Below are 144179 nucleotides of genomic sequence, written 5' to 3' on the forward strand. Positions count from 1 at the left end.
CGACACCTAGAGGCAGAGCGCCTCATCTTCCGCCTAGGAACCCTACAACCACACGGGATGAATGTAGATTTCTCCAGCTTCCTCATTTCCCCTCCCCCCACCTTATCTCAGTCCCAACCCTCGGATTCAGAAACCCCCTCTTGACCTGCAATCTTCTTCCTGAACTCTCTGCCCCCACCCCCTCTCTGGCCTATCACCCTCACCTCCTTCCACCTATCATATTCCCAGCACCCCTCCCCCAAATTCCCTCTCCCCTAACTTTTATCTCAGCCTGCTTGGCACACCAGCCTCATTCCTGAAGAAGGGCTTATGCCCGAAACTTCGATTCTCCTGCTCATCGGATGCTGCCTGGCCTGCTGTGTTTTTCCAGCACCACATTTTTCAACACAGAATGGTGAGGACTGTATACAAGCTCTAAGTACAGTTTGTTGAAAGTGAGGCATGTCAAATTGGATATATGTGGCTAAGTGAAACAACTACCACTTAAAACATTGCTTTTCTTTGAAATGTTGTTAACATACTTAACTATATCCCATTATTCTGGCAAACGACAGAAGCATTCTAGGAATAAATTATTGTCCTTTTGCCTGAAGTTAAAGCTACAAGTTAAGTTCATTTTTCTTTTGAGTTCATCTGTGTGTGTAGATTCTCTCTTTTCTCAATCAGAATGGCTGGTGGTTAATGATTCATTTGTGAGGGGCAATTGTGGAATGAGTTGTATAGTTACAGTCTGTTACTTACACCAAACTTGTTCACATCATAATGGAGAAATATATACCTTCTGGAGAAATAATTCCCCCAAGGTCTTATTTTTATGACAAATGAATGTCAAACATATTATTAGAATGATACAACAAATTTTAATATAACTTATCCATTATTTGCTATGAGCCACTGCATGCATGTAAACCATTCCTTGCATATTATTATAGTCATAGAAGTTTATCGTACAAGAGGAGGCCATTGCTAAAAAAAATGCTATTGAACCTCATCCCACTTTCCAGCTTGCGGTCCACACTCGGCAGCCATGAGCTTACAGCACTTCAATGCATATCTAAATTCTTTTTAATGTAATGAGGATTTCTGCCTCATTACATGAGATACAGATCTTCACTACTCTCTGGATGAAATAATTTCTTCTCCTCAACTCCCCTCTAGTTCTACCAACTATTATAAATTTTTGCCCCTGCATGGAGCTCATTGCTAAGGGAAATAAAGATCCATCCTGACTCCATATATGCTCCTCAGTTTTACAATACCTCAATTAAATCTTCCCTCAGCTTTTGTTCCAAGGAAACCAGCACAGCCTATGCAATTTTTCCTCATTGCTAATATTCTCTACTCCTAACACCATTTTTATAATGTTCTCTGTGTACACTCTACAGTGGTTACATTCTTCATGTAATGGGTTCATTAAAACTTTAATCATTATGCTCGTTCTGGCCTAACTGAAATCATACTAGAATCTTATACAATTCTAGCCTAGTATCCCTGTTCTTGTAATCAATACTTTGACTAATAAAAGTGTCCTGTAAACCTTCTTAATAATCTATTTATCCAACCTGCTATCTTATGGGATCTGGAGACATATACTTCAATATTCCTCTGCTCTTCTCAATATTTTACCACTTATAGTGGATTTCTTGCCCTGCTTGTCTTCCTGAAATGCATTACCTCACGTTTCTCTGAGCTGAACTACATTTGCCACTTTATTGCCCACTTGATCAGTCCAACGATCTACAGCCTACAACTTTTTAAACATTACACACTGAACAGCAAGATATACTTTATTCTGCTTTATTCTGGAGACAGGCTGAAATTTGGGATCCCTGAAATCTGCAATGGAAGTGGGAAGCCACAAAAATACCAGCACCAAGCAGTTTCAAGATGCTTAACCCTCTGCGGGCAATAATTGTAATCTCATGTCCCTCTCAATTGAGGCCAATTAAAAATGTTTCAAAGTTTATAAAGAGCTTGGTAGGATTTGAGGTTCCTTTTAAAAGGAAAGTTTCTCATGGATTCCAGAATTCAATCTTAATTGTTAATGAAGAAGTGAGGGACATGTTGTCCAAAATGCCAGGCTTCCAGTTCCCCTGTGACAAAAAACCTTCTCCTTAGTACAGTGGAACACTTTGGCACTATGAGCAGATTTCTCGCTCAGGACAACTAATGGCCTCAGTGATGGCTGTCATGGGGCATTTAAATAATCGCACCTTCACAGACTCTAAGTGGGATCATTTCAATATCAGTTAAGGGCTTCCTTAAGTAATTTACTGATGGAGGCTAGTTTCTAACCCAAGAACAGACCTATAGGTTAGATCATATGGAATACAGGGAGAGCTAGCCATTTAGATACAAAATTGGCTTGAAAAGTGTGAGTCAGAGGGTGGTGATGGAGGGTTGCTGTTTGGACCGGAGGCCTGTGACCAGCAGTGTGTCGCAAGGATTGGTGCTGGGTACACTGCATTTTGTCATTTACATAAAAGATTTAGATGTGAATGTAGGATGTCTGGTTAGTAAGTTTGCAGATGATACCAAAAGTGGTGGTGTAGGCGATGCTAAAGAAGGTTGTATCAGAATACAACTGGATCTTGATCAGATGGGCCATTTGGCCAAGGAGTGGCAGATGGAGTTTAATTTAGATAAATAGGTGGTGCTGTATTTTGGTAGGGCAAATCAGGGCAGGATTTGTACACTTATTGATAAAGGTCCTAGGGAGCATTTACAGACATAGACATCTTCGGTTGCAAGTTCATAATTCGTTGAAAGTGGAGTCACAGGTAGACAGGGTAGTGAAGAATGCATTTCGCTAAGTTTACCTTTATTGGTCAGTGTATTGAGTTGGGAGGTTATCTTGCGGCTGTACAGGATATTAGTTAAGCCAGTTTTGGTCCGTTTTCAATTCCTTGCTATTGGAAAGATGTTGTGAAACTTGAAAGGATTCAGAAAAGATTGACAAGGATGTTGCCAGAGTTGGAGTGTTTGAGCTATAGACAGAGGCTGGAAATATTTTCCCTGGAGCGTCAGAAGATGAGGGTTGACCTTATAGAAGTTTATAAAATCATGAGGGACAAGGATATGGTAAATAGCCAAAGCCATTTCCCCAGAGTAGAGGGAGTCCAAATCTAAAGTGAGAGGAGTAAGATTAGAAGGGACCTAAGGGGCAACATTTTCACACAGCAGCTGGTGGGTGTATGGAACCAGCTGCCAGAGGTGGTGGTGGAAGCTGGTACAATAACATTTAAAAGGCATTTGGATGGGTATATGAATAGCAAGGGTTTAGAAGGATGTGGGCCAAATGCTGGCAAATCAGACTATATTAATTTATTCTGGTTGACATGGCAAGTTGGACCGAAGTGTCTGTTTCCGTGTTGTACATCTCTATGACTTTATATCTTGTTTCTCATCTCGGGGGTGAAAATTAAGTTCAAAGAATGGATTCAGAACAATCTCCATAATCTTCTAGCTGCATACACATTATTTTTTCATTTGTGTTAGATCTAATTCTTTTCAAAATTACTCTCTTGCTTTTAATTTGTTTATAACTAAATTCTTTGGCTTTCCTAATCATTTTTTAAAAATATGCTCCCATTTTAATTTTATTTTTGCATTTTCTATGTTCCTCTAGGCTTCCTGTGGCACTGAGGTTTTCATTTCTTGCATAGCCATTTCCTTCTGTCATATTCTACTCTGTGTGCTGTTTAACATTTTTGGGAAGGTTCTAAATGTGTGTATTACCTTTTTAATTTGTAGGAGTGTATTTGTTCTGAATGTGCACTAATCTTCTCGAATGCCCTCATTTCTGACAATGGTTTCCCTTCAAGTAATTGCAAAATAATGGGTACTGGAAATCTGAAACAAAAACAAGGTGGAGGAGAAACACAGCAGGTCAGACACATCTGTGGAGAGAGAAACAGAGTTAACGTTTCAAGTTCATAATCACATCTTTAGAACGAAGAAGAGTCATACCAGACTAAAAATGTTAACTGTTTCTCTCTCCAGAGATGCTGCCAGACCTACTGAGTTTCTCCAGCATCTTCGGTTCTTGTAACGAATGAATTACTTTTGGGAGCTGTTTCTAACTATTTTGATAAATCACATCTCAAATTGGAAAACTTAATCATTACCCAATTGAAAACATTTTTCTTCTAGTCTAGCTTTGCTTTTTTTTTTCCTTTTCAACATTAAATCTAAGTGAATTATCATTTCCAATAAATTCTGTCCCACTTGCCCATATCACATCCTTAAGCTAAATCTACAATTACTGGATTTTTTATAAACTGGCTAGAGGTTCTCCTGAATGCATTTTAAAATTATTTGACATGAATTTATCCCACTTAATATTACAGCAGGATGTTATATCCTACTGTTTTGTACTTTTCAGGAATCTATTTATGCATTTATTCTTCTTTCTCTCTTGCTATTTGGAAAAATAACCAAAAAAAACCACAGATGATGGAAATCAGGAACAAATTTAGAAATTGCCAGCAAAACTCAGCAGATCTGGCAGCATCTGTGGAGAGAAAGCAGAGTTAATGTTTCAGGTCCAGTGACCCTACTCCAGCATTTCCTGATTTTCTCTCGACTTGGAGATTATTATTACACAAAACAGTAAAATTTTTTTTTGCTCTTCAGTTCAGCCTGGATAGCCTCTTTTGATGATGTTGAGTCTGTCATTCTTCTTCAGAGCTGTAAATGTTTAAATAATATTCTGATCTCCTTTCTTAACTCTCTCACTTTGTTGATTGAAAACCTTTTAACCAGAACATTCAATTGCCTCTGGATTCCATGCATTGAAATATATACCAGTAAGCATTGCTAAACTAATTTATTGTCTACTTTCCAAATTTTATTGCCTCTCTTCTGCACTAACTTACAATTTTGTTTGTTTGTTTCAGTTTTGCTTCTCTCTTCTGAATTTGTGCTAATGTTCCTATATCCCTTTGATTTTAAGTCCTCCCTAATCTCTGCGGTGTGTCCCTCAATAAGATCTGTTCTGGTGCAACCCACTGGCTTGTACAGATCCCACCACACTGAGAATCAAACTTAAAGCACAGGAATCTAAAGTTTACACTCCTGACCTATATCCCTGGCCACAGATCCATCTGCTCTATTGCCTTACTTATCGACTCATCAGCACATGGTACAGTCAGTTCTTCTATAATGCAATGGTTGCATTCTTGTGCAAGCTCACGTTATTGAAATATTGTACTTTAGAAACAGTGCTTAAAGTGTTGGCACTGTAATCACACTACAGCTAACACACATTTTAAACGTTCGCACTGCAGAAACTACACCCCCAATTTATCCTTCGTGTTATAACGAATTCGCGTTGATGAAACGTGCATAATAACAGAATGATCTGTACAAAGGTAATGTAAAGCTTACTACCTTTGAAATACTAGGAGAAAGTGAGGACTGCAGATGCTGGAGATCAGAGCTTAAAAATGTATTGCTTAAAAAGCGCAGCAGGTCAGGCAGCAAATGAGCAGGAGAATAAGCCCTTCTTCAGCCCTGAAGAAGGGCTTATGTCCGAAATGTCAATTCTCCTGCTCCTTTGATGCTGCCTGACCTGCTGCGCTTTTCCAGCAACACATTTTAACCTTTGAAATACTGGTTATTAACTTAATTCCTTGCTTTCCAACATCTGTCTGGAGGACTGTACCTGCTCTTCTACCTGTGTTTTTGATATCAAAATGGGCTATTATCATTGACAGTTCACCAGCACCCTTAGTATGTTCTGCAGCTGCTCAGTCACATCTTTGACTCTGGCATCATGAAAGCAACATTATTATTCTGGAAACACATCTCAGGTTGTACTCCACAGAATAACCATTTCCTGACCTGTATTTGGAATTTAAAAAAAAATAGAATTAGATTTATTGTCACATGTACTCAAAGGATACTGTGAAAAATTACAACTTTGCCTTTTATGGCACCATCTTAGGTACAAAGGCATCTACGTACAGATTCTTAAGAATAATTTTAATAATAAAAACATAAAAGCCCAGCATTTTAGACTTTCGCACCATCTTGGGTATCTAGGTACAAAACTTTAGAAATTAATTGAAGAATAAAAAAATTAAAAGTTCAGATTACAGTCCTTCCAAGCAGAGAAGACTGAGCAGAGGAGTCAGCACTCCAGATGACAGCAGGACCTTGCCTCCAGATAACATTGAGGCTTCACCTTGGGGATGGCAGTCCAGTCTGGATTCACCTCAAGGACAAGAGTCTGCTCTGGATTCACATCAAGAACAGGGGTCTGTGCTGGCTTCACTTCAAAGATGAGGGTCTGCTTTGAATTCACCAGAGACTGAAGTCCACAGTGAGGATGGAAGTCTGCACTGGCTTCACTTGAGGTTCTCAAGACCGAGGGTCTGTGCTGGCTTCACCCTGGACATTGCCGCCAAAACAGGGAGGTAAGAAGGAAGAAGCAAAAAAACACAAAAAGAGAAAACAAAAAGGACAGAACAGACAAGCTCTGGTTCAGGAGACCTATTCAGCTGCCATCTTTTAAAGTATTTAATAACAGTTAGAGAGCATGATGTACTCAGGAGAGTCCTGCACTACCGACCCAGTTGTTCTTACCTGCGAGTTGTTGCCTATTCCGTGTGCAGACCATAAGCTGAGGAGTCACCACCTCCTTAAATGATATTCATATAGCTCTCACACTCACAAATACAATGTAGTGTTTGCAGCCTTTGCTGAAGCTCCAAAAACAGAGCTGAAGTTTCTCCATGACAATACTTCACATAAACACAATTATCTAGGATATAAGAAGTGCCTTAGAGTTCCTGCTTGGAAATAAACTGGAATTCTGTCATGCCTCTATTAGACTATTATCTAAACTTATAAAAATAAGATTTGTCACCAATTCTGGACAAAAATAACTCATCTGCTACTCTCCAATCAATTCGAACTCTGTTGATGTCATTTTTAGGCATTGTTATTCTCTCCCTGATGTTCACACTTCCTTTCCTTTGAGACCGTTCTCATCTTTCTACTTATAACTCTCTGCCCATTGCCGTTTAACCCTTGAACTATCTCATCTCTGTGCTATCATGCATCCAATGCTCTCAAATTCTGCAAATGCTACTCTGTTAAAATCAGAGGTCTCTCTTTTTGTGTGTATTTTGTGTAACAAAAACTGCTGTGAAAAATCTTGCACAATTTACAACTCCAACTGATTGCTAGTTTATGGTTTATAATTAAGTCATAGTGATTCTTGTTTATATCAAACATTTATTGATTTTAGCACTTAAAGTTAATTTTGAAAATAGAGAATACAGTTTTATTTTTTGGTAGGCATATGATTGTTGTATTTCTTTTCAAAACCAGATGTATCATGACATTGTAATTTTGTAGTTAAATGACTTTCTTTTCAGCTTAACCTATTTACAGCAAAATATTTCATTCATACCTTTCAACAATTCTAATATGCATATTTAAAAGCCACAAAACAACATCATAGTACATCAGTCTCTTCATAGCACTTCTGCAATGATATACTTTTCCATAATGAAATAACATTCCTTGTTTACAAAATTAAGTTAGAGTGCTAAAATCAATATATGTTTGGTGCAAACAAGATATATGATGACTCGGTTATTTAAGGAAAAATAAACCAACAGTCAATTGCAACAGTAAAATTGCACATATTTTCATTGAGTAATTGTTTATTTTGACTTTCATGCTATGTTTAGGATGATTTATTCAAAATTATTCAGAGAAACAAAGTGTATTAAAGTGGACAGCATGTACAGCAGCTGCACTACAAAGGATTGATAAAGTAAATTAAACAGAAGAACCCATACAGAATGGGAGTTCAATGTTGCAGACTCTCGTTTATATTTCTGTTTCCAAGAGTTACATGGGCTATTGGTTGATGAATGTCATGGTTACTGCTGTCTTCTGGAACTTCTTTTTGGTTGTCTTTGTGAGTCAGGTTATTTTCCATCTAAAATAACTTTAAGATTTTTTAAAAATCTTGTTTGTCTCTAAGTAAAGAATATTCAGAACTGTTAATAAACTCATTTTTAAAATTTTTCTGCCTATATATTTCTACATTTTGGTTTATGTTTGCGTTTTAAGATGGCACCGGAGAATGGCAACACTTTTCACTGCCAAATGTAACAAAATAAAAGACACAATAAAATCAAATAAATCTATTAAAATGGTTAAATGGGAGAAAAATTCAAAAGGACTATCTGGTCATTTTCATATGTTTGCGATTTGGTACACATGAAGATTGTTTGAAAATGTAATTTCTTCTGCATACTTTGACAAGTACAATATCAGGAACAATCCAGAAAGTATTAATATTAAAAAAAATCTACCAACATAAAATTGAAAATACTTTAAATTAGGGCTGCCAATGCCCATTTTTAAAAAAGTTGTCAGCTTTAATTTAATTGCATCATCAGTTATAATAGTGGCTTTGTTTAATCGTCACTAGAAAAAACAACCTTTAGAATGTAAACATAACTTAATTAGATAAGTCATATGACTTCTTGTTGAGGACAATGGCAGCTAAGCCCTGGGATATAGACGGCGAAATCAAGATAGAAAAACTGAATTGAGAGTGCCGAGTTAGATATAACTGCCCTATGCTTTGTTGTATTAAAAACTGCCTTTATAATAAACACTCAACCTGCTTAGTCATTTACGACGTATACCTCTGAACAGATGGGACTTCATGTAGGGAAGCTATCACTGATCATAAAAGTCCCTAAAAAGTACATTCAGCAAAACTCAAATATGTGGGGAAGTCCATTGGATTTTTTTCATCCATCACTTTAACCACTTGATCAGGACTCTTTGCCCTGACTGCCTTATTACGTTAACACTCTCAGGCAAAGGAGTTGGAGGGCAGACGAAAAAAAAGTCCAAAGAAGGCCGAGTTGAGAGCACCCCAATGTGCCCCTCTAATTCAGACCTTCTTGACCATCCTGAAATTTAATCGCTCCACCACTGTCTTCGGGTGCTAAGGTCCTCAATTCTATAATTCACTCTTTAGGAAATACATTCCTGAGCCTACCTGCTCGACAAAGACTCTGGTAAATCCGTCTTTATACAGCTCATGGTCAAAGTTTGCTTCGTGGCATTTCATTCGATAGACGGCGCTATGTGCATACAAGCTGTTGTTGTTGTTGTTGTTGAACGGCACGGGTCTGCAACGTTCGATTCCGTTATGACGCCGGGAGCGAGCGGGTGGGGGCGCGCAGGCGCGGGGTTGGGGGTGTGTCCTAACGGTCTGGGGCTCGGCGGCGGGAGGGTGATGTGAGCGAGGACGAGGAGTGGCACAGGTGCTGTGCCCAGCCGCGGGGTAAGTGAAGGCACCGACTGCGGGGTCGTGTTTGCTCTGGTGTTGATGGTGGGCTGTTGAAACCGAGGAGCAATCGGCGGGAGGCTTTTGCTTCCCGACTGATGAGCCAACACCTCGAGTCCGTCCTCGGGAAAGGCCTGCTCTTGTAGCCCAGCCGCTCTGACATGGGGGGGGGGGTTCACACCAGACTCTGACCCCTCCGGAGTGTGTTGTCACCCTGCCTGAACTGGCCGTCTTGGAAACGTCCCCGGCCTCAGCTGCAACATGTAAACCTCCCGGTGTATTTTTGCGTGAAAAAAAGAAAACCGGTTGTGTCACTTCCTGAAAGTTTGATCAGCTTCTGTCAATTCCAGTGAAGCTCAACAGTTTTTGATGGTATTCTTTAAGATGAATGGATTTAATGAAATTGAAGGGATGTGCATTTCTGATTTTATAACCATCATTGTAAGGGGATCTGGCATACGAGTTCAGAAGCGAATTAATGTTATTATTTAGGATTGGCTTTGGAAGCGTTTTTATTTCTAGAATTTGATTTTTTTCCCTGTATTGGACAGTAGTTTGCGTGATTTTACTAACCGCGTCAATTTGCAACTAGCCCACAAATGATAGCATTTTGCCATGTTATAGTGACATGTTGGCACCTTGCAAAGATAACAAACCATGAGTTTAAAGCAAATGCAGCGAAACAGATCCTGTTTATTTGTCTGTGAAATATTGTCCATGTCCATGTCCGTATTCCACATTATACAAGGTGATGCAAAACCTGTATAAATTTTGTTTTGAAAATTGCAACGTGTGCAAAGTAGGGATGATCAAAATTTCAAGTTGAACTAAAATGTAGAATGGAAGGATAAGTTTATTTGCTAAAATTCGCCCTTTTTAAAAAAGATCTGTCTTATTCAGCTCTTTTAATTATCCTGATTAATTTCCATATATACAATGGGGATGCGGCAAGAAAATCCAGAAGAATGATGACATTTGGCAAAATTCTGAAACTTATTCTGCTTTTGATGGCTAGCTAAATTACAGGCATTCATTCAACTGAATTTTGTTTGCTCCTAGTTACATCACTAATGACTTTTCTTCAAAATTTATTTGATTAAAAATGCTGAGATCTTATGGTAGTGCAGTGTTCTCCTTGACTGGTTAAGGCAATTATTCAGCTGTTTTTGTATTGAACTCAAGGTGATGCTTACTGTTGATCAATTCCCACATGATCTGAAACCACTCTGTTCCATTTTGCCTGGCAATACAATCCATGGTCTCCACCTGTGCAGCATTTTATTTAAAAGTGAAAGGATTTTTAAGTTTCAGATCATGACTGAATGATCTCTCCCAATGAGTAACCTTTTTTATTGGTATTGATCTGTTAAAAGTCAAAAGTTCAGATAGGCGTAGATCAAATTATTGCTGTAGATTGTGAGAAACTTCCATTCAGACAGATAAACACTGCTTTTTGGCTCACTATTGTGATTTATTGAAACATAGTCTGAAAGTTCAGCTCAAAAGTTTAATAAAATGCAGAACCACAAAGGTAGTCATCTCTGGATTGTTGCTGGTGCCAAATGCTAATGAGTTTAGGAATATGCACAGAGAACAGACGTGTGTGGCTGAAGAGTTGGAGCAGAAGAGAATGCTTTAGATTCCTGGATCACGTTATTCATTTCTGGGGAAGGTGGACCTGTACAAATCTGATGATTTGCACCTGAACCAGAATGAGACCTACATCCTTGCAGAGAGGTTTGCTAATGTGATTCGAACTGGGACAATGCATTCATCCTGGAACAGGTCAAACAAATACACGTGCTGGAATTCCTAGAGGCCTGACAATCTAACCGGAACTCCATTAACAAACATATAGATTTGGACCCCATTTACCAACTTCTCAGAAACAGAACTGGAAATTATATCACCCACCACAACAAATGAAGACACATGGTGGGACAGAACACTAATGCTTCACTGGAGGCTTACTGATGATGTTACCGAGCATGGTGACGAAATATCTGAAAACAAATCCACCAGCTCAGTGAGCAAACTGACAACCCGAGCTACAAATCTTCTCCAAGATCTCAAGTGTGATTGAAGTTTTAACACCAACTTGGAAATAAAGGTACATTGGGGGATGATCCTCAGCTAAGGGTGGCATGGTGGCTCAGTGGTTAGCAATGCTGCCTCACAGCACCAAAGACCCAGATTCGATTCCAGCCTTGGGCGACTATCTGTGTGGAGTTTGCACATTCTCCCCGTGTCTGCATGGGTTTCCTCCGGGTGCTCCGGTTTCCTCCCACAGTCCAAAGATGTGCAGGTCAGGTGAATTGGCCATTCGAAATTGTCCATTGTGTTCTGTGCATTAGCCAGAGGGAAATGGGTCTGGGTGGGTTACTGTTCGGAGGGTTGGTGTGGACTTGTTGGGCTGAAGGACCTGTTTCCACACTGCAGGGAATCTAATCTTGGAATGTAGTAAAGGAGAAGAACTAAGTCAGTCTAGAAGGCAGTGTGAATATAGTGTAATTCAAATACAAGGGAGTATGGGTAGGCTGAATGGCATTTATTTTAATGCAATGGGTTTTGCAATGAGTTGAGGAATTCAATTAAAGTTTGAGGATATTGTCTTGTTGTCATCATGAAGACAGTTGAAGGAGGAATAGGATTGACAGCTTAATATATAGTATCCCTGGGCAAGATGGGTAGGATATAAAAGAGGACATGGTGTGAAAGTATTAACGAAGGAGTCTAATGACTGCAGTAAGGAGGGATGATATCATAGGTTCCTCAAATGAGACCATGTAGGTAGAATCTAAAAACTAAAAGGGGGCAGTTACTTTACTGGGAGCATACTAGAGACTCCCACGGTTAGGGAGGGAGATTTACTTACCCAAACTGTTTTCTTGAGATGTAAATACAACAGGGTAATAATAGGGGATATCAACTTCCTATATTAACTGGAATAAACCAATGTGAAAGGCTTGGAGGGGTCCAGGCGAACTTTTTAAGTCAGCACATAGAAAGACCTATAAGAAAAGGAGTGGTGCTAGACCTAATTTTAGGCAACACACCCAGGTAGTGGAAGATATGACAGTGGGGAAGCATTTCGATGATAGTAACCATTAATTCAGTAAGATTTAAGGTACTCATGGATGAGTTCAAAGGTGGACAGAAAATAAAGGTTCTGAGTTGGAGGAAAGACAGTTTTAATGAAATAAGACAGGATCTAGCCAAAGTAGGCTGGGTGCAACAACTTGCAGGAAAATTCACATCAGAGCAGTGGGAATCTTTCAAAAGGATAATAATTAGTGAATGTGTAGGGCCAACATGTTCCTGTAAAGGTGAAGGTGAGGCCAGCATATCCAGAGAATAGTGGATATTAAGGGATTAACAGTATTCAATAAGGAAAAAGAAAGGAAACTTATGGTAGATACCAAAGGCTCAAAACAGGATGCCCCCGAGGACTGTAGAAAGTGCAGGGATTCCTTAAAAAATACCTTAGGAATGTGAAGAGGGATCGTGAAAAACTACTAGCTAGGAACACTAAGAAAAATCCCAATTTTTAAAAAAAATATATCAGAGGCAAGAGAATAACTATGGAAGGAGTAGGGCCCATTGGGGACCAAAATGGAGGACTGCACGGTGGCTCAGTGGTTAGCATGGCTGCCTCACAGTGCCAGGGATCTGGGTTCGATTCCACTCTCGGGCAACTGTCTGTGTGGAGTTTGCACATTCTCCCCGGGGATTTCCTCCGGATGGTCCAGTTGGGCGGCACGGTGACACAGTGGTTAGCACTGCTGTCTCACAGCGCCTGAGACCCGGGTTCAATTCCCGACTCAGGCGACTGACTGTGTGGAGTTTGCACGTTCTCCCTGTGTCTGCGTGGGTTTCCTCCGGGTGCTCCGGTTTCCTCCCACAGTCACAAAGATGTGCGGGTCAGGTGAATTGGCCATGCTAAATTGCCCGTAGTGTTAGGTAAGGGGTAAATGTAGGGGTATGGGTGGGTTGCGCTTCGGCGGGTCGGTGTGGACTTGTTGGGCCGAAGGGCCTGTTTCCACACTGTAAGTAATCTAATCTAATCTAAAAATGCCAATCTCTGTGTGGAGTTGGAGGTCATAGCTAAAATTTTAAATGACTTTACATGTGTGTTCACAGCAGAGGATGATGTAGGTATAGAAGTCAGGGAGAGGAACTAATATATTTGAACAAATCAACATTGAGAGGGGGAGGCATTCGTAGTTTTAGCAGGCTTGAAATTGGATAAATTGCAAGGCTCTGATGAGATGAATTCCAGGCTGCTAAGAGGCAGGGGAGGAGAATGCAGGGACTCTGATATTAATTTTCAAATCCTGTCTGGCCATAGAAGTTATGCCAGAGAACTGGAGGACTGATAATGTAATACCTTTATTCAGGGAAGGATGATGGAGCTAAATCATGAACTTACCAGCCAATGAGTCTAACAACTGTGGTAGGAAAACTGTTGGAAAAAGTGCTGCAGGCAAAATTAATCTCCACTTGGAGAGACAAGGATTATTCAAGGATAGCTAGCATGACTTTGTAAGGGAAAGCTCATATCTAAGAAATTTAATTAATTTTTCAAGGTATATGAATAGGAAGGGTTTAGAGGGATATGAGTTAAATGGGATTAGATTGATTTGGGATATTTGGTTGACATGGATGAGTTAGACTGAAAGGTCTATTTACATGGTGTACATCTTTGTGATTCTAAGTATAATCCTTCCTTAGGAAGGAGACCAAAACCCTACACACTATATCAGATATACTGTCACCAAGGCTCTGTCCTGTTGGGGCAAGACTTCTTTACTCCTGTACTCAAATTCTGTAGCAATAATGAACAGCATATTATTTGCCTTCTTAATTGCTTGTTACACTTGTGTATTGGTTTTTAGTGATTTATGAACAAGGACCCCCAGATTCCCTTGAGTATCGCCACTTCCTGTAATGAGGATCTGTTTTAAATTCCCATCAATTTGGATTATGTAAGATTACATGCATAAGATCTACAGCACAAAAGTAGGCTATTTCAACATGCCAGTCCAGCCTGGTTTTTATGCTGCACATAAACCATCTTAAATCTGCCATAGCAACTATGTGTTCTTTTCTCCTGCATAGCTTCTTAAGCTTCTTCATCATCACCTCCCTGTTTCTTCTGAATTCCTTCTTGGATTTCTCAATAAATATCTTGCATTGATGGCCTCCAGCTATATTTTTTTCTACAAATGGAAACATTGAAATTATGGAAGGTTTTGATAAAGGCAGAGACCCCTATTTCAGAGAACATCCATCAACTCTTCTCAAGAGAAATGAGACCCAGCTTATTCATCTTTTCCTAATTTTAATACCCAAATATACTTGATATCGAACTTGTCAGTCTCTGCACTTTCCTCAATGTTTCTGTATATTTTTATAACGTAGTGGCCAGAGCTGTACACATGCTTCAATTCAGTGTAGCCAGTATTTATTATAGGTCAGGTGCAAGTTTTCTGCTTTACAATTTTAATGTGTCTAGAAATAATCCCAGGTGCTGATTTGCTTGATTCATGGCTGTATTTCAAACCTCCCTTTGGTTTTCTATCTGCATCTATCCTGTCACCAAGTCAGCCATCCTAATTTTTCCCATCAAGTGCACAAGCTGAACAAGGAACAAGGATAGGCCACTTGGCCCTTCGACCTTGCTCTCCTATTAAACAGGATCATGACTGATCCAATTTTAACCTCAACTCTACATTCCTGCATATCCCTGATAATTGTTTCTCCCCTTGGTAATCAAGAGTTTATCTACCACTGCCTTAAAAATATTTAAAGGTTCTGCATTCACTGTCTGTTGAAAAAGGGACTTCAAAAGACTCTTAATCCTCTGCAGAAAAATTTATTTCCTCTGATCTGTCTTCAATGGGCAACCCCCTCATTTTTAAACATTTATCCCTAGTTTTAGATTCTCCCACAAAAAGAAATATCCTTTTGATATTAATTTGATTAAGTCCCCTCAGAATTTTGTATGTTTCAATAAAGTTACCTCTAACTCTTCTAAACTCTAAAAGATACATGCCCAGCCTGTCCTGTCTTGGTACAGTATTGAGTTCGTTCATGTTAATAAGCTCACCATAGAGTGAAATAAACCATGTTAGTGAAATAAACCACCTCTGAATTGGTCCCAATGCATTAACATCCTTCTGGAAGTATAGTGACTTGTACTGTATACAGTACCCTAGATTCAGTCTCACCAATTAGAGATGAATAACGTGAAAATAGACCCTTCCGTCCAACTCGTCCATGCCGACCAGATATCTCAATCCAATCTAGTCCCACCTGGCAGCACCTGGCCCATATCCCTCCAAACCCTTCCTATTTATATATCCATGCAGATGCCTTTTTAAATGTTGCCTTTGTACTACCCTCCACAATTTCCTCTGGCAGCTCATTCCATACATGTACTGCCCTCTGCATGAAAACGTTGCCCATTAGGTCTCTTTTATATTTTTCCCCTCTAACCCTAAACCTATTACCCTAAACTTTGTCTATTTATCCTATCCATGCCCCTCATGATTTTATAAACTTCGATAAGGTAACCACTCAGCCTCCAACGTTCCAGGGAATACAGCCCTAGCCTATTCAACCTCTTTCCTATAGCTCAAATCCTCCAACCTTGGCAACATCCTTGTAAATCTTTTCTGAACCCTATCTAGTTTCATAACATCTTTCTGATAGAATTGCACGTAATATTTCATCAGTGGCCTAACCAATGTCCTGTACAGCCGCAACATGACCTCCCAACCCCTGGACTCCAAACTCTGACCAATAAAGGAAAGCATACCAAATGCCACTTTCACTATCCTATCTACCTGTGACTCCCCTTTCAAGGAGCTATGAACGTGCACTCCAAGGTCTCTGTTCAGCAACACTCCCTGGGACCTACCATTAAGTGTATAAATCCTGCTAAGATTTGCTTTCCCAAAATGCAGCACCATGCATTTATCTAAGTTGAACTCCAACTGCAACTTCTCAGCCCATTGGCCCATGTGATCAAGATCCTGTTGCAATCTGAGGTAACTTTCTTTGCTGTCACTACACCTCCAATTTTGGCGTCATCTGCAAACTTACTAACTGTACCTCTTAAGCTCACATCTAAATCATTTATATAAATGACGAAAAGTAGTGGACCCAGCACCGACCCTTGTGGCACTCCACTGGTCACAGGCCTCCAGTCTGAAAAACAACCCTCCACGACCACCCTCTGTCTTCTACTTTGGAGCCAGTTCTGTATCCAAATGGCTAGTTCTTCCAAATGGCTCTCGCTGTCCACCCTATCTAAACCTCTGATTATTTTATATGTCTCAATTAAGTCACCTCTCAACCACATTCTCTCTAACGAAAACAGCTTCTGGTCCCTCAGCCTTTCCTAAACGACCTTCTCTCCATACCAGGCAATATCCTAGTAAATCTCCTGCGAACCCGTTCCAAAGCTTCCATAACCTTCCTATAATGCGGTGACCAGAACTGTACGCAATACATCCGCAGCAGAATTTTGTACAGCTGCAACATGACTTCATGGCTCCAAAAGAAGGGCTTATGCCCGAAATGTCGACTCTCCTGTTCCTTGGATGCTGCCTGACCTGCTGTGCTTTTCCAGCAACACAATTTCAGCATCATGGCTCCAAAACTCAATCCCTCTACCAATTAAAGCCAACCCTATCAACATGGGTGGTGACTTTCAGGAATCTATGTACATGGACACCAAAATCTCTCTGCTTAGAGAGAATCTTACCATTAGCCCAGTGATCTTTATTCCTGTTGCTCCTTCCAAAGTGAATCACCTCCCACTTTTCCACATTAAACTCCATTTGCCACCTCTCAGCCAATCTCTGCAGCTTATCTATGTCTCTCTATAACCTACAACATCCACAACTCTATTGACCTTAGTGTCATCCGCAAACTTAGTAATTGTTCCTTCTATGCCTTCATCCAGGTCATTTATATAAATGACAAACAACAGTGTACCCAAAAAGATCCTTGCAGCACTCCACTAGTAACTAAACTTCAGGATGAACATTTCCCATCAACCACCACCACCACTGTCTTCTTTCAGCTTGCCAATTTCTGATCCAAACCGCTAAATCACCCTCAATCCCAGGTCTATGTATTTTGTGCAATAGCCTACCGTGGGGAGCCTTATTAAATGCCTTACTGAAATCCATATACACCACATCAACCGCTTTACCCTCATCCACCTGTTTGGTCAACTTATCAAAGAACTCAATAAGATTGTGAGGCACGAGCGATCATCCCTAATCAACTTATTCTTTTCTATATGCTTATAAATTCTTTCTCTTATCACCTTATCCAACACTTTCCCCACAACTGAAGTAAGGTTTATTGGTGTATAGTTACCAGGGTTGTCTCTACTCCCCTTCTTGAACAAGGGACAACATTTGCTAGCCTCCAGTCTTCTGGCGCTATTCCGGTAGCAATGATGACATAAAGTTCAAAGCCAAAGGCTCTACAGTCTCCTCCCTAGCTTCCCAGAGAATCCTAGCATAAACCCCAGCTAGCCCAGGGGACTTATCTATTTTTACATTTTCCACCTCCTTGTGAATCTCAATCCTATCTAGTCTAGCAGTCTTTATCTCAGTATTCTCCTCGACAACATTTGTGTGAATACTAACAAAAAATATTCATTTATCGCTTCCCCTATCTCCTTGGACTCCATGCACAACTTCCCACTACTATCCTTGGTTGGCCCTAAGCTTTAGTCATTCTTTTATTCCAGGTAAAACTATAGAAAGGTTTAGGGTTTTGCTTGATCCTATCTGTCGATGACTTCTCATGTCCTCACCTAGCTCTTCTTACTCGCTCATTTGGTCTTGCCTGGCTAAATTGTAACACTCAAGCGACCTAACTGAGCTTTCACGTTTCATCCTAACATAAGCCGCCGCCTTCCTCTTGACAAGTAAATCACGACTCCCTCGCTCGACCACTTTCTCCCTGCCTGACTGGTATATACTTAACAAGGACAGGCAGTATCTGTTCCTTGAACAAGCTCCACATTTCAATTGTGCCCATCCCTGTAGTTTCCTTCCCCTGTAGTTTCCTTCCCATCCCACGCATCCTAAATCTTGCCTAATCGCATTATAACTGCTTCCCCCCCCCACAGCAATGACTCTTGCCCCGCGTTATATAACTATTCCTTTCCATCGCTAAAGTAAACATAACTGAATTATGGTCACTATCACCAAAGTGCTCACCTACCTCTATATCTACTACCTGGCCAGGTTCATTATCCAGTACCAAATCCAATGTGGACTCGCCCCTTGTTGGCTTGTCTACATACTGTCAGGAAACCGTCCTGTACATTTGGACAAAAGCTGACCATCCTAAAGTACCGTAACTACAGTATTTCCAGCAATATTTGGAAAGTTAAAGTCCCTCATAACAGCTACCTAGTTACTCTTGTTCCAAACCAGAATTATCTTTGCTATGCTTTCCTCTACATCTCTGGAAGTACTCAGAGGCCTATAGAAAACTCCGAACAGAGTGACATCTCCTTTCTTGTTTCTAACCTCAGCCTATACTACCGCAATAGATGAGTCCTCAAATGTCCTTTCTGCCACCGTAATACTGTCCTTAACTAACAATGTCACACCTCCACCCCCATTTTACCATCTTCTCGGTTCTGAGTGAAACATCTAAATCCCAGAACCTGCAACAACCGTTCCTGTCCCTGACAGGTTATTGATACCCCTCTGGTTCACATGTAGACCATCCTGTTTGTAGCGGGTCCACCTACCCCAGAATGAGCTGCAATTATCTAGTTATCCGAAACCCACCCTCCTGCATCATCCCTGGAGCCACGTGTTCAACTTCTCTGTCTCCCTATTTCTCGCCTCACTAGCATGTGGAACAGACAACAAACCAAAGATAACAACTCTGTCTGTTTTAGCACTAAGCTTCTACCTAGTTCCCTGAATTTCTCCGTTAAACCCCCCAACCCTCTTCCTACCTATGTGGACCACAACTTGGGGCTGCACCTCCCCCCCCCCCCCCCCCTCCCCAAAAGGATCCTGAAAACACAATCTGAGACATCACGAACCCTGGCTTTTGGGAGGCAACACACCAACCGTGAGTATCTCTCATTCCCACAGAACCTCCTATCTGTCCTCCTAACTAGGAGTCCACAATGACTAAAACAACCCCAGTCAGTCCAATTTCTTTATATAATTGAAACTGTCCAGCCTAGACAACAACTTGGTAAATCACTCTGCACTCTCTCCAGTATAGTTGTATCCCTCCAATAATGTCACTTCCAGAACTGCATCTTTTGTCAAACCAACATTTTATATAGTTCCAGCATAATCTCCCTGCTCTTAAAGTCTATGCATCAGTGAATAAGGGCAAGTATACTATATGCCAGTTTAACCACTTTATCCACCTGACCTGATACCTTCAGTGACCTGCACATCAAAGTCCCTCTGATGTCTGGTGCTTCCCAGTTTCACACCATTCTTCATGTATTCTCTTGCCTTGATTTTCCTGTTCAAGTGCATTCCTTACATTTATCCAGATTGAATTCTATTTGCTACTGATCAGCACATCTGACCAGCCTGTCTACATACTTCTGTAATCTAAGGCTATTCTTCTCACTATTTACTATCCTACCAGTTTTTATATCAAATGCAAATTTCTGATCAATCTGCCAACATTCAAGTCTAAATCTTTTATATAAACTGCAAACAGCAAGAACCCCAAAACTGATCCCTGTCAGATCCCACTGGACATAGACTTCCAGTCCGAAATGCACTACTCAACCATCACCCTGTACATCTTGCCAGTCAGCTAATTGTGGATTCAAATTTCCTTGGATTCCATGGCCTGTTATCTTTGCTATCAGTTTCCCATGTGAGACCCCGTTCAATGTCCTTTCAGCTCTCCTAATATCCTTTTTCAGTTCCCTTTTGCACATTCTATACTCATGCACAGTTTCTGCTGTTTTGAGCGCTCAGTATCAGCCTTAAGCCTCACTTTTTCTCTTCAGCCAGTCTCTACATTGGTCTATCTAAGATTCACGAGATTTAATGGCTCCCATGCTTTTTCTTTATTGGGCCATTTTGGCCCTGTACTGTCCATATTTCATTCTTGAGTGCATTCTACTACTCTGAGAGAGATTTTCTCAAAAGTGTCTGCTTCCGATCCAGTCTAGTCAAATTGTATCTGATCTTATCAAAATTAGTCTCTCTTCCCCCCCCCCCCCCCCCCCCCCCCCCCCCAACCCATTTAGACCTTTCAATTTAGGTCCATTTTCTCCTTTTCCGTAATAACTTTCAATGTGGAGCTATGGTGACTGTCTGCAAAATGCTCCCTCACTGATCCCTCAACCACATGTCCACTTTCGTTACATAAAATTAAATCCAGAATCACCCCTCACTTAGAGGAGTTATAAAGTTTTCCAACATTTACATTAATAATTCTGCTCCCTAAAAACCATTCACACCGTATTTCCCTGAAATTTGCCCTACATATCTGCTGCTTTATTTCTCTGGTCTATTGGAGAACTTATAGTACACTCCCAACAGAGTTCTCCATATAGCTTTATTTGATGAGCCTTCTAGGATGTCGTCATCTTTAAAACTGTATTGGATTCTCTGATTAAAACTGTGACACCACCTCTTTTAATCTCCTGTCTTTCCTGAAGACCCCATATCTTAGACTGTTGAGCTACCAACCCTACCCCTTTGAACCATGTCTCTGATAGCAATGACATTATACTTTGATGGTTTAATTTGTGTCCCCAACACATCTGTCTTGTTCATCAGACTCCTTGCATTAAAATAAATTCTATCAAAACCTTGTCAAACTCACTTTGTCACTTAACTGGCCTATCGTGGTTCAATTGCTGCCTCATCTAATTTTGGCTATTCAACTTCCCCTGCTGAACATTCTGTCTGAATCTAAGGGTAAGTCTAAACCTTTCCTAACTGCACCAGCAAACCTCCCCCCAAGGAAGCTGGTCCCATTCTGGCTCAGGTCCATCTTGTTTGCCTTGTACACGTCCCACTGCTCCCAAAATCTCAGAAATCTAAAGCCATCCCTCCTGCAGCATCTCTCCAGCCACACATTCTGGTTTTATACTCACTTACATGTTGCACTGAAAGTAATCCAGTGATTATTATCTTTTAGATTCTGTTCTTTAGTCTACTTCCCCTAGCTCCCTATGTTCTGCTTTCAGAACTTCATCACCTTTTTCTGCTTACATTCTTGGTACCAATATGTACTATGATTTCTATCTTTTTACCCTCCCACTTCAGAGGATCCTACAGCCATTCAGTAACTTGTTTGCTGGCACAAGGGAGGCATCGTACCATCGTGGAGTCTCTTTAGCAGCATCAGAAATGCCTATCTGTTCCCCTTACGATTGAAACTCCTGCCACTGCCATTCTTTTTCCTCCCCTCTTGTGCTGCAGACACATCCATGATGTGATGAAGTTGGCTACCACTGCTTTCCCCTGTATGGTTACCTCCCCCAACAGTATCCAAAACTCCTTACCCTTAAACTGTATGTAACATTCAACCACATTATGGTGGCTGCTACTCAGGGCCACTTTCAGTATGAGGTCTGTAATTAGTCCTCTCTCATTGGTTAAGACCAGATCTGGTCTAGCCATTTGTCTCTGTTTGCATATTATTTGCTGATTCTGCACGTTTGTTTATATTATTATGCATTTTATAGCATTTATCCAGTATTGACTATCGTGCTCACCAACCCCTCAAAAAGATATAGAACAAAATTAAATGAAACAGTTCTCTCCATTTGGCAAAAAAAAGTTTATAATGTTGCTTGATGTCCCAGAAATGTGATTAATGAACATTTTGATTAAAAGCTGATGCTATTTATTTAGTTTTGAGTTTAGTCAAAAGACTCGAGCATTGCTATAATCTTAGTTCTACCAAAAAATAGAAGCTTTTGTCTTGCTGTCTCTATATATTGTTACTTTAACTTATAGGTAGAAATAAGATTGGTTTAGCTCTGTGTTTTAGAATTAATTGGTAGACTTAAGCAGTTCAGTCTGAGAATTCTGAAAGTGATTTATTAACCTGAGTGACTTTACATGGAAATGGATCAATTTCTGAGAAATTTCTGAATTGCTGAGTTTTATTAGTGATTTCACAGATATTAGAGAGAAATGATTTGTCTGTCCTGGGGAAAGACAGTCCCTGAGAAATTGGAACTGCTGGTTAGCTGGTGTTTTGATGATTTGCCATTGGTATAATTACAAGTCTTGGTTCAAAGTTCATTTTTGCAATGCTGATTTTAAAAGCTATCTTAAAGCATTCGAATGAAAACTGAATTAAGAAATGACTTAGCCGAGAAGTTATGAATCCTTTTCAGCCTTGCAGAAAAGGAAATTGTAATAGATGTTTCATGTAGAGCTTTTACATTTCTTCAGTCTTAAATATTGTTTGTAAGACCAATTTTTATTCATCTTTTGTTGTCCTTTAAAGTAGTCGTGCATTGCCTTCTTCAACTGCAGTATATAGATAAATATCAGTAGGGCACTTGGTCTCAAGCGTGCTTAGCCATTCAGTAAGATCATAGTTAATATGATTACCCTATATTCCCGTATACCATGATAATCTTTCACTCCACCACCCCCTCATTAAGAATCTATTTACCTTCACCTTAAAAATATTCAAAGATTGCTTCCATCACTTTTTGAGAAAGGGTGTCCCAAGTCTTTGAAACATCCAAGAGAAAAAAGTTTGCCTAATTTCTTTCTTAAATGAGTGACCCTTATTTTCAAACACGACCTCTAGTTCAGGGTTTGCCATAAGGGAAAGCACCTATTCTACACCTGCCCTGTCAAGGCCTCTCATGATCGTTTAGTTTTCAATAAAGGCACCTTCTGCTTTTCTTAATTACAGTAGCCTGTCCACGTGTTGGGAATTGGGAATAGCGTAGATTTAGAGGCACGAGCTTGATAGGCCAAAGAGTCTCTCCTGTACTGTGTGATTCTATTATTTCAATCTTTCCACATTGGACACCCTATCCATCCCATTAGTTTAGTAAACCATCTCTGAACTGTTTCCATTGTATATGTAGCCTTCCTTATATAAGGCTACCAGTTCTGTACACATACTCCAGATGTAGTCTTAGTAATACCTGTATAACTGAATATACTACGTTTGAATTCCATTCTACTCGCAATTTTAAAAAAAGAATGTTTTTGTTTGCAGCTCGAGGAACATTGGATCAGCGTTGAGGAGTTGGAATCTGAGCTGCAGACATTGCGCCACATCAGAGAAAGGGAGTGTTACAGAGCACTTTGTTCCAGAGGGTAGTCGTACCTCTCTGAGTAAGTAATTCAGAATCAGTCTGTAAGCAGGGACAGAAGGGTGTGATTGCAAATGAGGCAGGTATGAGGACCCATGGGATTAACATTGAGTAACCCTGGGCACAGCAATTGTTAGGTTTTATAAGATTCTTACAAAGTATGCGGAGGAGGATGAGCAAACTGACCGCAGCACCTTGGTACAGGAGGCTATTCAGTTGAGGGAGTGGTTGTTTTAAAGTTAAAAATCACACAACACCAGGTTATAGTCCAACAGGCTTAATTGGAAGCACACTAGCTTTCGGAGTGCCACTCCTCCTTCAGGTGATAGTGGAGGACATAATTCTAAGGCACAGAATTTATAGCAAAAATTTACAGTGTGATGTAACTGAAATTATACATTGAAAAATACCTTGATTGTCTGTTGAGTCTTTCATCTGTTTGAATACCATGATAGTTTCACTTCTTTCATGTGTAAATCACAAAACTTTTTTTTAAAAGTTGCATTCTCAGTTAGCTGTAACAATGGGTACTAGCTAGATAATATGTTGGAGGTGTTAGCCCTCTGTGTTCTCTGTCTATGCCATGATGTTTAGATTGATTCTAATCTAAAAAGTGAGATAACAGAATTTCACATGAATTCATGCAGTTTTTGAGCAAAGTGCAATGTAACTCTGCAAGTACAAATTCACCCCACAAAATATGTGTGCATGTGGGTCTTTGTCTGGGTTGGGGGTTGTGAGTGTATATGTGCGTGTGTAGTGAGTGTAGAGTGTCTTAAGTCTGTGAGGGGGTGAGTGTGGGAGTGTGTGCGCGTGTCTGGGGTGGGGGGGGGTTGCAAGTGTCTATGAGAGAGAGTGTATATGTGTGTGCATGAATGTAGAGTGGTCGAAGCCTCTGAGAGGATGCATGTGAGAGTGTGGGGGGGGGTGTCTGTAAGGGTTTGTATGAGTGTCTATGTGCGTTTCTGTGTATATGTATGTCCGTGTGTATGTATGTGTATAGGAGTAACTGTGTGTGTGTGTGTGTATAGTGCAATGGTGATCACCTGTAATGTGTCATGAACCCAAGGTCCCGGTTGAGGCTCTTCCTCTGTGTACCGAATGTAGCTATCAGCCTCTGCATGACCACTTTTCACTGTTGCCTGTCCCAAAGTCCGCCTTGGAGGATGGTCACCCGAAGGTCCGAGGTCAAATGTCCTGGACCACTGAAGTATTCCCCAACTGGGAGGGAACACTCCTGTCTGTCGAATGTTATGCGGTGCCCATTATTCCATTGTCGTAGCCTTTGCTCGGTTTCCCCAATGTACCATGCCTCAGAGCATCCTTGCCTGCAACGTATAAGATAGACAACGTTGGCTGAGTCACATGAGTCCCTGCCACGTACAAGGTGGGAGGTGTCCCCACATGTAATGGTGATATCTGTGTCCACACTCTGACACGTCTTGCAGCTTCTACCATGACAGGGTTATATGGAGTTGTCCTGAAAGCCGGGCAGCTTGCTACAAACCATGATTTGTTTGAGGTTTGGCGGTTGTTTAAAGGAAAGCAATGGAGGAGTGGGAAAGGTCTTGGTGAGGTGCTCATCCTCATTGATAATGTTTTGCAGGTCACAAAGAACATGGCGTAGTTTTTCAGCTCCTGGGAAGTTCTGAACAATGAAGGGTACCCTGTCAGTTGCAGCACGTGTCTGTCTCCTGAGGAGGTCGGTGCATGTCAGAACTGGCAGTTGATGAGTTGGGCATCGTACCCCGTTCTTGTGAGGGTATCTGAGTACTTCCAAGTGCTCGTCACGTTCCTCCTCATCTGAGCAGATCCGGTGTACGCACAGGGCCTGTCCATAGGGGATGGATGTTTTAATATTTTTTGGGTGGAAACAGGAGAAGTGTAGCATTGTGAGGTTGTCTGTGGGTTTGCGGTAGAGTGTGGTGCTGAGGTGGCCATCCTTGATGGAGATGCATGTGTCCAAGAATGAGACAGGTAGTCGAGAGTAGTCCATAGTGAGTTTGATGGTGGGATAAAACTTGTTGATGTCACTGTGTAGTTTTATCAGTGACTCCTCGCCATGGGTCCTGAGGAAGAAAATGTCATCAATGTACCCTGGTGTATAGTGTTGGTTGGAGATCCTGCATAGAGAAGAAGTCTTGTTTGAACCTGTGCATAAAAATGTTGGCATATTGGGGTGCAAATTTGGTCCCCATGGCTGTTCCATGTGCCTGGATGAAGAACTGGTTGTCAAAGGTGAAGACTTTGTGATCGAGGATAAAGCAGATGAGTTGTAGGACAGTGTTTGGAGATTGGCAATTGTTGGTGTTGAGTACTGAGGCTGTTGCAGCGATGCCATCATTGTGGGGGATGCTGGTGTAGAGTGCAGAAACATCTATTGTGACGAGGAATGTTCCCAGTTTGACTGGTCCGTGGGTGCTGAGTTTCTGTAAGAAATCCGTCGTGTTGCGACAGAAGCTGGGGATCCCCTGTACAATAGGATATTACAGTTGGGGCTTAGACTGTTCTATGTAGCTGTTACTCAAGACATGTTTACAAATAGTTCAAAGCTGGAAACTAAATAATCAGAAGTATCTTATTGAATGGATAGACAGGAAGGAAAAGGTATTGGGTAGCATTGTCTGAGGAGCACCCTATCAAATACCTTTGTTCCCTTCCCTCCCTTCCCTCTGGCTAATTGTACCAGTTTCCCTTTGCTGTGATTCATTGATATAGCAAACAAGCAATACAGTCCATCCTCATCTGCTTCTTGAGTTACTGAATAAGGGTCACAGAACTTTATCTTGCCATGGGGGAAGGTTTAAAAGAAATGCTTATTTTGAGTATTCTATTTCAAGACTTTTGACTTATAATCTAGCAAACATTGCTTGGAACTGTTGGCTAACATAAACATATTTGATTTAGTGTGCTGGTTAGCTCAGATGGCTGGGCAGCTGGTTTGTGATGCAAAAAATGTGAACTCAATTGCACTGGTTGAGGTTGTCCCGAAGAACGCTCCTTCGTAATCCCTCCTCTCACCTGAGGTGTGGTAACCCTCATGTTCAATGATCACTGGCGTCTCTCAGTAGTGAGAGAGCAGTCGTGTGATCTGATAAGACTATGGCAACTTTTTTTGCATTGGGTGGCAAGGATTAGTTTTGCACAGTCTTATTTTTCTGATTTTACCATATGTGTTTGACCATATCTGATGAAAAACCTGGCTTATTTGTTGATTGGCTGATTTCCAAACACAGTTATCCCACTCTTGGTAAATTATTGTTGTCATCATTATTGCACTTAAAAAATTACTTGTCACTTGATTGTGCAAAGTTGAATAAGAAATTTACTGATGATATTTCACTTGTGTGTTATGTATCATGATATGGGACCAGTTAGTTCAATTGTTAGAACATGGTGCTTTATAATGTTAATGCTTTGGTTTAAAAACCATATACTGCGATGTATCTTGAATAGTCCTCTTTTAATTGTCCCACTGGGAGCTGTGATCAGCAAACCTCCAGGGATGAAGGTGTTATATTAAAAGAGAGCAATTGCAGATCTTTCTAACTTTCTTCTCATGAAATTGTACTTCATTCATAGAATTTGTAAAGATACAGTTCATATTTAACAAGATATAAAGTTCAGAGCATACGTTTATTTCAATGCATTACATGGCACTCCCATTTACAGAGTATATTTACAGTACTCAGTTCATGTCAAATAATTGTTTTTGCAAAAATATACTTTATTCGTAAATTTTACAAAGCATAACAGTTCAAGTTGATTTTATGTGAAGTGAAGTTGAGATTGGTTTATTTTGTTGCACGAGGCCCTCTATGGTGTTATAGCTTATATTTACTGTACAGATTCCATGTCAAAGACTCAGCCTAACAGATTTTACACAGTTTCCAGTCTCTTGTTATCCTGTGGCAGCAGGACCTTCGTGAGTGAAAATGAAAGAACTGTGGATGCTTTAAATCAGAAACAAAACAGAAATTGCTGGAAACACTCAGCAGGTCAGGCAGCATCTGTGGAGACAAAACAGTGTTAACATTTTGGTCCTGTGATTCTCGGTCAGAAGAGTGTTCTGATGCGAGGCCTTAGTGAATGTTTATTTTCCCCACTCATGCTCGTGCGACTGCTGCCCAAGCTTTAATGCATCCCTCTGTAAGTAGTCTTGGACTAGGGAATGTGCCAATCTGCAACATACAGTCATCAAGAGCTTGTTTCACTGGAGAGTCAGCAGGTTTTGGCCAGACCAAAGTGTAATTTTCACCAGTTTAATGGCCTTCCAGGCCGCAATTGATTTATCTGTGTGTAAGTGTCCCTGGCAACAGCTCGTACAGCAGAGGGTCCTGAATCCCAGAACTGCTTGCCAAAAACCATTGCATTCTTTTCCAGACATGCTTAGCAAAATCAAAATTCAAAATGTGAGATAATGTATTTTGGTAGAAGAAACATGGAGTCACAATACAGGCTCAATAGTAATGCACAGTTAGAGAAGGCTATTCTCCCATTAATTGAAATATCAGAAACTGGGGGTCACAATTTGAAGATTGTCAGCAATGAAGCTAGGAATGAGATGAGAACCTTCTTTATCTAGACAGTTGTAAGGATTTGGAATGTGCTATCTGGGAGAATATGCTGTATACGAGGTGTCAACAGAGAGCTGGATATAAATTTGAAAATGATGAATTTAGAGGACTATGGAGATAGGGCTGGAGAAATGGTACCTCTTTTGAGAGCCAGTGCATACATAATAGGTAAAATGGCCTCCTTCTGTATTGTAGATTATTTCATTCAATAATAGTTGGAAGTTGGGTGGGGTGGGCTGGGAAAGGAGTTTAGCAGTGAAGATAGTTGAGGAACAATTGCAGATGTTCCTAGAGTCTTAGAGATGTACAGCATGGAAACAGACCCTTCAGTCTAACCCATCCATGCCGACCAGATATCCCAACCCAATCTAGTCCCACCTGCCAGCACCCAGCCATATCCCTCCAAACTCTTCCTATGCATATACCTTCCAAATATCTCTTAAATTTGCAATTGTATCAGCCTCCACCACTTCCTCTGGCAGCTCATTACATACACGTACCACCCTCTGTGTGAAAATGTTGCCCTGTAGGTCTCTTTTATATCTTTCCCCTCTCACCCTAAACCTATGCTCTCTAGTTCTGGACTCCCCGAACACAGGGAAAAGACTTAGCCTATTTACCCTATCCATACCCCTCATAATTTGGAGTTTGCACATTCTCCCCGGGTCTGCGTGGGTTTCCTCCGGGTGCTCCGGTTTCCTCCCACAGTCCAAAAATATGCAGGTTAGGTGAATTGGCCATGATAAATTGCCCGTAGTGTTAGGTAAGGGGTAAATGTAGGAGTATGGTTCGGCGGGTCGGTGTGGACTTGTTGGGCTGAAGGGCCTGTTTCCACACTGTAAGTAATCTAATCTAATCTAATCTAATAATTTTGTAAATCTTTATAAGGTCACCTCTCATCCTCTGATGCTCCAGGGAAAATAGCCCAGCCTGTTCAGCCTCTCCCTTTCCTCCAATCCTGGCAACATCCTTGTAAATCTTTTGTGAACCTTTAAAGTTTCACAGCATCTTTCCCATGGGAAGGAGATCAGAATTGCACGCAATACCCCAACAGTGGCCTAACCAATGTCCTGTACAGCTGCAACATGACCTCCCAACTCAATACTCTGACCAATAAAGAAAAGCATATCAAACACCTTCTTCACTATCCTAGGAGTCTTGTGGAATTGGACAGGGTCGGTGTAAAACAATGGTTTCTCCCAGTGAGAGAGTCTGGAACTGGAGGACAATCCCAGGAAAAAGGGTTCATTTCAGAATGAAATTGGAGCATCCCTTCCCAGAGGGGAATGAATCTGGGAATTCTGTAGCACAGAGGGCTGTCTAGACCAGGTCTCAACATTCATTCAGGGCTCAGATGGACTGATTCTCTCTGTAAAATCAGGGAGGGAACTGGGTGTTTAGGGGAGAGGCAGGAAAATGAAGGTGAAGGTTATTGAAGAAAATAATTTTTGGCTTACAGCAAAGAATTATTCCTGTGAGGATGAAGGATTCTCAGAAAGGGATAATCCAAAAATGGTTAAGCTGGGAAGTTAAAGATAGAATCAAATGGAAAGCAAAAAAACAATGTGGCAAAAATTAGAGGTGAGCCAGAAGTTTGGAAAAGTGTTAAAGACCAACAAAAAGAGAGAAGATAAACTCTTGAGAGTAAACTTACAAGAGACAGCAAGAGCTTCTTTAAATATATACAGGGTGGAGAAGGCTAACCATGAGTGTAAGCCAGCTAGTGCAATAAAAGAAGATTGCAAGCGGTTTTATTTTAGATATCTAAAATGTAAGAAAGACAAAAGTTGGATATTGGAATACTTGAAAATGAGCTGGTGAAGTAGTAATGGGGATCAAAGAAATGGTGAAAGAACTGATCAGTTGTTCATCAGTTTTCATAGTCAAAGATACTAGCAGCATGCCAGAACTTGAAGAGAATAGCTTATGGAACACCCCTGTTTAAGAAGAGATGGAGGCAAAAAACAGGAAACTGCAGGCTAGTTAACCTGAACTCAGTCGTTGGTAAGATTTTAGAGTCCAGTATTAAGGATGAGATTGCAGAGTACTTCAAAGTGCATAGTAAAATAGGGTTGAATCAGCATATTTTCAAGGGAAGGCCATGCCTGACAAATGTGTTAAGAACTTTCATAGAATCCCTACAATATGGAAGCAGGCCATTTGGCCCATTGATTCCACACCAACCCTCCAACCATCCGAGGGTGGAATCAAACACATAGCATTGGTGCTGTGAGGTAGTAGTGCTAACCACTGAACCACCATGCCGGAGGAGGTTATGAGCAAGTTAGATGTGAACGTGATTATTTTGGATTTTTAGAAGGCCTTTGACAAGGTGCTGCTAAGATAAAACCAAAATAGTTAGTGCAGTGAATAGTGAAGAAAATTATCTCAGAGTCAAATGGGACCTTAATCAGATGGGTCAGTCGATTGAGGAGTAGCAGATGCAGTTTGATTTAGATAAATGTGAGGTGTTGTATGTTGGTAAGGCAAACCAGGGCAGGACTTATACAGTTAATGGTTGGGCCCTAGGGAGTATTACCAAACAAAGAGACTTAGGAGCGCATTTCCTTGAAAGTGGAGTTGTCAGGGTGGGAAAGAAGGCATTTGGCACCCTTGCCTTCATTGGTCAGAACATTGAGTATCAATGTTGGGAGATCATATTGTGGATGTACAGGATCTTGGTGAGACCACTTTTAGATTACTGCATACAGTTCTAGTCACCCTTCTTCCGGAAGGATGTTGTTAAACTTGAGAGCATGCAGAAAAGATACAAGGATGTTGCTAGGACTGGGGGGCTTGAGTTATAGGGAGAGGTGAATAGGCTGAGGCTTTTCTCCCTGGAGTGTCGGAGGCTGACGGTGACTAGAGGTTTATAAAATCATGAGGGACACAGATAGGGTAAATAGCCAAGGTCTTTTTCGAAGGGTGGGGGGGGAAATCCAAAACTAGAGGGCATAGGTTTAAGATGAGAGGGAAAAGATTTCAAACAGGAGTCAGGGCTAACTTCTTCACACAGAAGGTTGTGCATATATTGAACAAGCTGCCAGTGGAAGTGGTGGTAGTGGTGAATACAATTAGAATCTTTAAAGGCACCATGATGGCTATATGATTAGAAAGGATTTTAAAGGGATAGGGGCCAAATGCTAGCAAATGGGACTTGCTCAGATTGGGTTGTCTGGTCAGCATGGATGAGTTGAACTTAAGGGTCTGTGTCTGTGCTAAATAACTCTAAATAATGAAATAAGGTAAGAGCCCATGATGTTACAATAAGGTATTGGCATGGATAGTGGATTGATTGACTGGCAGAAGCCAAAGAGTGAGGATAAAGGAATATTTTTCCGAATAGATGTTGGTAATTATTGGAGTTCCGCAGGGGTCTGTGTTGGAACCACAACTATTCATATTTTACATTAACACTCTTGATGAAGGAGCTGAGATTGCAGTTGCTAAGTTTGCAGTTAAGGCAAAGATAGGTGGAGGAGCACGTAATATTGAGAAAGCAAGGGGGCTGCAGAAGGACTTGGACAGGCTATGGATGTGGGCAAAGAAGTGGCAGCTTGAATACAATGTGGAAAAGTGTAAGGTTATGCACTTTGGTAGGAAGAATAGGCACAAATTATTTTAAATGGGGAACGGCTTCTGAAATTTGGAGAACAAAGGGACTTAGGAGTCCTAGTTCAGGATTCTCTTAAGGTTGACGTGGAGATTCAGTTGGCAGTTAGGAAAGCAAATGCAATGTTAGCATTCATTCCTAGAGGGCTTCAATGCAAGAATAGAAATGTACTGCTGAGGTTGTGTAATGCTCTGCTAAGATCACATTTGGAATATTGAGAGGGCCCCTTCTGTGAGGATGGATACACTGGCGTTGAAGGGTTCCATCAGAGGTTTACAGTATTGAACCTGGGGACGAAGGGCTTGTCATATGAGGAGATGCTGAGTTTAGATGGGTGAGTGGAATCTGATTGAAACTTACAGAATAGGGATAGGCCTGGACAGAGTGGATGTGGAGAAGATGTTTCCACTAGTAGGAGAGACTAGGACCCAAGGTCACATCCTCAGTGTAAGGACAATCCTTTAGAACTGAAATAAGGAGAATGGTTAATCTGTGGAACTCATTGCCAAAGGGCTGTGGAGGCCAAGCCATTGATTGTATTTAAGACAGAGATAGATGTGTTCCTGATTGGTAAATGGATTGAGGGTTATGGGAAGAAGGCAGGAGAAATGGATCAAGAAACAAATCAGCCATGATCGAATGGCACAGCAGACTCAATGGCTTGAATGGCCTCATTCTGTTCTTATGGCTTATAAGAGGAAGAGAGAGCCAAAGTAAACATAGACTCCTTAGAGAATGCATCTTATGAAATTCCTTCTGGAAATCCAAATACAGTGGATCCACAGTTCCCTTTCATTGACAGGTTGTTTCAAAAGCATTTATTGCTCATTGTTACAATCCAATTTGAGACTAAAAAACAAGTTTTGCTTTGAAACTATAATTACAACACATTAAAATCAATCTCGGCCACACATTACTTGGTAGTTAACTAATACACTGAACAACAAAAAATGTGTATTTAAGCATAATGTAACCAAAAACCCATCTCACATTTATACATTAACAACCTGCTGTCTGCAGAATTGCATGTTTTTTTTAAAGCAGGAACCAGCCCAAAATTACTCTTGGCTTCCAAAAATCTTGTTTTGACATTACTTTTGATAAGTCTTAATGTCTCATATGCATAGCAAGGCTATTTCCACTCAGGCTTTGAGAGTTCATTGACTAAAATGTCCATCAATAAGGACCACTGTGTCTTTCCCTGGCTAGAAGAATGTAAATCTTCTGCAGTCCTTGAATTCCCATTGACCCTATCTTTTCAACCAGAGAGCAAGCTCTGAGAAGCATCCTCCCTGGTGGCAAACAAAGAACAATCTTTATCACCAGCCTATTCTCAGCAGTTGCTGTTTTCCTTTATTTCCGTCTCCGGGATCTCAGTTGAAAAGTCTGTAAAGCTAACTGCAAAGCCAACTGTTCCTTTCTTTAAGTTCAACAAACAGCATCTTTTTTCAAGTAATGAGGTAAACAAAGCAAAAAACTAAGTAATTTAGTTCAACTTTAGTCATGGAGAACATGCCAGAATCCGTTACAAGAAGCTAATAGCAGGATATTATTTTCTGACTTTCTCAATCAGGCAGAATCTGAATTGTTTCATGAAAGGGAAATTGTATTTGTCCAATTTATTTAATTCCTCAAAGAATTTAACAAGGTGAATGAAGGGGTACTTGTAGATGTAGTTACTTGAATTTTCAAAAGATATTTCTTTTTAGATTAGATTCCCTACAGTGTGGAAACAGGCCCTTCGGCCCAACAAGTCCACACTGACCCTCCGAAGAGCAATCCACCCCTCTCTGACTAATGCACCTATAAGATGCCACTTGTAAGGCCATTGCACAAAGTAAAATGTGTAGGAGGTAATATATTTAGCATGGATAGACGATTGGTTAGGTGACCAGAAACAGAAAATAAGGATAATGGGTTATTTTTGGACTGGCGGGCTAACAAGAAGAGTGCTGCAGGGACTGAGGCTGCCATTATTTACCATCTGTATTAATGACTTGGATGAAGGGACCAAATATGAGTTGCTAATGGTGCAGAGTCAGGGGAGTCAGTTGTCACAATGACATAGAGCCTACAGCAGGGTGTAGATGGGTTTGATGTGAGAGTAATATTATGGATCATAGAGGTATACAGCATGGAAACAGACTCTTTGATCCAACTCATCTATGCCAGCCAGATATCCTAAATTAATCTAGTCCCATTTGCCAGCATTTGGCTTACATCCCTGTAAACATTTCCTATTCATATACCTGTCCAGATGCCTTTTAAATATTGCATTGTACTAGCCTCCACCACTACCTCTGGCAGCTCATTCCATACATGCACTAACCTCTGCATGAAAATGTTGCCCCTTAGGTTCCTTTTAAATCTTTGCCCTCTTATCTTAAAACATGTGCCCTAGTTTTGGACTCCCACAGCCTATTTACCCTATTCATGCCCCTCATGATTTTATAAACCTCAAAAGGTTGCCTCTTAGCCTTCAACACTCCAGAAAACATAGCCCCAGCCTAGTCAGCCCCTTCCTATAGTTCAAACTCTTCAACTGTGGCAACATTGTTATAAATGTTTTCTGAACCCTTTCAAGTTTCGCAACATTCTTCCTATAGGAGGGAGCATAATGTGGAAAAATGTGAACTTGTTCAGTTTGACAGGAAGAATAGAAAAATAGTATATGAACATCACCACCCTGACAATGTAGTGGAGGCAAGTCTATGATGGAGCTACTGAAGATGGTCGGGCCTAGGATCTTCCTCAAATCATAGACAAGGTCTTTTCCCTGGGTTTGGAGAATCCAGAACTACATGGCATAGGTTTAGAATGCCTGGGGAAAGATTTAAAAGGGACAACGTTTTCATGCCGAGGGTGGTGCATGTACGGAATGAGCTGCTAGAGGAAGTGATGGAGGCTGATACAATTACAACATTTTAAAAGGCATCTGGATTGGTATATGAATAGGAAAGATTTTTAGGCATATAGGTCAAGTGCTGGCAAATGGGACTAGATTAATTCAGGAGATCTGGTCAGCATGGACGAGGGTCTGTTTCCGTGCTGTACATTTCTGTGACTCTATGGCTTGAGGAAGTCCAGTAGTGAGATGATAGTTGTTTGGTGAGGCTGCAATTATCAGACTATCTCTTCAATGATTTGTGTCTCCAATTAAAGACAGGTTCTCAAGTTCTAGATTAGATTAGATTAGATTAGACTTACAGTGTGGAAACAGGCCCTTCGGCCCAACAAGTCCACACCGACCCGCCGAAGCACAACCCACCCATACCCTTACATTTACCCCTTACCTAACACTACGGGCAATTTAGCATGGCCAATTCACCTGACCCGCACATCTTTGTGACTGTGGGAGGAAACCGGAGCACCCGGAGGAAACCCACGCAGACACGGGGAGAACGTGCAAACTCCACACAGTCAGTCGCCTGAGTCGGGAATTGAACCCGGGTCTCTGGTGCTGTGAGGCAGCAGTGCTAACCACTGTGCCACCGTGCCGCCCGTAAGAACCTGTAAAAATGGTAAATTTAACCCTTGTTGACAGAAGAGTACCCTAAGCATTGATGTTTGCAATTTTTGTAATTTTGCATATTTTGTAGTTAGTCAACCTAGTAATAGGTTGTCTTAGTCTGGTCTTGAGTGTGATGTGTTTATTTTAAAAACTGATCAAATATTGAATTGGTTTGAAACAGTCAGAATAAGTTACTACTTTGAGGGATACTTTTTAATTTTCATTGGCTACTTTTGGTTTGCAGGAGCTCCTTGTTTAAATTTAAAACCAACTGTATTTCCAGCCCTTTACATAATCTCTGTATCTTAGGTAAGTAATTTGGGGAATAAACAAAAAAACAAAAGCTAATCGGACAACCAAGAATTTGAGAGCAATTTAGACAGTTTATCTTCATTCTTCAACTTCCCCAATGGCCCAATAAGAATCGTTCTCAGCCCTCTTGTCCTCTTCCAGTGATAACTCAAAGGATGGCAGGTTGGACTCCTCTGAACTAGCTATATGTTCAACTGCTTCAACACATCAAGAAAGTAGACACTGCAGCCAAAAGAAGTTTATATATAGATATACATTACAGAAATGAAAGCCCAAGAACTTCACTGAAGAGTGTATGAAGCAGAAACAGGTACATTTAAATCTGAAATGCCGACCTGGCAAAGCTACTGTTCACCACCACAATAAAAACAGAAGTTGTTGGAAAAACTCAGCAGATTTTGCCATATCTGGGTTTTTCCAGCAATTTCTGTTTTTATTTCTGATTCTAGCATCTGCAGTTCTTTTGTTTTTCTTCTTATTTCATGCTCAGCACTGCATGTATGCTTGCAGCTGGGGAATGGTAGCAATTGGAGATGGTCAGTAAATATCGACCTTGCCAGTGAAGTCAGAGCTAACGAAGTGGCACATATTTGGTTCATTCTCAATTTTCAGCAGGCACTAGACAATGACAGCACAAAATCAGTTTTACTTAGTGATTTCTTTTTTTTTAATCTGTTTCAGCTACTGCATTGTCACAGCTGTTTGAGATTAGTTAGAATTGGTTACTTCACTATCCACTCCATACAGTTTTTTTTCAGTAACACTTATACTGTCTGTTTTCCTTGAAATGTGATTCCTGCATTTAAGTTCCAACTGCTGTATACCACTGTAATTAATCATCAATTTGATGATTTTTAAGTTTGAAGTTGGATTTCTATAGAATGTCTACCCTGCCTTCATAATTCAAAATGTGTTTTGGACTCCTTTGCAATTAAGACTATTATATCTGCAAGAACTCTTGTATCCTGAAATCTCTTTTCATATCAGCCATTGGGATCCTGGTGTCAAGGAGTTATGCTCCCATAAGGTGTTTAATGAAAATAAATGGGTGTGCCAATGGCAAATGAAGTAAATTGACTTTGTTGAAGTTAATATTTAGTTTATATCGCTTATCTTTAATCAGTACGATGTGAAAAATACTTTACATTGTATAATCTATTAAAATAAATGAACATTGGAGAGTTTTGCATAATATGAAAGCATGTGACTGAAAGTCCTAAGATGTTCATCTCAAGGTAAACAACAAGTACCAGCTATTATTCTGTTTGTGAAGCAGTCTGAGTCACAGGATTATGTTATTACAGGCACCATTCCTGTGCAGATGCCATGAAATTGGAAACAAAAGCATTTTATTGAACAGTGTGGAAGGGAAAAGTAATCAGCTTTGAAGTATTCTACCATGGAGACTAAAGGTTTGAAAAAGAGAAGACCAGGTTATTTTGCCAGGTAATCTTTTTCAGTTATTTATCTATTTTGGAATTTGCTGTACATTATACTGTGTTTTAGTATTTATTCAAAAAGGATTTAAAGCAAAACAAACATTTTTTTTAAAGAATCTACAGAATGGGAATGCTTGCTTTGAGGTGACTTTACTATAAATGGGTTGAGCTTGTTGACTCCTTAACTGTCTGAAAAATAACTGTTTCATGGAGAATAAGGAAGAAGATTGGTATTAATGAGATGCAATAACATCTATGTGATCGGCTATTTTGTAGTTTGCAGGGGAAGTCATTCTTGTTCTTTATTTAGTTTCTAATTTGTGATATTTGTACTGGAGGTGAGTGTCTGTATTGGTGAGTGGTGCAAATAATCCTTAGGCAGTTACGTTATAAAAAAAATTAACAAGTGTATCTGTTTTATAATAATGCTCTGTCCCCAAGCCCCACAAGTGTTCCCTCTTATTATCAAGGTGAATTGTTGCTGCTGTATCAATGGTGATTGCTGTGTTGTGAGCATTTGGCCTTTTCCGATTTTCAATTTTTGATATTTTAGAATTACTAAGCTCTGGGTTCTTGTCCACTACTCAATGTTTAGATCAGAATTGTATAAGCTATATTACTGCATACATTAGTACAGTGTCTAGAAAAAGGTATTTATTAAACCAAATGTATATAAGACCATGTATAAAAAGTGCATAAGGAATAAGATTCATCCTTTATATGTTGAAGAGTTGCATAAGTATTAGGTACTATCCTGTGATCTTGCACGCTATCAGTATTTTGATAAAACCTGTTAAAAAGCACTGGGATAACTGGACCAATAGTGGATGTGATGAAGAACACTACATGAGGGCTTGCATACCAGGGATCAGCAGAAGCCAATAGAAGTTGCATGGAGCTGTATCTTCCTTATTGAGTGATGTTATAAAATTCCTGGGTTGACGCAAAGAAAAGCTCTTAAGTTTGTTATTGGGGTTTGGGATTTGTTCTTGAATTTATGCTGAAGGAGAGAAATTGTGCAGTTTCTCCATTGTGGCGGTGGTGATGGAGAGATGGATTTTTTTTGTCTACATTTGTTCATAATAGATGGCATTCCCCTTGTCCTTGTATGTACAATAGGTCCCTCTTTTAAGTTTGCCTATGTTGAGTCACTATGCTTTAAAGTTTCAACGCTTTTAAGATTGGTATTCTAATTTGCATCTTCAGTTTAAATTTAATATTGTTCTGTATACTATTTCACATTTTCCTCCGCATATTGTTTCACAACTGTAGTGTTGGTCTGATTGGTATCATTCTGAACTGAGAGCAGTTGAGGTGTTTTTTCACATTAAGCAAACCACAAAAAGGAGCTCTCTTTAATGTCAGAGAGAGGAAGATATTCGCTATTTAAAATGGGTAAAATTTATTTCCTTGTTTTGGGCTCATTTAGCTGAGAAATGCAACATATTGGTCTCTAGGTGTCTGACTCTACAATCTTCTGCTTAACTTTGGAGCCCCAAATCTGGTCCTTCTCCAACTTGCTGTTGGTGAAGCAGAGACACTTTTTTTAACTGCAAAAATATACTTTATTCATAGAAAAAAATCTTTGGTACATGTATAGTTAATGAAGCCATTTAGATCTATACTCTCTTTACTTACAGAGAAAAAATTAAGTCTTTGATGTTCACCATTCTCTATATTTACTGTCAACTCTTAGCATTTAGCTGAGGTATCAGCAGCGCCCAATTACTGAATGAACCCCCATTATTCTTTGGCAGAGGGCCTTAAATGGTGGCCTTTCCCCACTGTGCCTTGGTGGTCAAGCCCCAAGCTCTAGTGCATTCCTCAGCATGTCATCCTGGATCTTGGAATGTGCCAGTCTGCAACATTCAGTCGGGATCAACTCCTTCATCTGTAAGACCAGCAGGTTTTGGGCAGAAAAGTTGATGGTCCTCCAGTCATAGTTGATGTTCATCTCTGTGTGGTGGGAGATATCTGCCAAACTATGGTGACCAACTAAAATGGGAGAAAGTTCATTCGGGAAGGTATTGAACATATAGATTTTGTTAGAAACTTGCCTTGATAGCAGACCATCTGCAAAAAACCTCCAAAAGAAAAAATTCATCTATCTGATCTACCTGGCCCACTTGTGACAGATCTGAAGGTTGTGTAGTGGACTTGGTAGCCACCTCTGAACAATCAAACTGCAGTGGACGCAAGTCATTCCCAAACCCTAAGTATCTGAAGCATGTGAAGAAAGACAGACTTTGAGAGTTATATCATTTGACTTTACACAATATATTTCCAAATTAAATCTTTACAAGTTATTTCATTCAGGAAGGCATGGTTATTGCACATGTACAGTATAGTTTTAACAACATACATAAGATCCTTTGGATGTTTCTTGCCTGGAAAAGTCAAATTCAGATTTTAATTTTTAATTTTCCACTGTTATTTCACTTTGTTGCGAAACCTATTTGGTTGGAATTTAAGGAATAACAGATGAATTGCTATTCTGGTATATTGATACCATCTCAGTGTGACTTGGACTTCAGTATGAAGGGAATAATTTACTAAACAAAATTTGGGAATAAAGTAGACAATGAAGAACATATAGACTTGTGAAATTGCCAAATCTGTTGCTAATGAAGTTTAATACAGAGAAGTTTGAAGTGATGGATTTTGATAATAATGGTGAGATGTGATTCAAACTAAATGGTACCATTATAAAAATGATGCAGCAACTTGAGTTTATTTACACAAGTCTTTGAAAATGGCTGGACTCATTGAGAAGGCTGCTTTAAATGTATAAGAACCATTAGTTTTATAAATAGAAGCATAATATATAAAGCAAGTGAGTTATGCTAAAATTTTATAAATTATTTGTTCGGCTTCATAGAATCTTGAATCCAATCAAGAGCATCACACAATAGTAACAGTGTCAAATCCAAGGCAAGTATGCTGAGAAGATTTGCTGTTAGGCTGGAAGCTGAACAGTAATTCAGCTATGAGGAGAGACTGGAGAAACTGAGATGGTTATCCTGGGAATAGGGAAGGTTAAAGGAAAATCTCATAGCAGGATTCAAAATAATTAAACCTAAGTAGATTAAGATGGGAAACTATTTGTGGTGATGTCAGGGTTGAAAACCCAAGATTTTTAAGGTAATTGGCAAAAGAACCAAAGGTAACATGAAACAAATTCTTTTGTGCAGTAAATTGTTCACATTTGAAATATATTGTGAAAGATGATGGTGGGAGCAGACTCAATAGTAACTTCCGAAGGGTAATTAGGTATAAATAGTTGAGGGGAGAAAATGATGGGCTATTGGACAAAGAGCAAGGGACTAATTAGCTAGTTCTGCGAAGGAGCGAACATCGGTTGATTGTTCTTCCTCTGAGCTGTATCATGGGTAATCAAATTGGATTCATTGTGGGATGATGTAAATCAGATGGTCTTGTGGTGACATCTCTTTCATTTGGTAGCAGTTGTGGGTTTCCTGTGTATTCTGGGCATATTGAGGTTGTTGCTTTAGCCTATTCAGAAATGATTGAAAGGATTGTTAAAGAAGGGCAAAGTATAACATCTCCAACTTGTGTATTTCCTCTAATGATCTGCACCTTTAAAATAGAATCACAATCCTGTGAAGTAAGTAGGAGCGTCAGCAAACAAAATTTGACATCCAACTGCATGAAAGTTCACAATAGCCTGGTCAAAGCAGATGCCATAGGAGGAGACCAATCATGTAAGGATCATGCATTTTTTAAAAAATTTTGTGTTCCTAAAAGCTGGAGACTAAAACAATAGAAAGCTATTTTAAAAGCCAGGGTTTGAAAGGGTAGCTCCATTTTGAAAAACAAGTACTCTGAAATTCATTGCAAACATTGTGTAAGGGACTGTTTGAACCAGCACTGATTAGAGTTGCAGACATTTTGGAGTTGAGGGAATGTAAAATTGCAGCTTTTGCCAGCATCAAGGGATTTGGTTGATTGATTTATGGACTATTGACCAGTTTTCAAAGACAGAGACCTTTTTGCTTGCCAACAGCTCTGTGATTAGTTCTCAAGTAACTGAACATCTTGGAGCTGAGATCAAGATATAGAGTGAAAAGTGAGGTGTGCAGATGCTGGAGATCAGAGCTGAAAATGTGTTGCTGGTTAAAGCGCAGCAGGTCAGGCAGTATCCAAGGAACAGGAAATTCGACGTTTCGGGCATAAGCCCTTCCTGATGAATTTCCTGTTCCTTGGATGCTGCCTGACCTGCTGCGCTTTAACCAGCAACACATTTTCAGCATCAAGATATAGAGAGCAAGAGAGAGTGAGATGTGTTCAGTTCTTAACCATTTCAGGAGTTCTCTTTGCAGTCAAAACTTACTGTAAACCTGAAGCAAGCCAGCTTATCTTTCCTGCAACGATCATTGTAAGTAGGAGCATCTGCAGAAAAACAACTGAAGCAATGTGATGGTCAGTAGAAGAGCCATGAGGATAATCTTAACAACAGTACCTGGGAATCAAATCCGCTGAACTGTCTTTCTAGATTTTGCCCCACTGTACATAATCTGTTTGTGTGTGTAAATGGGAGTTTACAAGGGAATAGGAGTTTGAATTAGTATTGTAATTAGTTTAGAACTGTGTACCTGTTTAGCTAGAATCTAATTACTTCAATAAATAGTGAGTCATAGAGATGTACGGAAACAGACCCTTCGGTCCAACCTGTCCATGCAGACTAGATGGCCCAAACCAATCTAGTCCCACTTGCCATCACCCAGCCCATATCCCTCCAAACCCTTCCCATTCATATACCCATCCAAATGCCCCTTAAATGTTGCAAATGTACCACCCTCCACCACTTCCGCTAGCAGCTCATTCCATACACGTACCACCCTCTGCATGAAAAAGTTGCCCTTGGGTCTCTTTTGTATCTTTCCCCTCTCGCCCTAAACCTATGCCCTCTAGTTTTGGACTCCCTGACCCCAGGGAAAAGACTTTGTCTATTTACCCTATCCATGTCCCTCATAATGTTGTAAACCTCTTATAAGGTCACCCCTCAGCCTCCAACGCTCCAGGGAAAACAGTCCCAGCCTGTTCAGCCTCTCTCTATAGCTCAAATCCTCCAATCCTGGCAACATCCTTGTAAATCTTTTCTGAACCCTTTCAAGTTTCACAACATCTTTCCAATAGGAAGGAGACCAGAATTGCACACAATATTCCAACAGTGGCCTAAACAATGTCTGTACAACCTCAACATGACCTCCCAACTCCTGTACTTAATACTCCGACCAATAAAGGAAAGCATACCAAACGCCTCCTTCACTATCCTATCTACCTGCGACTCCACTTTCAAGGAGCTATGAACCTACACTCCAAGGTCTCTTTGTTCAGCAACACTCCCTAGGACCTTACCATTAAGTGTATAAGTCCTGCTAAGATTTACTTTCCCAAAATGCAGCACCTCACATTTATCTGAATTAAACTCCACCTGCCACTTCTCAGCCCAATGGCCATCTGATCAAGATCCTGTTGTAATCTGAGGTAACGCTCTTCGCTGTCCATTACACCTCCAATTTTGGTGTCATCTGCAAACTTACCAACTGTACCTCTTATGCTCACATCCAAATCATTTATGAAAATTATGAAAAGTAGAGGACCCAGCACTGACCCTTGTGGCATTCCACTGGTTACAGGCCTCCAGTCTGAAAACAACCCTCCACCACCACCCTCTGTCTCCTACCTCTGAGCCAGTTCTGTATCCAAATGGCTGGTTCTCCCTGTATTTCATGAAACTTAACCTTGCTAACCAGTCTCCCATGGTGAACCTCATCGAACGCCTTACTGAATTCCATATAGATCACATGTACCACTCTGCCTTCATCAATCCTCTTTGTTACTACTTCAAAAAACTCAAATCAAGTTTGTGAGACATGATTTCCCACACACAAAGCCATGTTGACTAATCAGTCCTTGCCTTTCTAAATACATGTACAACCTGTCCCTCAGGATTCGCTCCAACAACTTGTCCACCACCGACGTCAGGCTCACTGGTTCACTGTTCCCTGGCTTTCTTAAACAGTGGCACTACTTTAGCCAACCTCCAATCTTCCAGCACCTCATCTGTGACGATTGATGATAAAAATATTGTCTTGGTTGGTGTCAGCTTTGAGTTCTTGGAGCTGCAGTCATCCAGACAAGTGAGCAAGTTCCATCACACTCTTGACATTGACAAGTTGCTGGACAGGGCAGATAGTTAGCAGATGAAGTTCAATGCAGAAAAGTGATGTACATTGGTAGAAAGAATATTGAAAGACAAAATAAAATGGATCTGCTATTTGGTATGCAGGAGCAAAGGGTCTTGTATGTGTACAAATCATTGTAGGTGGCAGGACAAATGGAGAGCAGTTAATAAAGCATACAATGACCTCAGCTTTATGAAATGGAAGTATAGAGTACAAGAGCAAAGCGGTAATGTTGAACTTGTATAAGACACTTGTTGGACCTCAACTAGGGTATTGTGCCCAATGTGGGAGCCATGTTATAGGAATGATGTGAATGCATTGGAGACAGAGCAGAAAAAAATTTACAAGCTAATAAGGATAGATTAAAGAAATTGGGACTGTTCTCCTTAGAGAGATGACGGCTGAGAGGAGATTTGATAAAGGCTTTCAAAATCATCAGCAGGCCGGATATAGAGAGGGAGAAGCTATTCCCAGTTGTGAAAGAAGAAAGAATGAGAGGGCACAGCTTTAAATTGATGTTCAAAAGAAGCAAGAGTAATGTGAGAAAAACTTTCAGCAAGTAGTTAAGGTCTGAAGTACACTGCCTGGAAGTGTAATAGAAACAGCTGTAATCCAGACATTTGAGAGGGTATCATTGATTATTTTGACAAAAATAGTATGTAAGAGTATGGGGAAAAAAAATCAGGAAATGGGCACTTGATATTGGATGGCTGAAGAACCTGTGCACGCACAATGAGCCTAATGGCCTTTTTCAGTGACAGATTGTGATGGTAATGCCCTTGTATATAATAAGAGGAAATGGTTAGATTTTCACCTCAAGATGCTTTTTGCATGTCATATGGTGTAAATGTTACCTGGCATTTAACAATTCAAATGTGAATGCTCAAGTGCAGGCATGGATTGCTTTTGTATCAGAGGACACCTAAATGTTATTAAACATTATAAATACACTAATATGTGTTACTTGGAGCAAAACAATATTTTGTGAATTTTAATATTCTTTGATTTGCTGATTTTTGATATAATTTAGCCTGCAAATCAATGGCCAGCTGATTTTACACTAACCTGTCTAAAATGTAGTTAAAAGTAGAGGCCTATGCTGTGCTTGCGTGCAAAACCTCTGCAGTCACTTCAAATATTTGCATTACAAGACTATAGACCTGCTTCGAGCATGAGCCTGAGAATTTACAAATATACCTGCCAACATTGCCCCTTTGATTTGGTAGCAAACAATGTATTGTACATCAGTTATATGTTCTGAAAAGTTATGCTAAATTGGCAAATTATAATGCATACTGCAAAAATGGTCTTTTGATGACGTGTTGGAGATCTTCGTACAATTATACAGATCATTAGTGAGAGAACAGTTGGAATGCTGTGTACAGTTTTGATCTCCTTATCCAAAATCAGACACATTTGCTCCAGAGGGAATGCAACAAGAATTCTGTCCTTGGCTCTGGGGGTAGGGCTTTGTCATGCAAGTAGCAATGAGTAGGTTCAGCCTATTATTGTTTAAAGATAAGAATGAGAAGTGATCTAATTCTAACCCACTCTGACAGGATATTTCCTAGAAAACATAATTTCCTCTCTTGAGTGTGGAGTCACAGTCTTAGAATAAAGGGTTGACTAGTTGGGACTGAGATCAAACTTTCACTCAGAGTAGGAAATCTTCGCCGTTTCCTTCCCCAGAGGACTGTGGATACTTTGTTCTTGTGTATTCAAAACAGAGATTGATAGATTTTAACCAGTATGGGAATTAATAGTGTTTGGAATGCAAGGTTAAATGAGCAAAGTAGAGTGACTCTGTTGAATAGCAGAGCAGGCTTCAGTTCCCAAAGCTTCAAACTCTTGAATCCTCCTTTCTAATTCTCTCCACTTTTCTTTGATCTTTTAAACCTATCTCTTTGACTGAGCTTTGGTCATTTATCCAATTACTTTGTACTGTGAATTAGAGTCAAATTTTGTTAGGTAGTGCTCCTATGAAGTGCCTTAAAATTCCTCTCCATAACCTAAAGTAACCAATGATATAGATCCTTTATTCATTGCAACCTCGCTGTAAATCATCTCACTCAACAACATCACTTATCTGTTACTGGAACACTGTCAACTCCCAAGACATTAACATACAAGCACATAAAATTAAAACATGTTACAGATATTTGCTTGTTCTTAACCTAAATAACTTTTTTCTGGGTAAAACAGTTGTAAATGCTTTTGCATCTATAGCAGAAGAGGACATTCAGCCATAATTCCTCTGTCTCTCAACAGGGAGCTCATTACCCTATTCTGATTTTCCAACTTTGGCCCATAACACTGGAAGCTACAGCAATACATGTGAATATCTAAACACCACTTAAATGTTGAGAGTTTCTGACTCAACCACCCTTTCAGGAAGTGAGTTCCAGATTCATAATGCCATCTCAGTAAAATAAATTCTCCTTAGCTCTCCTCTAAGCCTTCTAGTTCCTACCTTAAATCTACTCACCTTCGTTATTGATCCTTTTACTAATGGAAAGAAGTGCCTCCTTAATTAACCTGTCTGAGCCTCAAATAATCTTATACACTTCTGTCACTTCCCCTCTCAATCTTTGCATCTCCAAGGAAAAATTCCTCCAGCCTATCCAATCTTTCCTCATGGCTCAGTCTCTCCAGCCTTTTTCAGCTCTGATAAATCTCCACTGCACAATCTATAGTGGAATGACAACTTTCCTAATGTTGTGACCATATTTACATCATTTTACCAAGTGTTTTTATCCATTTTCAGTATAACCTCCTGGATTTTGTATTCTTGCCTTGGCTAATAAAGACACATACCCCTTATATCTTAACCAGCTTATCTACTTATCTTGTTACCTGTGGGTATGCATACCAAGGTCCCCCTGATCTTCAATGCTTTCCAGTGTCGTACTATTCATGGTGTACTCTTTTCTTTTGTTAGCTGTCCCCCAAGGTATTACCTTATTTTATTTTGGATCGAATTCCATTCTCCAGTGCTCTACCCAGCTGACTAATGCATTGCTATCTCACTCACTATTTACCACCCTACCCATTTTCATATCACTGGTGAACATTTTGATTATATTTATCCTCAAATCAACAGTATTGAAACAGATGATTGGTCATTTATCTCATTGATTAGGAAGAATATCAAATAGCAGTCTGGGTACCATCTTGTAGTGCAGTAGTATGTTCCTACCCCAGGCCTGGATTAAAGTCCCACCTGCTCCAGAAATGCATAATAACATACTAAACAAGTTGATTAGAAAAATAGATTAAACTTTTAAAAAGCAGTCTGCTTGGAGATGTTATGGCACACTGGACCAGGTGGGACTTGAACTCTGGTCTCCTGGCTTAGAGGCAGGAACACCACCAAAACAAAAAAAAAACCCCAAAGAACTGTTGATGTTGGAAATCTGAAAAAAAAACAGAAATTCTGTTCTGAAAAAAGTCACTGAACTCAAAATGTTATTTCTGCTTTCTCTCCACAGATGCTGCCAGACCTGAGTTTTTCCAGCAATTTTTGATTTTGTTACAGGACACTATCTCTGGCCACAAGAGCCCTACATCTTTGTTTATGTCCAGCTTATTTACATACTCCACAAGCAGCAATGATCCCATCACCACATCTTGTAGAACCCTCACTGGATACAGACCTCCAGTCACAGAAACATCACTCCATCATTACCCTCTGCTTCCTGCCTTTTGGTGATTTTTTTTGATGCAACATGCCATTGTGCCGTCGATCGTATGAGTTCTTACTTTCTTGATCAGTCTGCGACGAGGGTCTTTTATCAAAACTGTTGCTAAAGTCCATATGGAACGCACCAATTACCCTCATCGACACTCCTGATCAGTTTCTCAAAAAGATTGATCAAATTTATCAAACACAATATTTCCATAATTAAACCATCCTGACAGTCCCTGATTATTCTGAGCCTCTCCAAGTACAGATAGATTCTATCTCTGACTGACTTGAAATTTCCTGGCCTATCCCTCCCACCCTCCCTTTTTTTAACGATTAGACAGTGTTTGCAATCTTCCATTCCTTTGGCAAATCACTTGTGGCCAGAATGAATTTGAAAATTATTGCCAACCTCCATGACATCTTCTCCCTTGCCTTCCTCAACAGCCTGGGCTCTATTTCATCCAGGCCTGCAGATTTTACCCACTTTAAAGGCTAATAACCAGCTAGTATATCTCTCCTCTCTCTCTCTCTCTCTCTGTCTCTCTCTGTCTCTCCTTTTTCTTCTAATGTTTCACAGTCCTCCACCCTTATGTTTGCAACTGCATCATTCTTTTCCATTGAAGTATTCATTGAGAATTCTGTCCAAGTCTTCTAGGTCCATATATGGATTTACTTCTGTGACCCTAATCAGTCCTACTCTTTCCCTGGTTATTTTTTTGCTCTTCTTTAGTTGTCTAAAAAAAAACTTTGTTTTCCTTTATTCTATGCTCCAGTGCTTTTTTATGCACCCTGTTTGCTTTCCTAATGACCATTTTAAGATCCCTCTGCATTTTTATACTCCTCCAGGAACTTTATCATATTGCAACTTCGCTATCTGCCATAAGCTTCTCCCTTTTTCATGTTAATCCTAACATTTGTATCACTTAACAGGAAGTTCCCTTTACTCTCAAAGTTATAAAACCTCCCACTGTAAAATCACCACAATTTCAGACAACAAAAACTTAAAATGCATTCTTGATTCCAGGAGACTGAAAGTTTATTGGGGTATGCAGGAATGCAGAGATAAGGTCAAAATCCAATCAGCCATGATTTTAAGGAATGCAGACCAGCCATAAATCGTTGGTCTCAGGTCGTCTTTCTTTGAGGTTACCTTTGCAAATAACAAAGTTAAGATTTGAAAGAGAAGTAAATTTTCACTTGTGTAAGCGTTTAAGACAAAAATAATTAAGATCTGTTAACTCTAAAAAGAACAGTTGGCGCACTGTAAGGGAGAGCAAGTATTTTGCAGATCAGTGGAAGTGATAAATCTTAAAACCAAAGCTACCACTGTCCCGTCCTTTCCCCACTCTTCTACTTCCCCTTTCCTCCCGCCACTTCCCTCCTCCTCTTCCCCCTTTCCCCCCATTTCCCTCAGTTTCTTTTCCTGCCTTTTCCTCCCGTCCCCCCCACACACCCCCCCCCACACACACCCCCTTTACTCCTTCCCCAAACCCCTTCCCCTCTCCGCTTCTTCTCCAAACCCCTTTCTCACAACCCGTCCCTCTTCCCTTCTTCCTTTCCCCCCATCCCCTTCTACCTCCCCCCCCCTTTCTCACAACCCGTCCCCTTCCCTTCTACCTGCCCCCCCAGCTCTTCCCCTTCCCTTTCTTCCTCATCGTCTTCCCCTTCCTTTCCTCCCTCCCTCTCTCCTGCCCTTTCCTTCCCCCCTCCCCCTCCCCCTCTCCCTCCCCTACCCCCTATCCGTCCCTCCCTCCTCCCTCCCCTCCCCTACCCCCTCCCTCCTCTCCCCTACCCCCTCCCTCCTCTCCCCTACCCCCTCTCCCTCCCCTCTCTCCCTCCCCTCCCTCTCTCCCTCCCCTCCCCCCTCTCCCTCCCCTCTCTCCCTCCCCTCCCCTCTCTCTGTCCCTCCCCTCCCCTACCCCCTCTCCCTCCTCTCCCCTACCCTCTCTCCCTCCCCTCCCCTACCCCCTCCCTCCTCTCCCCTACCCCCTCTCCCTCCTCTCCCCTACCCCCTCTCCCTCCTCTCCCCTACCCCCTCTCCCTCCTCTCCCCTACCCCCTCTCCCTCCTCTCCCCCCTACCCCCTCTCCCTCCTCTCCCCTACCCCCTCTCCCCCCTCTCCCCCTACCCCCTCTCCCTCCCCTCCCCTCTCTCCATCCCTCCCCTCCCCCTCTGCCTCCCCCCCGACCTCCCCCGCTTCCCCGCCTCCCCCTTCCACCCCCTCTCCCCTTCTACTCCCCCTCCCCCTTCCACCCCCATCCACCCCCCTCCCCCTTCCACCCCCTCTCCTCCCTCCACTCCCTCTCCCCTCCACCCCCCTTCCTCCCTCCCTCCTTCCCTCTCCCTCCCTCCCTCCCGCTTTCTCCCTCCCTCCCTCCTTCCCTCCCGCTTTCTCCCTCCCTCCCTCCCTCCCTCCCACTTTCTCCCTCCCTCCCTCCCTCCCTCCCGTTTTCTCCCTCCCTCGCTCCCGCTTTTCTCCTTCCCTCCCTCCCCGCTTTCTCCCTCCCTCCCTCCCTCCCTTTCTCCCTCCCTCCCGTTTTCTCCCTCCCTCCCTCCCTCGCTCCCGCTTTCTCCCTCCCTCCCGCTTTCTCCCTCCCTCCCTCCCGCTTTCTCCCTCCCTCCCTCCCTCCCGCTTTCTCCCTCCCTCCCTCCCTCCCGCTTTCTCCCTCCCTCCCTCCCTCCCTCCCTCCCTCCCGTTTTCTCCCTCCCTCCCTCCCGCTTTCTCCCTTTCTCCCGTTTTCTCCCTCCTTCCTTTATCTCCTTGCCTTGCTCCTTCCTTGTCCTTTCCTTCCTCCCTCTCTCCCCTCCCTTCTTCCTCTTCTCTCTCCCTTTCTCTTCTTTCACCCTCCCCTCCTCTTCTTTCACCCTCCCCTCCTCTTCTTTCACCCTCCCCTCCTCTTCTTTCACCCTCCCCTCCTCTTCTTTCACCCTCCCCTCCTCTTCTTTCACCCTCCCCTCCTCTTCTTTCCTTTCCCTGTCTTTTGCTTATTCCTTCCCCATTTCCACCCCATTCTTCCTCTTCTCTGCCCCCCCTACAAAAAACCATCCTCTCTCTGTCTCTCACACGGAGCCCATTATGATTCTAGCTTTACCCGAGCAGTGTAGATACAATGCTTAATCAGTATCCTTGCTATAACACACTTTTGCTTCATACAGACCATGCTTTTCATTGCTCCTACTTAATGCTCTACACCCTTCCACAGCATATTTTTAAAAATGCCTACTTTCTGCCTCTGTGCTCTGAACAGGTTATTGCACTACCATACAACTGTGCCTCTAGATTTTACTGTCTTAATTCTTTAAAGTCTCTTGGTAATTTCTTCCCTTCTACAGACTGTTTTTTATATACCTACAAAAATGGTGCTTTCTCTGCTCTTTCCCATCTCCCTTTTCCAGACACACAATCTCTCAAGCATATCTTCCTCCAACACTTAATTCCATTGTGATCAGTGTATAGTTTCTTTAGCTTATCCTACCTTCATTGGTGTTTTGTGTTAATTTCTTTGTGTTAATCCTAAATTGAAATTCAGTTGCCAAGTTTTAATTGTTTGTTCAGTCCCCAGGCCCTTAATCAACAATCCAATTAGAATGGAAACACCTGTTCATTCCACATGGGGGAGAAAAATATAATACAGATGACGAATACACAGCTTGACTCCGTTGCCTGAACTGTTGCTGTTTTGTTCCAGGAAAGAAAGATTTACCCCAGATCAGGAAGCTAGCAAGTACTCAACCAAAAATATCCTTGCAAATGCCACTGTCTCAGGTCTCTCTTATGCTAACAGAGCATTCCATGTTATAAGTACAACTCACTGTTGAGTAACATATTCTGGAGATCTTCTGTGATGTATCAGGAAATGTTGTGATTTTGCACCTCCCCTTGCCCTGCCAGCTGCTAGCAGATTTTTTTTGTGGATCTTCTAACAAGTAATTCATGCAGTACTTCAGAGGGAACTGCCTATCCAAGTTCATCTTTCTATCAGATTGTTTTTCCTTTTATCTCGGTTTCATAGTGAGGCAAATTTCACCCACTCTTTGTATCTTGTCACTCTTAATGTGAGGTTAATTAATGAGTTTATTTTTTAAAAATCAATTGGGGAAGAAATATTGATTCTGTTTCTGCATATGCACTTGAGTGACAGCAGCCAGTAGTGAGAAGTCACAATGATTATCACGTTCCTTACCTTTCATTCTAAAACGCAATGGAAATTTTATTACTTCCTCCTCATAGCAACGTTATTTGCTGGAAAATTTTGTTAGATTGAGCTTGAGTTCTGATGGAATTTTAAAATTCTGTTTGCTGTTAAAATATTGTTCAGCAGTGTACAGTACTGACAATACTTCCAGGTTAATGATCATTTTCTGGTACTGTTGCCTCTTCACATTATGCTTTGCATACCCAACCTGATGATACAGTTTTGGAAGCATCTGGTTTGGTCACTATTTCTCAGAAAGACCATATCCTTAGTCTTGAGTTGGTAATTTTGTGCATCTTAATTTGATGTAGCAGAACAGTGCTTTTGGTAATGATGCTTCCTATTCATAAGTTATGCCAGGTGTCCATGCAAATAATAATACAGTGCTGACTCTAGAAAGCAAATTAAGTTTTTAAAATTTGCTTTTTGCATTTTCTGCCACAAGCAAAGGCAGTTACCACTTTCTGTTTTACAGCTGTGGGCTGTGGAGAGTAGAAGTTAAATCTATAAAAAGAAGTGGTTGGAGGAAGTAGGTTATGGAGAGTTCATTGGCTCAGCTGTAAATGGTTCTGGAAGTGATGGGATTCATTGATATTGCTATTGAATACCTCACTAACATTCAGCATGGGATATTCAAGTACAACAGGATCTTAATCAGATGGGCCAAAGGGCCGAGGAGTGGTAGATGGAGTTTAAGTTAGATAAGTGTGAGGTGCTGCATTTTGGAAGGCATATTCAGGCAGGACTTAATGGTAAGGTCCTGGGGAGTGTTGCTGAACAAAGAGACCTTGGAGTGCAGATTCATAGTTCCTTGAACATGGAGCTGCAGGTAGATAGGGTAGTGAAGGTAACGTTTAGTGGGCTTTCCTTTATTGGTCACAACCTTGAGTATAGGAGTTGGGAGGTCATGTGGCTGTACAGGACATTGGGCCACTTTTGGAATATTGTGTGAAATTCTGGTCTCCTTCCTATAGGAAGAATGTTGTAAAACTTGAAAGGGTTTAGAGAAGATTTACAAGGACGTTTTCGGGGTTGGAGGGTTTGAACTGTAGGGAGAGGCTGAATAGGCTGGGGCTGTTTTCTCTGGAGTGTTGGAGGCTGAGGAGTGACCTTGTAGAGATTTATAAAATCATGAAAGGCAAGGATAGAATAAATAGGCAAGATCTTTTCTCTGAGTTGGGGGAGTCCAGAATTAGAGGGCATAGGTTTAAGGTGAGAGGAGAACATTTAGAAGGGACCTAAGAGACAACTTTTTCATGCAGAGAGTGGTGCATGTATGGAATGAGCTGCCAGAGGAAGTATTGGAGGCTGGTACAATTTCATCATTTAAAAGGCATCTGGATTGGTACATGAATAAGATGGGTTTAAAGGGATATGGACCGAGTGCTAGCGAATGGGACCACATTAATTTAAGTTATCTGGTCAGCATGGATGAGTTGGACTGAAGGGTCTGTTTCTGTGCTGTATATCTCTGTGACTTTGTGTTCCACCATGTTACCTGGACAGAGCAGATGGGGAAAAACTGTTGCAGTGTAGGAATGTTCAAGAAGGGCCACCAACCTAAGGTGATCCTGTAATAAGTGATGTAGGACAAGGCTGGCTTTGTGAACCTGCTATTGCGGAAGCATATGTTGTTATGACCGAGATGGAATGAGTTCACCACAAGTGTATTGTTTTTTACCTTGTTCCACGACTCCACAGGTCACAGTCATTAAGTTTGTTTGTTTTTTTTCAGTTCCCGATTTAGTTTGCATTGCTTAAATCGGTAGTTATTGCAATTTCTACCAGACAACAAGATTGTTTGGCAGGAGGGAAAGTGGCTGCTTTTTTTGATACAGTACAGGGTAACCTGCCAACAACCTAACCACTCAAAAACTACTGACTGCAATAGGAGCCAGACCTGATGTCAACTTTACCTTTGGGCCCATGGCACTTAAAATATCATAAAAATAAGTACAATCCAAGCAATTGGATTGCAGCTTTGGCACATGGCACCTTCTTTCACTTCCTGCTTTGTCATACCATAACCATGACTAAAGAAGCAATATAAAGTAATATAAATCAACGATGTATTAGAGAAGGTGCAAGGAAGAGCCCTGAAAATTATTACAGGAATAAGGAATAACTATTAAGTTAGAAAGGATTATTGGAGAAGTTGGGGCTGTGTTCTTTGATAAATGTTGAGAAGTGATTTTCTAAGGGGTCTCAAAATCACGACATTGGAAGGAGTAAATAAGCAAATAATGTGTGTATTCATTGAAGGATCGAGAACCAGAGAGTATGTATGTAAAGTAATTAGCAAAATAAACAATGGCAGCTTCAGAAAAATGTTTTCATGCAGTGTAGCTTAGGATCCGAGATACACTGCCTGGGACTGTGGTAGAAGCTGGAGCAATTGAAGCTTTCAAAAGCGTATTGGTTAACCTCAGTTTTTACTGTGGAGGAAGAAATGGAGGCTAGAGAATACAGAGAAATAAATTTTGGTGTCGTACAAACAGTTCACATTAAAGAAGAGGAAGTTCCGGAGGTCTTGGAGAGTATAAAGTTGGATAAGTCTCCAGGACCTGATCTAGTGTGTCCCAGAATGTTGTGGGAAGTAAGGGAAGAAATTGTGAAACCCGTTTCAGAAATATTTGCATCATCTATAATGGCAGGTGAGCTGCCTGATGACTGGAGGTTGGCTAATGTTGTAACTTTGTTAAAGAAAGGTTGTAAGGACAAACCAAGGAACTATAGACCTGTGAGTCTGACTTTGGTTGTGGGTAAATTGTTGGAGGTGATTTTTAAAGAGAGGATTTATGAACAAGATTTATGGGGGGTAAGGTAGCAAAAAGGACAGTACGTGAATGGGGGTAGGGATGGAGGTGATAGGTCAGAGGAGAGGGTGGAACGGATAGGTGGGAAGGGAGACTGACAGGTAGGACAGGTCATGAGGACAGTGCTGAGCTGGAATATTGGAACTGAGGTAAGGTGGGGGGAGGAGAAATTCAGAAACTTGTGAAGTCCCCATTGATACCCTGGGGTTGAAGTGTTCCGAGGCGGAAGATGAGGCGTTTTTCCTCCAGGTGTCGGATGGTGAGAGAGTGGCAGTGGAAGAGACCCAGGACCTGCATGTCCTCGGCAGAGTGGGAGGGGTAGTTGAAATATTGAGCCAAGGGGCGGTGCGGTTGATTGGTATGGGTGTCCCAGAGATGTTCCCTGAAGCGCTCTGCAAAGAGGCGTCCAGTCTCCCCAATGTAGAGGAGACCGCAACGGGAGGTTCTCTTTGCTACCTTCCCCCACCCTCCTCTCTGACCTATCACCTCCATCCTCACCCCCATTCACCTATTGTACTCTTTGCTACCTTTTCCCCACCTCTATCTCTCTTCCCCCCCCCCCCCCCCCCACATTCCCTCTATTCCTGATGAAGGGCTTTTGCCCAAAACGCCGATTTTCTTGCTCGTCAGATGCTGCCTGACTTGCTGTGCTTTTCCAGCACCAATCTAATCTAAACTCTAGGAAAGTGTTGTAGAACTGAGGGACCTTGGAGTTCAGGAGCATAATTCTTTGAAATTTGCCTTACATATAGACAGGATGGTTAAAAAGGCATTAAGTGTGCTTGCCTACGTTGCTCATTGCTTTGAGTGTAGGAGTGGAAATTCATGTTGAGGTTGTACAGGACTTGGTGAGGCCCCTTCTGGAGTACTGCCTCCAGTTCCAGTCACCAAGTTATAGGAAAAACATTATTAAGCTAGACAGGGTTCAGAAGAGATTTACCAGCCTGTTGCTGGGTTTGGAAGGTTTGAGTTGTAAAGAAAGGCTGTGTAGGCTGGAGAGTTATTCACTGGAGCATAGGAGGATGAGAGGGGACCTGAGAGAAATTTATAAAATAATGAGGGGTATCGATAGGGTTAATGGTAGTTAACTTTTACCTAGGATGGAGGATTTCAAGACTGGGGACACAGTCTTAAGGTAAGAGGAGAGAGATTTAAAAAGGACATGAGCTTTTTTTTAAACTCAATGTGGCTTGCGTGTGGAATGAATTTCCTGAGGAAGTAATGGATGCGGGCACAGTTACATTGTTTAAGGGACACTTAGATAAGTACAGGAAAAGGAAATGTTTGGAGAGATATGGGCCAGGAACAGGCAGGTGGGACTAGTTTAGTTCGGGATTATGTTCAGATAGAATTGTTGGACCAAAGGGTCTGTTTCTGTGCTGTAAGACTCTGTGTATAGGAAAAATTTGCACCACCAATAGCCATTCTGTGATTGTAATCATATTGTGTCTAACATTTGTATAAATCACTACAATAAAGGGATGGAAGGTATGGTTACCATATTTGCTAACAACACAAGGATAGGCAGGAAAATACATTGTGAAAAGGATAAACAGAGGCTACAAAAAGATGTAGGAAATTTGAGTGAGCAAAGATGTACCAAAAGCATATTTGTATGGGAAAATTCAAATTATTGGCAGGAAGAATGAAAGCTTATGGTCTATCTCTACCTTAAGAATATTCAAGGACTCTGCTTTCAAAACCTTTAAAGGAAGTATGTTTCAAAAACTCTTCACATGTTGGGAGAAGAAAATTCATCTCACGAATCAAAATTGCAACAAGTGTATGCAAGGGGAATCAGGTACCCAGTGACTGCATATCTGTTTAGTGAGGTGAACTTTATTTTCACAGCTGTTGGTATTAAAACTGTAAACTTGAGTTCAAAGTTGAGTGGGCCTTTGTGGTGGGACAGGGGTCAGAAACTAATAGAGGTTCGGAACACACAGTTTATGTTCCAAGTTAGAATCATGAGGTTTTTTTTAGACTAAACCCACAGAGGACAATACAGATACATTAGTACTTGATTGTAGAAATGTTTAATACTTGTTACATGAATGTTTTGTTTAAATGAGTTCATTGGGTGATGCTGACCATCTTGGCTTGGCTTAATTTAGAGTAATGCTGAGATTTGATGTTTGCTAAAAGCCACATCTTACTCAGAATTTTGTAAACACAACTCCTCCTTTTAAGTAGGATTTGTGCACACAATTTAAATTGATATCCGGAAGAATAGTAAATTATTTGGGTGTTGTCTTTCAAGTGAGACAATGAATTGCATTTTAGTGGTGTGTTTATGTTGATGTAATAAAATGCGTTACACTATTTGAGGAAAAGCAGTTGCAAGATTCACAAAAGAGAAAGCTATTATAATGGATGTGATGACTAATGTCCTCTGGAATTTGTAGTGGGCCCTAAGCTTTTCATTTAAAAAAAAAATCCATGTCACAAATGGATCTGAGTGTTTTAGACTGAATTTTACTTGTGACACGGTAAGTAGTTATGATTGGAGGAGAAAGTTTCCAAGAAACTTTCGTAAATGCGTGGGCATAACTATTTTGATTGGAGTTTAAAGTGGGGAAGTTCAATTTTATTCTTCAGATCTAAGAAATATAGATCAAATTATTTTCTGAATAATGGAACTGCTAGTTACTGTGGAGGACCAGAGGAAATTTAAAGGTCCATTACAGAAATCACTGGAACCCAGTGGACAGATTAAGAAAGAAAATAATTAAAATGATCGATGAAATTTTGCGCTTGAAGAAAGCTGGAATACAAAGGGATAAAAATTGTGCTACACATTTAAGGGTTGTAATAAAAAAGTTAGAACAAGGCCATTTATGGGTGATGTCATTAGGCATTATTTCCCAAAAGGCAATGAAAATTTAGCACCTAAAACCTAGGCCAATTTCAAATCTGCGAGTTGATGGGGTATTCTCATAAAATGCTTATTTCCTATGCAGCATCAGTTTGGCCTGCATATATAGTGAATAAACAATATCATAACTTTTGGAACTGATTTCTATATATCCAAATTCAGCTTGATTTCTAACAGTTACTCAAACTATTTATATTTTAAGGCTGAAGAAGAAAACAAAGCAACTGAAAGAAAAGGAAGAAGAATCTTCAGATTGCCAGGCTGAAAAACCTCTACATAAAATAGAAGAGCAAACTGGTGAAGGTGCTTCTAAAGAAAACTTCAATGTATCATCACTACATTTGGTTGACCATGAAACACTTATGGATACATCAAAAAGCTCCTTAAAAATGGGGGACAATACTGTAGAAAACAATAAAAGAAAATCTCTAAGGAAAGAAATCCGACGTGCAGAACTCAAGAGTTTTTACTTGTCTGGTAAGTAACTAGAGAATATTGGCTAACTTTTAAGAACTAAAATCTATCTTTATGCAAAATGAAATTGCATGCTAGTTTTGCTAATTAATCTGTTTTACCAACTTTATTTAGAATTACGAAGTTTGCAGGTAAATATCTTATTTCTCAATCGTTGAATATTTTTTGTTATACTTTTAAATGCTAACTGAAATCTTATCATATCAAAATTTTAAGTAATCAACTAATAGAAATAGATTTACACCATTATTATAGCACTCAACTATATAAGATATTCTGAGAGCCAGTCAAAATGTTACTCTACTATATAAGTAATGTCTGATATAGTATTCAGAATGTATTCATATACAGTTATGCTGATATATAGATTTTAAAAATATGTGTATTAGAAGATTTCAACAATTGAGCTAATTTCTGTTTTTTGGTTAATTAGCTGTCAAGAACATGGGATGGAGAAACGTTGTGAAACTATTCAAATATTTGGATGATCTTTCGCTTTCTTTGAGGCAGCTGACAATGGACTGAGGAAGCAGTAGAAGTACACAGTCCAGCAGAGGGATATGTAGGCAATTCTTTGTGGTAGAGAAGATAGGACCAAAATCACTTTGGTTTGAATAGAATAATTAAGTTATTAACAGTTTGGTTGAGCCTGAGACAGCAGTGTGAGAGGATGGCAAAATTTAAGTTGAGGTTAAAACTTCAAGCGGAGACTAAAGAAAATAGCATTGATTTCCCTTTGGGAAGATTTGATTCATCTCACATTAATTCTCATAGTTATAGAAAGAAAGTGGGTGGCATTGGCATTACATTTGGAATCTGGCACTTTTTCTTTGGATGATGTTACCTGTTGACAGATAAGCAAAGAAGAGACAGGATTGGTAAGAATGAAATTGAGAATGGGCAGCCTTCCTGACACGAGTGAGATAGAAGCATTGAAGGAAAAAGATATTCTGAAGAAGAGTCATTATGGATTTGAAATGCTAACTCTGTTTCTCTCTTCCCAGATACTGACAGCCTGTTGAGTTTCTCCAGGATTTACTATGTCTGTTTCAGATTTCCAGCATCCACAATATTTTGCGTTTATTTGAGAAGGATTATGTGATGGACTGTGTTGAAAATTGCAGACAAGACCAGTTGTGATGATACATTGGTTGATTCAGTATTGTTCATTTTTGAGGGCCCTTTCTGATGATGTATGTATGGTGGAAACCTGATTAGAGAAATTCAGAACAGGAACTGGGAGAGCTGTCATAGACCCAGAAGTCAACAATATATTAGAGAGTAAAGTACTGTGAAAGTTGTAGATCTGAAATAAAAATGTGCTGGAGAAACCTATTGGTCTGGCAGCAGCTTTGAAGAGACAAACAGACTCAATATTTTAAATCCAATACTTCTCCTCTTCACAACACATTAAAGGACATTAGAGAAAAAAGGGAAGTTATAATTGGGGTAGACATTCGCAATAATTGAGTACTGGGAGCCAACAATATTCTTAAAAGCTGTGAGTAGTGCTTGAGAGAGAAGGATTCCCTACATTTGACCCTAATAATTGTTTTGTGACCAGGCCTATGTAACTGTATTGTTCTTTGTCTCTCTATTCACTTTGTTTGGGTGCTGCTCCAGAACTTAATCCATCACTTTTCTAGTTTTCTGTCCTTTGTAATTTTCACTTCATCGCTCTGTGACTCTTTTGCGTGGAAGATTTTGCTGTAGTATTATCACTGGACTGAAATTGTGCAGAGACCCAAGTTAACGTTGTGAGGACATACGTTTGAGTCCCACCTTAATGTCTTAATAAGGATGACCGATCTGACATCGTCAATTAGTCTGGCTGCCTTCTGATTCCAGACCCAACACTGTGATTAGTCTTGAGTACCCCTTTTGAAATTATATAGCAAGCCTCTCAGTTATTATCTAATCACGACAGTCTGACATTAAGAATGAAACTGGATGGGACTTCCTACTATCGTCCAAGATATCAGAAGCTCCAACAGCACAAACAACCCTGAGGGCCCTGAAAGGCCCTCTTTACTAACATCTCTGTGCTCATACCAAAGCTTGATGCAGTCATTCGCACAGAATTGTACCTGACAGATAATGTCTCAGACTTCACCATCAAAATCCCCATTTTTTTTGCCCCACTGACAGGACAGATCCACCAGAGATGGTGACAGCTTGGTATAGAGTTGGGAAGGAGCTGGACCTGGAAGTTCTCAGTTGATTCCAGATTTCTGTCACAGGCTATTGTTGCACTCTTGCACTAAGTTGGCTATTTGTGTATGTTCTCAAAACAAAACATCTATCCGACTTAGTTGTTGAGGATTTATTTTCAGTTGGTTCTTAATTAGGCCCCTCTTTAAAGCTTGCAACTACACAATTTCAAACTGCAAATTTCACTTTAAATTGTGAATTACAGCCTGAACTAAATTTGCACAATTTGAAGATTAGACACTGTCTTACCTAGCAGGTGGCTGCATCAGTCCAAGGCTGAATTGGATTTGCTTGTTAGATTTGGTTGAAGATCAGTTACTATTGATGTTTCAGATGGTTCAGAGTTTTGATCATGGTTCATAATACCTTCATTGATGCCTTGAATGCAGATGTTGAGATATAATCAGCATATGAGTGGGTAATGATTGTAATTCTTACATTATGTCGTGTGGTAAAGTACTGCAAGCAGATCTTAGATTTATTGGGAGAATGAATTTGTATTTGGCAAGTGATGTCTGTTTCAGAAAAATGTAGTATTATATGCATAAACAGGCTCAATGGTGAAAGATCCTTTTTTTTAAAGGATCTGGACTGTTTTGTTTTCTCTTCTATCATTCTGTAGGAACTAAATAATGGAGGCCATGACTAGCTGATTTACTTAGTTCAGAACACTGGAATCAGCAAACAATGCTTGCCGTTTAACAAATGCTTCAATGAAGACAATGGGGGCAGTTTAATATGCAAGATCATGAGAATTTTAAAAATTCTTTCATGGGAATTGAGTGTCACCACCAAGGCCAGTATTTGTTACTCATTTGTTACTCATCCCACATTTGCATTTGTGAAGAAGATTATGCACAGTTGTCTTGAACTGCTGCAGGTATAACTGCAGTGCTGTTAGGAAGGGAGATCCAGGATTTTGCTCCAGTGACAGTCAAAGAAAGTGATTGTAGTGCAAAGTCAGGTTGGCGTGTAACTAAGAGGGAAAACCTGTAGGTGGTGATGTCCCAAGCATATGTTTTTAGGTTGCAGAGGTCTTATGTTTGGAAGGTGTGATTGGAGGAGGCTTTGTGATTTGTTGCACTGCATTTTGCAGGTGGCACACAGTGCTGCTGCCCCTGTCGGTGGTAGAGAGAATGTTGAAGGTAATGGATGGGATAAAGTGAGGACCGCAGATGCTGGAGTACCAGTGTTGAAAAATGTGGTGCTGGAAAAACACAGTAGGCCAGGCAGTGTCGGAGGAGCAGGAGAGTCGACGTTTTGGGCATAAGCCCTTCTTCAGGAATGAGCATTATGCCCGAAACATCGATTCTTCTGCTCCTCGGATGCTGCCTGGCCTGCTGGGTAATGCATGGGATGCCATTTAACGAGCTGCTTTATCCTAGTGTGTTGAGTTTTTTGAGTGGTGTCAATTCTGCATATATCCGGACAAGGGGAAGGCAGAAAAAACTTTGAAGAAACCAAATGGGGTCATAGAGCAAAGTAAAGCTAAGGTGACTAGCTAGACTAAAAAGATAAGTCAAAAGGATTTATCTTAATGTACAGAGCATTTGCAATAAGATAAATGAATTAACAGCTCAACTAAAGATAACAGTTATAATGTAGTTGCAGTTACAGCGATGCAGCAGCAGAGTGATCAAGGATGGGATCAGAACAACCAGGGTATTCACTATTTAGGAAGGAGAGACAAAAAGGGAAAGGAGATGGAGTAGTATTGTTAGTAATAGTGAAGAAAGAGATTAATTTGCAAAGTCATGATGTGGAATCTGTATAAGTAGAGTTAAGAACACCATGGGGCAGAAAATGTTGGTGGTTGTCCATAGGCTCCAAAATAATAATGGAGATGTAAGGGAAGGCATTAACTAAGAAATCAGAGACACATGCAATAAGAGTACAGCTGTAGCCATCGGTAACTTTGATTTACACTCGGACTGGACAAACTAAACTAACAATAATATTGCAGAGGAGGCTTTCCTGGATTGTATATTGATGGTTGTTTTAGACCAATACATTGAAGAACCAACCAGAGAACTGGCTATTTTAGAATGGGTACTGTGTAATGAGGGAGATTACTGCACAATTTTGTGCAAGCTCCCTTGGGAAAGAGGGATCATTATTGTTCATTAAGATGGAGAATGAAGTAGTCGACTCCAAAACTAGTGTCCTGAATATAAATAAGGGGAAATACACATTATGAAGTGCAAATTGACGCTGATAGAAAGGGGAACCTTACAATGGCTGACAATGTCTCAGCAATGGTCAATATTTAAATAATGTGTGCATAAATTACAAACAATCCTATTTGGTGCATAAATAAAGCAGGAAAAGTGATTCTAGCGTGACTTTGAAAGAAATTAGGCATAGTATTAGATCTAAAGAGGAGACATAAAATTGCTAGAAAAAAAAGCAAGCTGAGAATTGAGAGCATTTTAGAATTTTGCAGAAGAAGACACTAAGTTTGATTAAGAAGGAAAATAGAATGAGTGTAAAATTGCAGAGAACATAAACTGACTGTAGGAGCCCCTATAAATATGTGAGGAGAAAATGTTCAGGCCCCCTATCAGTCAGAGAAATAGAAAGCAGTTATATAGAGAAATTTAAGAAAAATGTATCGGTAATAAGGTAGTGATGGTGGGGGTTTTCAACTACTTTAACTGGAGTAATCATAGTGTGAAAGTTTTAGAGAAAGTGAAATTCTTAAAATGCATCCAAGAGAGCTCTTTAAGCCAGAACATAGAAAGCCCTGTAGGAGAAGGGATAGTTTAGACTTAATTTTAGGTAATGAAGCCAAGCAAATGTTGGAGTATCAGTGGGGGATCATTTTGTAGATGGTGATCATAGCTCCGTTAGGTTCAAGATTGTTATGGACAAGGACAAAGATGGGAATGAAATTATGGTTCTAAACTAGGGAAAAGTCAGTTTTAATAAACTCAGATATGACTTGGCCAGAGTGCACTGGGAGCAAATACTTTCAGATAAATCTGTGTCAAAGCAGAAGGACACATTCAAGAAGGAAACAGGGAGAGGGCCAACATATTGCAATACAGATAAAGGATGGGTCATCCACTTCATTAAGTTCTGGATATGTAGGATTTGATAGAGAGAAAATGAGAGCTTATGGCAGATACTGAGGGCTCAAAACAGCACATGTCCGAGGAGAATGTTGAATATGCAAGGGAGGATCTTTAAAAAGAACTTTAGGGTTGTGAAAAGATAATCATGCATAAAATAAAGGAAAATCCTAAGTTATTTACAATTGTAGGGCCCGGGAAGGGCCACAGTAGTAATTTGTGCGTGGAGCCAGAACAATAGGATAGGGTTCAAAATTAGCACTTTGTGTCAGTATTCACTAGCGAGAGGGATGATATGGGTATCAAAATCAGGGAGAAGAATTGTGTTGTAATTAAAGAAATTAGCGCAGGGAGGAGATTTTCAGGGGTAGATTAAATGTATTCATGGGCTGTTGAGTGAGGCTAGAGAGGAAATAGCAGGCTTTGGCAATAATTTTTAATTCTTGTCTTGCCACAGGGGAGGTACCAGAGGACTGGAGGACAGCTAGTGTGAGATTATTTAATAAGGGAGTAAGGGTTAAACCAGGAAACCACAGATTAAGGAGATTTTTTTTCATTCACACAATGTGGGTGACACTGGCCACCCTGAATTCCTGAAGAAGGGCTTATGCCCGAAACATCGATTCTCCTGCTCCTTGGATGCTGCCTGACCTGCTGCGCTTTTCCAGCAATACATTTTTCAACTCTGATCTCCAGCATCTGTAGTCCTCACTTTCTCCTGTCACTGGCCAAGCAAGCATTTATTACCATTCCTAATTGTCCAGGTTTGGACAATTGTCCAGAGAGCAGTTAGGTGTCTACCATATTGCTGTGGGTCTTGAGTTACAATGAGACAATGTAATGTTGGAAGCTTCCCTCACTGAAGGACAGTAGTGAGCCAGAGGGTTTTTCCTGACAACCGGTGGTGGTTTCATGGTCATCATTAGACTCCAAATTCCAGATATTTATTGAATTCACATTCCACCATCTGCCATGGCAGGATTCAAACAAGGGTCCCCAAAACATCACTAGGGATTAATAGTCTAGCAATAATACCACAGGACACTACCTGCCCTGTAACCTTGTTTAACCCTTTTGATGGGGAAACTCTTAGAAGCAATCCTTAGGGACAGAATTAATCTGCATTTGGAGAGGCAATGATTAATCAAAAATAGTCAGTATGGTTTTTGATACTGACCAACTCGGTTGACTCTTTCAAAGTTGACACAAGTGTATAGATGAGGGTAATGCATTTGACACATTCTGCTTGGACTTCAGAAAGGTTTAGGGTGCTGCATGGGAGAAAGTAAGAGCCCATGGGATTCAAGGAAATTTGGCAGATTTGATCCAGAATGGCAGAAAGCAGAGGTTGTGACATGGGGGGTGTCTTTGTGACGAGAAGCCTGTGTCTAATTGGGTTCTGCAGAGATCAGTGTTTGGGTCCTTGCTGTTTGAGATATGTGTAGGTGATTTAGACTTGAATTGAATTAGACTAGGAGAGTTGGTTGGTAAGTTTGCAGATGATACAGAAATTGGTGGGGTGGTAAATAATGAGAAGGATAACATTAGATTACAGGAGGATATAGATGGACTAAGCAGTGGCAAATGGAATTCAAATCTGGATGATTGAGAGTGATGCATTTGGATAGGACAAATAAAGTAAAGGCGCCAAAGTATTACCAGACCACAGGGCTGTTTTGTCTCATGAGAGAGAGAGAGAGAGAGACAGATAGACAACTGGTAGTGCGCTTTCTCCGGTGAAATCTAAACAGAGGGTCACCACTCCTCAGTTGACGGAGAGGATGAGAAGGAGAACCCTATATGGTAACCTCAGCCAATGCAGGAATTAAACCCACACTGTTAATGTCACTTTGCATCTCAAACAAGCTGTCCAGCCAACCGAGCTAACCAACTTCACGACATGACAAATAAGACAAGTGAATACATGCTGAAGAGTAAGACCCGAGAAGCAGCAGGATCAGAGGAACCTGGCGTGCATGTCCACCAGTTTCTTAAGGTAGTGGGACAAGTACATAACGTGGTTAAGATGTAGTTAAAGTATGCTGCATTTGCCTTTATTACCCAAGGCTAGGCATTTAGGACAGAGATGAGGAAACTTCACTCAAGAGTGGTGTATCTGTCGAATTCTCTGCCACAAAAAGCTGTGGAGGGCAAATCACTGAATATGATCAAGAAAGAGACAGATAATGTTTTAGGTTCTAAAGGCATCAAGGGGTATGGAGAGCAAGTGGGAATATGGCATCGTGATAGAGCTATTATCCCGTTGAGTGGTGGAGAAGGATGAAAGGACTGAATGGCTTCCTCCTCCTAATTTCTGTGTTTCTATTTCACTGTTTTTGAGTTAGTCATTGAAAATGCTTCAGGTGCTTAGACGGGTCTGGAGGTAGTATTCATTATAAACCAGACATGCTCTCCAGCACAGTTGTGCTGTGCATTGCTTTGCATAAGATTGCACAGCAGCAGCGGTTGGACCTATAGGAGGAACAATATTATGCACTACAAGGTCTTCAGTAGATGATGAGAAAGAGATTGTAATGGCTGCACATGATGTGACCAGGATGCCTTTATTTTGTGGTGTTCACATGGGTTTAGAGTCTGACAATCTCATTTGTAACACTAAGCAGCCCTGCAAACAACTAAGCGCCTCATTTACACTTCTCAGTTTCAATTATTTTATTATTAAAAGATTAATAAAATGAATAAAAACAAAACACGAATAGTTGTAGCTGGCAAAATTGGAAATGATGAAAGTAAATAATCTTTAAGTGGAACTAAGGTAGAAACTTAACAATTTAACATTTTTGGCATAGCTATTGGCAGTATTCTTGTATAATTAGAATTTAATTCTTTCATTCCTAAAACGTCCACATGCTGCCAGAGGAGTAGAAGCAGGTTATTCCGATTCCTCTGATTGCTGACATGGTCTTGGCAAGACCTTTAGACTTCAAAGGTACTGGTGCAGACTTGGCCATTGGAAAACAAATAAATGTATGAATCAGCAGCTGGAATAGGCCCTTTAGACTTTTGAGCATGTTCCATCATTCATTACGATCATGGCTGATCTGATTGTAACCTCAAATCCACATTCTTGTCTATCCCTGATAACCTTTCAACCTTGCTGGATTTTTTAACCTACCTTAAAAATATTCATGGACCTGGCTCCCACCAGTGTTTCAGGAGAGAGTTTTAAAGACACTTAACACATGGAGAGAAAATGTTTTGGGCTAATCTCTTTTATAAATATGATCCCGTAATTTTTAAACAACAATTCCTAGTCCTTGATTCTGCCACAAGAGGAAGGATCCTCTCCGCATATAGGCTGTCAAGATCTTTTGGGATTTTTTCAAACATATCGCCTCTTCCTCTTCTAACCTCCAGCAGATACAACTGTAACCTATCTAATCTTTCCTCATAACCCAGCCTGCCCATTCCTTGCATTAGTCTAGTTAGTTCTCTCTGAACTGCCTCCAATGTATTGGCATACTTTGTTAAATAAGATGACCAATATTATGCACAGTGCTGCTCCAAATGCAGTCTCACCAGTGACCTGTACAACTGTACAACCGCTACACTTCTGTTTTATTGTGCACTTCATGTACACTGAGTTCCAGATCCCTCTGCATCTTGGAGCTTGCTGTCTCTCACCATTTAGATAATATGCCTTTGTATTCTTCTCGCCCATAGTTCAAATTTTCCTACACAATACTACATTTGCTGCATCTTTGCCTACTCACTTTATATTTGTGTAATATCCTATCTAATTTAAGTTCTTATCTACTTTTGAGTCACCAGCAATTTGGTAACCATGTCTTCTGTCCTTTCAGGAGAAAGTGAGGGCTGCAGATACTGGAGATCAGAGTTGAAAAGTGTGGGGCTGGAAAAGCGCAGCAGGCCAGGCAGCATCCGAGGAGCAGGAGAATCGATGTTTCGGGCATAAGCCCTTCTTCAGGGCTTATGCCCGAAACGTCGATTCTCCTGCTCATCGGATGTTGCCTGGCCTGCTGCGCTTTTCCAGCCCCACACTTTTCACTTCTGTCTTTTCAGCTGAGTCATTAGTATAAATTGTAAAAGTTGAATAGCATGGAAACCAACCCTTCAATCCAACTAGTCAACACTGACCATGTTACCAAACTAAAGTAATCCCACTTGCATGCATTTGTCCCATATCCTTCCAAACCTTTTCTATTCATGTATTTACCCAAATGTCTTTTAAATGTTGTAACTGTACCGGCATTCATCACTTCCTCTGGAGTCCTCTCGTGTTTAAAGAAGTTGCCCCTCAGGTCCTCCTTAAATCTTTTTCCTTTCACTTAAAAAATATGTCCCCGAGTTTTGAACTCACCTACCTTAGGGAAAAGACCTTTGCTATTCAGCTTACCTATGTTGCTCCATGATTTTATAAACTTCTATAAGATCTTCTGTTGAGGGAGTGCAGCGTAGGTTCACGAGGTCAATTCCTGGAATGGCGGGATTACCTTACACTGAAAGACTGGAGCAACTGGGCTTGTATACCCTTGAGTTTAGAAGACTGAGAGGGGATATAATTGAGACATATAAGATTATTAAAGGATTGGACACTCTGGAGGCAGGAAACATGTTTCGCTGATGGGTGAGTGCCAAACCAGAGGACACAGCTTAAAGATACGGGGTAGACCATTAAGGACAGAGGTGAGGAGAAACTTCTTCACCCAGAGAGTGGTGGCTGTGTGGAATGCTGTGCCCAGAGGGTAGTGGAGGCCCAGTCTCTGGATTCATTTAAGAAAGAGTTGGATAGAGCTCTCAAGGATTGTGGAATCAAGGGTTATGGAGATAAGGCAGGAACATGATACTGATTTAAGGATGATCAGCCATGATCATATTGAATGGTGATGCAGGCTCGAAGGGCAGAATGGCCTACTCTGCACCTTTTGTCTATTTTCACCCCTCAACTTCATATGTTTCAGTGGGAAAAGTTCCAGACGATCCAGCCTATTTTTATGATTCAAACTCTCCATTCCCAGCAACATCCTGGCAAATTTTTGATGATACCTCCCCAGTTTATTAATATCTTCCTATAACAGGGTGACTAGAACTGCACACTGTACCCCAGAAGAGGCCTCACCAATGTTCTGTACAATATCAACATGATATCATAACTCCTATACTGAAAAGTCTGAGCAATAAAAGCAAGCGTGCTAAATGCCGCCTTAACCATTATGGCTACGTGTGATGCAAATTTCAAAGAACTATGTACCTGAACCTCCCCCCACGTTTGACAACACTACCCAGGACCCTGCCTTTACTTGTATAAGTCCTTACCTTTGTTTCAGTTTCCAAAATGTAATACCTCTCATTTATCCAAATTAAACTCCATTTGCCACTTCACAACCCATTGATCTAATTGATCAAGATCTCTTTGTAATCGTAGATAATCTTCTTCACTGTGCACTATACCACCAATTTTGGTGTCACCAGCGTACTAATCATGCCTCCTATTTTCTCATCCAAATCATGTATATACAGAGGAACCTCGATTATCCGAATACCAATTATCCAAAAATCGGATTATCCAAAGGAAATTCAGGGTCCCAATGGAAATATTACATCAAAGATGTGTTTCCAACAATGATCACGTCTTTTGTTTACAGTGATTAAACAGGCAACGTCTCCAAATGACTAACATCCCGTGCCCTCCCACTCCCTCCCACTCCCTCCCCCTCTCTGTGTCTCTCCCCACACTTTCCCTGGAGTTCTACAGAAGGGTGTATCCTAACCCTCTTTTCCACCCTCGCTTCCCCAGATAATCTCTCCAACATTGTCTTGTACAGGGCAAATGTGGGATCTGTCAAAAAGTTGAAGTAAAAAGTTCTGTGAGTAGCTGTGTATGTTTGTGCATGCGTGTTATTTGGAGACTTACCCCACAAAGGCAGTACCAGCAGCAGCAGTCTTGGTGTTGGTGTACAGTTCAGCTGCCCCATAGAGGGGGTGGGGGTGGGCAGGGGACAGTGTTGATTGGAGTTGGGGGGATGGGGCGGGGAGCGGTGTTGCACGGAGTTGGGGGGGCGAGGTTGGACAGGATTGGGGCAGGGGATTGTGTTGGATGGGGTTGGGGCGGGGCGAGGTTGGACAGGGTTCTGGTGGGGCAGTGGCTCATGCGATGTCTCCTGAATGGGGAGCAGTCTTTAAAAACTTCGAGCCCCAGAGGAAAGGCATTTAATCGATTAACCGAATAATCGATTATCCGAACGAAATAGTGCCCACCCATCTCGTTTGGGTAATCGCGGTTTCCCCTGTACATGACCAAACGAAAGTGACCCAGTACCAATCTGTGTGGAACCCTGTTGGTCACAAGCCTCCAGTCTGAGAATCAGCCCTCCACCACCACCACCACCTTTGTCTCCTACCATAAAGCCAATTTTGTATCCAATTAGTAAACTCAGTGTGGATCCCATGTGGTCTAACTTTGCTAATGAGTCCATCAAGCCAAACCTTATTATTTTCTAAAGTCCAAGTAAACAATACTGCTCTGCTATTAACAATCTTTTTGGTTACTCCTGAACAAACTCAATCGAGGTTGAGAGACACAATTTCCCTCACACACAATCGTGCTGACTACCCCTAACCATTCCTTGCCTCTCCAAATGCATGTAATTCCTATCTTTCAGAAGCACCTCCAGCAACTTAGCCACCACCAATGTCAGGCTTACAGGTCTGTAGTTCCCAGACTTCTCCTTACAGCTTTTCTTAAATAAAGGCACAACATTAGCCACCCTCCAATCCTCTGGTATCTCACCTGTAATTATAGATGATACACTATTCATGATATCTTGCCAGTTTGAAAGACCCATTTAGCCTATTCTCTGCTTCCTGTTAGCTAATCTTCCAGTACTAGTGTCAATTCCCCCATGAGCTGGGTCCACTGCTCCTCCACCAGTCTTTGAACCATATATTGATCTCTCCAATCTGATTTGCTGTCATCAGTTTTCATATGGCTCAGGTAATAATGCAGAGATTATCGTCTTAAAGATTCAGCTGCCAAATTTGCCACCTAACCTGACATACTGAGAATGCAGAACCTCCTCTTTTGGCATGCCCGTGCAGTTGATACTTGTATAGACTATGATATTTAGATCCTTTTCCCTCCCATTGCAAGTTCCTCTCCAGCATAGTGCAGATCAGGCCAGTCGAACTCATGTTCTTTGCTACAGAGGTTGATGTCAAACTCACTCACTGTACTGTTTCCTACTACCACGGCATTCCTTCCTACTGTCCCCTCTTGAGTGGCTTCCTTTATGTGGATGCCAAGTTCAGTTAACTCATCCATGGTTCAGTGCTGTCTGTCATCACAACAAGCTGAAAGAACACCAAACCCAGTTGGACAATTAAGAAATTCCTTCCTTCTGGGACCTCTTACCTATCTCTCTTACTCTCTCCTGTCCCTGACCACTGACCAAATCAGATTATCCAACCCCTGTAGGAGGTGTGCCTATCTCTTGGTCCAAAGAATGTAGGTAACATGTCTCCTCCCTGGTGTGTCACAGTGTCTGTAGTAGAGCCAAAGGTGTTCAAACTTGGAAGGCACTTGCTGAAGATCTGTTTGCTCTGGACCAAATTGGTATCCATCAACTCCCATATTCTGGAACTGTGACGCATCACCTGTTCTGCCTTCCTTAACATGTTTTAAAGAGCTACTTTGTTATTATATTCAACTTTATATTCAATTATGTTTTCATCTAATTGATTAACCTTGCCACCAGCCTCAGTAGTATTTTGAGTCTTAGCAATAGAATAAGTCTTAATCAATTATCAGATATACACCAGTTAATCAGCAACTTCTCCTGTAGCAGAGCAAGAATTAATTTCTGGAGATTGAAAAAGTTTAGGCTAAAGTAATTCAACATTTCTTTCCCTTCTACTTAACTCACTGAAATGCTTAGCTTTTGTATTCAGATGCAAGTGATACTCAAGTGCTAAATTGCACCAAGTTGGCATTTTTATATGTTGCTAACACAAAATGCCGATCAAGATAACTTCATGAGGATTCAATTTCAGATGGTTTGTAATTAAGCTGCTGTTTCACTTGGAACCGTTGAGGGGGGAAAACTGCTTAAGGCTGGCAACTGCAGAAATTAAACTTTCAGTTTAATGCCAAACAAAATTAGGTCTTGTACAGGTCAGAATGTCGTCTTTCTTATCCAACACATGGCCTTCCAACAAGGGAACATGCAGTGATTGGATTAGGCAGAGGATTATGAAAAGTGGAAGTGCTTTGAGGCCCCAATTTTATGCAACAGTTACCATTATCTTTATGGGCCCACTCATGCTTCTCTCCTAACAACGTGAACACTGTCTATTTGGATGGCCAATACTAGGACATGCTACATTCTGTGTAGGATGGCATTAGTAGTGTGCAAGCTCATTAATGAAGCATTGTGTATGCTCATTTGATTATCAAAAGTAATACTGCAGGTAGGGGCCACTCTTTCGTCCTATATGTTTTTAATCAAACCGTTCTAACCTGTTGCAGGTCAAACTTGAACTTGGACATTCTGACCTTGAGATAGAAACACTGCCAATGTGCCACTATATTCCCTGCCTACTCCACCTGGTATTGCAGGTGGTCTTCCATCTAAACACCAGCTAAGCCGGAGTGCACTTACTGTCTGCAATCAGAATAGTATGGCTGTCGACACAGTCTCCATAAATGAAGTTAAAAATCATACCACACCAGGTGCTCCTTGGTCAGGTAGCTAGTGGAGTAGGATCATAGAAGACAGAATTTATAACAAAAGGTCATAGTGTCATTTTTACAGATATACACCCCTTTACACTCACACACATACACACACACTCTCACAGACACTCATACCCCCCCCCCCCCACCCCGCGCATGCACACATAGAAGTTTGTGGGGTAAGTTTGTATTTGCAGAATTACATTTTATTTTGCTCAAAAACTGCATGAATCCATGTAAGATTCTGTAAATCCTTTTTTAGATTAGAATCAGTCTGAACTTTGGGGCACAGACATCTTCACACAGGGCACCTCACACCTTCAATGCATTATCTGGGCCAACATGGCACCTATTGTGAAAGTTCACTTGAGAATGTAACTTTAAGAAAGTTCTGGGATTTATATATGAAAGAACTGAAACCAACATGCCCATTCTAAAAGATGAGAGACTTAACAAACAATTCAGGTCTTTTTCAATTTATAACTTCAGTTACATCACGCTCTAAACGTTTACTATAAATTCTGTGTTCTACGATCTTATACTCCACAACCACCTGATGAATGAGCAGTGCTCCAAGCTAGTGCTTCCAAATAAACCTGTTGGACTATAACCTGGTGTCGTGTGATTTTTAACTTTGTCCTCCCCAGTCCAACATCGGCACCTCCACATCATGACTTCCATATATGAAGACATCATTACACACATGCAACATGCTTGAGATGCATTTTTTGTCTTTTTGACAGCATGCATAGTGCAACTGGAACAGCAAATCATCTAATATATTACACATTCTTTACTGCTTCAGAAGTGTCTTATTTCTCAGAGGACCCCAGACGTACACTTCATATCTAGCTTGGATATTCTTACACGGAACCTTGCCTTGCTGTCCCTATATCCACGATCTGCCCTTGTTTACTTGCAATATGAAAGTCAATGGATAACAGCTTTATCAGTTCCATCAAAGTGTGCATGGTGTGTCTAAGACCTTTGGTATACCTTCAGAAGGGTGATCACTAAGGAGCTGTGACCACCTTCCAGGATTTCCTCCTGTGGATTCTTAAAAATTGTAGAAAATCAGTGACTTGAATTAGACTATAAGAATGTGTTAAATGATCATTATGCCTGTGATCTTGTTTCATTTGCTGCTGACATTTAGTCAACATGAGTACAATATGTATGCCATGTGACTGTTTAATATAAATTTTGTCATCAAGTAACTGAGAGATTCCCATCTCTAGCCAAGGACACGAAGACTGAAGTGCTACTTTGAACTGCCTCCTCTGTAGCTATTAGTTGAGAAATTGATTGGAGGGACTCTCCTTCAATCCTATGCCCTTCATGTTTTATGCTCTCTTCCGTGTGGAGAGGGAAAGAGGAAACCCATGAGTAAGTGTGATAGCATTGTTGAGTAGATGGGGATCATTCTTTTATGGTGATGAGGTTACAAGGATGACATTAATAAAGGTGAAACCAGGATGAGTATCACTGGTAGATGGATGAACATATGGGGAAGCGCGTAGACAGAAAGATAGGCTTACCTGCATAATTTATTTTTTGTTGCCTTCTCTCTGTATTTTACCATTATATTAAATCATTGTCCTTCAGTTTCTAATCCTCTTGTCAGAATAACTAGTTTCTCCATATTTACTGTTCATAACTTGAACATTGTTAAATCCCCTTTACCCCCAGATTGGTCATTTGGCTGCATTCCTATACCTACTGATGTAATCATCTGATGGAAGCCATTGCAAAACTCAAAATAGTGTTAATAACTCTGGTTTGACACATGCCCAGTGATTTAGTCACCTAGTATTTAATCTTATAATACTGTTCATGATACCTAATCACGTGACATTAATCATGTAAATTGGTACATTTTCTTTGCAAATGCTATTAAACTTACTTTAATGTTTAATATCACTAAGCCCCGAATAAAATTAGATTGTTTATTGCATTGTAAGATGAATAAGAAAATGATGGCTCACATCACAAGCCAACCTAAATTCCCCCTTACAATAAGAAAAATAGAAATTGTTGGAGAAACACAACAGGTCTGGTAGCATCTGTGCAGAGAAAGCAGTTAACTTTTCAGGTCTGACCTTTCTGAAAAGAAGTTAACTCTGATTCTGTTCACAGATGCTGCCAGTCCTGCTGAGTTACTTCAGCAATTTCTGTTTTTGTTTCATATCTTGAACATCTGTAGTTTTTGTTTGTTTTATTTTAGTGTGTATCATCCTTACTGTTACTTTCTGTTTTTCCCCCTTAATTCATTCAGTTATTTCACCCCTTCCACCACAATATTTGGCCATTATCATCCTTTATGTCCACTTTCAAGTTTGTGTTTCACTGTCCTCTCTACCTTCAGTTTTTTTTAATCTCTCCCCACTTTGTGTTTCACTCTCCACACTTTCTTTCTCTCTTTCCCCCCTGTCTCAGGAATCATGGAGTTTCCAGTCAAATTTAATAGGCCCTGATGCCATCGTCCTCACAACCAACAGTGAAGCTGTGTGTTCTGAATAGCGGAGGAACCAACAGGGCTAAAACAACACTGTTTGCAAGCTACATTGACCACGGTACTACAAGTGCACAAACTGCACCTAGGACAGTTTGTCTTAAGTTGAGAGCAGAATGTCAGAAGATCAAATGGCTGTTCTGATAGACTTCAGGCCAAAGTATGAATGTTGGGAATCCAACCTCAAAGCATCCCCAGTTTTTAACTGCCGTGCACAAATAAGGTACCACAGGCTTTTTTTTTTCCTTTTTTACGTAAATGTAGCAGCACAATACATTTGTGTATTAGTCTTTAGTTTCTTTTGGAGAACTGTCTGTGCTTATAAGTTTGTGGGCCAAGATATTTGCAGAATCTTTCCCTAATTGAGATCCAAAATGGAATTTTGCAATGGTGATGATGATGAGTGACAGCTTGCACAGGTATTTCAAACCTCAACCCAATAATACCTGCCTGTTTTTGTAACAGCAGCAGAAAGGGCTGTGAAATTGAAAGGTAGTAGTGCAGTTGAATTTGTATGATTTTATACTCAGAGCTTGCCTGATTATTGTTTGATATTTATGTGGGCATTGTAAGACATGTCATTTGTTCACACCACCACTGGGGATCGCTGTATTTTTAAAGGAGCAAGCATTGATCAAAATTTGTACTCTGATCTAGTTTAGAATGACTGCTACAAAATGACATTCAGATTTCAATCCAAATGACATGATAACATTTCTGCCAAAGTTTGCTTCTGTTAATGATTGGTATGTTTGTTGAGTGTTAATCCAACTGATTTGGTAAAGAGTTGAAGGCCATTTGCAGTTACTTTTATTGACGGAATTCTGAAATTTTAAGCACATATTCATGGTAATTTTTATGCATGATCCAATTGCGATGTGCAGGACTTTGACTTGTAAAATTAATGCCAAGATTACTTGCTTATGAGGTGAAGAGTAATTTTTTTTTGTTCATTAAGAACCAAAAGTCTTTGAATAAGGATGGAGGCAATGAATGGTGAATATTTGATCCAGTGTTTTTTATCTAATAGAATGCATTTGTATTAAACCCCACTGTGAATACCTGAAACTGTTCAGTTACAATGGGTATGAGGACATATTAGCCCAAGTATTATATAAAACCTAGAAATATTACCCCGACGTAAACCCTTGTCTCCATTGATCATTGTTAAGAACCTTGCCTTTGTATAGTGAATGCACCTCAAACGTTTAGAAGTTTGTGAAAGAATTCCTATGCTGTTCTGTTTTTAATTCTGTCTCCCTTTTAGTTCAGTCTTGTCTTACCAGTTGTGGCCTTTGATGAAGTATAGCTTAATGGATACTATCAGCTATTGTTGTATTTTAACCAAGAAGCATGTTTTTTAGTTAAGTGTTGTGCAGTAGCACAGGATCTTACCAAGTTTCATCTGGAAGAGACTCATTGCTGCCGTCACATATTGCATCAAATATTTGAGTCTTCCTGACTGACCTCTGCCCATCTGCATCCGTGCCTACTCTGCCACTTGAAGAAACCTAGTCCTGGTCCCCTTCTCTTTAGCACTGGATCTACTCCAAATCTTCCACTAAGTTAACTTGTAGATCCTGCATGACGTGCTAAATGAATGGCCCAACAAATTCATATTCACCATCTACATTCCCTGTTGAGCAGCACTTAACTCTTGCATTCAATAACTTTTAATTCTGCTTGCTCACTTAAAAATAAATGTACCTGTGGGAACGTACATGGATATTCAGTAACGATGCATGAAATGTCCACAGTCCCATTGCCCTTAGAGTCATAGAGATGCAAGTCTTCCCTTTATGGTGCATGTCATAAGCTTATTTTACAACTAATCACATTTAAGATGGTCAAGGGAGTGGATGCAGGAGTGAAAACCTATATGTTTAATTCATGCAGTTTGCAAAACAGAATTACTAACAAATATAATAAAGCATGTAACTGTGTGTATTTTTTGGTTGTGATTTGGAAACTGTTTTGTACCATGTAGGGCATCAATTTAAACTGAATAACTGAATTTTGAATAAGTCAAAACAGGATTTTACTACAAGTTAGGGCAGGAATCATACTTTTGAGATTGAATTGTATACTTGTCAACTTTCACAAGATTGTAAATCAGTAGCTTTTATCACCATTTATCACCATCAGTGTTTCTCATAGTTTTGAACTCCAAACACAAAATTAGGAAGATATTTCATATTGTTGGTCCTTGGTATTTAAGTTTCTGGTCAGTAGTGATCCCCTGGATAATGATACTCTTGAATGTCAAGGGAAGTCGGTTAGATTCTGTCTAGATCCCCCGGAAACATAATTTTAAAAAGAAAGAATGCCCACAACACCAATGGAAAGAAAAGCAATGAACTATTTCATTTTCCAAATTTTTATTGTAACAAATCAATTAAAATTAACAAAATTTAAAGGTTAATTCACAGACCAGGATATTTTAAGTAAAAAGGTAAATTAAACTTTAGGTACTCTATGAAATCAAGATATGTCAGAGTTAGTTAAAAATCTTACTTGCTGCAAATGAGCCATTGCTTGCAATCTTTTCTCAACTTTACCTCCATTTCTGTAGGTTCTTTCACTTCCCACTTAATTGTTTCAGAGCTTCAGTGGTATTTGTTTGCAGCTGAATCCTACCTGAAGTCCCCAGGCCTTGTTACCACTAACAAGGTGCAGTCTCTGTACCTTCTCTCTCACCTGGGTCACAATATTCTGGTGGTGCAGAATTCCCAGTGAGTCCCTTCTTTGACCCCTTTACATAATCTTCATTGTCTTAGGCAGTCCCTCAAGATTTTACATGTTTCTTCCACTTTTCAGTCCACCCTCTTATGTGATCTAGTAGGCTGTGCCAAGCCTGAACCAACTGCAGTGGGTGTTGTCCAATCCACACATTCTTGCTATTTCTGTCTTCAGCGCTCTGTTTCTAACCGTAATACCCACACAGTAACACAGTCTACTATATTCTCAAAGACCTATTTCAATATCAGGATCTGTTCTGAAATGCAAGAGAATTGATCCACTTCTGAAGAGCCATACACAGGAATTTTATATTCTGAACTGTCGACTGTAAAGACGAGCTGAAACACACATTACTGTAATTAGCCTTCTGTTTACCTTTTTGCATGTTAGGTTTTTATCCGATGGCAAGCTTGGATCACATATGTCTTTCCTAAAACTTAATAATGTGACATTCAGAAAATTGATGTAACTGTCTTTCAGAATAGTCCCAATTCGCTTTGCTGTTACAAGAGACATCCTACAAAATAAAAATACAGATGTTTCCCGTATTTTATCATATTGATTGGAGGTGCTCATTTCCTGGTGCTTGTGTGGCACAAACTTTACTTGCCACTTATCAGCCTACATCTGAATCTTGTCAAGGTCTTGATGTAGGCAGACATATGAATGGTACTGAACACTGTCATATGACAATAATCCAAAATCTGTTGAGGGATACAAATGTTGTCATATGTAATATGAGAACTTATTACACAATGTTACATTTGCAGCAGGATCATTAAATGGAGTTATATTTTTGTGAAAATTAAATATAAAAGTAATTGATATTAAGTGCTTTTTACTTGATGATCCTGCATATAATTTTCAAATTATACTCTTCTTTGAAGTGTGTTTAGTGTCTGTAAATCCTACCCATATATCTTTTACTTGCATACATATTAGACAGCTGTTTTTAGCTGCCATTCAGCACATTCAGTGTTTTTAGCTTTGTAAATGAAGGTATGCAAATTATAATCCAAGTTAATTGATCATTTTCTGTTGGTTCCAAGAAAACAGCGGTCAATATATTTTGAAGAGATCTCATCTCTAGGGTACTGTTTCATAAACCAGTTAGAATTATTTCTTAAAGATTTTGAACAATTGCTGAGTACTGATATAAAATTAACAATATTTAACAATGTTTACATAAAATTTGCTTTGATTGGTTTCTGCCATTTTTTAAAAGGTGACAGTCTGATAAACAATGAGAGAGAGAGGAAACTGGTTGCTCAGACGCCAACAGGAACCACAAAATACACGGTAAAAATTTAAGACTTGTAATATATATAATTATTTTAATAATTCAAATAAATTCAGGTAACTCAAACTTGTAACCCTATTGCAGAAAATGGCAAAATAAATTGATGGATGGACATTGTCTCATATTTCAATACAATGTGTGAGATATGTTCCAGAGCATTGAAATTGTAGTATGATACATAATTTTTTTTTAATATTGCAGGTTGACTCTCAGGACACATTGAATTCCATTGCTTTGAAATTCGATGTTACTCCAAATAAACTTGTTCAGATTAACAGGCTTTTCAGTCGTGTTGTTGTTCCTGGTCAGGTATGGCTTTGGTAACTTTATAAAAGCTTCTCCACCACTATTTTAATATTTGATATATTTCTGGATGTTGTTTAAGTTTAATCTATTCCCCATGCCTTTCAGATTTTATATGTACCAGATTCATGTTCCTCACATGGTATAGCAAATTCACCAGACTGTGTTAGCCCTCTTACTCCACCTTCATCTGATGCTGAGTATGATAAACTTCCAGTGAGTATTTACGTTGTTAATGGATACTTATTCTATAAATAATAAACTATCTGTACATCCTTTTAAACCTGAATAGTTTGAATGTAAATATTTACCAGACTACAGACATTTGGTTCATAATTATTAATCACCTTAGTTGAGGTTTTCATGTTAGCTTTTACTTGTATAATTAATTGACTAATCTAACCTTTGCAGGATGCTGATTGTGCAAGAAAGGTAACTGCAAAGAATTTCTTCTCCTCACCAGTGCATTCACAATCTATTATGAGAGTAACATCTTCAGGTTCAGAAGATGACGAACCACTTACTGAGAAATTTTTGAAAATGAACTGCAGATACATAACAGATGGCGAGGTAACTGTAGTCATTACTTTGAACAATTTGAATTGTCATCATTTTCACTATTTTGATTCTTCCACAAACTGAATAAGCTCATTGATTTGGGAAGAATTGAAAATCTGACCATTGACTGAATTCAAGACTTACAAAGTGCAACAAAGCAGGAATTGCTGTAGAAACTCAACAGATTTGGCAGCATCTGTGGGAAGAAAGCAGAGTTTAAAGTTTTGAGTCCAGTGACTCTTCATCAGACCAGTTCATTTTAACTTTCTTCTTGCCTCTCCTAAACACGTTTATGTGTTTTGTACAAATGCAGATTTGGAGCAGGAAAATATAATAACATTTCCAAACTCCTCATTGAATTTAATCATCGTAAAAATTCTTTAACACTAATCCAAGATTCTTTTATAATTTTAGAATGCATAAAAATATTAGCTAAAATGCCCAAAAAGTCTCCGTCTACTTCCCACAGCAGTGTGCCTTCCATCATGCCAGTCCATATGGTTAATTGCACCATTCTGAGGTGTAATGGTTGAGGATCTATGGTAGGAGAAATCATTCTCCAAAAGTCTCACTCCCCATTGACCCCACTACTTCCCCAACTGGCTTTGATCTCCCAAGGTGACAGTGGATCCTTTTTGAAGCATTCCATCTGGCTGAGGCCTCTCAAGCCATCCAATATTAGTGAGTTTGCCAAAGACATCCTGCTGTAATGCAGTCTAAACAACTAAGGCATTTCACAGACTAAACTTTAAGGCAAGGTTAAAGGATTCTGTCTAACCACTGATAAGGCTTTGCACATTCATTTAAACAATATAAAACTGAATCTCTGTTTACTTGCAGTTTTCTGTTGTATTTTGTCCGTAATGTTTTTAAATATGATGTTTTTATCATCAGGGTGTAGTGGGAGGAGTTATGATTGTCACTCCAAATAACATAATGTTTGACCCACACAAGTCCGATTCCCTTGTCATAGAGAATGGTTGTGAGGAGTATGGACTTATTTGCCCCATGGAAGAAGTGATATCCATTGCTTTGTACCCTGATATCTCGCACATGAAGATTAAAGATGCACTTCCATCGTAAGTGTTTTTCTTTTATAACAATGAATAAGGATTCTTTCTACTTTGGAAATCATTTTGAATTTTCCTTGTGCACAACTACATTTAATAGTGAAATTGCAGATTTGAATGAAATATGCTCTTGTCAAACAGGTTGAAATTTGTAAAAGTAATAGTTCAAATATATTATTGGGTTAAGTTAGCATTTGTGGTCCTTTGTTGCACATTCCTAATTGCCCTAGAGAGCTGCATTCTTGAACTGTTGTAATCCTTGAGTTGTAGGGACACCTTTAGTGCTGTTAGAAAGGGAGTTCTAGGTTTTTTGACCCAGTGAAAATGAAGTGAGAATGGTAATATATTTCCAAGTGAGAATGGTTTGTGGCTTGGAGGGAGACTTGTCGGGGTGGTGTTCACATACATCTACTGATCTCGTCGTGACAGTGGTAGATTTCATGGGTTTGGAATCTCTGGTTGCTGTGGTGCATGTTGTAGACAGTACACACTGCTGCTACTGCATTGGTGATGAAGGGCATAAGTATTGAAAGCAGAAAACTTAAATGACATCGCAAAAAAAGCGATTGATTGAACAAGGAGGACTGGAACTGAAATAGTTTAACAGTTTCGAAATAAAATTATGGGAAAAAAGTATTCATTACATCTACAATACTTGCTTCATGTACCGACTTTATAGGATAAAATAACAAGTTCTGATTTTGCTTTGCCATGTTGCTGTGGGTTCACATCGTTAAGTCAGAATTCAGAGATTTAGAGTTAATATGTATATTGTCCATCTTGTACTCTTTTGTACTGCATTGTATTTGAATAATTTAAAGTTATTTTTCTCATTTACATTTTTTCATTTCAAGATTTTAAGTTTTGTTTGACACTTTTGTGTTCATTTATTTTAAATTTTTGTTTAACATCACATGTGCATACATCATTTATCCTGACAGTGATGTACCAAAGGATCTCTCTCCTCTGTATAGGCCTGGAGATTGGGATGATCTATCTGCTGAGAAGGACCTAAATCCATTTAATCGTTTCAAGGGTATGAATACAACTAGTGAGTTGAAGACACATGATTCCTTGGAGAACTGTTATCCTGTCCAAAAAAGTATGGAAGATGCATCTGGTGAGGTTTTTACAGAACTTGCACCATCCCCAATTGAAGAGGAACGTGCTGCTGTTGGTAGGGATGTTGCTAAACATACGCTGTCAAAAGTCAGTTCTGTGGAGTCTGACCTGCAAGACAAAGGATATTACGGAAAGGATTCAACTACTGAAGGGAAATCAACACACTTGTCTGAAACATTGGAAAGTAAGAAACCTGACTTACTTGTGAAAGTTAGTGATTGCAGTGAACAACAAACCGTGTTTCAAAAAACTTTGACTGGGCAATTGTCAAAAATGTGCATTCATTCTTTTGAAAGCCCAACTAAAATGGTAGGTGTTCCTTTAGATGAGGTTAGTTCTGTGAACAATGAAGTTATTTGTAATAGTGGTGACCTTTCAACTGATAAAAACAAAGGAATCAACCTAGAAAATGACTTGACTGAAGGGAGTAGAACTCCCTTGGTGCAGGTTTATTCATCTGGTGTTCATCGAAATAACAGTGAAATGACAAAATCTGCTCTGACGGAAGTAATTGAGGAAGATAATTTTGAAGCTGGTTGTCAATCAGAAATACAAGCTTTCTTTAACAAACTTAAAGGACCAATTGAAGGTAAACAGCAAATATTTCACTTCTTATTGAATCATATAATCACAGTATTTTACAGTTATTTGGCTCATTATGTTTCTGTCAATTAATTGTGGATGACCTTACATTTAGTTCCAATCCTGGGCTTTCCTCCCATTCTGTTAACCTGTTTCTCTACATATTTGTTTCTTTCCTTTTAAAAGCTAGTCACTAGTTTCTGTTTCTGTCACCATTTGTAGTGACAAACAATTGAGGATTCTTAAATATTTCGGAAGGATATAGACCGATTAGTGCAATAGACACTTAGTATCGGGGATTATGTAAAATTGATAAGTGAGATGCATTTTTGAGGGCTGCTAAGGAATGAAGCAAAAAGGATTGGAGGAGCTGAGATACCAAAGTTTTTTGAATGTAAGAGTACAGCTATGTAAAGAGGTTTAGAAATGATTAAGTGTGCATTCAAAATTTATGTAAAACCGTAAGAAATAGGATGAGGAGTAGGCCGTTCAGCCCTTGAACCTACTCCACCATTCAATACAGTCATGGCTGGTGTGACATTCAACATCATCTGACATTCTGTCTTTATTTTTCTGCCCTTCCCCACAACCCTCAATTCCCCGACTGATCAAGAATTTATGTATTTCAGCTTTAAATGGATGTGAGAGCTCTGTCCCAACAGCTATCTGTGGCAAAACGTTCCAAAGACCCTCAACTGAGAGAAGAAATTCCTCCTCATATCAGTGCCCTTTACTGTGAGATTATACTGTCTGATCCTAGACAATCCCATGAGGGCAAACGTCCTCTGAACATTTACCCTGCAAAGCCCCATAAGGATCATATGTTTAAACAAGATGACTTCTTATTCTTCTAAACTCCAGTGAGTAGAGTCCCAATTAGTTTAGCCTTTGTACATAAGGCAATCCCTTCATACCAGGGATCATCCCTGTGAACCTTCTTTGAACTGCCTCCAATGAAATAATATCTTTCCTTAAATAGGGGACCAAAATTAGTCTAGGTACTGCAGATGCCATCTCACCAGCACCTTAAACAGTTGCAGTAAGACTTCCTTATTCCTTTACCCCACCCTCCTGGAAACCGGAACCAACATTTTATTAGCTTTCCTGACTACTTGCTTGCACCTGTGTGCTGGCTTCCTATGATTCATGTACAAGTTCCCCCAAGTTCCTTTTGTATTGCAGATTTCTGCATTTTTCGCCATTTAAATGATATTCTTGTTCTCCTTTTGAAAATTTAACAACTTTACGTTTTCCACCTTTTTATTTGCCAACCTTTTGCTCACTTACTTAATCTATAAATCTCTCTCTAAATTGTTTGATTCTGTCTTACGACTTGTTTTTCCACTGCTGACCAACTTGATTACTAAAGGATAGAAGTTCACCATCAACAAATAAATTTAAGAGGTTTTGTTCTGTCAGTTAGTGGAACATGTAATGTCCAATTAGAAATAGTAACGGAAACAGACCTATAATATTTTAAAATATTTATTTACTTGCTTTTTAAAAGAGATGTGTACAGTGATATAGCATAAAAGATCATTATTTAATTGGCTGTTGTAATAAAGACACAATAAAGGTTATCAGTGTTTTGGGTTTTATAATTTTAGACAATGGAATATAAGAATCAAGCAGTTATTATAAATTTTCACTTGGCAATGATTAAGACACAGCAGAGTACTGTGTGCAATGTTTGGGTGTCCCCTTGTAGAAAGTGGGTAAACCCATCCAGCAAATACAGGGATAAGTAAATGTGTATATGAGGAGAGAGTTGAGATGTTTATCTTTAACCTGGAGCTGATCAGGCTGAATGTATTTTCAGAGCTCTTCATAATGTTCAGAGTGCCTCAATGAGGGAAATAATGAAAGACCATTTCTTTGGCTAGAGATTCTATGATGAAGACTCATTAGATTAAAATTATCAGAGAGCGAGAGGAAAGGTTAGGAGAATTTATTTCCACAGAGATAGGTTGGAACATAGAATGCTTTCCTTAAGGAAGATATTTAGGCCAGTGTACCTGAGCAGTCTAAAGCTAATTTCATTGCTCCACTCGCTCTTTCACTGCCCAACTACTTATACTTGAATTACAAAGAGCTGACATAGCCAGAATAATTTAATTAGCTTTCATTTTGAAGTCAGAGATTTAATATCCTAACAATACCTGAACAGTGGCAATAGTTTTTGATATTTGCCTGATCAAAGTTTCGCAGAATTTGAACAACTTTATCAGATTTTCTCATGATGAGAGCTTGTGTTTGTATGGTACATTCATTGTTGAAGGCATCCCAAGCAATTTTAGTGAGATGCAAGAGGAAGCGAATGTCCTACTGAAGGAGTAGATATTAAGAGAAATGAACAAAATGATTGACAAGGAAAAAGGTTTTTGGGGAGTTCATTTGGGGCAAATGGTCATTAGAAGCCAGAGTTATTTGATTTACTAATCATAATTTCATTAGTTCTTTCTAATTACATCACTCCACTTATATCAATAGGATTAGATCTCCCACTGCTCATATTTAAATATTTTCAGATATGCTTCCATCAAAAGAGGAGAAGAGTAAGAAACCACCTATGTTCCTCTGCATTAAAGTTGGGAAACCTATGCGAAAGTCATTTGTATCATACAATTTGACTACAATGCATCAATATGTGAAGAAGGGCAAACAACCAGAGTATTGGTTTGCAGTTCCACAAGAAAGGTGAGTTTTTGAATGTTTAATTGTTTTGTCACTTCAAGCTTCAAAGGCTAATCGTTTTTCCCAATGAGGAAATAATTTTTTTAAAAATAAAAAAAACTTCTGCAACTTTTTGAAATCCTGTTTGTGTGTTTTCAACCACTTTGCAGGATCTAGAAACGACAGCAATTTGGAATTATTCAGCATCTTTCGTATACGGAAAAGTCTAAATCATTTCTCAGAAGTGTAAGCAGTAAAAACAGATGCTGAACCAAATATAGGTGCAGAATTGGGTTTTGGATCTTGCAGGAGAGGGTTGTAGGGAGAGAATTTCTGGTTGTAAATGTGAAATTCATTCATTCAGTTATTAGAGTCTTCAGGACAGATGATGATATTTGGACGTAAGTGGCTATTGGAAGATCTTGATACAAACCTCCAGAAATAGCCAGCCCCCTCCTATTTCAGGTTCTAATTATTCTCAAGAATGCGCCAGAATTTTCAACTTTAAATCTCAGTTTCTACATGCATCAATCATTTCATGAAGAATTATTTCCTGATTTTGTTTTTCTCTCTGTGCTTGTTTGAACTTGTTGCCTTGTCCTCCTCTTGCAACTTAATTTTAAAATTTGGATACCTCTTGCACCACCTTTGAAATACACTTTATTAGCACCTGCTTTGTATGCTAAAAGCTGAACTTTCACCAATCATTCATCAAGTTGTAGAGATGTACAGCAAGGAAACAGACCTCTTGGTCCAGCTCATCCATGTCAACCAGATATACTAAATTAATCTAGTCCCAATTGCCAGCATATGGCCTATATCCCTCTTAAACCCTTCCTGTTCATATACCCATCCAGATGCTTTTTAGATATTGTAGCTGTATCAGCCTCCACCACTTCCTCTGGCAGCTCATTCCATTAACACACCAACCTCTGCATGAAAAAGGTGCCCCTTCAATCCCTTTTAAATCTTTCCCTTCTCACCTTAAACCTATGCCCTCTAGTTTTAGACTCCATCACTCTGGGGAAAAGACCTTGTCTATTTACACTATCCATGCCCCTCATGATTTTATAAACGTCTATAAGGTCACCCCTCAGCCTCCGATGCTCCGGGAAAATATCCCCAGTCTTTTCAGCCTCTGTCTATAGCTTAAACCCTACAATCCTAGCAACAGTCTTGTAACTCTTTTCTGAACCTTTTCAAGTTTCACAACTACCTCCCCATAAGCGGGAGACCAAACTTTCACACTATATTCCAAAAGTGGCCTAATCAATGTCCTGTACAGCCGCAACATACCTTCCAATTCTTATATTGAGTGCATTGGCCAATAAAGGAAAGCATACTAAATGCTTTCTTCACTATCCTGACTATCTGGGTCTCCACTTTCAAGGAACTATGAACCTGCATTCTGAGAGAACGAGATCTTTCTGGACAAGACCTTAGCGAGGTTATTACACTGACCAGAGCAGAAGAGAGCAGACAATGAGGAAGGCATAGAGGAGACAGATGCAAGACACCCTGGGGGAAGTACCTGTCAGGAACAAGTTGAATCTTTTGGAAACAGTAGAGACAGATGACACTGCCAGACCGCAAGGCGGCCAGGTCTGTCAATCAAAAGTTGGCGTGGAGACAGAGTGGAAGAGTCTGACATCGCACAGAGCCGTGGTAATAGAGGACTCCATAGTGAGAGGAACTGACCGGGGTTTTTGTGGCAGCAGGCGGGACCTAAGGATGGTGTGTTGCCTTCCTGGTGCCAGGGTTAAAGACATCACAGACAGATTGCAGGAAATCCTCATGGACAAAGGTGAAGAGCCAGAAGTGGTGGTACATGTCGGCACAAATGATGTCAAGAAGAGTAGGAGGAACATACTACTGCGGGACTTCGGAGAACTAGGAAGAAGGCTGAAAAGCAGGACGTTGAGAGTGGTTATCTCCGGTTTGCTTCCAGTTCCTCAGGCTGGTGAGGCCAGAAACAGGGAGATCATGGACTTGAACGTGTGGCTGGGGAACTGGTGCAGGAAGCAAGGATTTAAGTTCTTGGATCACTGGGGTATGTTTTGTGGTAAACATAAATTATACAAGAGAGATGGTTTGCACCTTAATAGGTTGGGAACCAGCGTTTTGGCAGACAGGTTTGCTACTGCAACACAGCTACGTTTAAACTAAGGAGTGGTGGGGAGAGGACAAACTGGATGTTTAAGAAGGAAATTGAAGGGAAAGTTAGAACAAGGGAAGTCAAGAAAGACAACTGTATCGATGAAACAAAACTCAAAAAGGGATCATGCTGTAAGGTTGAGTGAAATAGGAGTTGATGGGAAGGGTGAGGGCACTAACAAATTAAAAATACTATATATGAACGCACGAAGCATTAGAAATAAGATGGATGAGCTTGAGGCTCTTTTAGACATTGGCAGATACGATATTGTGGGGTAACTGAGACGTGGCTTCAAGTGGACAGGGCCTGGGAAATGAATATTCAAGGCTACACGTGCTATCGTAAGGACAGACTGACGGGCAGAGGGGGTGGGGTGGCCATGTTGGTAAGGGATGATATTCAGTCCCTTGCACGGGGGACCTAGAATCAGGGGATGTAGAGTCAGTATGGATAGAGCTAAGAAATTCTAAGGGTAAAAAGACCATCTTGGGAGTTATCTACAGGCCCCCCAAACAGTAGTCTGGATGTCGGATGGAAGTTGAATCAGGAGCTGAAATTGGCCTGTTGCAAAGTTATTACTACAGTTGTTATGGGGGATTTCAACATGCAGGTAGACTGAGACAATCAGGATGGTATTGGACCTCAAGAAAGAGACTTTGTGGAGTGCCTCTGAGATGGATTCTTAGAACAGCTGGTGCTGAAGCCTACCAGGGAGAAGGCAACTCTGGATCTGGTATTGTGCAACGAACTAGAATTGATCAGGGACATCGAAGTGAAGGAGCCATTGGGAAGTAGTGACCATAATACAATAAGCTTCAATTTGCAATTTGAGAGGGAGAGGGTACAATCGGAAGTGACAATATTTCAGTTGAATAAAGGGAACTATGGAGCTATGAGAGAGGAACTGGCCAAAGTTCAATGGTGCAATACCTTAGCAGGGATGACAGTGGAGGAACAATGGCGGATATTTCTGTGTATAATGCAGACAATGCAGGATCAGTTCATTCCAAAAAGGAAGAAAGATCCTAGGAGGAGGCATGGGTGGCCGTGGCTGACAAGGTAAGTTAAGAAACATATAAAGTGAAAAGAGAAAAAGTATAACATAGCAAAGATAAGTGGGAAAACGAAGGACTGGGGAGCTTTTAAAGAACAACAGAGGATTACTAAGAAGGAAATACGCAGAGAAAAAATGAGGTACGAAGGTAAACTGGCCAAAAATATAAAGGAGGATAGTAAAAGCTTTTTTAGGTATGTGAAAGGCAAAAAAAATGGTTAAGACTAAAATTGGGCCCTTGAAGACAGAAACAGGGGACTATATTACGGGGAACAAAAAAATGGCAGAAGAATTGAATTGGTACTTCAGATCTGTGTTCACTGGGGAAGACACAAGCAATCTCCCTGAGGTAACAGTGGCTGAAGGATCTGAACTTAAGGGAATTTATATTTGCCAGGAACTGGCGTTGGAAAGACGGTTAGGTATGAAGGTTGATAAGTCCCCGGGGCCTGATGGTCTACATCCCAGGGTACTGAAGGAGGTGGTTCGAGAAATCATGGATGCGTTGGTGATTATTTTCCAGAGTTCGATAGATTCGGGATCAGTTCCTGCGGATTGGAGGGTGGCTAATGTTGTACCACTTTTTAAGAAAGGTGGGAGAGAGAAAACAGGAAATTATAGACCAGTTGGTCTGACCTCAGTGGTGGGAAAGATGCTGGAGTCTATTATAAAGGATGAAATTACGACACATCTGGATAGTGGTAACAGGATAGGTCAGAGTCAGCATGGATTTATGAAGAGGAAATCATGCTTGACTAATCTTCTGGAATTTTTTGAGGATGTAACTCTGAAGATGGACGAGGGATCTCCAGTAGATGTAGTGTACCTGGGCTTTCAGAAAGCTTTTGATAAAGTCCCACATAAGAGGTTAGTGAGCAAAATTAGGGGCGCATGGTATTGGGGACAAAGTACTAACTTGAATTGAAAGTTGGTTGGCTGATAGCAAACAAAGGGAAGTGATAAATGGCTCCATTTCGGAATGGCAGGCAGTGACCAGTGGGGTACCGCAAGGATCAGTGCTGGGACTGCAGCTTTTTACAATATATATCAATGATATAGAAGATGGTATTAGTAATAACATTAGCAAATTTGCTGATGATACTAAGCTGGATGCGAGGGTGAAATGTGAGGAGGATGTTAGGAGATTACAGGGTGACCTAGTCAGGTTAGGTGAGTGGTCAGATGCATGGCAGATGCAGTTTAATGTGGATAAATGTATGGTTATCCACTTTGGTGGCAAGAACAGGAAGGCAGATTGCTACCTAAATGCAATCAATTTAGGTAAAGGGGCAGTACAAAGAGATCTGGGTGTCCTTGTACACCAGTCAATGAAGGTAAACATGCAGGTATAGCAGGTAGTGAAGAAGGCCAATAGCATGCTAGCTTTCATAACAAGAGGGATTGAGTATAGAAGCAAAGAGGTTCTTCTGCAGCTGTATAGGGCCCTGGTTAGACCACACTTGGAGTATTGTACGCAGTTCTGGTCTCCAAATTTGAGGAAAGACATTCTGGCTATTGAGGGAGTGCAGAGTAGGTTCATGAGTCAATTCCTGGAATGGCAGGACTACCTTACGCTGAAAGACTGGAGCAACTGGGCTTGTATACCCTTGAGTTTAGAAAACTGAGAGGGGATCTGATTGAGACATATAAGATTATTAAAAGATTGGACACTCTGGAGGCAGGAAACATGTTTTCGCTGATGGGTGAGTGCCAAACCAGAGGACACAGCTTAAAAATACGGGGTAGACCATTTAGGACAGAGATGAGGAGAAACTTCTTCACCCAGAGACAGGTGGTTGTGTGGAATGCTCTGCCCCAGAGGGTAGTGGAGGCCCAGTCTCTGGATTCATTTCAGAAAGAGTTGGATAGACCTCTCAAGGATAGTGGAATCAAGGGTTATGGTGATAAGGCAGGAACAGGATACTGGTTAAGGATGATCAGCCATGATTATATTGAAGGGTGGTGCAGGCTTGAAGGGTGGTGCAGGCTTGAAGGGCAGAATGGCCTACTCCTGCACTTCTTGCCTATTGTCTTTTGTGCAGCAACACTTCCCAGGACCTTACCTTTAAGTATATAAGGCCTGCCTTGAAATGCCTTTCTAAAATGCAGCACACTTTATCTAAGCTAAAACCAAAAGAGAAAATGCTGGAAAATCTCAGCAGGTTTGGCAGCATCTGTAAGGAGAGAAAAGAGCTGACGTTTTGAGTCTAACTGACTCTTTGTCAAAGCTGCTACCAGACCTCCTGAGATTTTACAGCATTTTCTCTTTTGGTTTCAGATTCCAGCATTCGCAGTAAATTGCTTTTGTCTAAGCTAAACTCCATCTGCCACTCCTCAGTCCGTTGGCCCATCTGATGAAGATTTTGTTGTACTCTGAAATAACGTCCTTTGCTGTCCATTACACCACCAATTTTGGTGTCATCTGCAAACTTACTCGCCACACCTCTTATGTTCAATTCTAAGTTGTTTATATAAATGACAAAAAGCAGTGGATCTAACACTGATCCTTCCTTATAACTCAGATATTTGGCATTCAATAGCAGTCTCTTTACTTCTTTCAAAGTGCTTACTACTCTGCATCTTAACCGTAAGAATTGGTCACAGTAGAGAACTAGGCAGTTTGAATCGCAAGTTTCTCTAAACTGTGCTGTACTGTTTTGACTGTGTAGTTCAGTATTCTGTTGGCTTTATTGTTTGTTGCCGTACATTGGTTGAGCACTTTTAGGTTCAAATCTGTTGAGGCTTAATCTTTTGCAGCTTCAGTTGTTGCTATTTCATTCTTAAGATATTCACATTTTCTAGTGGAATTCAATCCATTCATGAAGATGGCCGCTACTTAAATTCTTTCCTGACAGCCTGAACTGGACCTTTGAACAAATATAAACGATAGTCTAAGTACATAGAACAGTTGGCATTCGATTGATTTTCTGTGTAAAACATTGTCTAAAGTATTAACAGTACTAAGGGTTTTTCTGCAGTGTATAAGCATTTTGAAGATAAGAATTATCAGACATTCCTTTTGCTGGTTCCTTTTTAGACGCTTAAAATTATGGCAGAGACTAGACTCGAGCAAGTCCAATTACCTGCATTTTTTCCAACGTATAACTGGGGTTTGATTAAAGCCATTTTCATGCTCACATGCACTGCTTTCATGTTTAAATATGCAGGAATTGTGTGCACATTTGTCTTGATTATTGTTGTTCACATACTAATTTTCACAGTCCAATTTGTATTCTGAAGAATTACATAGTTCTGCATATTGATAACCAAGTTTATCAATTATTTGTCTGTTTTGAAATAATAACAATTAAAACACTTTTATGGGTAAGTTTATCAGTTAACCCAAAGCACTTAAATACATAAATGTTTGATACTTTAATATCCCAGACCACAGATTTCATTCATCAAGCATTGTTTTACATAAGCTCCTCCTACTGTATGAATATTCAGATAGGCCTATGTTTGCTTCTTATGCTACACATCACTTAGAGTTGTGCATGCAGATGTCAGAGTCATTGAGATTTTGCAGCACGGAAACAGATCCTTCAGCCCGTTGTCTATGCTGGTCATCAAATAGCCATCTGTTTTCATTCCATTTTTCAGCACTTGGCCTATGCCTGTGTATCCTCTTGAGTTTCATGTGTCCATCACAGTAGCCTTTAATGTCTTGAGAGTTCATGCCTCTTCCATCATTTTTGGCAGTGAGTTCCAGATACCTACAACCCTCTGGGTGAAAACAATTTTCCCCAGGTTCCCTATAAACCTCTGCTTCTTACTCTAAAATTACTTTGCCTGAATATTGGTCCCTGTATCTATGTTGCAAATGTGTTGCTGGTCAAAGCACAGCAGGTTAGGCAGCATCTCAGGAATAGAGAATTCGACGTTTCGAGCATAAGCCCTTCATCATTATTCCTGATGAAGGGCTTATGCTCGAAACGTCGAATTCTCTATTCCTGAGATGCTGCCTAACCTGCTGTGCTTTGACCAGCAACACATTTGCAGCTGTGATCTCCAGCATCTGCAGACCTCATTTTTTACCCTGTATCTATGTTATCAACTTTGTACGTCTCAATCAAATTTCCCCCTTAAGCCATAGCTGCTCTAAGGAAAAACAATCCCAGCCTCCCTAGTCTCTCTCCATAGCTGAAATGCGATAGCCCAGACAACATGCAGATGAATCTTCTCTGCATCCACCCTATTGCAGTTGTATCCTTCCTATAGTGTAGTGATCAGAACTGCACGTAGTACACTAGTTGTGGCCATAACTAATGTTATGTACAGCTCCATCAATACTTCCTTGCTCTTTTAGTCAATGCCTTGACATACAAAGGCAAGAATCGCAAATAGCTTCTTAACCACCAGATCTACCTTTCCTTACGGACTCCCGCACCTTGTTAGTCTTCCCAAAATGCATCACCTCACCCTTTTCGGTATTCAATTCCATTTGCCACTGTTCAGCCCATCCCTCTGTATTGTACAGAAATCTAAAGCTTTACTCATTATTTACCACCCCACCAATTTTTGTCATCTTGTGAACTTATCATACTTCCAGCATTGATATCTTGATATTAATGTACACAACAAACAGCAAGGGGATCTGTACTGAAACCTGTGGTAATGGACACAGGCTACCAATGGCAAAAACATTCATCGAGCATCATGTTCTGCTTTCTGCTACTAAGAGAAAGTGAGGACTGCAGATGCTGCAGAGTCAGAGTTGAAAACGATGGCACTGGAAAAGCACAACAGTTCAGGTAGCATCTGAGGAGTAGCAGTGTCAACATTTCAGGCATATGCCTTTCATCAGGAATGTGGAGAGGGGAAAAGGGATAGTGGGGTTGAGGCTGGGGGTAAGGTAGGTAGGAAGGTGATAGGTGGATGCAGGTGGGGGTTAATTGTGATAGATTGGTGAGGAAGGTAGAGCGGATAGGTGGGAAGGAAGATGGACAGCTCAAGAGGGCAGTGTTGAGTTAGAGAGTTGGATCTGGGATGAGGTCAGGGGACAGGAGATTTGAAAACTAGTGAAGTCAGTGTTGATGCTGTGTGGTTGAAGAGTCCCAAGGTGGAGATGAGGCATTCTTCCTCCAGTTGACGGTTGGCTTTTATTTAGCGATAGAGGAGGCCCAGGACTTGAATGTCCTTGGTGGAGTTGAAGTGGTTGGCACCAGGGTGATGGTGTTGTTGGGTGCGTGTATCCAAGAGATGTTCCCTGAAACACTCAGCAAGTTGGCATCCCGTCTCCTTGATGTAGAGTAGACCACGTCGAGAGCAACAGACACAGTAGATGAGGTGGGTGGATGTGCAGGAAAATGTCTGCTGAATGTGAAAAGATCCTTTGGGGCCTTGAACAGCAGTGAGGGGGGAGGTGTGGGTGCAGGTTTTGCACCACATGCGACGGCAAGGCAAGATGGAGGGAGGTTGGTGGGTGGGGTGTGGACCTAACAAGGGAATCATGGAGGGAATGGTTTCTGCGGAACACAGGGGTGGGGAGGGGAGTATATCTTTGGTGGTGGGATCTGAGTATATGTGGTGGAAATGGTGGAGGATAATGTGTTGTATCCAGATATTAGTGGAGTTGGGGGAGTGGGTGGTAGGGGAGGGATTCTATCCTTGTTGAGGTTGAGGGGTGGGGTTTGAGGGCGGAGGTGCAGGAAGTGGATGAGATGCATTGGAAGGCATTGTTGACCACGTGGGAGAGGAAATTACCATCACTGAAATAGGAGGACATCTGAGATATAATGGAGTGGAATTGCTCCTCCTGGGAGTAGATATGGCAGAGGTAGAGGCAGAGGAATTGGGAGTATGGGATAGCATTTTTACATGGGTGGGTGGGAGGAGTTTTAGTGAAGGTAGCTGTGGGAGTTGGTGGGTTTGAAGTAGATGTCCATGTTGAGTCAGTCACCAAAGATCAACACAGAAAGGTCCAAGAAGGGGAGGGAGGTGTTAGAAATGGTTTATGTGAACTTGAAGTCAAAGTGGAAGGTGTTGATGAAGTTGATGAACCATTGAATTTTGGATCCAATTCGCCAAATTACCCTGGATCCCATGGGCTCCTTGCTTCTTAACCAGTCTGCATTTGAAACCTTGTCAACAGCTTACTGAAGTCCACATCAACCATATCAGCTGTACTACTCTCCTTTAACACACTTTGTCAATTCTTTTCAAAATTCAATCAAATTTGTTAGATGTGGTCTGCCATGGGCTGACTATCCTTGATTTCGCTTTGCTTGTCCAAGTGGAAATTAATTCTGTGCTTCAGTACTTTTCCAATAGTTTCCAATCACAGATGTTAATGCTACCACTTTAGCTATCTTGCAGTCCTCTGGCACTTTTCTTGGGGTCAGTGAGGATTTGAGAATTAATGTCAGAGCCCCTGATATCTCCTTTGTTGCCTTCCAAAGCAGCCTGGGATACATCTCATCTGGGCCTTGGAATTTATCCACTTTCAAGTCTATTAATACCACCTCTCTCTCGATGCTGATTCATTCAAGTATATTGTAGATCCCCTCCCAGATTTCTACATCTATCGTCCTTCTCTGTTCTGTATACAGATGAAAAGTATTCATTTAAAACTCAACAGTGTCTTCTGGATCCTCACATATGTTGCCACTTTGGTTTATAATGGGTGTACTGTTTTCCTAGTTATTCTCTTGCCCATTATATACTTAAAAAAAACACTGTTGGGTTTTACATAATGTTAACTGCCAGTGATTTTTTTCATGTCCCCTCTTTGTTCTCCTAGTTTTTAAGCAATTCCCTGCAATTTCTATACTCCTCCAGTATCTGCCATAAGCTTCCTTTATTTTTCCCTTTACCAATCCTATATGTCCAGTGAATGTATCTGTACATCACCGACAGAATTTAATCAGGTGGGTGGATGAGTGAGCAAATGAGACAGCGTAAAAGAAGAGGTGCCGCCATATTGATCATACCACAGTATGTGAGCATGATTTCTTAGATCTTTCCTCAAATTATGCCAAATGGATAGTACCTAAAAACACTTGATTTAGGGAGTGTCCATTTTATCAGACATGTCCTATAGATTCCAGACAGGAATATATGGACAGACAATATAATGCATAGGAGCGACATTGTTGGTTTACAATGTTGCATATCCCTTTTGGACGTTTTGTTGGTAAAAATCAATCAGGGATTTCAATTAGCACCTCCAGAAATCATTTCAGTATTGTGACCAAAAAATAATATTATGTGTTGCTTCACAAAGTCAACTCCGTTCTGCTGATAAATGTTTGTAAATTTCAGAATGATGTAGCAGATATATTCGTATAATCTACAGCCACCGGTGTTGTGCCTTTATTTAAGAAAAGCTGTAAGCAGAATCTTGGGAACTATATACATGTAAATTTGACATCAGTGGTATGTACATTGTTGGGCTAGACTTTGAGAGATAGGATTTACATGCATTTGAAGAAGCAAGGACTGATTAGGGATAGTCAGCATGGCTTTATGCGTGGGAAATTGTGTCACATAAAACTTGATTGAATTTTTTGAGTGAGTACAGGTAGTTCTTCTATAAATGTGGTGGTTGCGTTGTTGTGCAACCCCAGATTATAGAAAAATCGCGCTTTAGAAACAGCACTTAAAGTGTTGGTGATGTAATCAAGCTACAGCCAAAACACATTTTAAAAGTTTGTACTTTAGAAACAACATCCCCAATTTGTCAAATGCAGTATAGTAAATTTGCATTATCGAAACACACATTATAGCAGAACAAACTGTACCCAAAACGATTGAAGGCAGAATGGTAGACATTTTCTACATGAACTTCGGTAAAGCCGTTGACAAGGTTCTGCCTGGTAGACTGATTAGTAAAGTTAGATCACATGGGATTCAGGGAGACCTTGCCAATTGGATATAAAATTGGCTTGATGGTAGGAGACAGAGCGTGGTGGTGGAGTGTGTTTCGGACTGGAGGCCTGTGACCAGCAGTATTCTGCAAGATTTGGTGCTGGGTCCACTTACGTTTGTAATCTATATAAACAATTTGGATAAGAATTTAGAAGGCATGGTTAGTAAATTTATGAGTGATACTAAAATTGGTTGTATAATGGACAATGAAGATTATAATGGGATCTTAATCGACAGGGCTAATGGGCTGAGGAGTGGCAGGTAGAGTTTAATTTGGATACACGTGAGGTATTGCGTTTTGGCAAAACAAACAAGAGCAGGACTTATACAGTTAGTCATAGGGTCCTGGGTAGTGTTATCAAATAGAAAGTCCTAAGGGTTAAGGTACATAGTTCTTTAAAAGTTACATCACAGGTAGATATGATGGTTAAGAAGGCATTTAAACATGCTTGTCTTCATCGTTCAGACCATCGAGTGTCGGATTTGGGGCATCATGTTGAGGTTGTACAGGACATTGGTGAGGCCACTTTTGAAATACTGTGTGCAGTTCTGACCACCCCGCTATAGGAAGGGTATTATTAAATTGGAGAGGCTTCAGCAAAGATTGACCAGAATGTTGCTGGGACTGGAGGGTTTGAGTTATAAGAATAGGCTGGATATGCTGGAACATGTTTCACTGAATTATAGGAGGTTGAGAGATGAATTATAAACTTTGTAAGATCTCAGGAACATAGATAAGATGAATAGCAACGGTTTTTTTCCTATGGTGGATGAGTTCAAAATGAAGGAGTATGATTAACGAGCAGCGCTCTGAAGGCATGAGCTTTCAAATAAACCTGTTGGACTATAATCTGATGTCATATAACTTCTGACTTTGTCCACCCAGTCCAACACTAGCATCTCCACTTCATATTTTCAAGCCTCCGATGCTGCAGGGAAAATAGCCCTAGTCTACTCAACCACTCCACATAGCTCAAATCTGATACTACAGGAAAAACAGCCCCAGCCTATTTATCTTTCCCTATAGCTCAAATCCTCCAATCCCGGCAACATCCTTGTAAATCTTTTCTGAACCCTTTCAAGTTTCATAACATCCTTCCGATAGGTTGCAGGCAGGTGAGACAAATTAAGATTGAGAAAATTGGTTGGCATGGATAATTTAGACCAAATGTTCTGTTTCTGTTCTGTATGTCTCTATGACTCTTAATTGGAAGTAGGACATTGCACAACCTAGAGCTATATGATCTGTAGTACAATGACCTTGATCAAATACCGAGGTTCAATATGTCAATGAATGAAATAGAGACTGAATGGTTGAAGGGTTTAGAATGAATCCTAGTGTCAATAGAGTCATTTAGCATAGAAACAAGCCCTTCAGTGCACCACGTCTATGCCAACCAGCAAAAACCAAACTATACTAATCCCATTTACCTTTAGATTAGACTAGATTAGATTACTTACAGTGTGGAAACTGGTCCTTCGGCCCAACAAGTCCACACCGACCCGCCGAAGCGCAACCCACCCAGAGTCATTCCCCTACATTTACCCCTTTACCTAACACTGCGGGCAATTTAGCATGGCCAGTTCACCTAATCTGCACATTTTTGGATTGTGGGAGGAAACCAGAGCATCCAGAGGAAACCCACGCAGACACTGGGAGAACGTGCAAACTCCACACAGAGTTGCCTGAGGTGGGAATTGAACCTGGGTTTCTGGTGCTGTGAGGCAGCAATGCTAACCACTGTGCCACCGTGCCGCCCACTCTACTTTGTCCACAGCCTCCTAGTCCCTGACATCACAAGTGCTTGTCCAGATGCTTATTGTATTGTAAGACTTCATAGACTGATGGAGTTATATAGCACTAAAACACCCTCCAGTCCAACTCATCCATGCCAACCAAATATCCTAAACTGATCTAGTTCCATTTGCCAGCATTTGGCCCATATCCCTCTAAACTCTACCTGTTCATGTACCCATCCAGCTTCCTTTTAAACATTGTAACTGTACTTGCCTCTACCACCACTTCTAGCAGCTCGTTCCATGCAAGTACCATGTCTGTGTGAAAATGTTGCCTCTTAGATTCCTTTTAATTTTTTCTCCTCTCACCTTAAACCTATGCCCTCCACTCTGGGAAAAAGTCCTTGACTATTCACTCTATCCATGTCCCTCATGATTTTATATATTCTGAATGCTTTCAAGTTTAGCAACATCTTTCCTATAGCAGGGAGATGAGAATTGGATGGAGTATTCTAAAAGTGGTCTCTCCAATGTCCTGTACAGCTGCAACATGACAACTCAACTCGAATACTCCATGTTCTGACCAATGAGGGTAAGTGTGCCAAATGCTGCCTCACCATCCTGTGACTCAATTTTCAAGGAACTATGTACGAACACCCCTTGATCTCTTTATTCGGCAGCACGCCTCAGGACCCTACCATGAGCTATATAAACTCTGCTCTGATTTGTCTTACCAAAATGGAACACCTCACATTTATCTAAATTCAGTTGGGGGGGTCTACGAGGATGACAGAAAAGGGAGAATATGGGCCAGTTTGCCTAATATATCATTGGGAAAATATTAGCGTTTATAACAGCTAGTCCCAGGTTGAAAACAGATTACATTTCTGTGTCTGTTTGCAAGTCAATTTGTATGCAAATCAGAACTCAATCCAGCAGAATGTTAAGTAGCTGTTTGCAAGTACAAGAAATGTTCATATGTCAGATTTTTTAAGTTACACAATTGCATGGATAATCAGAAAAATATGTTTACAGAGTATAAGTTTTAGTGGTGTTGGGAAAAATCTGAAAACGATTTGCTTTAATGATATTTGGAGCACCCCTCATATCAAACAAACATACAAGCTTATACTTTGCCAAATACGTGCTTAAAGTCAGACCAATTGTGTAGATTTGTCAAGGTTGTACCATGTTCAGAACATTGGCAGGCTACCTTGATTAATAAACAACTTTTAAAGGATCCACGTACTTTCCTGATGAAAGATGATTGCACTGGCAGTGATTCAAGAGTTAACTAAACAGTTTAACATCATTAAATTAAACTGTGAACTTAGCTATAAGTTTAATGCTGAATGTGAACTCAACACAGCTTCACCAAAACGGCATAAACTTTCCAGTTCTCTCCATATCTTTCCATTGTAATTCTAAAATGGGCCTTGGTCATAGTGTCAGAGAGTAAGTACTTACTTTAACCATTCTTTCAAAACTAGTGCTAATAATTTCAAAACTAAAATTAATAAATTGTTTAAATAAGTTAAATTTTAAGCATTCAGTTATATTTATAATGCTTATTTAATAGTTCACATCTACATTTGTTGAAAAAGGTGGGTTGAGAAGTTGTATCCATTTATGTGAATAAAACCAATTATGTCACATTGCTGGTCTCTGAATAGTTACGAAATGCTCTGCCAAAGTCAGATTTTTACTGTTTTAGATGATTCATGTTGTCTACATGCAGGCTGATGAAACACACACTCCCTTTCTGAGTATTTTAAATGTTGAGAGAAGTTGAATGAAAATATCTCAATTCTTATAACATCAAAGTGTCTTGGTGACAAGTTTACAAAATGTGAACATTTTCAGTAATCTGGCAATGTTAATTTTAATCCAAACTCTTCACTGAACTGACAGTATACCACAATTCAGCTAAAGAATGCAATATGTTCTACTGAAAAGCTAGAAATTAAATTATTCCTACACTGTTCTTTGGAAATACTATTTCAGCCAGATGGAAACTGGATCACATTTTCCATCCCTTTTCTCACTATTACCTGTGCCCTACCACCTTCCTGTGCTCTTGTTCTCCGCTGACATCTGAAATGTGTTGACTCAACATTCTTTTTTAAAGGCAGTTTTAAGGTGTTTGATGCACATTAGTATACTGACATGTTACAAAGTGCAAGTAGTGACAAGGATGGTCTAAGAAGCATGTGGGGCATAGAAATACAAGAAATATAGGGAGCAATTGTAAGGTAATTCAGCTTTCTCCATTAATTTGATGTTGATGTTGAAATTTTACATTTTTTGGAGGTTTTGCAGTGTGAGAATATGCTTTCAATCCTGTTTAAGAAATAAAATTATGAGTTATTCTTATCCAATGTAATAACCAAACAGCAATATTATGATAAACAAGGATAAGCAGATGCTGGAAGTCTGAAACAAACAGAGAAATTGCTGGAGTAATTCAGCAGGTTTGACAGCATCTATGGAGAGAAAGCAGAGGTAACATTTCCAGTTCAGTGACTGGACCTACAGAGTTTCTCCAGCAATTTCTCTTTTTGTTAGCAGTGTTATGACTACTGTTAATTAATAGAACTGTAAGCTAGACATTGAGTACTGACTTTAGAAACTGCTCATTCAGAATCTGGCTATCATGTTGGCTGGTTGTAGCTTTTGATGTCATATTAAGTATGAAACAAGTTCTTCTTCCAGGCTTGTAGCAAAAGAGATTTGGGCCATAAACATCATACATTCCAGTGTTTGTTTTTATCAAACCTACGTAAAATATATTTTACATGGTGAGGCATTTGTACTGTGTCTTAACAATAAATGACTAGGGGGCTCTGCTTGGAGATTTATAATATGACATTTTAAAACAAATGTTTTGACAGTGGATTGTATTTTTTGGTTCATTTTTGTTCAATATACTGGTTGTATTATGGCTTTCTGGATATCTTCCTTCAATCAAATTCTCCTTTAGTCACATAGTCTAACAACTAGTAATTAGAAGCAAATGGCAAAAAGAAAAACTTTTTTTTGTAAGAAAGTATACACTATAGTCCTGTTCATGACATCAAACTACAGACTTATGGGTAGAAAGTATGCAGATTGGCAGAAACAAGAGTTTGTTTTTTACTCAGTCCACCCACAAAGAACATAGAGGCATCAATAAAAGTATTAAGAGCAATATTTCAGAACAAGTTACATGTTGCAATTCTGTTTGCAGCACCTGAATTTAAATCATACTATTATTGAATTAATTTGTCATTATTTCTAACAGAATTAGACAGGGTAAACACAGGAAGGATGTTCCCGATGAATGGGGAATCCAGAATCAGAGGACACAGTTTAAGGATGTTGGATAGGCCATTTAGGACTGAAGTGAGGAGAAATATCTTCACCCACAGAGTGGTGACCCTTTGGAATTCTCTGCAACTGGAAGTGATTTAAACCAAAATATTAAATATTTTCAAGAATGAATTAGATTTGGTTCTTCAGGCTAAAGGGATCAAACAGTTTGGGGATAAAGCAGCAATAGGGTACTGAGTTGGATGATTCATCTTGATTATATTGAATGGCAGAGCAGACTCGAAGGATTGAATGGGCTATTCCTTCATCTGATATCTGTGTTTCTGTTTTCTTGACTTCACTATTTATTTTTATTTACAACTACTTGTATGTGAATAGTTAAATTGGTACAGAAATATAACAGGTATGTTTGCAAGCGAAAAACAAATCTGGTTCAGATCTGGCGTATTTTTCTTTGTACTCTGAAGGATGTAAGTATTTTTATTCCAGTGTGGATAGGATGGTCAGTTTTCTTTTAACTTTTTAAAAGCTCACCTTTATTTTAAATTGTATTTTCTCTTAATTTGGGTTGAATGATGTACATAACATTTGGCAAAAATTAATGACTAAGTTTTAAAATGAAATGACATTGATGAAGCCACTTATATCTTTGTAAGATGATGCCTTATTTTGTGTAGTACTGGCAGCACCTGAGCTCCTGTCTGTTTTACTTGAGCCTTATCAACTCATAGAATCATACAGAAGGGGCCCTTCAGCCCAGCAAGTCTGTACCGTGGAAAATACACTACTATCTGCATGAGGCCCATAGCCTCGGATATACTGACATGTCAAGTGCTTGTCCAACTAGTTTTTAAACATTGTGAGGTTTCCCATCTCAATTACCCTCTCAGGCAGTGTATTCTAAACCCTCATCACCCTCTGAGTGAAAATAGTTTTCCTCAAATTTCATCCAAATCTGCTTTATTTTACTTGAAAATTTGCCCCATTTTTATTGACCCCTTGACTAAGGGGAGCAGCAACTTTCTATTCACCCTGTCCAAGCTCCTCACTTAAACATCTCAGATACCTTAAGATTTATGTAGCAGCATGGTGGCTGAGTGATTGGCTTTGCTTCCTCACAGTGCCAGAGATCCAGGTTTGTTTCTACCCTAAGGTGATTATCTGTGTAGAGTTTGCACACACTCCCAGTGCCTGCAAGGGTTTCCCCCAGGTGCTCTGGTTTCTTCCCAAAGTCCAAAGCTGTGCAGGTTAGGTGGTTTGTCCATGCCTATATTGTCCAGGGATGTGTAAGCTGGTGTGAGCTAGCCATGGGAAATCCAAGGTTATAGAGTTAAGGTAGGGGGTGTGAGTCTGGGTGGGATGCTCTTCAGAGGGTCAATGTGGACGTTGGGCCAAATGGCCTGTTCCAAACTTTAGGGATTTTGTGTTAATTCCTCTGTTCCTCTGAACTTCAATTTTTTTTGCCATTCATTGAGTACTCCCTTGTTTTGTTCCTCCTTCCAAAGGCGTCACTTCTCACTTACCAGGGTTAAATTCATCTGCCATGCGTCTGACCAATCCGTTCATATTCTCCTGTTATCTAACGCCTTCCTCCTCACTGTCAAAAACTCAGCAAAACTTTCTTTTGTCCACAAATTACATATCATCCCTCCCACATTCTCACTTATTGTTTATGATATTCCTAAATAATATAAGGGACACAGCATTATGATACACCACTGCACACCAGGCTCCAGTCACATATCCTTCTGTTAGTACCCTCTGTCTCCTGTCACTAAGATGCCATTATGTATCCATCTTGCCAAGTTATCCTGGATCCCATGAGCTTTTACTTTCTTTATCAGTCTCTCCTGTGGACCTTGGTAAAGGGCTTGCTGAAATCCATATAAACTACATCAACTGCTCAACTTTCATCCAAACACTTGGTCACCTCAAAATTCCACCACATTTTTGAGGCATGACCTTCCTCACATAAAACTATACCGACTATCCCAATTAATCCTTGCCTGTCTAAATGGAGATTAATTTTCTTTTTCACTATTTTCTCCAATAGTTTCCCCACCACTGATATTAGGCTCACTGGTCTATAGTTTTCTGATTTATCTCTGCCACCTTTCCTGTAAAGTCGAACCACACTAGCTGTCCTCCAGTAATCTGGCATTCATTCACCTGTGGCCAGAGATGATTTTAAATTTTGGATCATGGTCCCTGCAATTTTTCCTTCCCTCTTTCACTCTGAAACACTTGCCTCTTTCACTTGTCTGTGTAGCCATGTTGCAGTTACTGTGTAAATAGTACCTGTAATTCTGTTGTGTTCTGTTAAACATATTTAAAAGTTTGTACAAATGTTCAGTTTCTCAGATTATGCAGCTGAGATGACTTATTTGAAGTTGCAGATAATTAAATGGCATGGCATGTATATTCAAGCTCTCTATAGTTACTGTAATCTATTTTAACAGAATTTTCCCTTGCCTTCTTCCATTCAGGGTAGATCACCTGTATGCATTCTTTGTTCAGTGGTCACCAGAAGTGTATGGGAAAGAAGCCAAAGACCAGGGATTTGTGGTGGTTGACAAGGATGAGCTGGAAATGATTGACAATTTCTTCAGTGACCCAATTCCTAAAAGTTGGGAGGTAGGCTATATTGTATTTCAAATTCATTGTATTTCAAATTTATTGTATTTCAAATTTCTAAAGCATAATTCTTGAAAGGTTTTCTTTCTCAATTTATAATTTTTTTACAAATCCTCTCCACTTTAAATCTGAGCTGTGCCATTCTCTGGTAACTGTACCAAGGTATGTGCATTGAAACAATATCAAATACTGTTTTCCATTCTAGATTTTTAAAGTTGCTTTCTTCAGTGTAAAACCTTTATGGTTATCCTCTCCAAAGAATCTCGCATTATCTCGCATTGTGGTTAAAGTGCCAGTAACGGAATATAGAGAACAAATGGAACTTAATTATGAGCTTTTGAAACTGATTTTTGATAAATAGACAGAATATGACAAGAATAAAATTTTCCATGTCATAGCTGTTGTTGAACCCATAGAAAGGTGTACGTTTATTGACCTAGTTGAACAAATCACACTTAAGAAATGAGTAAAGGTTTTATGTTTCCTGTAGATTTTAAGAGCAGTTATTTTATTGCGTTGAGTCCATCATTGCCTGAAATGGTTCTGTGTATTATCTAATATTGAGAGATGAAGCACACAACTTAGCTTTTTGCTGGGCTTATGGTATATGAGATTTTTACATCCTCTAACTGTTTTTGTTTTAATGGTTTAAATTGCTGTACCACAGTTGAGGTATTTTAATAAGGTATACCATTTAAAACATACAACCCTCATGAAATTGACAAAATCCCTGACAGAAATAGATTAATTCTAGTTGAAGACAAGTTCCTATGCATATGAGTCTGCAAGTTTCACAGCTGTCCAACTTGGTTCATATTTGGATAGTCTAATTGTTAACATCTCTACAACTGCAGATAAAACAATCTGATCAAATGATTTTTCACGTCTGCAGGCTGTAAATTGTTTTTAAAAAATAGCATTACAGCTGCCCAATTACCCAGTTAAAGACAGGTGTTTTTGTCTCTATATTTTTGTAATTAAAGATTTGTTTACCTTTCAACAGCATTCATCATTATTTTAGCTGAGAAGTGCAACAAACAAATCAAATCAATATGATCTAGTATATATAATACTTGACATTAATGCAGGCCATATCAAGCTGGTGAAATGTTTTCATTGATTGATTGTTTTTAGTGTATCATCTACATGATGCACTGCAGCAATTCATCAGAGCTCTCTTTTTAAAAAAAAATCCCAAACTTTCATCCTCTAAGTCAACTAGCACCTAGAAGTATAAAGGCAACAGGTTTATGGAAACACCACCTACAAATTCTCCACCAAGCCGCACAACATCTTAACTTCAAACTATATTGCTGTTGTTCCATGATTGACAGCTCAAAATCATGGAACTCCCCTCCTGACAATTCTGTGGGTAATCGTACACCATTAAGAACTGCAGCAGTTCAAGAAGGAAACTCTCACCACCACCATCTGCAATTAGAGGTGGGCTATAAATGCTGGATAATAAATGATGTTCACATCCCATGAACTAATTTTTGTTTACAAAAACTAATTTTTTTACAGCAAAGGCTTTTGTAAAAAAAAAACGACAAATTAATTTGTTTCATTGCTGGCAAAGTTGATCAAGGCATCAGAAAAACTTTCTGGCCTCTCTCAATTCTCTTTAATTTGGCCATGTCAAACAGTCCCTTTTCAGTACATACGCAGGTACTGTTCCCCATCTCTTCTGCCGTTAAATCAATGACTTCATCAGTGCTGCATCCTACTCCCAGGCTAAACTGGAGCAATTCATCAACTATGCCAACAACTTCCATCCTGCCCTTAAATTCACTTGATCTATCTTAGACACCTCACTCCTTCCTTGACCTCCGTTTCCATCTCCAGCGACAGTTTATGGACTGACATTTACTACAAACCCACAGACTCCCATAACTACCTGGACTACATCTCCTCCCACCCCACATCTTGCAAAAACTACATCCTGTTTTCCCAATTCCCCCATCTCCGTCGCACCTGCTCTGACAAGGAGACGTCCCATTCCCAGACATCCTAAATGTCTGACTATTTTAAACAATGTGCTTTTCCTCCCTGTGTCATCCAGACAGCTCTCCATGCACCACCTCCATTCCCTGCTCCACTGCTCTAAACCTTCTCCCCTCCAAACATAATAAAGACAAGGTCCCCCTTGTCTTCACTTTCCACCCACCAGTCTACACATCCAACATATCATCCTTAAACATTTCTAGACCCACCACACAGAACATTTTCACCTCCCCACCTCTCTCTGCTTTCCACCTGGACCATTCACTTCAGCACTCTTTGGTTCGCGCCACTCTTCCCACCAATATTCCCTGAATGGCTTCCCCTGCAATGATAAAAATATAAAACCTGCCAGCACACCTCCATTCAGGGCCCCAAATAGTCCTTCCAGGTGAGACAGAGATTCACCTACCTCTCCTCCAACCTAGTTTACTGTATCCGGTGCTCCCAAAGTGTTTTAATCTAAGGGCGCGCTTCACCGAGCAACTTAGCCAGGCCTGTAAGGGCCGGTCACTGCCCATTTCAGTTCCCCTTTTCACTCTGACAAGTCCATCCTTAGTCTCCTCCATTGCCACAATGAATCAGACCACAAATTGAAGGAACAACATTTCATCATCTGCCTGGACAGCCTACAGCCCGGAGGACTCAAAACATTGAGTTCACCAATTTTAATAACCTTTCCACCCATCCCCTGACTCTCTTCCCAGCAGCCTCCTCCCTTCCATCCCTTCCCTTCAGCTACCAACCGGATTAATTCCTCCTATCAACCAACCTGCTTCCACCTGCCACCTGTATTCACTTTTCACTAACCTACCTCCTGATGCTGTCTGGCTTCCAACCTCCTGCTAGTTTACTTTGGATTCCAGCATCTTGCAGTTTTTGTCTCTAATTAATGCCATGCAATCTAGTGTATAGCTGAGCCAGGCAGTTTTATTAATTTGTCTGAAAGACTATCAAGACATGCAAGGTGGCATTTTCTCAATTAGTCTGTGCTACATGGTCAAGTTTCACAGAGGTTTCAAACCTATGAGCATGTGATTCCAAGATGAGAATGCTATTACTAAACCTAGTTGACACTGTTCTTACAGCATGCTTTACACTTAAATTAACCCATAGTATAAAAATGTGTTGACACTAATTTCTGAATAAAAAATATAAAAACATTAACATTAAATGCAGTTATACACAATAAGAAACTAGTATGGAAGTTTTTGATTATTACTTTTGTTAGTTTCTGCTTTTTGTTTCCTTCCTGATATCCATAACAAGTTTCATAATCTTACACGTCTACCTTGAATGTTGTTATAATTTTCCACTCGGGCACGTTATATCCTTCTGGATTCAACATTGAGTTTATTGACTTCAGACCATGAATGAAGTCCTCCATTTTGAACTCATTCCATTGGTGACTTCATTGAACCTTACAGGATACTGATGGGGCTTTGATAGAGTGGATGTGGAGAAGATGTTTTCACGAGTAGGAGAGACTAGTAAAAGCATCTTTGAGTTAAATTGCATATCCCTTATTCTGAGATTATGTCCTCTGGTCCTAGATTTAGTATCTATTCAAACATATTATAAATTATTTTGGTCCAGACACTGATCCCTGTGACACTTCACTAATTAAAGATTGCCATCATGAAAGTGTCCCCTTATCCCAACTGTTGGTGTTCTACTAGTTGGCCAATAACCTGTGCATGTTAATATACTACCCCCAACACTATCTTATTAAGTAGCCTTGTGTGGTACCTCATCAAACACATTGAAAATATTACATCTACTTGTTCTGCCTTATCTGTCTGTATGACTCTTATCTGTCCGTTTGTTATCACCTCAAAGAATTATAATAAATTTGTTAGGCATGATTTCTGCTTCATGAAGCCATGTTGACTCTGCTTGATTATATTATGTATTTCTAAATGCTAGTATTATATCTTTTAGGTTATTGCATGATTTTTACCTGGGCAGTGATATATTTCTAAGTCAGGACAGTCAGTGGCTTGGAGGAGAACTTGTAGATGGTGGTATTTCCACAATTCTGCTGTTGTCCTTTTAGATGGAAGCGGTCATGTGATTGGAAGGAGCTGGCTAAGGAACCTTGGTGATTTTTTTGCAATGCACTTTGTAGATGGTACGTAGTGTTGATAATGGAGGGCGTGGATGTTTGTGGATCTTATGCCAGTCGAGCAGGCTGCGTGGTCTTGGATCATGGCAAGTTTCTTGACTGTTGTTAGAGCTGCACTCATCTAGGAAAGTTGGGACCATTACATTCCTGACTTATGCCTTATAGATGTTGACAGACTTTGGAGAACCAGGAGTTGAGTTACTTGTTGCAGTATTCCTAGTGTATGGCCTTTTTTTGTAATCACAGTATTTATTCCTATTCAGTTTCTGATCAGTGGTAACCCCAAGATGTTGATGTGGGGAATTCAATGATGTTGGTGCCATTGAGTGACAAAGCAGTGATGCGTAGATTCTCTCTCATTGGAAATGGTCATTGCTTGGCACTTAGGTGATGTAAATATTATTTGTTATTTGTCAATCCAAACCTGGATATTGTCCAGGTTTTTGCTGTATTTAGCTACCTGATGAAGGAGCAGCACTCCGAAAGCTTGTACTTGCAAATAAATCTGTTACACTAGTGGTGTGTAATTTTCAAAAAATTTGTCCACCCCAGTCCAACACCAGCACCCCCACATCATTGCTGTATTTAGGCATAGACTGTTTCTGAATCTGAGGAGTTGTGAATAGTGCTGAAAAGCTTGCAGTCATCAGCAAACATTCCCACTTCTGACCTTTATAATGGAAGGTATTGTGTATTGATATCAGTATGTTGGACTGTCAATTTAGTAATCTGATCATGTGATGTCATGACATCAAAGGCCATTTTGGAGGGAAACAGTTTAGAGTAAAATGAGCACCTTGTGGGATAAAGCTCTTGTATTAAATATGCTCCGCCTCCCCCGGTCCTCCTTCAAACGTTCCAGAGAGATGGTCATTAATGAAGCAGCTGAAGTTGACACTATTCTGAGGAACTCCTACAGAGTTCTCCTGGAGCTGAGATGAAGGTCCAATAATCACAGCCAACTTCTTTTGTGCCAGGTATGATTCTAATCAGCAAAGAATTTTCCCCTGATTCCTGTTGATTCCAGTTTTGTAAGAGCTGCTTAATGCTATTCTTTGTCATGTAGGACCTTGATGTCAAAGGCAGTCACACTCACTATCCTCACTGGCACATAGCTCTTTGCTTGATGCTTGGCCAGTGCTGTAATGAGATCAGGAGCTGAGTGGCATGATGAAACCCAAACAAAGAGTCACTGAGCAGTTACTGTTAAGCAAGTGCAACTTGGTTGCACTGTTGATGACATGTTCAATCACTTTAGTGATGATCGAGTGTGGTCTAATGGACAGCTTACTGCTGCAGTGAACAGTATCTAGCTCCCTACTTATACTGTAATTTTGTCCTACTGTAACATTCATATTTTCTCCCCTCACTGGAATGGCACTGTGTATCATGATGCCATGTCAGATTGCTCATCCTCCCAGATCTCATCTATCCAGTCTGCAAGAACATTGTAACTGTTGGAGAGGCCAAAGCTCCTCATCTGCATGTACACCATCCTGCCTCCCCAAACAAAATGTCCAGGTAACTCATGGAATCGTAGAATAGAATCGTAGAATCCCTACAGTGTAGAAGCAGGCCATTCGGCCCATCGAGTCCACACCGACCATCCAAAGAGCATACTACCCAGACTCATCCCATCCCTGTAACCCCTCATTTTCTATGGCTAATCCACCTAGCCTGCACATCCCTGGACACTATGGGCAATTTAGCATGATCAATCCCACCTCACCTGCATTTCTGTGGGAGGAAACCCACGCGCACACTGGGAGAATGTAAAAGCTCCACACAGTTACTCGAAACTGGAATTGAACTTGGGTGCCTGGTGAGGCAGCAGTGCTAACCACTGCACCACCCCAAACTCACCCTAAGTTGTGTAATTTCTGCAGCTCAGACTCCAGCTAATTAACTTATATTGGAATAATTTTGGGCTGCAAGCACTTAGAGGTAGTACTCCTGTAATGCAAATGTTCCAGTGAAACCTTGCTTAACAGAAAATTGTTTAATAGAAATAATGAGGCCTATGGGAACAGTGGGGTTAGGGGCAGACCAACAAAGTTGAAACTTCACTCATGATCGCTCAAAAATCACCCAGAAGTCTAATGCAAAGTATAACATAGCCTGAATGAAGGCTGAAATCATATTTATTAAAGAAACAAAAGGAAATTTAACACAGAACATTTTAAAAAATGTCAGAAGGCTGCTCTCCGTACTGTACCTCTCACGGAAAGCCCCTCTGTTGGCAGCTGAGAATGGCCGGAAGATCGGCTTTGAGAACGCGCATGCGCAGAAGCGTCGGCACAGACATTGGTACATGCTCAGAACAACACAAAACCAGCACCGATGTCGTGCATGCACAGACACCGGCGCAAGCGCAGAACGGCACAGAGATTTCAGTGCTCACATCAGTGCATGACAGAAGAAAGCACTGGAGGGCTATTGCCAACATGGATAAGTGTTCTCCAAAATATTGTTCGCTAATTCTTCAGGGACGTTCTAGCCAAATCACGCTGCCAAAACATGCGTTATCTCAGAACTACCTGAGATGTGTGTGTTCTAGATCACCTTAGTTTACAGCAGCTCCCTATGTGCTACAGTAGTAATACATACTGCATCATGCCATCACCATTGTGTTTAATTTAATAATTTATTGCTGGTCTTTACCTTTGAAGGTTTCTCTGCTCTTTACCTTTCACTGTAATTATTTTGTTTACACCAGTATCAATCTTCGACTCTAACTATTTTTGAGAGGGAAAAAAAAGACTCTACTCCTAAATATAAATTAAAGACCTTTCTTTTAGTTTATAACTAGAAATACTTACCAAACACACTTGTATCATATTATGGTTCATGCTGTCTTTCCACCAATGGCCTCAAGACAGCCAGTGTCTCGCTCTGCATTTTTTTACCCTTTCCCCCTCAATTGAGTCTGAAGAATCGAAACACCTTTCCCTTCCACCGCTTCTCTTCCTGAAGTGCTTAACTCTAGCTCCTATTTTAAATTACAATTTCAAGCGCCAAATTGCACTCAGTTGACTACTTGTGTATGCTCTAACATCAAAGGCCTATCTGAGTCACTTAATGAGATTAGATTAGATTCTCTACAGTGTGGAAACAGGCCCTTCAGCCCAACCAGTCCACACCAACCCTCCGAAGAGTAACCCACCCAGACCCACTACCCTCCGAATAAAGCACCTATTGCTATGTGCAATTTAGCATGGCCAATTCACCTGATCTGCATATCTTTGGACTGTAGGAGGAAACCTGAGCACCAGGAGGAAACCCACGCAGATACGGCAAGAATGTGCACACTCCACACAGTCGCCCGAGGCTGGAATCGAACCCGGGTCCCTGGCGCTGTGAGGCAACAGTGCTAACCACAGCCACCGTGCCCCCAGTTTCAACTAATTTTTAATGAAACTTCACTTCCACTGGAAAGCTTGAACAAATTTAGATCTGAAAATTTAGATCTTAAAACTAAAAATAGCCAGTATCTATATGTCACTTCCTGTATGTTTTTCAAGTCTGTACGATAAAGCCTGTTAATGGTAACCCATTTGAGCATGAATCTCATTTTAACTGCAGTTGTTTTTGATAAGTAAAATGATCAACTGGCAATTGAGATAATGCGATTAAGACTAGAGGCAAGTCCCTGAATGTGCCTTCAAACAAATATATCTTGGCACTGTCGCCTTTAACAAAAGTGTTATAATACTCGTTTAAACTTGAAATGTAATCAGAGCAAATCAGGCACTAATTTTTTAAGAGTAAATTCTTTCCCTTCCAGTTTTATTTTTTAATGTATAGTTTTATCATAAATCCTATTGATAAAACCCATGCATATTATGCACGTTAACATCACTGAACACTTTTGAATTAAGTTAATCTGGAAAAGATTCCCAACCGAAAAAAGGCTTTTGAAAAGAGATTGTTAATTCATATATAAAAGTATAATTGTTTAGCAATGTGGTATTAACTGTACAGCATCACATTCCTTATGCATTCTTTCACCCAACATTTGTCAGTTGTACTAAGAGCACTGATAGCCTTGAGGTTGACAGATTGCGGTTCAAAAACTATTCATGATTGGAACGGAATGTTGATTGGTACTCCAGTGGAGTAAGAGAGTACTTTTAATAAGCCTCAATAAATGCATTTTGTTTCTTTACTTTGGGGATTTGAACATTGAGGTCAAATTCTTAATAAGAGTTTTTAATCCATAAGTCTCACATTTGTAATATTCATTTTGGTTTTTTTTCCACTAATTTCTCCTGATCTTGCTTGACTTTTAATTGATATTGGAGTGGCTTAGTGATACAAGTTTCAACTTGAAATACATGCCAGAAATGACATGTAGAAACTCTGACAGGAATTTACCATTTCTAGACTCGAATTTGCTCAAGCTTGTTGCTCTACGTGCACAAAAAATGCAAGGGTTTAAAAAAAACTTGGCATAAATTGCTGTGGAATTACTCTTGAGAAAATCATTCAAGTTTCCAAGACCTGGCCTGTCCATCAAGGAATGTGCATGTTTCCACTCACTCCAAGCTATTTGAAAATACTGTACCCTCAAATGTTTTTATATCAATTTTATTGTATTATTTTATAAGCTATTCATGTCATGATTCTATCCTGCCAGTTTTAATTTGGGGCAAGAGGCAAATTCAGGGAGTTAAATCATCTGTACGTATCGGTATAAGACTTGAAATATTTTAACTCCCGGACATTGTTTAAATTGTCCATAATTCCTATCTGAAACTGAGAGGCAGGAGAAAGTGAGGACTGCAGATGCTGGAGATCAGAAAAGTGGCATTGGAAAAGCACAGCAGGTCAGGCGGCATCTGAGGAGCGGGAGAATTGACATTTCGGACATGAGCCCTTCTTGATGAAGGGCTTATGCCTGAAACATTGATTCTCCTACTTTTCGTAAGCTGCCTGACTTGTGCTTTTCCAGTGCCACACTTTTCATCTCTGATAGGCCGGACTCTAAATTGATTGATGGCGAGCTGATGGGGTGCAATTAGGGTACCTTGGGAGATCTATGAACATATTCCCAGTAACGTAATTCATAAATGGAAGAATGAGGAAAATCTGAGATTGATTGAAGGAGGGCACCTATTTTGTGAAGCTCTAGCACCCCCTCACCTATTGGACACCAAAAATCCATAAAGTAGGGCTTGGAAACATTTGCTGCTTCTCTAATCTGGAAGGCACCTGCTATTAGTTTGCACTTGAGTTAAAGACTTTGTGGCTCTCAAACCAGAGGTGCAATGACGTAGACATTCTGACAATATTGTTGGAATGCTGATGTAAGAATTAACTTGGGCCATGTTCATTTGGATTAGCATCATCTTGTGTGTGAATTCAGGCTTGTTAAAATAAGTGGATGTTGTAGGAGATCTTGAACAAACTCATTTGACCTAGCCACCTCTTCATTTTGGCCCCACTTGCATCTTTCAAAAGCAAGACAAGAGCAGTTAAAAAAAATCCCCTCCAAACTGCCCAAGTTCCAGAAGTTAACAATTCAATGGCAGTCTCTGCGTCCAAATCTAGGGATAGTGTGCATTTTCCTGTGTTTGTTCACAGTGTGGAAGGTGGCATACAAAGGTCATGCATTGTATCACTTTAAATAATAGCAGCGAAGGCACCCCTGAGTGATTTGCACAAGCTAGTGTGAGGTATACAGCTGCTTCAACTTATTTTGACGAAGAAAAGAAATAAACTTTAAAGGCATGATACATTCTGGTTGCAGTAGGAGCTGAAGTGGAAAACATGGTGGAAGCGAGGTAGAAGGTGCAACAGGGCGGAGGGAACCAAGGGCTTTGGATGCCATGCAGGAGATCAACAAGAGGATAGAACTCTCCTTCCCTCTTGAGATTAGGAGGCCCTCCAAAAGTATACTGAAGAGGTGTGGAAGAGAAGGAAGAGGTGTTGTAGTAATCAGTGCCAACAATCGAGCCCAGAAGTTTAAAGATGTCATTACAAATGGTCAAGAGTAATCTTGCATACCATATCTCAACCAACTGCATTTCTAGTATATTTCACTGCTCCTGGTTTAGATGTGGGCAGGGATGCTCTCTTATGCATTTAAGTGGATGAGTTTTTATACTGCAAGCTTCTCTTCCCTGACCACAATTTCCTCTTCCTGTGAAAAGCTTGTCTTTTTTGCAGTTGCTCCATCTCTCTGCTGCATCCTGGGGGGAGCTGCAGCTGAAACCCCTATGACTAAGTGGTGTGCTCAGAGCCTTTGCTGTAACACCCAGTTGCTCAAGATGCCATTTTTCTCCTAAACCACAATGTCAAATTTTGCAACATATTGCCTTAGGTGTTATTAAACAATTTTGGATTTAAATAAAACTCTGGTTTTAACAATATGGTTCCATATGGCGGTTGATCAGGTTGGCTTGGTTTGTTCAAAAGTAAATTGATTTTGGTAGATGGGCATAAAAGATGGATTTAAATTTAGAAAATATAAAATCAAACTCAGGTAGTAAAATTTCACTGAAATAGAAATAATTTATAGTTTCATATCATGTTTATTCAACCAAGTTTAAAATAAATTTGTCTAGATATATTTATAGAATAGCAAGATTAAAAAAATGGGATTGCACTTCAGTTGATCCAACAATGCATTGTGTAGGATGTAAAGGAAGGGGAGGGAGCTTTGGCAAGTTTCCAATTTTGTTTTGTGCAAAGAGCACGTTTCTGAGCAAAACGAAAGTTGCTGTGCTGAATAGAAAGTAGTTCATCATAAAGGAACAGCCAATCGAACACACTGGACCGTAGAAGCACGCAGCCTGTAAGCAGTTGGAAGCTGTGATACTATTGCTACTTCCAAGTAATCAACCAGAGTTTTGTGGAAATCCACTTGCAGAAATGAGGGTTACTAGAATGTCAAATAACATTAGAATTGTATTCAAAGCAAAAGGAGATGATGGATCCTTTGTACAGGTCAGTCATGTATTTTCCCTTCCTTCAGTTAATTTTTAGATTTTTTTAGAGCAGAAACATGTCTGAAAGCAATTTAATAAAGAAATTATTGAGAAATTGCTCACTTTACAATGACTAAATTTTTTTTTGATAAAACTTTATACAGTAGTTTTCCTTTCCAACTTTTTAAATGTTCTAAATTGCATTGAGGCATATTTTCAGTTTTTTCTTCCTCTAAGTAATTCTTGTCATTTTGCATTGATGCACTTAAAATGAAGATAAAGATCTATGTGCAGCATAGATCGTAAAAGTAGCATATAAATTTAGTCCTTTCTCTAAAACACCATTACCCTCCTAAACAAAAATCTAACTTAATTTTTAATTGCAGTATTATTTTTGTGTTGAGGTCTCTGCTTATGCATTATCAGCATTCTCCTAAATGTAGGAAATCCCCTGAGTGCCTTTCCATGACACAAAAAAAACTGCATGTTTGATTTGTTGTTAGAAATTCAATATGTACAATTATATATTCAGCATTTAATCACTTATTATTTCAGATGTAATAAAATCAAATGAGGTAGTGCCTTGCATCTTTTTTGTGAAAGTTGATTGCATCTAGACTTTGATTACAAAGAAGATGTAGATGTTGGCTTTCATTTACATAAATTCAATGGTGGAAGCTAGAAAATTCATCAATCTTCCTTGACATCTATTATAGTGTCAAATTTTGTCTGATTTTATTAATGCAGTCTTATTAAACTCTGTTATCTCACCCCTGTCAGTCTCTGAACATGGTGTATCAACAAGTGAGTTGGTGATCAGAATGCATCATGCCAAGCCTAAAACCTGTTTTCCCAACATGAGTTTAAAGCATGCACCAAGTTGCTGGATAGTAGTCAGAACAGAATCAGTTTTCCTTTGAGAGCAGGGAGTTCTGAAAAATTCTTCAAATTTTGTTATTGACTTTCTACAGATTATCACCATTGAGGAGGCAAAACGACGCCAGAGTGTTGGGAGTTTTTATGAAGAAGAGGCAGATGATCTGCAGCCTGTTCTTACAGACCCTAGTGAACTGCTGGAGAGTTTCCACATTGAAAAGGTATATGAACACACTGTAGTGGCTGTAATATTTTGTGTAGAAAGAAGTCCACTAATTAAATATTTTCCACTCATCAGCTATCACAACACCTTCCTGCAAGAACACAGGGATATGCTTGGCGACTTACATATAGTACAGCAGTTCACGGAACAAGCTTGAGAACGCTTTACCGGAGTTTGGCTGTTATTGATACTCCTGTCCTCCTTGTTGTCAAAGATATGGATAATCAGGTAAATCAATTATTATCTAAGCTATTTATTGGAACAATACACATATATATTTAATTAGTTCAAGAACTTAATCATGGAATAAATACATTCCTAAACCCAAAGTTGTGTTCTCTTTGTAGATATTTGGAGCATTGGCATCACATCCTTTCAGATTAAGTGACCATTGTTTTGGTACAGGAGAAACCTTTCTCTACACATTCAATCCACAGTTGAAGGTAATTTCCAGCATTGTAAACTTTTTGGAGAGTTTGGGTAGTTGAGAGAAGTTCTGACAAAATCATTTCTAAAAATGAACCCCTGCTTTAAGTTTTGAACGTTGTTGAAAATTTCACTGGATTTTTACCATGTATTTTTAAATGTCATCTGTTAAACTTAAGTTCTGGATCAAAGCTTGGTATTATTGTGCTGTACAGTTTTTGAACAAAGAGAATAGTTCTTACATGCATTAGGGGAAGTATCACAGCTATTTTGGGTTCTTATCAATTTAACATAGTATGAAGTATACAGGAGCAGAAAACATTTAGCTGGGTAACTAATGATGGGGATAAATGCAGCTCTGTCCGTGTCTTGTGTATTCTAAGAACAACTGCTTGTTCTTATTGAAAGTCAATTCTCCAGAATAACATGTTTCTGACCATAACATTTGCTGTTTGTATTGTGAAATAAATTCACATTTTGGAATTCCTGACAAGGTTTAACTAATGCATAATTGATGTAAGTTTTGCAGTACTGCCTTACTATTATGTAACATGAATATAAATTTAATATATTGTAATTCAATAGATATTCAGATGGAGCGGAGAAAATTCTTACTTCATTAAAGGAGACAAAGATTCTTTAGAACTAGGTGGAGGCAGGTATGTATCTACTAAGTACAGTAATGTTATTATTTTATTTACTAAAGCTTATTTGTTTCAATTCATTCATGGGATATGAATGATGCTGGTTAGTCCTTGAATTGTTGGGGGCAGAGAGGACAATTAGATGCTAATCATCTTGCGGTTTCTTTGCCCACATTTGAGTTAATGTCGTGTGATTCTGGTGTCCAGAATCCATGTTGAAGATTCCCGGGCCAACTGTTGACTGCATTATCACTGTGCTGCCAGTTCAACTGTAATGGGTGTAATGATGATGATAGTGTCTAGGACATAGTCATTCTTTTGGAATAGTCTCTTATGACAAGTCTCCTCTTTTCAGCCTAAATCCCCTGACAAAGAGAACTTTGCAGGGCTGAATGTTTGCTTTTTCCATTGGCCCTCTCAGTTTCATTCATTTTAGCAGATTTTGTTCAATACAACTGAATGGTTGCTTAGTCATTTTAAAGGGCTTTTATTCCTGTACCTCTGAAGTCTCCAGAACAGATAAGGACGGCAGATATTTGGTCCCTGAAGGACATTAGTGAACCGGTTGGTTTTAAGGTCACCATTAGACTGGCTTTTAGTTCCAAATTTTATCATTGTGGATTCAAATTTCACAATTTACTATGTTGGAATTGGAATCCATGTCCATAGCCCCTCTGGATTAGTAATTCAGTGACATTATCGCTGTGCCACTACTACTTACTGGACACTTTCAACTTTATTTAGAAAAACTTAAAAACTGATATAGAATATTATTATAATGTTTGAATTTTTTTTAACAAAATAATGCAACCACAATGTTGCTGTTGATGTTTTAACCAAAAAAGAATCACCTTGTGATATGGTAACAATATAACATTAGTACTTGCTCAATATGGAGGCTTAAATGTCTTTTTAATGAGCTCCATCAGTCCTTTACACCACAGTAATTTGAGTGCATTTTGTTAGTTGTTTGATAAGCTGGAGTTCTACACAAGTGAAGTTATTTGATTTATCGGGAAGTCCATTTATAAGAGGATCTGTATAAAGAGAGAAAATTGCACCAAAATGTATTAAGGATTCCTCAGAGTAATGGAATGTGGGATGAATTTTGCACACGTCAAAATGCAGTGGAAGTTTTTCTTTTTAAAGTTTTTTGCCTTTTGAACTTAATGTGCTCCTCCAGAAGGTACAGGATTGATGCCTCCTTAAACTACAATCCCTAACCATCAGTGAATTAGCAAAAACTTCCACTTTTATACTTTGTGTCACTTGAATAAAGTGTAACTGGGTTTTGAATTGTGTAATCATAGTTACTGCCACAAACCCTCACTGATGGTAAAAATTCTTATATTTATGAAATGTTATCCATAATGATATGTTCCATTTTTTCCTTCATAGCTTTGCTGATATTTTATCTTGTAATTCCAATTATTTTTAATTTCATTATCTGAAAACTTAAATGTGAAGGGATAAAATGGCCTTAAATATCTTAGTTTCTAGTCTTTAACAATATATTATTGTAATTGGCTGCTTACTTTCCTTATAAATATCATGGCTGCTGTATATATTGAGATCTGCTTTTGGGAAAGAAAATGCATACCAAAGAGATCAGTGCAAACAGTTTTCTTAAATAAGCAGTAAGCATTGTTTCGGTGCTCACCATGAAGTTCAGCTCAGTGCTATGAATGAACACACACAATACTAAATTTAACAACTGACAAATTTCATGACCGTAACTTTTTAATAATCTCAATTTCAGTGGCCATTTTGGCTTATGGCTTGATGCAGATTTATATCACGGACGAAGCAACCCATGTAGTACATTTAACAACGAAACACTGTCAAAAAAAGAAGACTTCATTGTGCAAGATTTGGAAGTGTGGACATTTGTATAAATTTGCTGACTTTTTACCTGTGCCACCTTAATTCTGCTGTTCAGCTCATTGGATGGTATGGTTCCACTGCTAGCTGCCTTATATTGTGTCCAGTGCTCTCAAGATACCATAAAGGAGCATGTATCTGAATGCTTAAGCTGCAATTTAAAGCTGAACTATAAAGGAGATTACAGGCCACAGCTTTCGAGCAAGTTGATGTTTACACTACTGCATTCCATCGTGTGCTAAAAGAAGACAGTTAAGTCTGTGAGTCTTGTGATGGTCTTTTTTAGTGTGAAAGAGGAACAGAAGAAAACTTTCCTTCCAAATGTGGTGCGGTAGCCAAAGAGTGGCTGGCTGTAAAGTACTAGTATGACCAAAGCCATGGTGCAAGGTGATGCTTTCCAATTTAACAGTATGGTTAATACAAAGCATTTTAAGACTGCATAATGCGTGTTGAAGGCACACCGTTCAGGACTAGAATGTTAGTTCAGACATTTTAATTGTTTAATGACATTACTTAAAGTTCTAACTGGAATGTTTAATGTTCTGTAGAAATACTTGTTTTCCAACAAGTGAAAGTGAATTTTTTGAAAAAGTGATAATCGTGGGAGGGGGAAGAAAATATTGTAATTATGTCAACATCATTTATATATTATCGTACAGTACTTTAATTTAATGCAACTTTTATATTTGTTTTTGGTTACATAAATGTTTTATACCCTGTACTTGGGTTGGTTTTGTATCGGTGCAGGCACTGAACGCCATGTTTCAAATCTTTGTTTACAGTTCAAAAATGATTATGTAGAATAGTTTTTTGTGTATGTACTTTTGCATTTGTTTGAACATTCCAGTGTTTTAAGGGTATAAAGGAACTGGTAAGCACACAAGGAATATCATCGCACTTTCAAAGAAATGGCAGGAGCTTTTGGCACCATATACAGCATGAATTGTAAATAATCAAGACTATACATACATTATTCTTCCTTCATTTTAGTCAATTAAAGTGCATTTTGTGCAACAAAGTATGGTGCAAAAAAAGTTTTTGATTTCTGGATTATTTTGTTATTAAGTGGTTGAACAGATTGTAAAGAAACATCATCAAACTTTTCAAGATGCTTAGAGTGTTTCAAACGCATGTTTATAGGGATTTTTCCCCTCTTCTGGATCAGATAGTGAAACATTGATATTAAAATGCTGTTTCCATAAGGTGCCATTTCTACTTCTGATCAACAAAAATTCTGCAACAAGAACTGAAGAGCATTTCAATACTAGATAAAGTCATGGGTTTTTAGCAATTGTTTTGCATATTTTGCTGTTGTGGAGGTCGTTAAGAATATCTGAATAGAGCACTAAATATTTCACCAATGTTTTTTAAAGTTTAGCATTTGATATGTTAAACAATAGCTTACGAATCATATTATATTAAAACACTATATCTAGTGTAATGAAAACATTCTAATTGTATCTGAATTCTGTACCTGTGAATGTCATCATTAAGAATGTATACTGTGACAATGTTGCAGTTAATCAATAAATCTGTGTATTTGAGAGCATCTTAGAATGGATGTTTTGTACCTGAAGGAAATATAAGATGATCATTTCTATTTCTTGATTTTAAAATAACCTTTTTTGAAAACTAAGGGGTAACTTTTTCATGCAGAGGGTGGTACATGTATGGAATGAGCTGCCAGAGGAAGTGGTGGCGGCTGGTATAATTGCAATATTTAAAAGGCATTTAGATGGGTGTATGAATAGGAAGGGTTTGGAGGGATATGGGCCAGGTGCTGGCAGGTGGGACTAGATTGAGTTGGGATATCTGGTCGGCAAGGACGGGTTGGACTGAAGGGTCCGTTCCGTGCTGTACATCTCTATGCCTCTATATTTGGATTTTTGAGACCTTCTCCAGTCCAACCATTCCTGAATGCAGAGTTCAGGTCCTGTACAGTCAAATTATTTTAATTTGCCTAATATCTGGCAAGATCCTGGATTATAGAATGCACAACCTATGACTTCAGGGAATCAAAATTGCTGCCATTTGGTTACCCTGATGTAAAAGTGCACTTAATGTACATTTTTACTAGGTCAAACCATGAGTTCTAAATCATTGAGTAGTTGTATTTTCACAAGAGTGAGGAATGGCATGGACATGAGTAATACCATTAGCTTTAAATAAAATAATTACACTTCTCACGTTCTTTCTCAATTATAATTTTAAAATGAGCTGTCTTCTTGTACAACAATCTTTATAATTCACCCAGCTCAATTTTAAACATTGTTTCCAACTCTCAGTTAATAATTTTGTCATATCTGAAATAAAATTGAAAGCTAATGTGTTAAAGAGGAAATAGCACCTTCCATTTGTACAATCTCTTTAACATAATAAAATGTTTCAAAATTCTTAACTGCAGTATAATAAAGCAAAATACTAATGTGCAAAACTAAGGTCAGAGAATGGCATGAAGGAACACAAAGAAACAGCAGTCAAGACGAGATGCTACAAAGAAAATAAGCTTAATAAAAGTTCCATATCTGAATGTATGCAGCTTATATAACAGTAAATTAATAGTGCACATTGAAATGATTAAACATGATCTGATAGCCATAACAAAGGTTAGGGATTTGATGCTAAATATTGAGGTGTCTATGACTTTAGAGAATAATAAAGAGGTAGTACTCTTAATCAGAGATAGTATTGATGAAATAAATTAGAAATTACCCTAATACAGGAGATTATGTTGTAGAATCTGTCTAGGTGGAGATGAGAAATATTAATGGGAAGAAAATTCACTTGGAGTGATCTACACACTTCTTAAACAGTAACCGCAATATGGGAAGAATTATTCTTAGTGTTGGGTGCATGTGATAAGGTGATGGCAATAATTATTGGTTAATTTAATCCACATCCAAACTGGAAAAATAAGATTGATAATACCCCAGCGGTGTTCATAGAATACTTTTGATATTTTCTTGGAGCAGCATACTCTGGAACCAACCAGAAAAATAAGTTATATTGGACTTGGAGTTATGCAATGAGGAGCGATTAATTGATGATCTCAGAGTGAAGGTGCCTCTCGGTAACAGCACAATTAAATTTTACATCCAATTTCAAAAGGAGAAGAGCCCATCTAAGGCTCATATTTTAAAATTAAAGGGTAATTATGCAGTTACGAAAGCTAAGCTATCTGAAGCAAACTGGGAAATTAGGCTCGATGAGGAATTAAGAAAGAAGCTGAGGCAGATATGTAAAGGGATATTTCAAGATACTCATAATAAGTACATTCCTGCTATAAAGAAAATTTCCAAGGGGAGGACCCACCAGTCCTGATTAACTAAACAAGTTAAGGAGGCATGAAACTAAAGGAACACACACGTAATTGCGCAAAGGTGACTGACTAGTTAGATTATTAATCAGAATACAAAGAACAACAGAAAATGACTAAAAGGTTAATCAGGACAAACAAAAAAGGAGGCAAAGCTACCTATAAATGTCAAAACAAGTTGCAAGAACCTTTATTGTATTGAATGGCAGAACAGGCTCAAGGGGCCAAATAGCACACCCCGTTCCTATTTCTTGTGTATGGACATCTAAACAGGAATAAAATAAGAAAAGTAATAAAAAGAACAAGAAACAGGAGAGGTCCTCTTAAAGAAGGTAGGAATGTGGAGTTAATAGTGGATAACAAATGACAGATATAATAAACATTTTGCTTCCATTTTCTCTATAGACGTTACAGAACATCTCATTAATATGTGAATTTCAGGAGATTTGAGGAAGAGAGCCGGGAAATTACTACTAGGGAAAATGTTAAGTAAACTGGTGAAGCTGTGGGTTGGTACGTCTCCAGGTCCTGATGGATGCCATCCTAGAGTCCTAAAGGAGGTGGCTAATGAGGTAGATGCATTGATAATTTTCAAAAATTTGTTGGATTCTGGAAAGGTTCCATTAGACTAGAAACTAGCAAACATAACAATTGTGTTTTTGCAGGGAAGGTGCAAGAAAGCAAGCCAGTAAGCTTGACATCTGATATAGGGAAGGTGTTAGAATTGATCACGTAAGCAGAATATATAAGCACTTGAAAACCCTCAAGGTACTAGAGGAGAGTCAGCACGGTATTGTGAAAGAGGAATTGTATTTTACAAATGTGCTGGAATTCTTCGAAGGGATTACATGCTGTTGATAAGGGGGAGCCTTGACATGCACAATAAAATACTGGCCCAGCCTATGATGTTCACATCCAGAGTCAACTTAAAAAGAAAAATCCAAATCTAAGGGATGCTATTTTTAAATTTCTAGGTCAAATAAGGGGAAATATTTTCACTCAAGGGATGAAACTTTCTACCTCAATGGGGTCATTGCATATTTTTAAGGTGGTGATGGATTCTTGCTAGGTCAAGGAATGAAATGTTAGTGGGCACAGCTAGGAATGTAGAATTCAAAACACAAATGCCTACCTTCTAAATGATATGGTCAAATCAAACTGACATTGAGCCTCACAAGGGGCTGATCACGGTTTTAAGCTGATTAAGGGTGTTAAGATGCAATCAGTCCTGATTATATCCAGCATTTTCTGTTTTAATTTTAAGGAACATCTTGAAAGAAATAAAAAAAGCAGAGACGAGTGGGGCAGAACATTTATAGTCTCCAGCTGAAATTCTTCCAAAGATCTTCCCTGTAGCCAGTTGAATACCCAGGCTGCTGGTGAAACTCTAATTCATGCCTTTGTTCATAGAACCTTATAATGATATAATAAGACAAGTCATTTGGCCCTTACTGCCTGTATCAACATATTGGTAGAGGTATCCACTTGATTCCATTTCCCTTGTCTTGCCTCTTCACATGTAATGTGGTATCAGATTAAATGAAGCCCACTGATATCAATCTGCATTTCAGTTGGTACATATCTGAAGTTTATAAGATTGTTTGGGACTATCTCAAAGTGAAATGAAAAAAAAAATGAAGGGGTGTCATGTGATGTGCTTTGAATTTTGTCTGATGCCAAGTTTGGCTGTTTTGATCATTATAGGCTGGCTTTTCCCAGGCCACAAATAAGCAGAATGGTGAGACAGTTGAGAAAGTTCTGTGAGAATGAGGAAATGAGATTCTCACATTTTGCACACAGTTTTAACAACGAGTTGAGAATTTCACTAGTGAGTGGTGAGATGCCTATTTGCATGCACTAGTATCTCATGATTGCTAATCTCATCTTATTTATATGCAGATTGCTATTTCTGAGTCAGTGGAGACAACTGACATGTTAATGACATTTGATACAAAAGTCAGAGTGGCTCGCTGGTGGCTGCAATTCACTGGTGTTTTCTCTACATATCCAACTTTGCTAGCATTCCCCAATATCTCAGGACATACTCCATGAGTAATGACTGCCTGCACCCTCTGAATGTTGGCACCTCATCACCTGTCTGTGTACGCTCTGCCCTATTGGGAGTTATTTTCACCTAGAATGAGACATGGATAGGGATTGAGTGATATGGAAGTAGCTGTTTGTGTTGGTACAAATGGAGGAAAGGGAGTGGAGTATCCTAAGTGAATGAGTCAGAAATAGAGAAGGAAGGAAGGGTTAGTTGTGTGGGGGATAAGGTGGTTGAGAGTCATTGAGTGAAGATGCTAGATGTAAACTGAGAGTGGTAGAGCATGAATCTTGGTGGAAGGAACATACAGTAGCAGAGTGAGAATAAGTGTGAGGAAACCAAGAATAGATGGTGTCCTTTATCCTGCAGAGTGAAGTAGGGCATTAACATTCCTGAGGTATTGCTGACCATTTCTCTGGACCATGGGTACCACAATGACTCAGGTGGCAACTCCAGACCAGGCTGGCAGAGTGCCATGGTGTCCTTGGCATGTCTGAAGGAAAGAGGATGGCCCTTCTGTCTACCACCCTGTCTACCGCAGTTCTGTCAGCAAAGAAGCATTCCAACTTGCCTCTAATGGCCATCTCTAGGGCAATTCTTCAGCCACTGAGAAGTCTATTGCTGGCTTCCAGTGTTAAACTAGTGCACAGCTGGTCTTTAAATATGGCACTGCTGGTAGGAGACCCACAAGGTTCTTGCAGGGGTGAGCACATTGCTGCCAGCAAATACACGATAGCATGTGGGTGGTTCTGTGGAGGCAAGATGCACACTTAATGAGGTAAGCACTGTAAAAGTGTGCAACAGAACTCACTAGAGATCATAGAGAAAAGTTCTCCACGAAACTCCACAAAATTAACATTGAGTCATAGAAATGTACAGCACGAAAACAGACCCTTCAGTCCAACTCATCCATGCCAATTAATCTAGTCCCATTTGCCAGCATTTGGCCCATAGCCCTTCCTATTCATATACCCATTTAGATGCCTTTTAAATGCTGTAATTATACCAGACTCCACCACTACTTCTGGGAACTCATTCCATTCACTGTTTTGTTAATTTTTCCTAGATCATTCCAATGTCCAGAGACACATGAATCCAAACAGCAAAGGCAGTATCAGTGCAGATTCACTGCTATGTCAGTTAGCAGTGTAGGTTTCTTTCTCTCTCTCCCACACTGTCCATGTGCTCGCTGCCTTTTTGTCTGTCTTTCTCCTTTTAAAAGTGCTATTCGATTAGATTACTTATAGTGTGGAAACAGGCCCTTCGGCCCAACAAGTTCACACCGACCCGCCGAAGCGCAACCCACCCAGACCCATTCCCTTACATTTACCCCTTCACCTAACACTACGGGCAATTTAGCATGGCCAATTCACCTAACCTGCACATTCTTTTGGACTGTGGGAGGAATGTTTTGATCTTTTTTTCCCCAAAGTTTCAGAACAATGCAACAACTTATAAAACAGTAATTACTGCTTCTGGAATTCAAGGAAATCACCTCCAACACCTAAAATACCTCAAAAAAGGAGCAGCTCTTACCCAAAATCCAACTAGCTAGATTTTAGAAAAATTCAACCTAATGGTTAAAGTTGATTTAGAAGGTACATTATGTTTAGGCCTGTAGACGGTGGAGAGAGCAACTATGCTGTCTGTAGGTAGACAATTAGGCTTTGAGTCTCAGAGAGGTGTTAGGAATGGCAGGCTTTATAGACTGTTAAACTTCAAATTGGTTTAATTCTAAGATGGAATAGAATTGGGACCTGAGGGGCAACTTATTGTCACAGAGGGTAGAACGAGCTGCCAGAGGAAGTGGTAGAAACGGGTACAATTACAACATTTAAAGAATATTTGGGAAGGTATCTGGATAGGAAATGTTTAGAGAGATATGGGCCAAACACAGGAAAATGGGACTAGGTCAGTTTATGAAACCTGGTCAGCATGAATGAGTTGGGCCGAAAGGCCTGTTTCTGTGCTGTATGATTCTATGACTCTCCGATAGCTAATCAGCATTTCTACCTGCTGCAGTGTGATTCTCATTATCATGGAGATGGGTTTTGAAAGGAGGAAATAGATGGCTCTTATATGGTATTGGCTTGCAAGATTTCTAAGATGTTCTTGAAATTTACAGACACAAGTCAGCTTTTAGCTATCTGGGAGGCAGAGAGCAGGAGATAGTGGCAGTTGATTCTGCACCTGATGTAGAGAAAATGCTGACTTTGTGGTTCAGTACACAATATGAATGAAATCTTGCATGACACCAACTTTATGAGGACTTAAATGAGGATTTAAATGGGGTGCAAAGATTTGCCTAGCTTGGGCAAAAGAGGGAAAATACTGTATTGTAATGTTCACACTTAAAGTTAATCCTCGTTTTAGACGTTATCTGACTTGACAAGAATATTTATTTCTGATTTTTTTGTGTTTGTTCTCTTTTGGCTGCTCATTATTTCAGGAGCATTTCATGTACCTTTATTGATGAAGACAGATGCAAAATATTTGTTTACAGTCTCATCTTATTCCTCAATCAAATTTCATCTGTCCCTGCCTCTGAATGGGCCCACATTTACTTTCACTCATCTTTCCTATGTACGTATAAAAACATCACCATATGCTTCCCAACCAATTAGAAGGCGCTGCAACAACTCTCCTCATTTCACTCACACATTCACCTATTGCCTTGTCCTTTTATAAACACCAACATTACTCCAATTGTATTTCCAGTGAATGCAAAATGTTTCACTCTTATGTTGACTCCTTTAACATTGGTCAACATACTTGAAGAGGTGCAAGTCTTTGACCCACCTAAACTGCTGCTTCTCTTTCTCAGTATGGTGACTATATGGAACTGTCCCAAAAATTGACACAATGCTGGCACAACTGGTGATACCCACATCCATGAGTGAATAATAAAAGTAATCATAAAAAATCATTGCATTGATTGTTTGCTTTGTAGAAAATGAATGTGCGCCTTAATGGTGACATAACCAATAGATTGGCGACTTTATTTTCTGATGCCACTTAATTAATTCCCATGCATGGAGAAGGAAGTGTAAAAGGTGATGGATGTAAGATATGAGTTGACACCAAGTTGGCATAGGGACTAAAAAGAGCCATGGGTTGACTGGGACATATGGGGTATGCAGTCATAGGAGATGGGCATAGGGTGGCATAGGATTATGAGGAACAATGGGGGTAGTTCAGGGGCATAAATCTGTAAGAATAAATAAAATATGTTACATTCATACAAGGCTTAGGTGGGATTACATCTGGAATACTGTACACAGTTTTGCTTTCCATTTTGGCTTTCATGTTTAGGGAAACGAACACTTTCATTGTGGTACAGCAAAGGTTCTTGTCTCTGGGTTGAGAGGAGTTTTCTATGATGAATTTGAGTAAATTGGATCTACATTCCATAGTGTAAAGAAAAACTAGAGATGTCTAATTTAAATGTACAAACTTCTGAAAGGGTGTGGATGTGTAGGCACTAAGTTTTTTTTTTATTAGATTAGATTACTTACAGTGTGGAAACAGGCCCTTCGGCCCACCAAGTCCACACCGACCCGCCGAAGCGCAACCCACCCATACCCCTACATATACCCCTTACCTAACACTACGGGCAATTTAGCACGGCCAATTCACCTGACCCGCACATCTTTGTGACTGTGGGAGGAAACCGGAGCACCCGGAGGAAACCCACGCAGACACGGGGAGAACGTGCAAACTCCACACAGTCAGTCGCCTGAGGCGGGAATTGAACCCAGGTGCCTGGCGCTGTGAGGCAGCAGTGCTAACCACTGTGCCACCATGCCTCCCCACTTTGTTTCCACTTGCTGGCGAGTCTACTTCACTGGCACAGTGTCAGGATAAGGGCCATTGTTTAAGATTGTGACAAGGAGAAATTTATTAAGTTTTTGGATTTTTTTAATCTCAAAGGGATACCTCATCGTTAAATATATCTACAGCAGAGATAGACAGATTTTTTAATCTCTCTGGGAATCTGGAGAGTGTGTGGGAAAGTGAAGTTGAAGTTCAAGGTCAGGCATAATATATTGAATGGTGGAGAAGACTGAATGGGCCATACGGATTCCTCTTATTTCTTACGTTAATTTGAAGTTAATAGGAATTGGGAGGATACTCAACATTAGTTGGGGCCTTGCCAGTAGAAAGAAAGATGGTTGTGGGTATTGGAGGTCAGTCATTGCCTCAGGAGTTCTTTAAAGTAGTGTCCCATCCCAATCATCTTCAGCTACTTTGCTAATGAGCTTCCCTCTATATTTAGGTCTGACATGGAAATATTCACTAATGATTACAATGTTAAGCTCAATTTGCAAATCTGGACAACATTTAGGCTTGGGCTGATAAATGGCAAGTAACATTCATGCCACACAAGTGCCAAGAAAATGAATAATTCCAACAAGAGAAAACCTGTTTCTCCTTGATGTTGAAGGACATTGTAGTTCTTGAATCTGTCATCATCAACATCTTGTGGGCTTACCGTTGACCAGAAAGGCACGTGGGCGGCACGTTGGCACAGTGGTTAGCATTGCTGCTGTGCCGCCCACATTCAATTCCCGCCTCAGGCGACTGTGTGGAGTTTGCACATTCTACCCGTGTCTGCGTGGGTTTCCTCCGGGTGCTCCGGTTTCCTCCCACAGTCCAAAGATGTGCAGGTCAGGTGAATTGGCCATGTTAAATTACCCGTAGTGTTAGGTAAAGGGGTAAATGTTGGGGAATTGGGTCTGGCTGGGTTGTGCTTCAGTGCATTGGTGTGGGCTTGTTGGGATGAAGGGCCTGTTTTCACACTGTCAGTAATCTAATCTAAAAAATCAGAAGTGGGATGAAATACTATTCACTTGGTTGAATGTGTACTTTTCCAATGAAACTCGCAAATCTCAACTGTATCTAGGTTAAATAAGCAGACTTTATCATCAATCCATCCACAACCTCAAACATTCACTCCCTCCACCACCCTGCATAGTAGTGTGCATTATACAAAAGGTGCATTGCAGCAACTTGTTCATTGTACCTTCCAAACATGCACCTCCAATAAGGATAAGGGCAGCATGCATTTGGGTCCACAATCACCTGCAAGTTCTCCTGTACGATCTGCAACATCTTGATTTGAAACTACTGTGACATTCCTTCAAACATGGAACAGAAACATAGAACTCCCTTTCTGACAATACTCTGGGTGTACCTGTACCAAATAGAGCTGTAGTGATTCAAGAAGGCAGCTCGTTACCACGATTAGGACCATTAGGGATGGGCAACACATTTTTGCCATAACAACAATGCTAACAGCCCATGGAAAACAATAAAAATAATCCATGCTAGTTTTATGTTACATATGAGCCTTTTCCCTTTTTCCTCATCTAAATCTAGCAATGTAATTCTGTACAATCTTGCTTTTATGTTTGCCTAGACCCCCTTCAACCATTCCCTGTGTAGTAAATTCCAAAATCTCTTTGGATTTCTTGGGACTATTTCACATCGGTGGTATCTATACAATGTGATTAGGCAAGATTTAGGAAGCATAGGATGGGCAAGGAAACTGCAGGGGATGGGCACATTAGAAATGTGGAGCTTATTCAAGGAAAAGCTCCTGAGTGTTCTAGATAAGTATGTACCTGTCAGGCAGGGAGGAAGCTGTAGAGTGCGGGAGCCGTGGTTTACGAAAGAAGTGGAATCTCTGATCAAGAGGAAGAAGAAGGCTTATGCTAGGAGGAGATGTGAAGGCTCAGTTAGGGAATTTGAGGGTTACAAGGTAACCAGGAAAGACCGAAAGAGAGAGCTCAGAAGAGCCAGGAGGAGACATGAGAAGTTGTTGGCGGATAGGATCAGGGGAAGCCCTAAGGCTTTCTATAGGTATTTAAGGAATAAAAGAATGACGAGAATAAGATTAGGGCCAATCAAGGATAGTATTGGGAAGTTGTGTGTGGAGCCAGAGGAGATAGGGGAAGCACTAAATGAATATTTTTCGACGGTATTCACTCTAGAAAAAGACAATGTTGTTGAGGAGAATATTGTGATACAGGCTACTAGACTAGATGGGATTGAGGTTCACGAGGAAGAGGTATTAGAAATCCTGCAGAGTGTGAAAATAGATAAGTTCCCTGGGCCGGATGAGATTTATCCTAGGATCCTCTGGGAAGCCAGGGAGAGATTGCCGAGCCTTTGACATTGATCTTTAAATTGTCATTCTCTATAGGAATAGTGCCAGAAGACTGGAGGATAGCAAATGTGGTTCCCCTGTTCAAGAAGGGGAGTAGAGACAACCCTGGTAATTATAGACCAGTGAGCCTCATTTCAGTTGTTGGTAAAGTGTTGGAAACGGTTATAAGAGATAGGATTTATAATCATCTAGAAAAGAATAATTTGGTTAGGGATAGTCAGCACAGTTTTGTGAAGGTTAGGTTGTGCCTCACAAACCTTACTGAGTTCTTTGAGAAGATGATCAAACAGGTAGATGAGAGTAAACCGGCTAATGTGTATATGGATTTCAGCAAGGCCTTCGATAAGGTTCCCCACAGTAGGATATTGTACAAAATGCAGAGGAATGGGATTGAGGGAGATATAGCAGTATGGATCAGTAATTGGCTTGCTGAAAGAAGACAGAGGGTGGTGGTTGATGGGAAATGTTCATCCTGGAGTCCAGTTACTAGTGATGTACCGCAAGGGTCTGTGTTGGGTCCACTGCTGTTCGGCATTTTTATGAATGACCTGGATGAGGGTGTAGAAGGGTGGGTTAGTAAATTTGCAGACGACACTAAGGTCGGTGGAGTTGTGGATAGTGACGAAGGATGTTATAGGTTACAGAGAGACATAGATAAGCTGCAGAGCTGGGCTGAGAGGTGGTAAATGGAGTTTAATGCGGACAAGTGTAAGGTGATTCATTTTGGTCGGAGTAACCGGAATGCAAAGTACTGGGCTAATGGTAAGATTCTTGGTAGTGTAGATGAGCAGAGAGATCTCGGTGTCCAGGTACACAGGTCCTTGAAAGTTGCCACCCAGGTTGATAGGGTTGTTAAGAAGCCACACAGTGTTTTAGCTTTTATTAATAGAGGGATCAAGTTCCGGAACCATGAGGTTATGCTATTGCTGTACAAAACTCTGGTGCGGCCACACTTGGAGTATTGTGTGCAGTTCTTGTCACCGCATTATAAGAAGGATGTGGAAGCTTTGGAAGGGTGCAGAGGAGATTTATTAGGATGTTGCCTGGGATGGAGGGAAGGTCTTACGAGGAAAGGCTGAGGGACTTGAGGCTGTTTTCATAAGAGAGGTGACTTAATAGAGACATATAAGATAATCAGAGGGTTAGATAGGGTGGACAGGGAGAGCCTTTTTCCAAGTATGGTGATGACGAGCACAAGGGGGCATAGCTTTAAATTGAGGGGTGACAGATATAGGACAGATGTCAGAGGTAGTTTCTTTACTCAGAGAATAGTAAGGGTATGGAATGCTTTGCCTGCAACAGTAGTAGATTTGCCAACTTTAAGTACATTTACATTGTCATTAGACAAGCATATGGACGTACATGGAATAGTGTAGGTTAGATGGGCTTCAGATTGGTATGACAGGTCACGGCAACATCGAGGGCCGAAGGGCCTGTACTGCGCTGTAATGTTCTATGTTCTATGTTCTATTTTCTTTCCATGAGTGGAATCGTTGGTTTCTGAATCCAGGCAACCAAAACATATTGCAATTTTAAGTAGCTCAATTAAGTCACCATCCAACTTCTTTCATTATTTCTTGAGGTATATACTTCCATATTTCTGATATCATCCTTGTGAACATCCTCTGCAACATCCCTAGTGCCTTTTTGTCCTTTTTATAATAAGTAGAATTGCATAGATTCAACTCTTAAACAAAAATTGGTACAACTTTAGAATAACTTCTCTACTTTTCAATTCTGTCCTACTAGAAATAAACCATAGGATACGGTTTACCTTTTTTAATTGTCTTACTAAAGATTGATATGTTTATACTCCAAAAATTGTTTTCTTCTTCTAACCCCAGCTGGTCTTGCACCTTCCAAGTAAGGTGACCTCTCAATTCTTCCTACCAAAAACCTATTACTTCACATTGATCGTCGTTTATTTTCAATTTGCCAGTTTTGAAATCTGTCAATTATTAAAAACGAATTACAAAAATAAATCAGTTTTGCAGTTCTGTTTCATAAGTCTGATACTACTACAGGCGAAAATGAGGACTGCAGATGCTGGAGATCAGAGTCAAGATTAGAGTGGTGCTGGAAAAGCACAGCAGGTCAGGCAGCATCTGAGAAACAGGAAAATCAACATTTCGAACAAAAGTCCTTCATCAGGAATGAGAAGGCTGATACTACTACAGCTGATTGAAAAGGATAAATAGGGTGGTCAGTAGGACTTTAACCTTCAGAGTTGGGGGGAAGGGAAAGTGAAAGCGACAGGGAGTGTGGAGTTAAATGGAAAGATAAGCAACAGGATAGCATCTGTGCAGGCGGATTTAAACTCGAGGCAGACTGGGAATGCAGCAAAAAGGAAGGATAACGTAGGACATCTTATGACTACCAATATCTCTAATGATAAAGTTAGCATTAAGGCACTTTACCTGAATGCTCGTAGCATTCATAACAAAGCAGATGAACTGATGGCACAGATCATAGTGAATGATCATGATGTGGTAGGCATCACAGACAAGTGGTTGCAGAGGGGTCAGGACTAGCAGTTAAACCTCCAAGGATTTTCAACTTATCGAAAAGACAGGGAGGTGGGCAGAGGGAGTGGGATTGCCTTGTTAGTTAAGAACAAAATTAAATCTAAGGCACTGAATGACATAGCGTCGGATGATGTGGAGTCTGTGTGGATGGAAGTGAGGAACCACAAAGGCAAAAAAACCATAATGGGAGTTATGTACAGACCTCCTAACAGTGGTCAGGACCAGGGGCGCAACATGTACCGGGAAATAGAGAAGGCATGTCAGAAAGGCAAGGTCACGGTGATCATGGGAGACTTCAATATCCAGGTGGACTGGGTAAGTAATGTTGCCAGTGGATCCAAAGAAAGGAAATTCATGGAATGCTTACAGGATAGCTTTTTGGAACAGCTTGTCATGGAGCCCACAAGGGAGCAGGCTATTCTGGACCTAGTGCTATGTAATGAACCAGACTTTATAAAAGATCTTAAAGTAAGGGAGCGCTTAGGAAGCAGCGATCATAATATGGTAGAGTTCAGTCTGCAGTTTGAAAGAGAGAAGGCAAAATTGGATGTAATGGTGTTACAGTTAAATAAAGGTAATTATGAGGACATGAGAGAGGAACTGACAAAAATAGAATAGAAACAGAGTCTAGCGGGGAAGACAGTAGAGCAAAAATGGCAGGAGTTTGTGGGTATAATTGAGGACACTGTACAGAGGTTCATCCCCAAGAAAAGAAAGATTATCCGGGGAGGGATTAGACAGCCATGGCTGACAAAGGAAGTCAGGAAATGTATTAAAGAAAAAGAGAGATCCTATAAAGTGGCCAAGAGCAGTGGGAAATCAGAAGATTGGGAAGGCTACAAAAACAAACAGAGGATAACAAAGAGAGAAATAAGGAAGGAGAGGATCAAATATGAAGGTAGGCTAGCCAGTAATATTAGAAATGATAGTAAAAGTTTCTTTCAATAAGAAACAAATGATAGGCAAGGGTAGACATTGGGCCACTTCAAACTGATGCTGGAAGCCTAGTGATGGGAGATAAGGAAATAGCAGGAGAACTTAACAAGTACTTTGCGTCAGTCTTCACAGTGGAAGACACGAGTAATATCCCAACAATTAAAGGGAGTCAGGGGGCTGAGTTGTGTATGGTTGCCATTCCAAAAGAGAAAGTGCTAGAAAAGCTAAAAGGTCTTAAAATTGATAAATCTCCTGGCCCCGATGGGATACACCCTAGAGTTCTGAGAGAGGTGGCTGAGGAAATAGCGGAGGCATTGGTTGAGATCTTTCAAAAGTCACTGGAGTCAGGGAAAGTCCCGGATGATTGGAAGATCGCTGTTGTAACCCCCTTGTTCAAGAAAGGATCAAGGCAAAAGATGGAAAATTATAGGCAATTAGCCTAACCTCGGTTGTTGGTAAAATTCTAGAATCTATCATTAAAGATGAGGTTTCTAAATTCTTGGAAGATCAGAGTCTGATTAGAACAAGTCAGCATGGATTTAGTAAGGGGAGTTTGTGTCTGAAAAACCTGTTGGAATTCTTTGAAGAGGTGACAAGTAGGTTAGACCAGGGAAACCCAGTGGATGTGGTCTATCTAGACTTCCAAAAGGCCTTTGATAAGGTGCCACACGGGAGGCTGCTGAGCAAGGTGAGGGCCCATGGTGTTCGAGGTGAGCTACTGATATGGATTGAGGATTGGCTGTCTGACAGTTGGCAGAGAGTTGGGATAAAAGGTTCTTTTTCGGAATGGCAGCCGGTGACAAGCGGTGTCCCGCAGGGTTCAGTGTTGGGGCCGCAGCTGTTCACATTATATATTAATGATCTGGATGAAGGGATTGGGGGCATTCTAGCGAAGTTTGCCGATGATATGAAGTTAGGTAGACAGGCAGTTAGTACTGAAGAAGTGGGGAGGCTGCAGAAGGATCTAGACAGTTTGGGAGAGTGGTCCCGGAAATGGCTGATGGAATTCAACGTGAGCAAATGCGAGGTCTTGCACTTTGGAAAAAAGAATAAAAGCATAGACTACTTTCTAAACGGTGAGAAAATTCGTAAAGCCAAAGCACAAAGGGATCTGGGAGTGCTGGTTGAGGATTCTCTAAAGGTAAACATGCAGGTTGAGTCTGTGATTAAGAAAGCAAATGCAATGTTGTCATTTATCTCAAGAGGGTTGGAATATAAAAGCACCGTTGTGCTACTGAGACTTTATAAAGCTCTGGTTAGGCCCCATTTGGAGTACTGTGTCCAGTTTTGGTCCCCACACCTCAGGAAGGACATACTGGCACTGGAACGTGTCCAGCGGAGATTCACACGGATGATCCCTGGAATGGTTGATCTAACATACGAGGAACGGCTGAAGATCCTGGGATCGTATTCATTGAAGTTTAGAAGATTGAGGGGAGACTTAATAGAAACTTACAAGATAATACATGACTTGGAAAGGGTGGACGCCAAGAAATTGTTTCCGTTAGGCGAGGAGACTAGGACCTGTGGACACAGCCTTAGAATTAGAGGGGGTCAATTCAGAACAGAAATGCGGAGATATTTCTTCAGCCAGAGAGTGGTCGGCCTGTGGAATTCATTGCCACAGAGTGCAGTGGAGGCTGGGACGCTAAATGTCTTCAAGGCAGAGATTGATAGATTCTTGATATCACAAGGAATTAAGGGCTACGGGGAGAATGCTGATAAGTGGAGTTGAAATGCCCATCAGCCATGATTGAATGGCAGAGTGGACTCAATGGGCCGAACAGCCTTACTTCCACTCCTTTGTCTTATGGTCTTATGGTCTTAAAATAGCAAAGAACAAAATGAGTCAGAAACCATATTTCACCAAGTGGGGGAGAGTGGGGAAACAGTTCCTCTCATTCTAACATATTTAATGCACCGTATCTTTCCTTTGACCAGTGTGTTCTTCCTTAGATAACATTTTTGAGTCTTTTATTTATTACAAATTCATATGGCCATATTAACAACTGTAATTGGTGATGCAAGCTCATCTTGTAAATGCAGTATTTGCCAATGGTGAATTTACATTTCCCTAAAAATAATGTAAAATAATTCTAAAATTTTTTTTAGTTTATCAAGAACTGAAATATATCTTTCCAAAACAAAGTTTTCAAGAAAAACATTGATTCATAAATAAATTAGTAATTAAATTTTCCTTTGAATCCTGTAATTTATTATTTAATTTCTTTACTTGGAAATTTCAGCCACTTTTAAAATCCTGAGTATGTATTATGCTTTTGCCCAGACCAATGACACTTGTGAGATAGATGGAGAAAGTGTAATCTGTGTATAATTAGTACATCCAATTTCACTGATGCTGTTCATTCAATGACCTGCTGGGGTAGATCGCTTTTAACAGATCCCACTGGCGGTTTGCCATAATTGTTGAAGAAAAATAAGGTATCACATTCTGAAAACTTTGCTCCCTTAAAATTAATACTGAGTGTTTTTTTTTCAGGAATAGTTATGTGTAATTTGTTAAACAGAGAAATATTCTGTGTATGTATATTTGGTGTCTGAAGGAGACACAGAACAAAATACTAACCTCCTTCCTCTACGGTACCCAGCTCAATTTGCAACTAAATTAGCGTATGATTGATGGGCTCTAATCACATTAATTTGAGGAGTATAGATACTAGTCTTCCCAAGGTGGAGCTCAGAGACTGCATAACAACCACCTGAGCTTGACTAAATTGCAAATATTGTTGCATTTACATTAGTAGAAATCTTAGCTGCAGCATCTCAATAGACATTTAGGTAAGCACTGGATAGGAAAGGTTTGGAGGGACATGGGCAAGTGGGACTACAATAGTTGGGATTATTTTTGGCGAGGACTTGTTAGACCGAAGGGTTTGCTTCCGCATTGTATGACTCTTTGACTGTATGAGATGAGTCTCATATATATTGTCTAATGTGAACACGTGTTTGCAAACAGAAACACTGCTGAAAACTATTTTGGAGAAAATGGAATTCTGATGGAGAAGAAGGTAAATTTTACCAAGTATTGTTCAATGGAAAATGAAGAGTTACACTTACCCTTGCTACTCTTGAGAAATCATTGAAGCAATTCCTGCACAGAATATAGGTCCTGGGAATGATGTCCTTGGATCCAATAATCTGTCAGTGCTTCTCCATGTCTGATGGGTTTGGATTTTCTGGATGCACGTGCCACTGGCTGAAAGAATAACATCATTCTTTACACTGACGTTTAAAGCAACACTTTAAGGAAGTTTGAGAGAACCTGAAGTGGATGAGGGGCATGCCTGTGATTAATTTATATGAAATTTATGTATCCAGCAATGAAAATGCAATATCAAGCAGAAAGAGGTGAATTCTTGCTCTAAGCAGACTTGCCAGAAATTGGAATGGACACTCTGGTGTGTCAATTTATTTACTATGAACATTTTCTGTGAGATTTTAATGCAGAATGTGGGTTAAATCTGTTTTCGAGGGATATGATTGAGTTTCACATTGTTAATTTTTAAAAATTTATCCTACTACCCAACATTCTAAAATGTACCTGTGAATAAATCAGCCTGGAAGTTACTTTTTAGCCCTCAGACAAATTACTGCACACATGAGAACATTAGGGGTTCAATAGATGCAGTAGTGGATAGTTTTGATCTTGGTGCCAAATTGCTTCTAAAGACAATGTATTATGATGCTCATTATAATTAGCAATGTAGATTCAGTACCTGACATATCTGCCAGGGATAATCCACAAAATGATTAATTCCTGAGAGAAGATTGGCAAAAACCTGATTGCTGAATGATGGGCATTGTCCAAGTAGCATGAGAAGGTCAGCCAAGAACTCCTGTTCCAGAAATGAAGCAGATAAGTATATGAAGCACTTGAATGATGTTCATCTGATTTGAAATACACATGAGGATAACATAGACATGCAATAAAACTAAGAAATTGACAGCAACAATTTAATTTTTTAATTGTTATTTCTATGCTCGACAGGTATGCAATCATTTATTGTTTCTGGAACTCACTGGCAACATTGGTCAGTATTTTGCAGGACCTGGAGAGAAGGGAAAGATGGAACCGGAAATGTGAGATGAGAGTTCTTCCACTCCAGCTCATGCATCAATCCATGCCGGCTGGTTAAGTAACAGCCAGGAGGTTAGCTTTGACACAGCAGCTGCGGCATCTATGATGTGGAAGGAAGGGTCGGTGTCATGTTTAAAAGCCCATCAATGTGTAAGCTTTAAATATGCTTCGCATTAGCAATATTTTCTAGCAACTATCCAGAAGAAGTCCATTCAGGCCATGATCTGGTCACCTCCATTAAAGGGGAGTAGTATCAAATTGACATCATTTTGACATCACTCAGTAATCGCAAATCCACTGAAAAACACAGTTGAGTTACATTGGAACAATCACAGAATGGTTATAGTAAAGAAGGAGGACATTAGGCTCATCATGTCTGCGCCGGTTTTTCATAGGCTCCTTACTTAGAACCATACCTCTGCCTTCTCCTATTGTCCTTTACGTCTTTTGTTTTCAGCAAATAGTCCAAATTCCTACTGACTGCTCAATTGTACTTGTCTGTATCACACTGTCAGGTAGTGCATTCAAGATTCTGACCACTAAAGAGTCATAGAGATATACAGCATGGACACAACCTTCGGCCCAACTCATCCCTGCCGACCGGATAATCTAATCAGTAATCTAGCCCCATTTGCCATTGGCCCATATCCCTCTAAACCCTTCCTGGTAATAGTCGACATGTTTTCTAAATGGGTCGAAACCTTCCCCACAAGAAAGACGATGCCAGAACAGTGGTCAAATACCTCAGGAAGAATGTGATCCCTGGGTTTAGAATTCCAGGGAGCACTAACAGTGACAGAGGCACTCACTTTACCACAGCAGTCACAGACAATGTTAGTAAAGCATGAGACATCGCGTAGAAATATCATATTCCCTTATCAGCCCCAATCCTCAGGCATAGTGGAACAGATGAATGGTAACCTTAAAACCACCCTGACCGAGATCACAGAGGACACAGGCCTGCCTTGGCCAGAAGCCCTACCCTTATCACTGTATACCATAAGAAACCAGGACAGGACTTTCCACATTTGAGGTCCTGATGGGAAGACCAATGCCTATGGGGCAAGACCTCCTAAAGTCCCTGTGGATATGACATTACTCTTGACACAGGAAGCTCTTCTGGATTATGTCAAAGCACTCTGTAAGAGGATTACTTGTAACCATGATCTGGTAAAGGATGCCATTCCCATACCTAATGATGACTCAATGTATCTCTTCCAAACTGGGGGACTATCCATGATAAAATCATTGGAAAGGAATAACTGATACTGAGCTGTTCTTTACCATTCTCTTCCCCTCTTATGCGACCGCTGTACTGGCAATGGAGGTCAGAAAATTGGTCTCAGTTCTTGAGGACATAGTGAATGATGTAGCAGCAGTCCTTGACCAACTTAGTGCGGAGATGGTCACCATTCGCACAGTTGCCCTACAAAACAGATTGGCCTTAAATTATCAACTAGCTGAGAAAAAAGGTACTTGCACCCTCATGGGCACCGAATGTTGGACCTATATTCCCGACTCCAGTCAGAACATTACCAACCTTGCCAATCACATTCAGCAGGCTGCCACCAAGCTCTGTGACGCCAGCTCTCCTTGGGATCTGTAGAGCTGGATGGGTGGATGGTCCAGTCCCTTAGGGAAGGCCCGCTTCCAGGGCATCATTATACTGGTTGTCATTTCAGTTCAGTGTTGTGTGTGATTTGGCTTGCTATTACTATCCTCAGTCCCATTAACTTCACTGTTGGTCAAGACCCCCCTCGCTGAAATCCCTCACCCTGATACAGATGAGTCCCCCTTTGATTCTGAACCTCCACCATTGGAAGATTTCCCAGACTCCGGCTACATTTCCCGTTTTTGCATTAATCCTGACCTGCTGCTTTAATCTTTTGATCAAAAAGGAGAGATTGTGGATTTTTTTTGCTGTACTGACTATTTGCAGCCATTCTTTAGTCATTCATGGTGCTGCTTTTGCCTTGGTTTGGCCTCTTGCCCTGAGTGACCTTAGCTATGTGAAATTCTGCCTTTTCCCACATAACTCATGAACTGTTTATCTGTACACACATGCTAAGCAGCATACAAATGTAGTGTGCATTGATTCAAGGCTTGCGAACAATAACTCATCAATGTATAATTTTGGCAAGAACTCAAATCTGCCTGGAGTATGTTCACGTAGACCATTTAGTGACTATTTTGTGGTTCTGTGTCTAGTTCAGCAACTGTCAGTCCGGGGAACAATGTAAATCCAAGATGATATAGAGTGCTTTGAAGTTACACTGATCCATTCTTATTGAAAGGTGTACTTCCCATGATATCAGGCAATTAACTTCATCAAGGTCTGAGTCTGGGGAAATTCTTCAACACCCTAAACCAACATCTCCAGTTCTACTCTCCCCCACCCCAGGGAAAAGAGCCTGTCTATTTATCCTATCCATGTCCCTCATGATTTTATAAAACTCTATAAGGTCACCCTTCAGCCTCCAACGCTCCAGGGAAAACAGCCCCAACCTATTCAGCCTCTCCCTATAGCTCAAATCCTCCAACTATATGGCAACATCCTTGTAAATCTTTTCTGAGCACTTTCAAGTTTCACAACATCCTTCCGATAGGAAGGAGACCAGAATTGCACACAATATTCCAAAAGTGGCCTGCACAATCGCAACATGGCCTCCCAACTCCTATACTCAATGCTCTGACCAATAAAGGAAAGCATACCAAGCACCTTCTTCACTGTCCTATCTACCTGTAACTCTGCTTTCACGGAGCTACGAACCTGCACTCCAAGGTCTCTTTATTCAGCAACACTCCCTAGGACCTTACCATTAAGTGTATAAGTCCTGCTCTGATTTGCCTTTCCAAAATGCAACATCTCACATTTATCTAAATTAAACTCCATCTGCCACTCCTCGGCCCATTGGCCGATCTGATCAAGATCCTGTTGTTATCTGAGGTAACCTTCTTCACTGTCCATTACACATTCAATTTTGATGTCATCTGCAAAATTACTAACTATACCTTCTATGTTCACATCCAATTCAGTTATGTAAATGAAGAAATGCAGGGACCCAGCATACCCCTGGTCACAGGCCTCCAGTCTGAAAAGCAACCCTCCATCACAACTCTCTGTCTTCTATCTTTGAGCCAGTTCTGTATCCAAATGACTAGTACTCCCTATATTCCATGAGATCTAACCTTGCTAACCAGTCTACAATGAGGAACCTTGTTGAACGCCTTAATGAAGTCCATATAGATCACGTCAACAGCTCTGCCGTCATCAATCCTCTTTGTTACTTCCTCAAAAAACTCTATCAAGTGAGACATGATTTCCCATGCACAAAACCATGCTGACTATCCCTAATCAATCCTTGCCTTTCCAAATACATGTAAATCCTGTCCCTCAGGATTCCCTCCAACAACTTGCCCACCACCGATGTCAGGCTCACTGGTCTATAGTTCCCTGGCTTGTCCTTACCACCTTTCTTAAACAGTGGCACCACGTTAGCCAACCTCCAGTCTTCAGGCACCTCACCTGTGACTATCGATTATATAAATATCTCAGCAAGGGGCCCAGCAATCACTTCCCTAGCTTCCCACAGAGTTCTAGAGTTCAGATCCTATGGATTTATCCACTTCTATGCATTTCAAGGTATATAGCACCTCCCCCTGTGTAATATGGACAAGATGTCAGTATCTATTTCCCTATATTCTATATCTTGCATGTTCTTCTCCATCATAAACACTAATGCAAAATACTCATTTAGTAACTACCCATCTCCTGCGGTTCCACACGGCGATGCCTTGCTAATCTTTGAGGGGCCCTATTCTTTCCCTAATTACCCTTTTGTCCTTAATGTATTTATAAAATTCCTTTGGATTTTCCTTAACCCTATCTGTTAAAGCTATCTCATGTCCCCCTTTTGCCTTCCTGATTTCCCTCTTAAGAATACTCTTACTGCCTTTATACTCTTCGAAGGATGTATTTGATTTATTCTGTCTATACCTGACGTGCTTCCTATTTTTCTTAACCAAAACCTCAATTTCTCTAGACATCTAGCATTTCCTACACCCACCAGCCTTTCCTTTCACCCTAACAGGTATATACTGCCTCTGAACTTCCATTTTTCTCATTTCTGAACGCTTCCCATTTTCCAGTCGTCCCTTTACCTGCGAACATCTGCCCCCAGTCAGCTTACGAAAGTTCGTGCCTAATACCACCAAAATTTGCCTTTCTCCAATGAATGTCAACTTTTAGATCTGGTCTATTCTTTTCTAACACTAGTTTAAAACTAATAGAATTATGGTCGCTGGCTCCTCAGTCACATGTCCTGCCTTATTTCCCAAGAGTAGGTCAAGTTTTGCAGTTTCTCTACTGGATTCTGGATTAGTGGTGCTGGAAAAGCACAGCAGTTCAGAAAGCATGCGAGGTTCTCTACTAGGTACATCCACATACTGAAATAGAAAAGTTTTATGGACAGTCTTAATAAATTCCTCTCCATCTAAGCCCTTAACACTATGGCATTTCCAGTCTATGTTTGGAAAGTTAAAATCCCCTACCATAACCACTCTATTATTCTTACAGATAACTAAAATCTCCTTATAAGTTTGTTTCTCAATTTCCCACTGACTACTAGGGGGTCTATAATACAATCCCAATAAGGTGATCATCCATTTCTTATTTTCCAGTTCCACCAAATAACTTCCTTGGATGTATTCCCAGGAATATCCTCCCTAAGTACAGCAATAATGCTTATCAAAAACACCACTCACCCTCCTCTCTTGCGTGCACACACACACGCACTTTCTATCCTTCCTATAATATTTGTATCCTGGAACGTTAAGCTGCCAGTCCTGTCCATCCCTGAGCCATGGTTCTGTAATTGCTATGATATTCCAGTCCCATGTTCCTAACCATGCATTAAGTTCATCTGCATGACTTGTTAGGCCTCTTGCATTGAAATAAATGCAGTTTAATTATCAGTTGTACCTCGTTCTCTGCCTTGTTCCTTCCTGCCCTGACTGTTTGACTTGCTCCCTTTCCCAACTGTACCAGTCTCAGATTGATCTCCTTCTTCACTATTTCCCTGGATCCCACTCCCACACCGCACGCCCCCTCCCCCCCCCACCCTCACATAATATTTAAATCCTCCCGATTTAAATCCACCAGGAATAATCCAGATATCCAGGTCCCCTCAAAGACCTCCTTTTTAAATTCCTGCCTAATTTTCTATATTGTCCCTTCAGAATCTTATCTTTTTCACTTCCTATGTCGTTGGTTCCAATGTAAGCAATGACCTCCTGGGAGGATGGGAACTGACAAAGCCCTTGAAATTATATAAGGAAAGTAGGAAAGAACTTCAACAAGGAATTAAAAGGGCTAAAAGGAGTCAAGAAAATTCATTAGTAAATAGGATTAAGGAGAATCCCAAAGCTTTTTATACATATATAAAAAAGTAAGAGGATAGCCAGGGAAAGGTGTGTCCCACTCAAGAATAAAGGAGGGAATATTGGTGTGGAGCCAGAAGAGGTAGGTGAGGTCCTAAGTGAGTCCTTTCTGTCAGTATTCCTTGAAGAGAAGGAATTGGTGTAGGATGATCTCAGGGAAGGGACTATTGAATCTATTAAAAAGGAAGAGGTGTTGTGCATTTTAAAAGTTATTAAGGTCCTTTTGGTCCCGATGGGATCCATCCCCTAATATTGAGGGAGGCAAGAGAATGTTGGAGCATTGACAGACATCTTTGTATCCTCTTTGACCATAGTTGAGGTACCAGAGGACTGAAGAATAGCCAATGTCGTACCATTGTTTAAGAAAGGTAGCAGGGATAATCCAGGAAATTACAGGCCTGTGGTGGTGGTAGAAATATTATTGGAAAGGATTCTCAGGGACAAGATCTGTATGTGTCTCACAGCAAATGGATTTATTAGTGATAAACAGCATGGTATTGTGTAGGGGAGGTCATGCCTCACTAACTTGATTGAATTTTTTGAGGAGATGACAAAGGTGATTGATGAGGGTCAAGTGGTTGATGGTGTCTACATGGACTTCTAAAAGCCTTTGACAACGTCCCTCATGGCAGACTGGTACAAAAAGTGAAGTCACATGGTATCATGGCAAGATGGATACAGAACTGGCTTGGTCATAGGAGACAAAGTATAGTGCTGGAAGGTTGCTTCCGAGAATGGTGGGTTCAATGGTGGGACATCTGCTGTTCATGATCTATATAAATGATTCGTAGAAAATGGCTGATCTGATTAGTAAGTTTGCAGATGGTACAAGGATTGGTGGAGTTGAGGATGGTAAGGAGGATTATTAGAGGACACAACAGGATACAGATCAGTTGGGGACATGGGCAGAAAAAATGCAGATGGAGTTTAATCCAGACAAATATGAGGTGATGCACTTTGGAAGGTCAAGTACAGGTAAAACTTATACTGAATGGCAGAACCCTTAGGAGTATTGATATGCAGAGGGATCTGATCCACAGATCACTGAAGATGATAAAGTAATAAAAATGGCCTATAGCATGCTTGTCTTCACTGGAAGGGGTACTGAATATAAGGATAGACAAATTATGTTGCAGCTTTATGGAACTTTCGTTCGGCCACACTTGGAATACTGCATATAGTTCAAGCCACCACAGCACCAGAAGGATTTGGATGCTTTGGAGAGGGTACAGAAAGGTTAACCAGGATGTTGCCTGGTGTGGGAGATTTTAGCTATGAAGAGAGGTTGACTAGACTGAATTTATTTTCACTGGAACACATGAGGTCAAGGGGTGACCTGATAGAAATTTATGGCATGGATAGAGTGGAAACTATGAGACTTTATCCCAGGGTGGAGAGGTTAGTTACTAAGGGAGCTGAAAATGTGTTGCTGGAAAAGCGCAGCAGGTCAGGCAGCATCCAAGGAGCAGGAGAATCGACATTTCAGGCATAAGCCTTCTTCAGGAATGGAGGAAGACAGTTTCTTCAAGGAAGGCATCCTTGCAAGAGGATTCACAGTAGGTTAAAAT

General features: G+C 40.1%; 1 protein-coding gene across 4 annotated transcripts; it reads left to right on the plus strand.

The window, feature by feature from the left end:
* The first annotated feature begins 9242 nt into the window (after positions 1 to 9242).
* On the plus strand, positions 9243 to 119574 carry LOC132832857 (nuclear receptor coactivator 7-like). 4 transcript variants are annotated; one of them, XM_060851047.1, is made up of 17 exons: positions 9243 to 9325; positions 23561 to 23679; positions 36975 to 37116; positions 57092 to 57366; positions 77835 to 77908; positions 78111 to 78218; positions 78321 to 78428; positions 78624 to 78782; positions 79665 to 79849; positions 80782 to 81551; positions 84073 to 84241; positions 102828 to 102975; positions 115002 to 115127; positions 115205 to 115357; positions 115477 to 115572; positions 116141 to 116214; positions 117959 to 119574. In XM_060851047.1, exons 3-17 carry the CDS (start codon positions 37070 to 37072, stop codon positions 118092 to 118094), a joined length of 2628 nt encoding a protein of 875 aa, XP_060707030.1. In that variant the 5' UTR covers positions 9243 to 9325; positions 23561 to 23679; positions 36975 to 37069; the 3' UTR covers positions 118095 to 119574. The 4 variants fall into 4 exon arrangements, with proteins under 4 accessions (XP_060707030.1, XP_060707044.1, XP_060707036.1 ...); XM_060851061.1 differs by having other exon boundaries at positions 80782 to 81146; XM_060851053.1 differs by having other exon boundaries at positions 80815 to 81551.
* The last annotated feature ends 24605 nt before the right edge of the window (positions 119575 to 144179 follow it).

Source organism: Hemiscyllium ocellatum, chromosome 3 (genome assembly GCF_020745735.1).
Source record: "Hemiscyllium ocellatum isolate sHemOce1 chromosome 3, sHemOce1.pat.X.cur, whole genome shotgun sequence".
Lineage (NCBI taxonomy): Eukaryota > Metazoa > Chordata > Chondrichthyes > Orectolobiformes > Hemiscylliidae > Hemiscyllium > Hemiscyllium ocellatum.

Coding starts and splice junctions, on each gene's coding strand:
- LOC132832857 (XM_060851047.1), top strand. CDS start 37,070: ATGGAGACTAAAGGTTTGAAAAAGAGAAGACCAGGTTATTTTGCCAG. Junction 84,242..102,827: donor TTTGCAGTTCCACAAGAAAG/GTGAGTTTTTGA, acceptor TCTTCCATTCAG/GGTAGATCACCTGTATGCAT. Junction 115,358..115,476: donor TCAAAGATATGGATAATCAG/GTAAATCAATTA, acceptor TTCTCTTTGTAG/ATATTTGGAGCATTGGCATC.